Source organism: Streptopelia decaocto (assembly GCF_964273445.1).
Source record: "Streptopelia decaocto genome assembly, chromosome: 4".
NCBI lineage: Eukaryota > Metazoa > Chordata > Aves > Columbiformes > Columbidae > Streptopelia > Streptopelia decaocto.
In genome coordinates, this window is record NC_138658.1 from 39,544,915 (window position 1) to 39,688,746 (window position 143,832).

The 143,832-nt window shown below is 40.8% G+C and overlaps 3 protein-coding genes and 1 long non-coding RNA gene across 6 annotated transcripts in view; 3 read left to right on the forward strand and 1 right to left on the reverse strand.

Moving 5' to 3' along the window:
- Positions 1-11,259: 11,259 nt before the first annotated feature.
- Positions 11,260-84,168, forward strand: GALNT7 (polypeptide N-acetylgalactosaminyltransferase 7). Of its 3 annotated transcripts, XM_082050416.1 has the most exons (13): positions 11,260-11,804; positions 42,925-43,382; positions 59,704-59,870; positions 65,839-65,969; positions 66,239-66,318; positions 67,679-67,861; positions 68,024-68,206; positions 71,200-71,317; positions 73,247-73,369; positions 75,389-75,607; positions 77,793-77,891; positions 79,226-79,354; positions 81,933-84,168. In XM_082050416.1, exons 1-13 carry the CDS (start codon positions 11,679-11,681, stop codon positions 82,068-82,070), a joined length of 2,154 nt encoding a protein of 717 aa, XP_081906542.1. In that variant the 5' UTR covers positions 11,260-11,678; the 3' UTR covers positions 82,071-84,168. The 3 variants fall into 3 exon arrangements, with proteins under 3 accessions (XP_081906542.1, XP_081906541.1, XP_081906540.1); XM_082050415.1 differs by lacking the exon at positions 68,024-68,206; XM_082050414.1 differs by lacking the exon at positions 67,679-67,861.
- A 9,238-nt stretch (positions 84,169-93,406) lies between these two features.
- HMGB2 (high mobility group box 2) lies at positions 93,407-95,752 on the reverse strand. Its single transcript, XM_082051645.1, has 5 exons — positions 95,593-95,752; positions 94,935-95,105; positions 94,652-94,797; positions 94,397-94,571; positions 93,407-93,938 (listed from the first exon to the last, which is right to left on the reverse strand). Exons 2-5 carry the CDS (start codon positions 95,082-95,084, stop codon positions 93,786-93,788), a joined length of 624 nt encoding a protein of 207 aa, XP_081907771.1. The 5' UTR covers positions 95,085-95,105; positions 95,593-95,752; the 3' UTR covers positions 93,407-93,785.
- Positions 95,753-110,248: 14,496 nt separating this feature from the next.
- SAP30 (Sin3A associated protein 30) lies at positions 110,249-117,568 on the forward strand. The gene is made up of 4 exons (XM_082051028.1): positions 110,249-110,886; positions 112,315-112,437; positions 115,074-115,172; positions 117,234-117,568. The coding sequence occupies exons 1-4, from the start codon at positions 110,578-110,580 to the stop codon at positions 117,354-117,356; spliced, it is 654 nt and encodes a 217-aa protein (XP_081907154.1). The 5' UTR covers positions 110,249-110,577; the 3' UTR covers positions 117,357-117,568.
- Positions 117,569-139,643: 22,075 nt separating this feature from the next.
- The window catches only part of LOC309439459, a 20,458-nt gene continuing 16,269 nt past the window's right edge, over positions 139,644-143,832 (forward strand). The window contains exons 1-2 of the long non-coding RNA XR_014183992.1: positions 139,644-139,976; positions 142,999-143,351. This is a non-coding gene — a long non-coding RNA (uncharacterized lncRNA). The remainder of the gene's footprint in view (positions 139,977-142,998; positions 143,352-143,832) is intronic.

The window sequence follows — 143,832 nt, forward strand, 5'->3', positions numbered from 1 at the left end:
TCTAAAACGCAGAAGACAACAAAATCTCTGTCCTGACATTAAGCAGACTCATTTCTAAGATGACTCTTATTTCATTTTCATTGCTTCAGTGACCCAGTGCCATGTTCAGGGCACTGTCAAAGTTGAGGAAGAATAGACAAGAACTGAGAGTTTCATGGTCATAAAAATAAACACTGTCAGCAGGATACATAAAATAATATATTGAATTTGAAATATGACATCACAGGAGAATGAAGAAAACCAGATGCATCTGCTAAGCATTTCTGGACAGATCCATCTACATAATGCTGTTCCTTAGCAATCTAACTTTATTTAGAAAGTCAGATAGGACAGTACTTCAGATCTGGGATAAAAAGCAATGGACACCAGATATTTATGATGTCAAAAGAAGCAAAACAAACACCATCTTTTCTATCTTGGTACAAAACTCATCAGGATGATCACCTCCAGAACCACTGAGCCTATACTTGGTGGAAAGTTGGGTGTGTTCAGACAACTACGTGAAAATTTGTCAGCTTGATTTCTGCCACTTCTTAAGAGTCCAGGTGCAGCACGTTTAATACAAGGACTGTTGTAATGAAGGCATGTGCTGTTGTGCAGAGGTGAGGAACCTCAAAGTCATAAATTTGGGCAGGGTGCAAGCATTTGCTAAGGACTTTTCTTGTCAGAAGTTCTTGAACCGTGAGAGCTGTTCTCTGAATGCATCAGCCTATTTTCTGCCTTTTATGTCAGGTCTCAGGATTCCTCAGCGGCAGATTGGTGTTACCCCAAAGTGCTGGAGACTTGTTTGATCACTGTGAGAGAAGCTGCTTCCACACCTGCCAGTAGCAGGGAGAAGGCTGCAACACCAGAAGCTTCAAAAAGGTCTGTTTTTTTCTTAGTCTGTGTAGTGAACATAGATGCTGATGGTCCTCTCCATGGACCGTGGGGGTGGGGTGAAACACTTGCCTTCATAATGGAGATTATTGTGGATAATTGAATTGAGAGAATCCTTTAACTGTACTCAGATAATTGACCAGGAAACCGGAAATCCTGCTGTCAAGGTTGGAGCCTGATGAGGAACTTATACCCTATGAAACTTTTTTTTTCTTTCTTTTTTTTTTTTTTTTTTTTTTTTTTTTTTTTGAGGGAAGGGGAAGAATGACAGAGTAACAAAAGGGCAGTAGCAGGAAAGAAAGGATTTGGTGAAATCTTTGGATGATCAGAGAGGATACCGTTATCAGATGAAGCAATTTCTGGGAGCCATACAATGAACTATTTAAATTTTTCAACAACAATTGGAGTTATGCAGCCACTCATAAAAATTCAAAAGCCCTTTTTAAGAAAATTGCATGCATTTCACTTGTACTATATGCACTTACTCTTTCAGGGAGTGCAAAGTTATTTGATCACTCCTGCCTAAGTCAATAGTGCATCTCTGTCCGGATTGTAAAGCCATAACTACTTGTTTAATTAGCTTCTGTAGGTATTACAAGGAAAATTATGCCTAACAGAGTCTAAAATCCAAATTCTCAAATTTAGGGAATTTTCAAGTTAATGTGACTAATAAACTTTCTTAATAACAACTTTGTATTTTTCTGCTGTGTACAGGGCAATAATACGCAAAGTTTAGAGCTTGTATAACCCACACAACTCTCATCTCCAGCCCACTTACCTCTGTCTCATCACGCTGATATCGTGAAGACTATAGATAACTCCAACAGCTGCAACTTTCACTAATAGTCTACAACCTGCTCAGTTGAGGCTGATGAATTTAACAGGCTGGTCAGAAAAAAGTGGTGAAAATTTAGTAGCCTACTGGGCATTGTGCATGATGGGGAATGACAAGGTTAGAGGGCATTTTGCTGTTTTCATATTGCTCCCACCACCAAACCACAGTCTGTACACTGTTTGAACTGAATGATGAAGCATGAGAAGTGGTAACATCCCTAAAGCACAAGGGCAAATATGCTGCAGTCTCTCAGTAACTGTACTCTGTTCCACACCATAAAGCCTATTTTGGTATCTTAATCCATAGCATCAGGAAGCCCATCACTGTCAGGAAAACTTGTACAAGTCTAGTTCATCTATCAGCTCTGGACTGAGCTGCATGACCTAAATCCAGACAGAGCCCACCTGCCTTAGTGCACACCATTGCCACATGTGCATGTAGGACTCTAAGATACAGCCAGAAACGTGGGCCATGATGAAAAAGATGAGAGTCTCTCTCCCATGGTGAAGTCCAGTATCATAGTAGGGGACCTTAGTGGAAGAATAATGTGAATTGTGATGGCTTATACTAACTTAGAACATTATTAATAGCACATCATCAGCCTGTGTGCATTTTTTATCGATGTCAAAATGATGCAATTTTATTACCAAATGTAACAGGATAGTGTGATTTGGCCCTTTCACAGCATTAGCAGTGGAATATGATACATCTATATGTACTTCTGCTGCAGGTGCACTCATCCTACACCTGAGAAAATCTGCCTTTCTGCTTCTAATGTGAGCTAAAACATAAGATGACTTGTCAAACGCTATGTAGATGCGAGGCATGTTAATACAAGGATCAGCTGACCTACAACCACACATTTGAAGGGCAGGTAAATCTTAATTCAGGCAAAACTCATGGTTGATACTGATTTGACTATTGCTCAAATGAAATTAGAAGTTTTTCAATATGGATTTTTTAATGTGTTGGTATCAAGCATTTATGAATAGCATTTCTTGCTCTAGTAATCAACTCACATAGGAAAGGAAAACAAGTATGTGAAAAATCTGCATCTTATTTACATTTGTAATATTATATAATGCTGAAGGTATCAGTAGAAGCATTTAAATGAGGGTTGTGCTGAACCAAACACAGTGAAAATCCTTTTGATGTTTAATTAAAGGAGATTGTAAGGACAGAATTTGAAAAACTGAGGGTGGGACTAAAAACCATACCTCACCCACTACAAAAATGTTTGTGCTGTTCTTGGCCTGTGTTTTAAGTGCATTTTAATAGATCTCAAATAACAGGTATATCTTGTCCTGCAAGTAGTAAGTTGTCTTTTCTTCCAGTACTTTATTGTCAGGTAAAATAAGAAAAAGAAAAAAAAAATCTTCTGGCTTTGTGCATACTAGAAGAGTGCATGTTTATACAGCATTGATTTTAAAAGTCACAATACTTTGCCCTCAGGATGCAGACATGGTACTGCTTGAGACACTCAGCACCTTGCATAATTGCAGATGAATTTAGCATTGCTAATTAATGCTCTATTTTCAGTACTGTGATTCTTTGCATCATTGTTGTGACACACAGGACATGGATGCAGTGTACCCTCAGTTCAGTAAGTGTGTTGGGTTATTTTTTAGTGATCACCAGTTGTTTATCTATTGCTCCACACTGGCAGCTTGTCTTGATTTAAGCACCTCCCCAAGCTGATGGGTGTTTTTGCAAACTGTTTCTGTATAATAATTCTAGCAATGACCACAGAAGACTGTAGACTGCAGTTTAAAGTGCACAGATAAAATTTAGGCGCATAACTTCTCCTGATCTGCAACAGGGTTTTAGGTGGAATTCTTATTTTGTTTCTCAGATCTCCTGTATTTTCTGATCTTAGTTTTATTAAACTCCTCATATTCACATTTGGCTTAGTAAAAAAGAAAAAATATGTGATTCTTTTGAATAGTGGCATCAAATTTAGAGTTGAAAAGGCCATGGCTGGGAAATTTTATTGTAGAAACAATCAAGGGTGAAATCTTGGCTCTATTTGAATCAGTGGCAACATTTTACTAATTTCAAGTGAAGGTATTCACCCCTACAAAATACTTGATATCCTAAGGGATCTATACATTGTTGCATAAACATTATATAGTTAGACTATGAAAAAACCACTCCCCTTTGCCTTTAGAAAAAGGAAATTCCTCACCTAAGGTAAAAATCTTTGCTGCCAGGTTTCTGTGGGAGAAGCTGACAGAAGTAATCCAGCAGCAATGGAATATTCTGGGATTAATTAGACATGGCCTAGATACAGGCCAGGAATATAAGAGCTGACCTAAATGTTGTGAGGAACAGTGCCCACATCTCCTTCTTTCTGTTAATCAACCCTGACACCAAAGGCTTAGCAGGGCAGGTTGGATGAGCGTGTTTGGTTGTAAGCCTGAAACAAAGGCAAATTGTTAATTTTTATTCATATTATAAGTCTGCTTATTTAAATCTGAAATGTATTGAAAACATGTTTTATCTTGTAGGTTAGTAAGAAGTTAACCAGATTTTTCAAGCAGTTTAGCTAAGAGTCTACAAAAGCCTGGCTGTGGATCACCATGCTTTAATGGAATATGAACTTTTCCTGTCACTTCTACTTTGTCCCAAAGCACCATTTAAGGCGGGGGAGGGCAGGAAAAATCAATTAATTACACAGATGCTGTGTTCATTTTTAGTTATATACAAATATGCCAAAGTTGTTGATAGTAAATGGGGAATGGAATAAACTTCACTTTGGCCTAAGGCTTGCAGGAGCAGCTTTCATTCCTCAAAGGGTCAGTGAATATGAATAAAAATAAATGAGTGATTTTTCAGTTTAATTTGAAATAACATTAATTTAAAGAGTCTTCTGCTCTGTAAGTATGCTTTTCAACTTGCAACTAGTGAAATAAATTGATTTTTTTTTTTTAAAGGACAGAACTCTAGTCTTTTCCTAGTTACTCTGTAAACTCCAACTAACTTCTACAGGATGTCCCTGAGTTGATCAGACTACTCAGAACAAATATTTAGTTAAGCCAGCATTAAAATAAAAGTGCAATCTAGAGATCATCTTCGTGCTAATTGCATGCACCTGGGAATTTTAGCAAATTTTTGGTTTGATTGGAATACTCAGCCAGCTAGTTTTTAAGCCATTGCAGTTATACATTTAAAAGGGGGATTGAATGGCAGTGAATTGAGAGATATGGAAAACCGCAGTGTTTGAAGATGGATGAGTTCCTGCCATTGTCACTATTACTTGTCACAGGTGACTAAAAAGCAATGGAGTTCAGCTTGCCAAGATGATGACTTTATTATAGTTCACCTTTATTTCAAAGCCTTTTTGACAGGTCTAGGATTTTTTTCTCTCAAGTTGGTTGTGCAGTTTTTATGTTTGTTTTGTTTTGTTGTGGTTTTTTGTTTTGTTCTGTTTAGCTTTCAGTTTGGGAAGAGGATGGAAAACATACTCAAAAAAAAAAAAAAGAAAAAAGAAAGTATTATCTATATTGATAGCTGAACCTAAAACTGGATAAATTGGAAATTATTTAATTTGTATCAAGTAAGGATATCTATATGTAACCTTCGACATGAGAAAAGGGAGAAAATTCCACAAAATGATGATCTGTATGTTGTACTAAAGCTCTTACGAAATCTATTTGATTATGGTTATATTTAGTAAAAGACTTGAATGTGTGCAGTGTTATGATCCAACAGCTACTATTGCCTGCAATTCCACAGCAATTCCCACAAAAAATGCCTTTTATAACAGAATCATTTCATTCAACTAATCAATACAACTTGGTGTCAGATGATACATAATAGAATAATCTACTGTTTAAGAATGTCTCTCCAAACAGCAGCTTGGTAAGAAAAGAGGCTGCTCAGCACCCTGGCATTGGTTCTCAACCACTGCTAATATCAAACCTACAGCTTGCAGAATCTGCAAAGAAGCCAGAAAGCTCAGAGCTGTCTAGCACTGCTTTTGTGATCCATTGCTACTAAGACTCTCACCTTCCAGTTACCAATTTGTGATGCAGGCTCTGTACCACAAGCTTTGCATGACTAATGGCAATAGTCTTGCTGTCATTTTTTGTGGCAGAGACCTTCCCCGTACCCCAGGCATCCAGGGACCCCAGTCTGAAAATCAGAGTCTAACTTATCTCTGTGATGTTACTCAGTTTCTATTATCTCAACATTAATGTATAAACCCTATCTACTGGGCTGGACTTTTACAGTAATTATTTTCATATTTTACATATTTATGTAAAATGAGACACACTACACTTTCTGAAATAGTCCTTTGCTCACTTACCCTGTGACTAAATTAAGGAACAACAAAAGACACTTGCTTCAGGGACTAGTAACAGTTGCACCTCCATGCTTTTCTACATAAGAACTTTAAATTGTCTTTTTTTTTTTTTTAACTTTTGAATTTGTCTATGAAGTTTCCAAGGGCTTTATCTTGTTCTGATTTGACATGTTGACTTCCTTTAGGTTACCCAATGCTTTATAAATGTTTAGTATCTTCAGTGGTTAGGTTTTGTTTAATTTTGAATAACATAACAGAGTACATCCTGAAGAAAAAGCTGTAAAACTTATTGGAGATTTACAGCTGATGTAGTAGGTATGACACTGAATCAATAATATCCAAGTTACTAGTTATTTGTTAAATTATCAACAGTTTATCACTAAATAGTAAGGCCACAGAAATATGAAAATCTAATTAATTTATAGTTGTAACATGTTTCATTTTGTACTTCAAATGCACTGTGGATCTTGTTCACACTGACAATTTCATTGAATTAACTCCTCTAATTTCCTGTGTTTTTAAAGTTTTTTTTTGAAAAGTAAATCAGCATCTGAAATGTGGGTGTTTACACCATTTTTTCAGCATAACAGAAATTGCAGGAACCTGTTTCAATTTTCCCTGCCCTAGATTCAGGAAATGATGTGAGTTAATGTCTGTTTAAAGTGCTCAGAAATATGACACTTTGGAAAAGGATCTTTTTCTGGATCTGAGATATCTGACTATTTTCATTTACATCTGGCTCAAAATACAGGTGAGAGTTCCTTTAAATAAAAGCACCATTTAGAATTTATGTATATTGCTTTTACTTTTAAATTGGCAAAACCATGGTTAGAATCATTCTGATTCTTTTTGAAATGAAACACCCATGTAACAGACCATGCCATCCACTATTTTAATGAGACCTAAATCTGTCAAGGATTGTCAACACTCACCATAGTGTGGGTATTTTGAGGACTTGCAAATCTGAAAGAGGTTAAATTCCTTTAGAAAAAAGCAGTAACAACATCATTCATAAACATTGATTGCTACTCAATACCAGGAACTGCAGCTGAAAAATAATAGTTTGTTTTGGTGTTTTTTTTTACATTCCAGTTTTCAGGACATAGGTAGAATCCAGAACCAGTACAAAATAATGAGTCTGCTTACTGTTGTTGTGTGGGAAAAGAGGAGATAGAGGTGATATTGGAGGAGGAAAACTAAGTAGGCATGACGGGAGTACGGGGGCTAAACAGAATGACAGGAACTTCATAACATGTTCTTCATAAAAGTGACAGGAAAAGCAAAGGAGGCAAACTGCACTCTACCAAAAGCATGCGTTCAAATACTGAAATACCGAAGGATAATTTTCGGTAGGACATGCATTGCTAAACCTCTGGCTTAAAAAAAAAGAAAAAAAGAAGGATAAATGAGAACGACAGGAAGAATGGTACTAAAGACTAGAGATCATGAACATGAAACAATGAAGATAAAGCACATCTCAGTCTCATTTGCAAAAGCATGTGCTAAGTATTACTGAGAGCCACTTCTTTGTTTAAAGTATTTTTAAAGCACATTTAAAGCAATCACAGAAATTAAGAAGAATGTAAAAACCTGTACTTCAGCTCCTTTTTAGCAGCTCTGAGGTTAAATATACATAATTATAGATGTTTAATGTATAGCTTGACCTCCGTTGTATTGTATGCCAAATTCTGCCCTTCTGGATTATTCCAAGCAGTGACCACCTCATTAATCCAGAATGTCTCCGCAACTCCCTCAACACTGAGGACAGTGTCAGGAGGAAGTATGACCATGTTTAACAGAAGTTAACGTAGATCTGGCCAGGCTTCTCCAGCCACACCTTCAACTTCTACATTCTCAGATGCAAAACGCTGGATGGAGTGTCTTGGATTCCACCCTAGACAGCCAAGGATTTCAATCTGCAGCACTAATAGATCTGCTGTAGTGCTAATACACTACCTGAGTCTTCCATAAATGTCAATGGCCAGCTCACCTTCAATCCAAAGTAGCAATATGGAAAACTTCATAAGCTTTGTTCAGAGCTACCCACTTAAATGCAAATAACCTGAGAAATGCTGACAGCGGAGTAGGGAAGGTCAGAAGGGATGGGAAAAAGTATTGCATCAAGCTGGAAGTTTTTGCTGGAGCAGAATAATTTCTTGTGTTGAGGGTATACAGTTTAGTAAAGAAAGGTACTGTCCACCAGCTGGCATGATCCAGCACTTCCTTCTTTAATCAAAGCACAACCAAGTTTGCTCTTACATGAAGCACAGAATATATCATATAGTGAAAAACTGCACTAAGTGAAGTGTTGGTAGTTAATTTCAGAGAGTTCTAAGGAAAGTGAAATTGTTTGGTGTCTACAATCCATTGCTAATTTCAAAGAACCTATTTACATCAAAACAAAACACTGTGCTCACTGCACTCAGCAGAAAGGGAAGTTGGTCTCTGACTTACAGATTATACAAAGGAGGCCTGTGTGTTGTTGGAAAAAACCCACAGATGATCAAAATGGGGGGTCTTTAGTTGCAGCAAAGCCTTTACAGCTGTTTTTTGTATTATGGAACTTTGTACCACATGGTTTTCATCTTTATAAGTACAAAAGTTTATATGTATTTCCTTTCAAACACTCTGTTAATGAACAAGCAGAGTGTTTTATTGTGGCCAGATATTCAGGACAAGAGTTAAGAGACATATCCAGATCCTGATGCTTCTCCAATATGAGCAACTGTATGAGATTTTGATGTTGGCTAGTGACCCTGCTCCAGATGCCATCCCAAATCCCCAGCAATAAGGCAACCGCGTGGCTTAGGGGATTGGTAATCGGATACTTCACCTCCAGGTCATTGTAGGTCTCTGGTTCAAGAGTGGCAAGGTTTTGTAATGACTTAAACACCATCAGATATTTATTTGGAGGCATATGGAGAAGTGAATATATTATTTCGGTGCAGCAAGCAGCAGACACATCCACAAACATTATGACAGTTGCCAGTCTGCTAGAAATGCTTGAATGACAGAATATCAGTCTAACAGAGGTTGATTAACTCCCTGTCTTGCTTTAGTACTGGCTGGGTAATAAAAGCATAAAGGTTTATATGGTATTTTGTAAATGAGAGAGCTGAAAAAATGTGTTTAAGTCTCTCTCTCTCCATTTCCAGGTCATAAAAGACTTTTTGAAGTGGTTTTGAATGTTACTGGAGACAATCCAAAGCCAACTTTAATTTGAAGTTTCTGTCTTAGCCAGTACAAATTCAGCAAGAGTGAAAATATGTTCTGCAGGTATTTTTAGGCACTTTACTACATAGGAAAAACTGTAAGTGCATAATTTGAAACTTCAGTGTGTCCTTAATGAGGATAAAACTGGAAAAAACCCTACTTCCAAGGTCAGTGTTAACCTGATACTTCTGGAATCAGACTATATGGCCTGTGCATGAGAAAAAAAGGTGGATGATGCTCCCTGCCGTGGAGGGACCAGGGCAGGCAGGTGTAATAGTAAAACAGAAACATGATGCCATCTCCAGTCTCCCGTCAATGGCAGTTCCAGGGGAGAAAGGGGCTGACTGGCACGAACACCCTGTCCATTGGCCCGCACTGCCTCCCAGTGGGCATAACTACGTCTCTTTCAGGGGGAAAGGCAGCGTTTTTATCATAAGATGCCCAGTACAGACGCCGCTGTCCTGGGACAGCTAATGGGGGAATTGACTGACGGTGAGACTTCTGGTTTTCTAAAAACAAAACACAACAAAACTTGTGGTCACTTTCAAGTGTGCAGCTGTCTGTGACAATCATCCTGCACCCATGAGTGTTTGCAGATCACAAACCTCCATGAAAAAAAAAAAGTTTTGGGAGACAGCCTTACAAATGAGAACTCATGTGTTATTGACTTGCATGGAGAGGGCTGTGTCCCTGTCATTCACAGCTTTGACAAGCAGCAGCAGAGTAGTATCACATCACAAGTCTGTGGCCAGTTTTACAGTACCCTCCCTGCAGTGCTGAGAGTGACACATTTTTTGTTTTAACTCTTCTTGAGTGTGCTCAGAGCACCAGCACAGGACAGTAAAAAGGGATCCCAAAAATGGAAAATAAAACAACATGAGAAAAGAGCACCTTTGGCTGCAGTAAGGTCTCTGGAAAGCAGTAAAAGAAGAGTTGGGGGGAACATTTCTGTACCTCTGACAGCCTACAAAACATAACAGTTTGTAGCCCCCAACCTGCCTTTTCCTACGGGGTTCAGTGAGCCAAGAGATCTATTCAACTCAGGCACCTCAGCTATGTGCCTTTCCCAGCAAAAAAACCCCAATCCCTTCCAGCCCTGTGCAGGTGCCATTATCTACCTGAAAACAATCACATAAACCTTTGTGTTGGGATGTTTGTGTGGTTACTGCAACTGCAAACAGGGAGGGGGCTTAGGAGAAAACACTCCTGGGGACCCATGGAAGGCACAGGGCTGTGCAAACACTTCTAAGGATGAGAGCTGCTGCCCACACTTCAAATGTTGTATTTGTCTGTGTCTCATACCATGATCTTAGAGAATGAGGGGAAAAAAAATCACATGGTGCTGGAGCACTTGTATGAGTTATGTGAATAAATAAAGCCTGCTGTGTCTAGGTGTGTCCAACTGCAAAGGTCACTTAGGTGTGGGGTTTTCTTTTCCTCCAAAGTGATCCTGGTCACAGTGTAATATCCTGTTTCATTTCTACAGTGTTTATCATTGAAAGTTAATGTTCAGGATTCTTGCACCTGATATCCTCCCAGTGCACACAAGAAACAGAACTGAAAAAACGTCAGAGCAAGCGGATAGTACTGAGTACACCGCAAACGCAAAAGTATTACATTGGAATTATTGTTCTTGCATCACTCTGCTTTGTGAGGAGCTCACATAATCAGGTTTGTGTGCGAGTGCATGTGTGAGTCTCCTTCAAAGGAGGAAATAGGATCCCTAACTTTTAGTGCAGAAAATTAGTAACAAAATACATGCAAGATAAGGGCTGATAACATCTCTGTAATCTCATACTTAATCTGCTATCCTCAGGAAAAATCTGTTGACTTTTCAGCATTACTCTGCCCAGGCTGCATACAATAATTAATAGGCCTGTGTTACCCTACTCCTATGGCAATCACTGAAGTTAGGCACTTGCACCTTCCTTTTCACAAGTCGGTGCCCCGAGCGGAGCTGCCCACCCAGCTGAGAAAAGCCAAATCCCTACTCGAGCCTTTCCATTCCTTCCCGTTTCCCAGGCGGGCTGCGGCCGCGCTGAACCCCAGCCGCACCCGGAGCTGGAGCAGGTGCAGCGGGAGCCCCCGCCCGGTGCGAGGCGCCGCCGCCCCGGTGCGGGGTGGCCACGTGGAACGGCGGCTCCCGCGGCGGCTACTTCCTGCTCCGCATCACCCCGGCGGGGAGGCAGGCGGGCGCGGCAGCCCGCGGCGGGGGAGCCTACGGGGGAGGAAAATAAGAAAAAGGGAAAAGAAAAAAAAAAAGAGAAAGAAAGTTTGTGCGTGCAGCGGCAGGAAAGCCTCCGCAGGCGGGCGGCTGCCGGAGAGCAGCGGCGGCCGGGGAAGGAGGGGGAGAGGAGGCGGCGGCGGGGCCGTGCCGCGCCGCGCCGGGCGGGGGGCGGAAGCCCGCCGGTGCGCGGGGCCGGGCGCTGCGTGCGCGGCGGCGGGAGGATGCGGCTGAAGCTGGGCTTCCTGCTGCGCGCTGTGCTGCTGGCGGGCAGCTTCTTGGGGCTGCTGCTGCTCTGGTCCTCGCTGTCGCCCCGCGCCGAGGAGCCGGCTCCCCCGGGACGGACGTGGGTGAGTGTGCGGCCGCGCTGGGCGGCGGAGCGGGCGGGACGGAGCGGGTGGCGGGGCCGCCGCCCGGGATGTGACCGACGGCGGCTGCGGGCGGGCGGGCAGGGGGCGGCTGCCCGGGCTGCGGCCTGCGGCGCCTGCAGGCCTGAGAGGGGAGCTCGGAGCGGCGGGGCCGTCCCCGGCCGTCCCCCGGATCCGGTGTTCCTGCCCGAGCGGCGCCGCGCCGTGGCCCGGTGTGGGGCAGCCCCGACCGCGGCAGGGCCCCGGTGCGCCGCGCTCCGCTGGGCCCCGGTGGCCGAGCCCGGAGGGTGTCCGGTCCGCCCCACCCGGTGCGGGGCCTCCACAACCCCCTGGCCCACTAGCCGGGGTCGGGGCGGGAGCGCTCCGCCGGTGGCCGCCGCTAGCGCAGTGGGGCGTGTGGTGCCCCGCCGAGGCCGATGCCCTGGGTACCCGGACCGCGTATGTCAGTGTCTCCTTTGAGGGCTTTTCCATCCCTAAAATAACGACGCAGGTGTAAGCTGCGTAAGTATCCTGTAAAGGTCTCCCCCAGTGCTTCAACTAAGGGTGCAGGTGTTCCCCTCTCCCACTCACCCCACTGCTGCACATCAGCTTCCTGACGTCTTTCTACCCAAACGGCAGGTTTTGCCAAGGAGAGGCAGCGGATCAGGTAATTTAAGAACAGCAACATGGGAAGCCGAAAGACGTTGGAGTGATCATGCAGGTGGTGCAGATTTCTCACCCCAAGATGGTGGGGTTACCTGAGAGGCATGGGGTTGGCAGTGCTTGGGCTGAAAGCAACAATAACCTTTAGAAATGCTTTGGGAGGTCGGGCAAAAAATCTGGGGAGTGAGCCTTGCCATGGCCTTATATTAGACACATCAGGTGAGACTAATCTGATTCATTGACACCAAGGTCTCAGAAGGAGTGAAAGTGCTTTTTCCCTTTTGCCCAGATGTTTTAGAGCTGTGGAATGTAACTGGACTTAAGGGGATCTGCTTGAAGTAAGATTAGTCAGGATTATTTTAATCTTGGTAAAGTCATAACATTTTACAGTGATTATCTTAAAAAGTGATCTTTCATGATGTGTTCACTAATGATCCTGGTCCTCTCTAGTGGGCTGCTTTGAATACTTGTGGAAGGCAAGTGAGCTGACAAAATTCTTGCTTTTGAAAACTAGAAATTACTTTAGACTCCTTCAGCAGATGCTCCGTCTTCTGAAGCTGTTACAGCTTCCTGTATCTTGGCAGTTACTGCTGAGATAATAGGCCATAGCAGTTCTTTTTGAGATATGCACTTTATTAAGCAGTGAAGTTTGTGTAATCTGTTTTTTTTTTTGGACACAACGTGGGCTTTTCTGTGTGCAGAAAAGTCTTTAGGAGTTTTATTTGCATACCTCCCAAGAAAACATCAGGCAGTAAGTCAAAACCAGTTGAACCCTTCCTGCTTAGGAAAGGGTAATGTACCTGTAAAGTGACATCCTTCAAAATAAAAACCAGTTATGGTTGTATTGGTGTGCAGGGCAGTGACAATCTTCAGCTGATTATTCTGGGGTGACAACTGAAATATTGCAGTCCTACAGTGTGTGTGCTCTACCAGTTTATGCAGGTGCTGTAATGAATCACACTATTCGTTCTCACAAGCCTGAAGGTTTTCCCGTGGAGACTTGTGAGCTGAACCCTTGTATCCACCTGCAGTTGCATGCGAGGTCTAATTCGGAAATGGTTTCTAGCTGGTGTGCATGGCAATAAAAGGAGTCAGAAAGGTTTTTACAGTCCAGCCCCTGATAAAGCAGCATTCTGTCTAGATTACCCCTGCCTTGTCTGGAGGAAGAAATATCCGTAACAGCCACTTCAGGAAATAATTCTGTCTTTGTTGGGAACAAATAGAATTATATTGAGTAAACACTGTCAAAGATTAAATCTAAACAGAGTATCTGGTTCATTAGCTAGATCAGCTGTTTGTTTATTGTGATATATATATGAGAGTGGATAACACATGCTTCTTCATCGCTTTCTGGGAAACGATACTGTTATTATTAAACTTCTGCTTTGGGTTGGACCGCTTTCCTCCTCAGAAGCTGCTCGGGTGATGGAAACTAGTGAGCAGACTTGCTACAGCAGTGCTCTGGCGTGCTTCTGGAGAGCTGGCAGTGCGCGGGAATTCATCTGATGGTGAGGGCCTGCGTGTCCTTTCTCCTACTGAGTGAGATAACGCTGACCCTGTGAGGTGGGCTTCTGTTTCGGGGCATGCTCCCTGCCACACCTGGAAACAGGCTGTGCCTCAATACGGTTTTGGCATGTTGGAACTAGGACTTTAATCATAACCACTTCTCTGGAATGCACTGGTGCGCACTTTGTTCAGTCATACAGAAGTGTATGTTTGCTCTGTTAGCTGCCGGAAAGTTTGTTAAGCTAAAGATAACAGAGTAATTCTTCTTCTTATACAGCAGCCTTGTCCCTTTGCTTATGCCAAAAACTCTAGCCAACTAATGTAAAATTCCTCCTCAGACAGTACTAGCTTAAAATAGAATTTAACTTTTTATAGCTGATCTCAGGCAGTACCCTTTCTTTCTCTGCACTGTAACCCTGGGCACTTTTTAATAACACTGAGGCATTAAAGAAGCAAAGATTAAAAGTTCTGCTTTATTGTTCTTTTTATGTTTATAACCTTGAATCTCTCCATGCTTACAGCAGCAGACAAGAATAGATAATACTGAAGATCTTGTAGTAGTGTTATGACTATGTACCTTTATAAGAAAATATAACACAGTATTTGAAGAGAGAGTATGATTTTTCTACTGATTTTAAAAGATTTCAGAGATCTTTTTGAGAGGCAGGATGTTTAATGTACAGAGAGTTTTCAAAGAAAAAGTGAATGTGAAGAAGTGGCTGTTTAGGAAGGAAATGAGAGAACACAGTGGTACTAACAGTAATACAGACAGTTGGAGATAAGACACTTCTCTCTTATAGAAGACTACTACAGATATGTTTGTTTGCTGAAAGCATATTCAGAAGTTGGGGGGACAAAGCTCTTCCCCATGTAACCTGACTGTGGAGCCTTGATTCTGCGAGACACCATTTGAGGAAAAAGTGCTTGTAGGATCCAGAGGGAGAAGTAAAGTGTTTATTTCTCTGCGTTACCAGAAATATCCAAACAGAACAAAATAATCCTTATCCTAAAGACCTTTTAGTTTCCAATCTAAACCAAATAGAAACAATAAAAATATTTGATTTTGTGCGGTATTTTGAATGTTTTCCAATAACTTCAGTTCTTCTGGATCAAGAGATCAGTTTTGCAGCTAGAAGGAAATGAGCTGGCTATTCATTGTCAGAAGATTGCTGTAAGGATCCCAGCTATAGTACTTGTTGGTCTCCTGCGAGATGTATTGCTAATGATCAGCCTCAGAGGTACAGCCTTAAAAGCTGGTGTCATTGAGGAGTGGGTAGTATAGCAGGCGGAGCCAATGGACTGAAACAGTAAAGAAAGATTCATTACTGAAAAGTTGAAAACAGTGTATTTGGAGGAGTAAATGTAGTATAGGTCACCTTTAACTTTCCAAATCTAATCGAAGTGATCAAAGTGTTGAAGTGACCACATTAGTATTCAGAAGCTTATAAAGTTAGGTATAATTGAGGTTGGTATTTTGGGGGTTTGGTTCTTTTTTGAAAGACCTGTTTCGGCTACCTGAGGCAAAACTCAAAGTACGACTTTACATGCTCATAGTCTATATGGTAGTAGTATGATCAGTGGTCTCATAGTTCCTCTAATCTTCACTGTAGCATTCTGAGAAGCTGATAAAAATGACTGTATTAATTTATCCATATAAAAGACAAAAAAAAAAAAAAAAAAAAAAGGGGGTTCCAGCATGTTACTTTTCCCCTTCTGGAGCCTAGGAAGGTAGTAAAACATTTTCTGGAAGTGTGTGGCTGACCTTGCATGGGTCAGAATTGTGGTGGTGAGATGACTGCAAAATCCACAAAATAAATTCCCTGTTCTTCCCGCTTCTCATTTGCAGCGAGGATAACTTCCTGAAATCTTGGCATGAGCTCCTTGGCCTTGCAATTGGGAACCTGCTGCTTCAGATTTGAAGCATTGCGATACTTGTGGTATTTCCCACCTTTAGCTAAGGCATAGCCACCAGACCTGAGCCACCGATGGGCTGCCTTTAACTTGTCACATACTGAAGGCGTTTAATTTTCTGTGTCTGTAAGTGACATGTTCTTAAGTCAGCTTTTGTTTAGGAAGTATCTATCAACAGTTCTCAGACTTTCTGGACTGGGCTCCCAGGTGTTTTTTTGTGTGTATAAATAATTGGATAACTGTCCCCTTTCTTCCTACTGCCCCTAAAAGCGTGCACATCACCTACACCAGATATCCTCTTGGTGCACTGTAGCTTAACAAAAGCTTTTCAGGTCACAGTCTCCCACTCTTAGACACTCACAGCCTCATCACCCTGCCAGGACAGTTACCTGTCCTTGCTGCCAGATGCCACAGCAGCTGAGCCATGGTGAGGCTGGAGCAGTTCCCCTCAGATCCGGAAGGGGGGAGACTCTGCTGAGGGCCCTGGTGCAGGTGGCAATTCTGGCACATCCCTCTGATTTAGGAAACCAGGTGATGGGATTGCACCTGGGGCTGTGGGCCCTGCCAACCACCAAGTTTAGATGTTACAGTTCCCACCTGGTCACTACAGGGTGGAGAATTTATGATGTGGAGCTGGAGGTGATAGAGGAAAAAAGAAAACAAAGCTGAATGGACATTTTTCTGAGCTTTCTGGTGACACCCCTTTTTCCCCGCTTGAAGGACCACTAATATCCTGTATGCCTTGGCTGGACTGTCACTGAGAACTTAATGACAAGTTGCAGACTGAACTTGAAGTGTTATTGTGGTTTAAATTAGCTTCTTTGTGGTGGAAGTCCCATTGGAAATTCTCCACTTTCTCTTAAGGAGTAACAGCAAATGTGCTTAGGAGAGAAACTGAGAGTTTTTCTTCACTGGAGGAAAGGCAGGAGTTGAAATAAGGTGATAAATCTGATGTAACAGGGAGGGTCGTGTTCAGTAGCAAAGGGATTGATGTTGGCTGAGTTTGGTAAAAGTGTGACTCATTGTGGTGCACAGGTGATCAAACAGCAAAATAATCTCCATCTCTCTCACTCTCCAGTTGCTTTGTGTAGTTATCTATATGTTGGTCACTTTTTTACTGGTTTGACGTTCTATAATTGGGTGAGACCTAACTCAAGGAGTGCCACATCAGTTCTGACACTCTGACATTACCTGAAAGCTCAATGCAATCATTCATCATCTGGGTCTGAAAAGCTCCCTACAGGTGCAGGGTTAGGCACAGGCACGCTGCCTTTTATAGTCAAAGTTGTCATAAGTCACTGCTTCTTGTGTGACAGTCAGCAGAAATTAACACCTTGGCAAATTTTTCATGTTCAACAAGTTTGGTTTGAAATCTGTGCGCAGCGAGGCAATGAGCTTGCTATAGCTAAAGTATTGCTGTTGTAGGGAGTAAGCATCACTTTATTTTTTTCCCCTCTGTTTATTACAGTAATCTTTAGTGTTGATAGTGACAGTAATAGGCAAAATGTTTTGAGATATTAAATGCTAATTTCTTTTAATGTGGGCTTTCATCTAAACTGGCTTTGAAAAAGCTTGTAAAAATCTGTCACCCTTGGGAGAGTGTAAAAACCCCAATCCCTACTGTATGAAAAGTGATATCTTTTGGCAAATGCTTCCAGATATACTGCAGAATAAATGACCACAAAGCAAATAATGTGAAGAAATGAGGGGAAAAAAGGAAAAAAAAAAATTACAAAATTCCTACAATTTTTGTGTACATATGTAGATGGTGTTAAAACTTTCTTGAACTCTTTTGTCATTAAAATCCCTTGTAATAAATTAGGTAAACAACTCATTATTGTCTCAAGACTGTTAATTATGTAAATGTCTACTCCTCTAGAGAGAGCAGTTTCACACTGTTTTATATTTATGTGACAAGACTCCTTGTGTCTTATTCTAGCCCCAAGTGTTACCATTCATGAGTAATGTAAAAGAACTGAACAGCTGAAAAATCAAAGATCTTAAGTTGCGGTTGGCATTTGCTTTTCAAGAATCCCATTCCAGGAGAAAGGCATATAGGGCATCCAGAGAGCCTTTGGCAGGATCCTCAGCACAGGATGAAAGGTGACTCTGCACTCTTAGGTAAGATTATGCAATAAAAATTTTGGTAATTGTGTCTGTTTTGGAGATTGCATAGGTAAAACTGTTCCCTTGTTGCAGTACCTAATGGAGGAACCATGAGTAAGACCACAGAAATCAGGAAGAATCAACACAATGGGTCTGTTAGGTTGTCATTTGTTTAAAAAAAAGTAACAGACGTGGTAATTTGTACTGCTTAGTGGCCAAACAATGGGGCATTAAAAGTAGCATGTAATAAAGTCCTATTTAAAATAAAAATCGAGGTAATAGTTAACTCTCTATTTTAAAAGTGGTGAATTAAGATGTGATGGCTAAGCTGAAGTAGTAGAAGTTCAGGTGCTAGTAAATTTAGTTACTGGAAAAGGCTCAGTGGGTGATCAGGATGGCAGCCTTGAGAGAAGGCACAGCATATCCAGAAATACATATATGATTTTTTTGCCACATGGCCAAGCAGTGTGCACCTTCCCTAACCCAAGCTCTGCAGAATTAAAATTGCTTTTATTGAGCTGACGTTCCCTAATGAAAAATGACAGTATCTTTGTCCTATTTTTGTCAGATATTAAATCAGCATTACAGGAGACTGCCAAGTGGAAATAGGGCAGGATAAGCTGTTACATTAATAGGTTTGACTTCTACCTTCGGGGGTGGGGAGGGAATGCTTTTTACAGAAACTAGGCCATATAATCTGAGAGAGGATTCCAAGTCTGGTAACAGTTACATTTAATTACTAAATTTCCTCCGTAATATGGAAAACAAACATCTACTGCGAACTATTAGTTTAAAAATAGCAACATGCTGCTTAAAAGGCTGCCTCCTCCATCAGTTTTCTTTAATCTTTTTGTGAATTAAAGAGAATTTATCTTGCTCAAATCTGCCTGTAGCAGTCCACCTCCGCTCTGCAGTGCTCTAGATTTAGATGCTGTTTGGATGAGTGAGGTTTTCCCCCCATGACTTATCAGAATGCCGGGGTTATGTGTTCAGAAAGAAACATGTTGCCAGAGTGGTCCAACAAAGAGGAGAAATAAGCAGCCAGCACCATGTGTATCTTTGCAACCTGTGATGCTGTTCAGGCTTGGATTTTTGGGCGTTTTGGCCTTTCAACTAATACAGGTGCTGGGGAAAAAAAAAAAAAAAAAAAAAAAGGGTAGATTTCTGTAAACTTAAACAAAAGCTTAAGCTTGTGTTTTATAGCAGATTTCTAGATTGCCATTTATCAGTTTAATTGTAGCCTCTTCCTTGAAGGAGCTTGCTGGGAAAGTATGTGTTTTTGTGGAAAAGGGGTGTTTTGTTGTTAATCATTTTAAGAAGATATGGAAGAGAAGGGTAACACTTATAATCTGTCTTTGTTTTTCAAATAAACATTCTTATTATGTTCCTGCTGCTTGGAAATAAACAGGTTTGACATGCTTGCTTATTCATTGGATGTATCATTTCACTTGGTAGCTCTGAAATTTAAAAAACAAACCAAGAACCTAACGAGTTCTTTTTTTATTGAAATAGGTTGGTGCTTTCCTAGGGATGCATTTTATAGCACAGAAGTCCTATTTTCTGAAAACCCATTGACTTCTCCTGTGGGAATAAAAGTGTTTTTCTTACCAGGCTATGTACGTACGTTACTTCTAAAATAAAAATGGCTACTTCTCATAGTGATGATGCTTTAAAAAAGGACTGTATGAAGCAGGAGCTAAGCATGCCTCTTGCAACTTGCAGAACAAGTTGGCTTTTCTTTTTTTCCCTATTATAAATGCTAATTGTTTGTTGTTCCACGGTGGTCTGTATTTCTCTTAAGTTTCTCTCTTACCACCTCTTCTTGCATCCTTCATTCTACTGACTCCAGTAATGTTTGTTACTGTTGCTCTGGCTTTCCTAAGATACAATTTGCTTTCTTTTGATTTCCTTGTGGAATGCTCAGTTGCAAATAGCAGCAGTTGGCACTGGTGTGCAGTAAACCCCTCAACAGCAGCATAGAATTGTAGGAATGTGTAAGGTAAAAACAGTATATGAGTTTACATGCTGTTTACACTTGGAAAACTTTCTTTACAGTTGAAGGTCTCAAAATATAACTGTTAATGAAATAAAAGCGTAAGCAGATGGTGCTCAGCCCACAGAGTTTCTTACTTATTTTGTTGTCTTCTAAAAAACTGGCAATGAAAATGGCTCAGAAAGAACTGTTCTGACTTGAGTGAATATGGTTGATCTTTTTAATAAGACAGAAAGTATTAAGTCAAATAACATACTTTAGAGAAAATATGAGATTTTAAATGAATTAAATATAGTTTTTTCATATTTGAACATTTTTGCTACAGTTGGGGATTAAAATTTGGTTTGTTTTTAATCTGTAGTAGAAGATTTCCCTTTTAAGGATGAGTAGCATTTCATTAGAGCTGAAGCACAGCAACACCACATTTTGTTTCTGAACCCCTGCCTTTATGGATCTGAGCTATTTAAGCAATGTCTTTGTTTTGAGCTAGTTAATACGCATTCCAGATATGTCAAAGGAAGATATATTTATTTTTTTAAGCTGGCTGTAGAAAATGCCTCATCTTTAATAACATTTTGAAGCAAAAACAAAAAAGTAACCAAACTACCTCTTGAAAGCGTCATGGATGGTATTGTCCTGAGTTTTCTATTCCTCCTGTTGAGGAAGGAAGACCAAGAAAGACAATATAGAGCTAAGGTGTTCTTCAGAGAAAATGAGTTGTTCTCTGTGTGCTTTAGTCTTGAATCAAGATTTGCTACACCCTTGCTTAAATGAGGCCTTGAAGTCAGCTCTTTCAGACTGGTAATATATGTCTTTTGTAAGCCATGCATTTATCAGGCACCTTAGACTGCTTCACCTGTCCTGACTCTGCTAATCCATCTCACACTGTTATTCTAACATGCCAAAGCCTCTCAGAAGCTTTAAACAGCAGCAATGAAATATGTTTTTTTTTCTCGCTTCCACATTTTTTCGCCCTATTTACCTCCCATCTATGAAGTATCTTCTTCCTGCACAGAACCAAGGCCTTCACTAGTGATTATATTAAAAACAATATCTCTGTAATCTGCAGAGGTGGAAACGGGTGGGAGGTGGTGTTTTATGTTGTTTGCTTCTTTTGATAGAAGATGAGCTTTTAGTGTCTCACCTGCCTCTGATCAGAGAGTTTTTATCTAGCAGCTCTCGAGGCCAGAAGGACAGTGTGTGGGTTTCCTGTGCCTCAGATCCTGCTGGTGAGGGAGAAGAATCTCCTGCTGCCTCTTGTATCACTTTTTTGAGATCCTCAGCTCCAAATGCTGATATTCTGCTCAATGTAAGGTACTCCTATGGCATGAGATTTACTGAGTGTGTAAAGTGGTCTTGAGTACTCTCTCTGGAGGTATTTGAACCCTCAAGTAAGACTGCAGATTAGTTTCTGGGATGCATTTGTGTGATCTTGGTGTCTAAGAGCTGAAGGCTCCTTGTGTCTTGTGTCCCTCTCTGTGTTTTCTAATACTGATCTAAAGTGTTTATCTTGAAGACTTGGTTATTTTTTAGTTATGTTAACAGTACAAGAAATATTGGGCTAAGGAAGGCCAAGAAGTGTTGACTTGACGGTGAGGCTGTGAAGCTCTTTGAGTAGGTCCAGGCATGAGTTCTTCCATCAGGGTCACCAGCAGAAAAAACATCCTGCAGGAGTGCAGATATCTGTGGCGCTGGAATCAAGGCTAGGAGAAGACTTCAATGTCAAACCTGGGCCAAATAGTTACTCTGGCCCAGCCTTGGCAAAGTATGCTGAGAGGCCTGAGTATGTACTGAGCAGTGAGAAGGAATCCAACCTGTGGATACCATCATGATAGATAAACAAAAGCTGTGGAGTCTCTATGAGATACACAGTATTAGAGAGCAGACTTGCCTTTTCTATGAATAGTCACGTCAGTCACCTCTTGGGGAGTTACCAAGCTTTGCTCCTGTTATTATCTTCTACCAAGGCTGGTGATGACAGGGGAGTTGTCAAGCTATTGCGATAAAAGGGAGCAGACTGCCAGGATAGTTCATGTAGCCTTTAATCTTTGTGTATGCCTGAGGGGCCTTGGGAAAAGAGGATGGCAGGGAGCAGGCTGGATTAATTTTTCTGGATGAAATGGATATGTCCTGGGGGTTGGCCTACTTTAAAAATAATTAGAATTCTCTGAAATCTGCTGTCCTTGAGCATGTTTCATCTGTCCTGTGTCTCCTTTCTCTGACTCCGGTATGCCTAGATCTTGTGGTTGAGAGACGCGAGAGATGCTTTGTGCCTCTTTTGGAGGTGTTTGTTTTCACAATATTTCCCAGGGGTGTGTAACTTCTAAACCCAAGCTGACTTGAATATGTGTGTGTGGTGAAATCTGCACAGGGACTGCAGGTGATCAGAGGTACCTAGTTATGTTTTTGCTGTTAAGCTGAGAACAGAGAGGCTACCAGGTTTACAACTAGGCATGCAAGACACTAATTTTCTGATCTTAATATGTAGAAACGATATTTTTATTTTAAAAATTGACTTTTTTAAAGAGTCCTGTATGTTTGCATCAGGTGACAAAGGTATGATTGGATCCTTAGACGAAGACTTGATAATTGACTGCAGCCAGCACAAGTCTGTGTTTGTGTAAGGAGATGCATTGGTGTTTGTTATTCTGGCTTCCTATTCCAATCTCATCCTCTGCTGAAGGATGAATACCTCACTTAATTTTTTTTTTTTCCCCCCAGTCAGTTTTTTTTCCTTGTTCATTCTTTATGGGAATTTGGGGAGTTAATTAGGCTTATTCCCATGACCCACTGTTCAACAGCTTAAGAATTTTCTTGTGTTGCAGTAAGATATTAAGTGAAATGCATATCTGGGAGTGAGGAGGAAAGATAAATGATCAGACTTCATCTTTGACTTTATCCTCTGGAATAGGTTGGGCAATTTATCCTCCAACAGGTTTGTTACAGGATATAAAATGGTAAGGATTTTATGGGAAAAAAAACCTGTTTCATTTTAAATTTTACGGTTCGTGTCTATGATTAAATAAGTCTTCACAGCCTTAAACACTAAGCACCAAAGTTTTCACTGATAGACGTGGCCAGTTAGCGTTGATGCAAAGAGGAGGCAGCTTGAACAGGTTTTTGAACCAGTTTTATCTTGCACGATATTTGCAAGAATTTAGTCTGTACTGATAACTTGTCAAAATACAGTTTGTAGTCTAATCCTAGCAATCCTGATTTTCAGGAATGGTTCACAGCTGTTAATTTCTAAGGAACAGGCAGAACTTTTATCTATTAATTTGGTTTATGTAACAACTGTGGTGTACTACTTAGTGTTACCAATAGCATAATGTTGCAAGTGGAATTCATTATTCTTTTTAGCCTGGTGCTTTAAAAATATATTTTAGTAGCTTAACTGAATAATCTTGACTGTGCCTTAAAATGTTCATAAGTGAGAATGCTTTCACATATCAGAAATTGTATTTTATCATCTTTTTTCTTTCTCAAACCTGAGAATTCAAAAGTCCAGAGCAATATACTTTTTACATATTTACTAAAATGCATAGGCATTTATTTTGAAGCAGAGTTTTAGTGATGAGGAAGTTAAGGTTTCAGATACAGTATCAGTGTTTCATAGCTAAACCCATTAAATGTAGCTGTATATAGCTGACTTTCTGTAAGTGACTTTGGCTTTACAGATTGAAACCTTCCAGCAGTGTATACTTAGATCTATTCATGGTCTTAGCACCAAAACCCAACAACTTTCCTGTGGGAAGTCCATTTTCTCCCCCACATGCAAATCTTTGTTCATTTTGTCAGGCCTTAATGTTGCTTAACTGTTTTTCTAGTGTATCAGCTATAGGACTCAAAGAAACTTCAAATAGTGTGAAAGACCAATTACGGCACCTCAACTATTTTATAAACAGTGCTGGTTTTATCCCAATGCATGTTAACCTCTGTGATGTTCCTTTCCCTTCATACATTTTTGTTTTAAAGTTTCAGTTTCTTATTTTCATCTGTTTTGTCTGTAGACTGAAGAAATATGGCCAGCAGTAGACTAGCACATTCCCTAATACCCTTTCTTATCTAGCTGTAGTGACATAAAAGATTGGATATAAGAGTGAGAAAATACTTATGTGGAAGGGAGTTCTGCCTGACATTTGGGTGCCTTTTCTAAGGAAGGGGTAGTACTGGAGATCTAGAAATAGTGTTCAAATCATCATGCTGTGAAAAAAATCACCATTTATATATATTTTTGATGGAAACTCTACTGAGGCTTGGAGCTTTCCTGAAAAGGGAAAAGTGCCCTAACTTTGTGCAGGGCAACTTCTGGTTATGCACATCTTCCCTCTCCTCCCAGAATTTAAGAACGTACAGCTATCTCCTTAATCTGTAGTAAGGGATATTTTTTTTAATTTTTTTTTTTTTTGTATCTCTGTTTTGATTTAGAAGAATAAAGGGAGATTGACACTTCTAAGAATATTTAACATAAATATTGTTTTGTTTAGAGCACACCAGTGTTCCCGCATTACCATTTACCATGGAAAACACTGGAAGAGCACTCTGGGGTGTCCTGGCAGGGGGAAGAGCAACCCTTGCCCCAACCACCCAAAACTAAGCCTGGCTTACTGTTACAGGCATTCCCTGCACTGAAACACTTTGATTACTTCTGAGATGGGGTCTGGGTGTGATGACTCAGAAGACCACACGACGGGGCATGCCTGCATATTTTTCTGGTGCTCTTAGCGCATCGTATCTGGCCCTAAATTCCAGAAGGATGTAAGTGTGCCGCCTCTATGCCTCTGCTTCCTCAGCACAGCAAGTGAGTCTCCTCCAAGGAAGAAGAAAGGTTTAGAGCCTTTTGAGCTTCTTGTTGCTGATGAGTTTTTTTGTTTGTTTGCTTGGGTTGTTTTGTTTTAAAGACACAAGACAAACAAACCCTCTTCTGAGCCAGGCAGCTGCTTCCCCACTAGCCTGCAGGTACTTGTTCTCTCTCTCCTGTGTGTCCCTGTCCACAAGTAATGGTTTTAACAGTCTGAGGAGGCAGCTGTATTCTCTGTGTGTTGCTACCAGGGCGTTCTCCTCTGCTTCTCAGCTACCCCTTGCTTCCAGCAGCTTGCTTTTTTTATTTACTTATTTTTTTTCTTCCACACTCCTGCTCTGAAATAGCTCAGCACTGGTGTTCACCTGGCTTACGGATGCCAGATTTGTTGGCTTGTCTGCACAGCCTGCTTCAGGGAGTCCTTGATATCCAGCTCAGTGTGTGGGTGTAAAGGTGCTTGTGTTGGCACACAGGCAGGAGAAAAATGTGTAGTGGAAAAGTAAAATGATTGTAGAAATGTATCCATCCTACTCTGGAACAGCAGCCTGAAAAATCCAGCACCTATCAAACAGAGTTTTAAATCCACAGCAGATGAGCAAAACTGAAACCATAAAGGCAGCTCATCTGCATCAGCTAAAAAATATAGTTTTCATTAATGTGTTCTGCAAGAGCTAGGTGCATCTTGTTTTGTATTCTTGGTATTCCGCAGTTCACCTTGTGGCAGAGATGAAAAATAGCACCCTCAGGTTTTACTGTATATCTGCAATCTTGGGAAGATAAATGTCAATGTAGTGCATCATAGTGTTGACATTCAGAAGTCTTCCAAACTTTGCTTTTTAAATAAAACAGGGAAGTCAGACTTGAGTCCCTTTACTCAGTAGGAAGAGTAGGCAAGTGATGATTGGGTTTTGCCACAACTTATCTAAATCTGACTTCCCTTACAAATCTACAGTTGTGTCATACTGTCAAGAATTACAGAACTGAAACTGATATACTAAAAAAAAGGAAAATATTCTGTTTCCAGGTAAAATATTATGTCTGAAGTGACTTTTGTTGGTTGTAGCTTTCAGCCACTCTTTGCTAAAGAAATGCATGGAGTTTCTGCTGTTCATGTTCTGTTGAAATTACTAAAAATGGAAAGCTGAATAGTAGCTTATTTTTAAGCTTTTATATTTTTTAAATAAAGTGAGTTGAAAAGTGAAAAATTCCAGCTTTAATGATGTCAGAAGGGCTATCTGAATTTTTTTGCATAAGATTGTAGCATAATTCAAGCTGGAAGGGACCTCAGGAGCTCCCTAGTCCAACCTCCTGCTCAGAGCAGGGTCAGCTATGGGATCAGACAGACTGCCTGGGGCTTTGTGCAGTTGGGCCTTGAAAACCTCCAAAGGGGGAGATGGTACAACCACACTGCCTAACTTGTCCCATTGTTTGGCTGTCCTCATGGTGCAAGTTGTTTTGGTTTTTTTTATAGCCAGTTGGATATTCCATCAGTTTTGTCATGACACATTAAACTGTAAAACTGTTTAACTGTAATTTAGAAAAAAAAAATGTGGGCTTTCTGATTGGTTTTTGTGTGGTTGTGTATTTTTGTTGTTTGTTTTACTTTACTGGAACTGTTTAGTGGGCTAGTGACTTAGTCTGTTTTTCTCTATCTTAACATAAAAGGTCTGTCCAAGACTCCATTGTATAATAGAGTAATGTATTAAGAAAATGTTGATTTGAGTAATTCACATACGACAGTTTTAAACGGAGCATATACCTTTTTATTTTGTGCTGTTGTCACTTGTGTGCAAAACTTTTGAAAATGAAAGCATCTTATCCCAAAAGGTGGCTGATTAATGACGGCAATAATATTGTCTTGGTTGACAACCAATATGAATGTATTGTCTGTTACAGAAAAGGCTCTTCTATCTTGCTTTTCTGTACCACTTTCAATATAATAGTTTTGCTACCTTTTCAATAACCTGCAAAACACAGCACATTTTATTTCTTTTGTATTTTGATTAGAGTATCTTCCTTAGAGATTTCTGGGTTTGTTTTGCTGATTCTGTTCTGATATACAGTAAAAAAAGTGTACATTGTTTACTGTCCTGTCCTCGTACATCTGTCAGTTGATCCTTCTTTGGTATTTGATGGCTCATGCATGCAGCTTCTCCTTCTATAAGAAGATTGAAATACTGATATCTTTCTTCTCTTGCAGTTCTTCCTCTTGGGAGGCATTGTCTCTCCCCACTCAGACACAAGTATGAACAGCCTGACTGCTCTTGCCTCTCCAGCTGCTGGCCGGATTTTGCCCTGTTAGAGGCAACAGACTCTCTTTCTCGGGGAATGCAAAGGGCTTTTGAAATTAGTTTTCTGACAGGCTTTGACAAAATTGTCTTTGTTAGAAGTTAAAGTGCAAGGCTAGCACACAAAGGTCTTGATTCAGCGAATTGTGTTCTGATTTAAACACCCATTTAATGAACTGGATAGATCACAAGTGTGCTTCGCTAATATCTTTTCTGCCTTAGATGCAGTAAGCAAAGGGCACAGTTTTCATAAATGTAGCTATTAGCAGCCCTGTTTGAAGCCTACCAGGCCCGCATATGCTTTGTGCTTGTGGAAACAGCTCTAGCTGGGAATTACTGGGGTGAGTATAATATGAGGAAAGGCTTGCTGTTGTTTTGAGGTCAGTTTTTAACCAAAATTGCATTCTGGTTATTTACACGCAGAGTCTGAGTTGTCAAGACTTCTGATTTTATAACAAAAATGTTTAGCAAGAGCAAATATTTATTAAAAATATTATGGTGCCTCAGACAAATGCCTCTTGCTGTGCTGTTTGGATGGGGAGTATCCTGCTGTTAGATGTGGTGCTGAGGGCACTGACTTCCATCCGTTGCGAGCAAGAAGGATCTTTGTGCATCTTTCTTTGTGTGTGCTGTATGACAGGTAATTTAAACGGTAGAATGCTGCAGTCCGATTGCGAAGGAATCAGTGCATGTGTGAGGATGATGTTCATTTGCATCTTCTGTGGATGTGTGGTCAGAAATGCTGGCCAGAGTGTACCTGAGCTGGAAACACAAAGATCATGGGAAAACTCTCTTTATGAACCTACAGATATAGATGGGTCCCTTGAAAGATGTTCAGGGCTAGAGGCTGATCCTTGATGCCTTGTTAAGAGAAAGTAGGATGTTGGTTTCCAAAGTCGGCTTTGAGAGTAATGTTTCGAATGTTAGTCTTGGGCAGCTTCAGGTTTAGATTGCTGGCACCACCCTGGGTCATCTGCATTAACAAAATAAATGTGAAGGCAGTCCATTTCTTGAAGTCCTGGTGCAGCATGTCTGCATCTTTCCTCGGTCTTGTGGTCCCAGTGTGACTGTGGTGACTTCCATAGTTGAAATAAAAGATATTGCATGGAGTGCAGAGCGAAGTGCAAGGTTGGAAGGATAGTGGAACACAGACAGGTTCAATGGAGTCTATTTGAAGAAGTTTGTGGTTTATAGTCTTGCTGTCCAAAGGATGCAAAGAACCAGCTTGTGCAGGTTGTGCATGATGTGGCTTCTAAAGCAGAGCTATGACATAGGTTTTGATATTCATTGTGTTTACTTCACAGCAAAACAAGTGATGTCATTAGCTGTATTTGTCTGAAAAAGAACAGTCAATTTTACCAAGATTGATTTGTTTGTGCAACAAATTGGTTCTTACTAATTTAGTATTGTTGCAGATCTTTTTTACTTCTTATGCTTTAAATGCATGTATTGTGTTGATTCATTTATTTATTTAAGTATTTAGTATAGATAAGCACTTAGCTTACCTCAACAATTCACTAGGGTATAATTTATTGACAAATACCATACACATTATCTTTAATATCCTACATAGGAAAGACATGGGAATGAAGGGTCAAGGAAAGATGAGACTGAGAACACAGTTGATCATAATGAGTAATTTCCCCTCGTTTATCTAGTCAAGCAGTATACAAGGTAATTACGTGAATACTTTGAATTCCTGAAATCGTTTGGGAGTTCAGATGAAACTTTCAGAAACTGATTTTAGACTGTGTGCGTAATTTTCATACAATGCAGCTTTTGGCTTCAGCTGGCCAAAGCTTTTTCTTTGAAAAAGCTTTCAAAATGGTAGGGTTGATCAAATTGTGAAATGCAATTTAAAAAACCCCCATAAATAGGCTGTTGTAAAGATTGAGAATGGTAACTATTTCAAGATAAATGAAAATCTAATCATGCATTTTGCTTCTTAATAGCAAGAAATATGAAATGAGGTTGACATATGTGTCTTTAAAAATTGAGGCAGACAAGATATAGCACAGCAACCTTCATCCCTTGATCAAGCGTGTCCATCAGTGATGGATTTATTGTATTGTAAATGTCGTTTACTCACTGAGGTATATAAACAAAAAAATGCATGATTTCTAAATATCCATCTGACTCGGGTGATTGAGAAATGAGGATGAAGTTCCTCTGTGGGTTTTAACCACTGCAATGTTATAGCTGATGTCTGGAGGGCCAGAAAAGCTGTCCTCAGCCGCTTAGAACATGAGGATTGATGGTAGTTTGTGTTTCTTTCTGAGGCTTTTTCCCTCTGAGAGAGAAATAATAGAAGTTGGATATTATAGAAAAGTTACGGCTTATAAATTCTAACGCTCCAGTGTCTTACTTTTTAAATTCAAGCATATGTACTTTTTTTTACCTGCTTATTTCTGTAGCTTAAAATGTCATTACTTAAATTTTGGTTGTTTAAGTCCAAAAGAAACAGCTTCATCTATTTCAGCCTACAGAGAACATTTGAAAGGGTCTTGGTCTTCACAAAATGAAAAACCTTGGCCCCTTGTAGTCCACTGTGTAACATTACTACATAAGAAAAGGAGAATAATCCCTCCATTGTGGAAGGAAATGAAGCTGGACAGAGGACATCTAAGAAGTGCTTAAGAATCTCTAATGTCCACATGAATAAACATGAGCTCTATTTTTAAGATCTTGCTCAAACATATGCAAAAAACAAAGGATATTCCTGGAGTGAGACAGAATATGGAAGGAGCAGTGACTCAACTAGAAAGGTCATGAGCTTCATATAATGTTGAAATGTAGTGATGAGAACAAATCTTGTAGTGACCCTCTTGAGCGATGCTGTGTTTTCAGGCTTTCACCTTAGAGGTGACAATTTTCTTAGAGTGGGGGGATGAAATAGGTTTTCTGGGTGGGAAAGAGATGGCTTGTCATTGCTGAACCATTGACGGCTTTAGAAGAAAGATCTAGCAGTTGTAGTGAGGCCTTCAGTGTTGGTGTAGGATGGGATGAGACCAGCAGCTGGGCATGGATGACAAGAAAGTGCAGCTGAAGATTGCGGAGTGCTGGAGTGTAATGAGAAAGTACCGGAGAGGTCTTAGTGATAGAAATGATACTGTTCTGGATTATGGCAATATTGCACTGGAATAATTAATTCTTATGATTGTTTTCTCTCTTTGTCATCCATTTGATTGCAAAAGCTGTTGGAATTGTTTGCCAAGCACTTGAAAGCTTGTGCCTGTGACAGCAGTAGAATATTACTGTAGAAATAGTTGAAATGGATGGATTAGCATATACTAAATTGACAAGATGTCAATAAACCACTATATTTTCAGGTATTCAGAATAATTTGTTCTTAATTTTTATTAATTGTTAAAGATGCATAGTCTCAAATCTGTAAGGGAAGGAGGTCATTTAAGCTAAGAAATGGGACCTGCTTTCCTGTGTGAATACTGTTTTACTCATCTACTTTACTAACAAAATATCTGCTATTCTACTAGCCTCTAATTGGCAATACAGAGAAAGATAGTAAAGTGCAGGTGAAAAATCAATGCTTTTTTTTTTCTTCTGAAAAAGGGAAGAAATGGTCCAAGAGTCATAGATAAAAACCTGCTATCTGGAGGTCCTTTTGCATCTTGCAGTCAGCTCTGATGGAGATGATGTCATAAGCAATTGTCCATTTTGTTCTTAATACTCATAATTCTTCCAGTCAAGCATTTATAAAATGCCTCTAGAGAAGAAAAATTGCAGACAGTTGTCTATGGTATGCTCGCCTTTTTCTTTGTACTCTGTGGAAAAACTTCATAGGCCAGCAAGGTGTTGGTTATTCAAATTATTATGAAGCAATTTATTATAGCCCAAGTGTGCTTCTGATTAATTTTATTGTAAATGTGGGATAATAAATGCCTTTATCTTCATTCTCATTTGCTGGTTTTGACTTACATGATCCAAATGCTTGTCTTTTAGGAAAACCTTAGGGAAGATGAAGAAAAGCATCTAGTACTTTGAAGTCCTTGTGTGCAAGTTGAAGAGCAGAGTTACGTTTTGCTTTTTTTTGTTGATGATTTTACTGTTTTCTAGATGTGTGGTGTGAACCATTCAGCACTGTTTTCAAGATCTAATTGAATGTGTAGCATTGCTTCAAACCATGTAACCATGTGCAAATGTGGTGCTCCTAGTTACTTGGAGGAGGGAGACAGGGGAAAAAAAATCTTGTATTTTCTGCTATCCTTTCCTACAATCCATTTTTTGAAAGGGATTTCCTGATACTCAGCTTTTGTCTAGAAGAAAGAGCTAGAAAAAATTTTTGCCTCTGCCTTCTGCCCCTCTACAATAGGGTAAGCAATGGCACCATCTTAATCGAAGTGCTGTAAATGAAACTGGAAATTTGAGAGACATTAAAAGGAGAACAGAAGGTTGCATTTGAACAAAATACATAAAACCCCATGTTTACAGAAATGAGAGATGATAATATTGATTATAGCCAGCCAGAATTCTGAGCATTTGGAGACTTCCCACAGCCTTCATCTGCTTAAACATTTTTCTGGGGTTGGCTGTGTCCCTAGAAGCCAGTTTGTTGCACTTTTTGTTTAGAAATGCGTTAGTTCATCTATTGTTTTGCTCCTCCTGTGATACCTACAGCAGCTGGCACATTTGCTTAAGGAACAAGTCACCTTGCTGAACCTCTCACACAGCAAGGTACCCCATGGTTTGCCTCAAGGCTACGAAGCTGAAAAAGAATTATTTTTATTAAGTTTCTCAAGAGAAAACAAGGTGTAACTTTCTGGACAATAAGTGTTGTCCTCCCTGTGAGGGGATGCAACTTGATATCTCCTAAGATGGATGTCAAACTCATTTTCACCAGGGGCCACATCAGCCTCATGGTTGCCTTCAAAGGGCTGAATGTGATTTTAGGACTGTATAAATGTAGGAGTAGTTACAGTTTGACACCCCTGTCCTAAGACTTCAGGTGGAGAGTTGCTTCAGGAACAGAAGGTAAACCAAAATCAGTTGGGTCCTTGGAGTCTCCACTCTGAAGACAAGAAACTAGACTTTGTTTTGGAAAGACAGGGGTCGGTGTCTGGTGGGCTTTGCTTACCTGGGACAGTTGCTCTGCCTGGTGCTGTAGCAGAATAACTGTGCCCCAGGGCTTGGTGCTCTCCTTGCTTTTCAGCTTCTTCATGGGGCTCGGCTGTTATCATAACAGTATTCTGAATAAATTAAAATATTTAAAATGGATGAATTTAGCATGGAGTGAGTCAACCACCATACAAACTTATTTATTTTTAATTTGTGGGGAGTCTCATCTATGGTATAGCAACCCGTATGGTGTATTTGAGGGTAAACATACTGAACAGGTGCTTCTTTGTTGGTCTGAAGGTCTGAGTCACTGCAGTCTCTGTTTGAGAATGAATTACTGTGGATGATGCTCTACAGAAGTTTGCAGCTGAAATATGCTAAATACATGCTAATGATAATGTAGGCTGCAGTACATAGAAAATTGTCCGTTGTGGAGAGAAAGAGGGAAGTTTATGGGCATTTGAAAAGCAGTTGATAGCAGACTCCTAGAGCTGAAGCATAGTCTCTAGGTCAGCTGGTTGATTACACCAGCCTTAAGTACTTAACCTAAACTATCTTACTTTGGATGATGTACCATATTGGTGTTTTGTCAGTTTGTCTAACATTCCATTAAGAAGAGCGGGGCAGGATCAGTGCAGGCAACCTCTTTGGCAGGCAGGGAAAATGTGTGGTCTCTTCTGGTCTCTGGTCCCCAGAAACCAGAGAAATTGCAGTTTGATGCAATAGAGAAAGCCACTTAATTAACAAGAAGCAACACCACACCTGATAAGATGCAGTATGTAGGGAGATTCTTGCTTTTATGCTCTTTTATTTCTGTTTTGTCCCACTTGATCACTTTGTCTTTCTTCAACTGAAAATGTTCATTATTCTAGTTCTAATGAACTTGTAATAGATTCTTGCTCTTCTGTTTAAAAGCCTTTCTGTCATCTTTGATGTGCTGTCTTTAAGGGAGAGGATCTAGGAGGGTCTGGATCATACTTCTGTCTTATCCAGCGTCCTCTAACAACTTTATTACTCTTCAGTAAGCAGCTACAAATGTGGGCTGTGTTTTTTTCATTACACAGGCTACCAGTGCCCACATCTTTCCATTTCTAGAACATGGACGACTGAAATACAACATCACCTTAGGTAATACAGCAGCTTCATTTATGATTCAGTTTAAGAATATTTGTGTTGCTTGAAAATGATTATAATCTTAACGTTAAGAGGCTGTTTGGCTTGCTTTAAAACTAGCCTTAAGAGACAAAGTTAAGCAGAGATTTCTATAATATCTGTTTATTCAGGTATTTATCTGAGTCTTTCTATTTTAGATCTGCTTAGCTGCTATCCCAGATTACATGGTACTCTACAGAGCTGCAAAGAAAGGTGCATTGTTTGTTGTTATCTCCACAAAGCTCTCGGGCATCTCTTTAAGTGGAGGCTTTGAGAGAAAGTGGATCTCTGGGAAGATTTCTTCAACACAGCACGACTATTGAACTACAGATGGGATCAGGGACAGTGTGGGACAACAAACTATGACACTACCAGGAATGGAAGGATGTGATGTGTAAAAGCTGAGTGTGAGTTGAATCTCAGGCAACAAGGAAGGCAAGTTGGAAGGTTTAACAGTTGGTTTGGTATTCCCCAAACACCGAGGACCAGTAAAAGCAAGGACAATAGAAGATTGCTATTTTTGACAGTAATGTGTTGTGAAGCACTCAGTTTCTTTATTTGCTTTCTGTCAGGCAAAGCCTAATTGTGAAACTGCCTGTTGCACAGGAATTCAAGTACAGCATCTCTCCTAAGGAGGCACCATGTGAGACAGGTCAGGCACGGGCCATGTTCTCACTGTCCTTTTTGTACTCTTAAATCTCACTGAAGGTGAGAGAGACAGAGAGAAATTTGCAAGTTTTGGGTGGCCAGTGGCATCCCCAAAAAGAGAATGTGTCTGGGATTAAGTGCTCTGGCCAGGTCTCCTGGTAGTCTCTGTTTTTGATGAAGGTAGCTGAACGTTGCTAAGTAAAGAAGTCACTTAGTCTGGACCAGACGTATATGAGTGTGACCATTACATTTACAGAAAATTCAGACTCCTCTAAGAGGAGGGACAGGTACAGTGGGAGGTTGTAGGGGAGCAGGGACATCAGAAAAAGGAGTGTAGGAGCAATGCCTGAGGGTAAAGTTGAAACAGCACTTGTGGCAGGACTGCATTGCTCTGCAGGAGTTCAAGTGATAGGTGCACAGCACGACCAAAGGGGATGACAGCAGCATCATTAGCTTTCACTTGCAAGGGGAATTTAGTGTTGCAACAGAACCATTTCATTTAAATGGGATGCTTAGATGGGTATCGTACTGACTTATCTAAATGCAGATATAGATCTTTAAACAAGGTACTCTGCAGGTAAACAGGTAAAACTCAGGATTTATGGTGTTCCCCTCTGTTAGACAAATAGCTGGGCAATCAAGTTATTTCAACTGAAAATAAGTATTCTTTCATTGTCAGAAATTTGAATCTCAGAGTTACTTACATTTACAGATATGGCACACAAAAAAAAAGAGGACAGAGGCAATGTCCGTATGATTTGTTACCTGAGGGATTCCACAGCTTAATGCGACTTTACATGCAGTGACCTTGATGTTGACTTTAAACCATGGCAGTATTCAAGCAATAGCCTTAAGTCACTGTCCTAGATGTGTGCTTCTGCTGTGAGAAAGTAGACAGTGTCCTCACAAAAATGCAAGGAGACAGGAAGAGCTAGTTGGTCTTTTTGCCCAGGGAACTCTTACAGCAACCATTTGAAAAATAGTTGAGAAACTGAGCCCTTTCTTCCACTCACAGGTTTTAACACCTACAGAGATGACCTCTGATGTTTGTGAATATTGTTAGTTTTTAGACTCATTACTAGGCAACAAAAAGTTTTTACTTTTTTTTTTTTTTTTGGAATCAGTGATACAGATTAATACAAGTCACTCAGAACTCAAATGCTAAATTCTGTAAACTCCTTCACAATAGCAGAACATTGAGCTTTTGCCAAATTCACATTTTTACTAACAATTCCTCTCCTTTATTATGTGCCCTTTTTACTTTTGAACATGCTGCTTGCTTTTCCATAAGCAATGCTCTCAAACACCAGGAATGTCAGCCATAAGAGAGGAGAAAATTGTTGATTTTACTCCCTTAAGTTGTTTTGCCTCAGCTAACTCAGGTAGTTTTGAGGCTCAAAGATACTGCTACTTCATTGTTTTTTTTTTTTTTTCAGTGGCCCGAGTCAATATTAATTACTGTAGTCTGCTGGTGTCTGTTAAAAATGAATAGGTAATTCTGTAACTGTGGAAGTATTAATACTAGTGATTGTCCTGTTCTACTGCAGCAGATAAGACATAAGGAACTGAGTGGAAAACAGGATTTTCCTCAATGCTGCTGACCAGCAGTTTTATTCCAAGTATTAATCCCTGGCAAAACAGTTCCTTCTCAAGGAGCTCCTTGGGAATTGAGAGAAAGGGGGTAAAAGCTGGATAGAAGATGCTGCAGGGCAAGGAGTAATGCATCATGTATCAATCAGCTCGATAAAAGCTGTGAAATCTAAGAAGCAGGTGAAGGGGAAAATGTCTTTGCTGTTTAAAAAAAATAATTTTTTTAAAAGCCATTTTATTTTTCATTCTTTGGATGCAGGTGGGAGGACAATACACAATAGTATAAAACTATTGCTGAATACACATTTCTCCAAAGCTGCTGTGGCCCTTGCACCTCAGTTACACTTCAGAGTTCCATATTTCTTTTAATTAATAGAATATATATTAAAAATATGCTTATAATGTAATGATTTTTTTAATATCGTCAAGGTTTTTTAAAACTTTTTTGGGAGTTTTCTTTGTGGCTCATAAGTGGCTTCTGACCAAGTCTTACGTAGAACGCTACAAAAAGTTGACCAAGGGGGTTGTTCTCTGGCACAATTACTTGCTCTTTGGAGATGCTGTCACAGTAAAGCATTTGTAATACAAAACTGTAGTCAAGCAAGTTCTGTATACCAAAACTTATTCCATGTTGGTATAACATAACTAACACAGTTCTAGCACCTATAGGTATGATTTAGGTCTTGTGTAAGTACACTTTGTTTCCCCTAGACTACTTAATGAGGCAAAAATCTACTGTGGAGAGATGGCACTGGTTGCAAAATGGACTTTCATGTTTTCAGTATATCTGTGAAAACTGGTGGCAACTGTGGACATAAGAACATAACTTACGGACTTAAATTTTCCTGGAAGTGCTGCCATCAACAGTATGGGTTTTTTCACTAGAGTTGCACAAAGCATGCAATTACAGTGATTTAGCAGCGTTATTTTTACTAGCATATATTTTTAGACTTCAAAAGCTTCCTCTGATTTAGTGTAAAATTGTATTTCTGTGTTTCTACGGTTCCCCTAACTGCTCTGTTCTAAGTTTACACAAATTTTAAAAGTCACTGTAGGAGCTACTGAGCACTGGATGGAGTGTGCACTTCATCACCTTTGGAGTGGCCCTGAAATGCACCATGAGGAGAAGCCAAAGCAAAAGAGCCAGTTTTGCCCAGGCCCTGTGACAGCAAATGCCCTTTCCAAGCCAGGTGACTTGAATGTCACTGCTCATAGTCAACAAAAGAATTATCCTGGTCCAACTTCTGCCCTAATTTGAATCAATGTGGTTGCCTTGTGATGAAATTGTTTGATGGAAAGTTTTGCAAAATATGACTTGAAGGCAGTGCTGCGTGTGGAGCTTATAACAGATGGGTTTTGTGCAAAAAATAGTGATGATTACAAAGCGCTTTTTTATTATTTATTGATTTTTCCAAAGTGATGGCAGTTGTGCCATAGCTCTTTATCCTTGTTTGAGAAGCTGTGTTTTTCCATTGTGTGTGCTTTTGGTTTTGTTTTTTGTTCTGCAGCTAGTCACGCAGTAGGTAGAACTTCCGGTTGCTTGGATGGAACTTACCATGGATGGTGGAAATGGAAGGTGTACAGTCTCATGGGGTCCCTTTGACAGTCAGCCAACTGTGTTGCAGGAATCATTCCTTATTTTATTTATTCTGAAGTCTGTGGGTATTCAGAGGGAAATCTATTCAGAAATATGTTGTTGGATGTGTTGATTTTCCTTTTGTCCTGTACACTGAAAAGTCTGCAACTTTTTTGGTCATAAGAGTCTTGTGAAGTCTTTTCCTATCATGTGGCACAAAAATAGTTTTAGGACCAAGTGATTCAGTGTTGAACTTTATTTTTTCCATCTATGCCCTGAACTGTAAGCTAGTAAGAAAGACTCACACATAATGATTCAAAGCAAACCAAAATATACTGTGGTGAGTGTTTTTTTTTCCTCTCTTATTAGCTGGTAGAGCAAAATCATGCTAGAAGCTTGGCTGAGAAAAGGCATTATTTTGTATCTCCCCAGCATGAGTATAGTCCAGCTTGTAGTCCTTTTTTTTTTGTTTTGCTTTTGGTTTTTTGTGGGGTTGGTTTGTTTGTTTGTTTTTGTTAGGGGAAAAAAACGAATTAATTAAAACAATCCAATCCTGTTTATTCAGTTGAAAACGGTAGGGTCTATATAATTTCTTTTGAGTGATATTTTTTCTCAGATAAACTCAGATTATGACTGCATTAAGGTAAACAAAGAAAAATACTTTAAATATGTTGAAATCCTTGGTAAACTGATAGTTGTGTGGTCTCTGTCAGAGTACCTGCAACAGTGGCTCTAGCCAAAATGCTGCTTTTTTGCATAGAGGAGGAACTTGCATCAGGGGAGCTCTGAGCGGTATTGATTGGTCCTCAGTTAAAAGTCCTTGAGCCCTTCCTTATGGCAGAAGAACATCTGTTGTATTTGCCTTTCATGGTGAGTGCGATAGAGTAATGCAGCCAAGATTTAAGGAAGGTAAAAGCTGGACTGGAGAAAATAGAAGTACATAGGGATTGGCCTTCTAGGTTACTAAAATATTAAACTGTATCAGCTTTTATAGTTTTTCTCATGAGGAATGCCAGAATATTGCAATGCTTGGTATCAACTAGGTATGCACATGGATATTGTGAGAGTGTAAGTTTTTTTTCTTAATTTCCTTTTGCATCCTTGGATAATGAAAATACTACTGGATTCTACTTAATTGTTCCCTTCTTAATTTTTTGTGCATCACTGATTTTTGCCTAGATGAGCAAGTTGCTTTTATAGATGTTGCTTTGAATTAACAATCTTTTTTCAGTATGATCATATTCCATTCTGGAAATGAAGCAAATCCACTTTTTCAACATCGTTTTGTGTTTCAGACATTATTTCATAGGGAGTTGCCAGTTTTGAACTGGTTGACTGAGGAAAAGCAAATTATGCAACTTTGAAATTTCATTTTTATTGCCAGCTACAACTCCAGCCCTCCTGCCAGTTGACCAGTCTTGCATCCCTACAAAGACCTCTCCCAGTTTTTCATTTTATATTGTATAATTTAGAAGTATGTTTCCAAAGGGACACAGTTGTTCCCTATACCTTCAATTGCATTCCTCTCTTTTGCAAAAAGGAAGAACTTAATTTGCAAAAAAAAGCCCTTACACCAAATACCTCATTTTTTAATAGAAGTCATGGATTGACTGTATTTATATCATACCACTGTTTCCGAAACACCCATTGCAGTGACTCATACATAATCCCCTAAGGAGTGAAAAGAATATGTAAAAAATGAAGCAGCATGTGCTGACCTGGAGCTGGAAAAGCTGGCAGGAGATCCTAGATTTAGCCCTATAGAAAAAAAACAATGATCTGTGGAATAAACATTTTTCTATATTACTGTATGTAAACATCTTAGTATACGTCCTTTATAAAGATGTAATGAGATTTTGTTGTTTGTCTTCAGATGTGAGTGAATTCAGACTTTCTATTTTCTTCCCTCATTTTTAGAAAACCTAGAAGATGTATGTCATGCTCACTTCCTCCGAGCCCTCCCTTCTCCTTGCCTTCCCTTGATTTGGACTCAAAGTTTTTTCAAGTAATTTTAAGACAATATTATTTTTCCACTTAAAAAACAAACCACAACAACCTTCTTTTTTTTTTTTTTAATATATATATATATATATATATATATATATATATATGCACCTTTCAGTTTGACTATTGTATGAATCTTTCAGAAGTTTGGTTCTACATTTTTAGCTGAGCCAAAATTTTTATCAGTGAGGCACACTGATTAAAATTTTATTTTAATGTTTTTAATGTGTCACTAAATAACTTTTTAAAAAGGAGAAGGGAAGTCATCATTCATAAAAGAAGTGCTAGAAGTTCCTAACTAAGGCACTGTGGCTTATGTGATGACCAAAATAGTTCTGTGATTGTGGTTTGACTTTGCTTTTTTCCAGACAGTATTTGGAAAACCTTTGACTCTGTTATATCTGGAGAAATGAATAACCTCGAGGAGCTGTGGACTGTACCACACACTTAAACACTGTTAGTTGCTTTTTTTTTTTTTTTAAATGCCTGTAAAGTGCTGAGACAGAGCTAATTTTCTTCATAGCATCCCATATGATCCTGCACATTAGATTTGTGACTGGGGTGGGGAGGGAGGAGCGAGCAGCTGCGTGGGGCTGAGATGCCTGCAGGGTTTAACCCACGGCAGATGCCTTCCCTCATATTTATCCTAGGTACAGAGAAATTGGAGGGAAGAGGTGAATGAATGTGTCTGTGTATTTGAATCATTTTCTTGTTTTATCTAACGTTTTTGCAGGCCTGCAAAAATGGAATACATTTAGTGTCTGGAAGGGAACAGTAAATAAATGCATTATAATGCAGATTGTGCGTAACAGTTAAAATGAGGCTAACTGTAATACAAGATAAGTCATAGCTCTGACGACAGCAAAATAAATGAATTACTTTGACTAGTGTTATGTTTCTGTTGGAGAAGTGGCTTAGTGAAAGCTTAGATGGTGGAAATGGGATGAAAGGATGTTTAATTTCATACGGACTGGTGCGTAAGAAATTCCTGCCTGGGACTAGTTATCCAGGATGGTGTCTGGAAGTGGCAGCAGGACCTGCATCTAAACCTGTCTGCTTTCCGTGTTCCTTTCCATTTGGACTCCTCCAGCATCCACAGCTGTTGAATCAGAGTTTTTAGAAAGTACCTCCTTGCCCAGCCCTTTTATGGTCCGCTTATGGACCTCTCCTCCATCACATTCTCTCATACGTTATTCAGCTGTTGGTACTATCTCTCTCCACAGCCTCCTGTGCAGCATATTGCAGGAGATCACTGTGCAAAGAACATTTATCTCCTATCGATTTTGTCAAATGCCTCCAGTTCTTGTACTTAGGGTAAACCATGGTTTTCCATTCAATTCATCCATCACCTTCATGATTTTCTAAACTTCATTTGTATGCCCCTCAGTTGTCAGATCTCCAAACTGCAGATTCTTAAGATTGAAAGACCAGCCTTTCTGGTCTTTCATCTTAAGGCACCTGTCTACCTCCTCCTTCGTTCTGGTTGCCCTACTCTGTATTTTCTCTATCTCCTTTTGAGATGCGGAGACCAGAAGTAATGCCTCAACATTTTATGCAGTGAAAATGATGCTCTCTTTAAGCATCCTTCCTGATGATGCATAGCATTTTCTTGGCTTTTATAGCTGCCTACACACTTTGAGCAGGAATTAGATGCAAGTTGGTAAGAGCTGAGTGCTCAGCAGCGTTCTGACAATCGAGTGGCAGAGCCTTCCGTTTGATTTCTAGGATGCGTGTAAGATGATGCTCTTTTCAAAGGTCCTCTCAGGGCTTTATTTAGATCATGGCAGCCCTCTGCCTCCTTATGAAATGTGCATTTTCACATGCCCTTATCCTTCCCTTTCTCACATTGGCTTTTGAGTTCCTCAGAAAACGGTGATGGAAAAACAGAATAATATAATGCTTCTGCATTTTGTACGTCTTCCCTGTTTAAACTCAAACAAGCAGAGAGTTCAGAAAGTTTATTGAATAAACTCTATTATGAATTGGAGCCAGTCTGACTCCTGTTGTTACATTAACTTATGCCTATTTTTATACTGGATTTTTCTTAATATCTGAAGTTTTATTATGCAGAACGATATATGAGAAAAATGCTGTAATGTAGTAGTAAGAATTCTGTTGTTTAGTTAAACATGGATGCGAGTCAGCATTGTGCCCCTGCTGCAGTAAAGGCGAACTGCATACTGGGTTAGACTAGGAGAAGCTTAGCAAAGGGATGTAGTTTGTTTCCCGACACGTAGCATTAACAAGCCTGTGTCTGGAGCACCATGTCTGGTTTGTCTTCCTGTGCTGCCCAGCACAGGAGAGATGTGAACAGATGGAGAGGACCTAGCAAAAACCTGCTAAGGAGGTTAGAGGGCTGCAGCACATGACACAGTCATGGAAAAGGTAGAGGAGCTCAGCTTGGTTTGGCTGGAGAGAAGTCTAGTGGGGAATTTAGTTGCCTCTTTTTACCCTCAAAAAGTGAGGTTACAGAGAAAATGGAAAGAAAATCTTCTCGGGGTGCACACTGAAGAAAAAAAAAAACACAACCAAAAAAATGAAAACAACAACAAACAAAAAACCTTCTACTGAGGTATGAAGAAAAATACCTTTACTGTAAGATTGGTCAAGCACCCGGAACAGGTTGTCCAGAGAAGCCGGATGTTTTTAGGGTGTGACAGGACAAGCCTCTGAGAAACCTGATCTAACTGTGAAGTTATCCCTGCCTCCAGCAGGTTTTAAGAGGTGACATCCTTCTGATCTCAGCTGTTTGTTTCTGTATTTATGAATAGATAGCGAGACATGGCTAACGTGTGTGGTGTTCTCTGCAGATTTCAGTGTGGTCTAAACATATGTCTTGTTTACAAATAGATAATTTTAGCAGAAAGTCTAATCTTCCACAATGTTTCTCTGTTGTCCTCTTGGACAGTAGTATTGGAAAAAGCAGTGACTGTGTGTTTTGAGGAGCATTCATGGGTGGGGCTGTTGTGCTCTGGAGACTTCACACTCAGACACTTCAGAGCCTTTCTGTCCAGTTTCCTCCAAAATCACCCAGCCTTGCTCTAACCCCACCAACCTCGCTGATCACTGAAAATACCAAACAGTTTCAAAATCCCAGCCTTTCTTCTCAGTGAGAACTTCACATCTCTTTGGTGGGGAGGCCGGGAGGAGTGCTGTAAAATGGTAAAGTTGTTTTGAAGAAGGTTGCAGGAGGTACTCGTGCCAGTGACTGTGACAGCTCTATTCTGCCCCAGCACTGCTTCCCCAGGCCTTCTGGCCATGCAGCAGATCAGATCAAGGCTGCATTTCATTTTTGAGATGCCTTCAACTTACCTTATGGCCCTAAAAACAGAGCTGCTATTGCAGCAGAGGGAGGAATACTTGGTGAGAGCAAGTCTGGGAGGGGTGAAGGTTGGGGATTAGATGTGGATTGGTATGGAGGCAGACAACATTGCGCTACAGAGCACAGCATCCTCTGCCTCTATACCACCCTCTCCTGCCTAAAATGCTCTGTCAGTGCTCTCTGCTGGGGCACGTTGGTTTGGTATTTAGCTTGAGCTATGCGCAAGTTAACGTGTCCTATGTGGCTATTTGGTCTTTGGGGATGTTTTGGGCGTTAGGCCATTTCCAGGACCCATTCACCAAGGTAAGTGTGGATGCCAACTGGTGATGTCCTCCAGCAGCCAGTTGCTTTAGTAAAATGTGTTGATTCAGCCCCCTAACAGAGACTTCTCCCTTCTTGCTTAACACCTCTCAATGCGTTAAAGTACTAGATTCAAATAAATAAAGGGTCATCAATTTATCTCCTGCTGTTTCTCTGTGTGTACATATAGGATGACAAGGAAGCCAACAGACCCATGCCAAACAAAGGAGACCATGGACTAGGAAATGAGAAGTTCAAACCTGTGGTACCTTGGCCTCATGTTGAAGGTGTGGAAGTAGACTTGGAATCCATTCGAAGGAAAAATAAGGCCAAAAATGAACTAAATCATCATGGTGGTGGTGATAACAAACAGCAAAACATCATCCAGAGGCAGTATCTCACATTTAAGCCTCAGACATTTGTATACCGAGATCCCATTTTACGACCTGGAGTCCTTGGTAATTTTGAACCCAAAGAGCCTGAGCCTCATGGAGTTGTTGGTGGCCCTGGAGAGGAAGCGAAACCATATGTTTTAGGACCAGATTACAAAGAATCCATTCAAGCCAGCATTAAAGAGTTTGGGTTTAATATGGTGGCAAGTGATATGATCTCACTAGATCGGAGCGTTAATGACTTGCGTCAAGAAGAGTAAGCAAACTTTTTGTTTTCTTTTAGTTCTGTTTTTACAGGATTTAATTATTTTCTTTCCATATATCCTAATCAATGCTTAAAATATTATTATTAATTAGGCCAAATAATTAAGGCTTCATGTCCTGACAGGCAAGAGTGCTGCACTATACTAAATGTTTCTGTATATTATTCTTAATGCTGTTCCGATTATTTCTTCCATGAATATTTAGTCTATATTGGTTTATCTCTGAAGTCATCCATTTTAGTGTCTAACTGCATGTACTGGCATGTTCCGTGTTCAGCCACAGTGTTCATAGTCAAATTTTCTTAATACATAACTTACTATTATTTGTTTTTAAGAAAGAATTATTTTCTTTATCATGTCATGCAGAAGCTCCTATACTACAGCTAGTTTATTCTGGTTTGGTTTCACTCCAATGCTTTAAAAAACTTAAAAAAAAAAAAAAAAAAAAAAAAAGGAGAACAGAAACAAAGCAATATTGTTGGCTTTAAACAATTCTACTTAATCACCTGCGTTAACGGAAGTATAGATCTGCCATAATGGTGTCTGGGGTTTGGAGCTAATAGAAGAGTAGTCTTGTAACAGTTCCTCACCACATTTTTATAAAGAAGGAAGCAGTCTTAGGAAAAAACAAAACAAACAAAAGAAAACAGACCAACTTTTTTTTTTTTTACTTGCTGGGAAAATGTTTGCTTTGGTGTGGGGAAGTTCTGAGAAGTTATCAACATTTACTCAGTGATTACTACCAGGTTTACACAGGCTCTTCTGACCTTTGGCAAATATGGAACCAAATTTACCCTCAGGCTAATCTGCATTTGATAGAATTTTCCTTGTTGAGTATCAGTGAAGGATGAATTTCTGAGCAAACTGACTGATTGGTAGGGGTTTTTTTGGTTTTGTTACTTTGTTGCTGTTGTTGGGTTTTTTGTTGTTGTTGTTTTTGCGTTTGCAAGGCAGAGTACATGAATTTAAATATGATAATATGAGGTGCCAGCCTCTGGATTTTATGTTTCCAGCTGTGGCAGCTGATCTGTTTGGTCACTGGATGGTTACTGGGGCTCTACTGTGGCCTTTTATAGTGGGTGTTTTTCCATTTTGTAAGGCAGGAGAGAACTGGCCAGCTGTGACTCTGACTCATGCCTCTGCATGAGCTGTACAGCTGCTTGGATTTACTACCTGGTGTGTGCTCACTGAAAGCGGATGAAGTGCACAGAGTGCAGTGTTTCCATTCCTTTGTGTCGTGTTCTCTGGGTGATTTACTGAAGGTTTCCGCTTGCCGGCAGTCAGAGGAGAGTGCCGTGCCTGTCTGCTGCCGGTGGTGAGGAAGCACTGCCCGTCCTGGGGTTCACTTGAGTTTTCTTTCTTCGCTGAGGTCAGCAGTTGGATCTCTGTGCTAAGGAGATCTTTCTGAAGGGGAAGAAACGATCTGGGTAACTTGTGTAGGTCGGCGTTTTCTTTTAGGGAGGTTATTCCCTAGGCACTGCTGCTTCTGCTGAGGCATTTGTAGCCACTGGGGCCCCCTTTGTAGGAGGCAACAGGACTAAGGAAACACAGAGGAAAAAAGCATTTCCCCATGCTGTGATGAACTGAGCAGAGGGGAGCCGATGGCAGGAGTTCACGTTAGCAGAGCTCAGTTTGGCTTTGCCCTCCCTGAAGAGAGATGAGGGAAGGAGGTGGAAGCACCCTCCTCTCCTCTCTCTGCAAGGACAGCGAAGCAGAAACGGCAGCACGTCATCTGAAGGTGCGACTGGGCTGCTTCTGCCCAGGCTAGCAGTCATATCTTTGGCAGCAGAGCTCAACTACTCCCTCCCCTCTGTTTTTCCCCAGGGTGGAGGGCACCAGGGAGCATACCTGTCTGCTACACAGTTCCACACCTACAGCTTCCTGAAGTGTTTCCGGCATGATCTCAGAGTTTGTCTTTACTCTCCTTCAGAACAGAAGTAATAAATAGAAATTGCCAAGGAAGAATTAAATACTTGGCATACTTTGAGGAATAGGAGGGACAGCCATGATCAGAGCAGAAAAGATTAATTTTAGAAACAGTTGCCTGCAAGCACACTTGCAGATAAATCTTCCATGGAGCTCAAAGCCAGCAGCCCATATCAAAGTTAGGTTTTATTATTTAATATTCTGAGCAAGCAGACAAAAGAGCATGAAACGCAATGTGAACAAAAGGCATCTTTCAGGCAACTCTATACCAATTTTTTAATGTAGCAAATACTTGGGGTGCATACAATTGCCCTAAATAAGTTAAAGGTTTATAGCTTCCATGTGTCTCCTGGGAATGGCAGAAGAGAGGGGAAGCAATGTAAAATTGGCTGATATTGCTGTGTTTTCAGGTATCAACCTACTCACTTTCCTGCTCATCCCCCAATACTGGTGAGAAATGCAGCAAAAGGTAGCAGATAGCCTGTTGTGGATACACTGTTTATTTTCCTTATTTTCCTCCCACTGATCTGTTTTATAAGTCCAGAAGCCATTTTGGTTGATAAGGCTGGTCAACATCCAGTTTAATCCTACCAAAGTGCAGCATAATAATTTTATTTTTTTTTTGGTTAATGGTATCTCGGCATTGATAACTGAAGATCTGTCAGGCAAAAACTGGATTACTCGTTCATAGACATTCAAATCCAAGTAGTCCTCGCTTCAGCCTTCTTCTCCTTTAGGCATCAAAATTTTTAAGTATCACCCTAAGGAGTGAGGTTTGTTCAGTGAAAGATGTCAAATGCTTTCCCAGGCAGTGCTAGCGGGAGTGGAGTAGTGCTGCAAAAACTGTCTCCCTCAGCTTAAAAGCCACATAGCCTTAGGACTTGTCCCTGCTGGAGGGTGAAGAGGGAAGAAATGCTAATAAAGGGAGATTCAATTTTGCTATGTTTAGTTTTGACTTTGGAGCCGAACACGTTTCCAAAATGATTTACCAGCTGCCCTTATTGAGTCAGTAGGAAATTTGCTTGTGATTCTGGACAGTCTCAGCTGCCGTAAAAAGCCTTAACTCTTGCTGCACCCTGTAGAGAGGAATAATGTTGGATGGCATGCTGAAATTGTTTGTCAGGTACATCAGATTATTTTGGTTTTGCCAGTACTGGATACTCTCGCCTCATGGATTTTAGCCAATCTATTTCAAGATTGAAGCCAAGCACTTCTGTTGGCATACAGCAAGTCATAGGTTTGGCTAAAGAAAATCAGGAATGTATGGAGATATGTAAAAGTCAGTGTACAAAATTTCAAAGATGCCATCATCTCACTACAGCCTTTCAGGACTCTGCAGGACGGTAAAGGGAGACATAACCTGGGTTTAAATGGAGCAACACCTGCTTTCCACCTCATTTCTAGTTAAAGAAATACAGTAGGCATAGCAGGCCCTGCCCAAAACCTCTGTACACTTGCTGGAAGAAAACTTTTTCTTAAAACTTGGGTGATTTTTACAATTTTTTGATGTTTTTTAATTGTCCTGATAGTGTCACCCTTTTACTTTTAAGAGCAGTCATTTATATTGAATTTTACATGTTGTTTTCCTCCTAGCAGAACCGCGATAAAACTAATGTTAGCTTTAGGGAAGGATATTAATTTGATTGCTCCCTCGATTTTCTTATTTCCCTTTTTTGCGATCAAGAGTCTGCACAGAGGTAGGGCTGAAGTACATATAGAGTGATAAGGCTTCTGGATGATCTTGGATTCAAGATAAATACGCCACGCTAGGGAAATGAAAAATTGACCTAAGTTTGAGGATGAATGCTGTCAGGCAACAAGGTGTGTCCTCTTAAGAAAAAAAAAAAGTCATGAAGTCATAACTGAAGAGAATTGCTGCTAGGGAGAGCAAGAACTGGGTTGTTTTTCCAGCATCGTGAGCCACTTGTCTAGAGTATTTTAAAAAGAAATGAAATTTTAAAAGTACAGCTATACTGGGTCTGACCACAGATCATTTTTCTTGAGAGTCTTAGCTCTAGCTCAGTAACATGTGCTTGTGAGAAAACATACAAGGAGGGACTAAGTTTCATTCCTGGCAACCAGTGGGCTGGGACATGTGAGCCAAAAATTGCAACAGGATTGTCATGCTTCATAGACCTTATTCTGTGCACAGACTTGTCTTCTAAATGCATTTATACTCTTTGAATTAATGACATCCTGAATCAGTGACTTTTTCCAGGCTGAAGAACATCCTCCCGGATGCTGTCAAGTATCTGTGTTACTCTGCCATCCTGCGATACGGCAATATCAGAGATACGTACATCAACCTGCTACATAAATGTTTCAAATTACTTCCTTGTTATTTCTGCCATTCTATTTGCCCTTTTGTTAACTCTGAGATAAGAGACTCAAAAAGCTACCCATGTTTGAGTCCAAGATTTTTTTTTTTTTTTTTTGAGTGGTAATGTGAGATTTAGGGTCTATCACTGAGTAGACCTGCTAGTGGTCTAACACTCCATATAAATTCATTTGCATTTGCAGTGAGCTCTCCTGCCAGCTCATTTCCTCAGTAGTGTCCTTGAATTATCCTGCAGCTCTTTATAGTCATTTTAATTGCAACTACCAATAAAATTTTTATTGTTCAGTCATGACCTGGAAGAGGAGGTGGACGGCTTGGCTCCCAGCACAGATACTTAGAATGCTGCAGTCACAAACTCCCTTAAAAAAATGGGAATGTATAGACAGTTTTTACACTGTAGCAGTTATTAGTCTGAGAGATCTTCCATCTTAGCCTGCCATATTTTGATGGGGAACTTTTTACAGTAAAGAAAGCAAAGAACCTCATCAAAGGCTTTCAGAATTCAGTTACTCTATTAATGGGCTCACCCGCAGCCACACAGTTTATTTCTTCAAAAGATGATGTTTCTGCAACATGGCTTTTTTTCTGGAAAAGTTGTGTCTGTGGTTTACTAATTTTATTATTTATTAGTAGCTTCTTTTCAACACAGAGGTCATACTTGGTGGTCAGCAATTCTTTAGCTCCCTGGGGTCCTTTTATAAAAATTGCTGTCATGTTTTCCTCCTGTTTGTTTGATAACGAGGCTGGTGTCAGTAACAGTTGTACATCACACTAGTATGTCAATTTACATTGCATTCTCTTGTAAGTATTGGGCTTTAAAAAAAAGAAAAAAGCAATTAGGCTATTCATGGTAGAAAAATCCAGTAGAAGCTATAATGTAGAAATCTATTATCTCTGCATTACAAAGACCCTAAGCTCCAGGTAGCTGGAGGTAGGAACATGTAGTGGGAGGCATCTCTGTGTCCTTGCTCTGGTTTTGTTCTGTTCCCTGGGTGTCTGGCGTTGGTCACTGCTTGAGAGTTCAACGGAAATACTTAATTTAGCTTTCCTGCTTCTGAAGTGGTCTCTTTTCATTTTGATCGTCTATCAGCCCAACAGACTTTCTGGCAGGCATCCTACTTGTGGTGTTTGAAAAAAATATTTCAATAGCAGCTTTTATGCTTCAGTAAGCTATTTCTCTTTTTTTATTATTTTTTAATTTTTTTTTTAAACCAATCTTACTGTTTACATTCAGTTTGCCTGCATTAGTGCTCATTTCTGTTTTCCTTGTTCGGACACCATCCTGTGCATTCAAAGAATGTCTGTCTTACTGCTAATAGCATCTGTTTTTTAATCATGCTGGTTTTCCCTAGTTTCTCTCTAGGCTTTTTTTATGATTAACAATAAACACTCTCAGCTCCTAATATGGTATCTTTGAAAAAGCTCTGTGCTACCTGAAGGCTTTTTACCCTTAGTTTATCTTTTCAATAAGCCAACTCATTTATAAGTCCTCTTTTCAAAGGGAGGTGTTACTAGGACACCATTCCTTTGGCATTAGAACTTCAGTGTTTTGTGGCCACAATTAAAGCGTGGCTCCTACACAGGTATGTCTTCAGCTGAGCTCCACATCGTGCTGAGGACTCACAACGTGCTGCATCTCTGGTGGGTTCTCTGATGTCCTGCCTGCTAGAAACACTGACTAGTGATGCCTGAAGTGGCAGTCTGTGGAGCACAGTTTGTATTTACTGTGTCCACTGAGGCAGTGGAAGTCTCCTGTCCTCTCAGGTGCTCCAGTTCCTCCATACATGTGCCAGGTTCTGTCCAAGTCCTGCTTGGACAGCTGGTGCTTCTGCACGGCTGGATCGATGGCTCTCCCTTGTCTTCATGCTAGAAGATCCCTGACACATTTAAGCTCTAGTAATCTAGTTCTGGATTATTTTAGAGAAAGTTAATCTATTCCAAAAATGTAATGGGGTACTACCGAATTCAAAACATGCCGGGACCTTGGAAGGGACCTTCAAATGTCACCTAGTCCAACCCCCTGCAATGAGCAGGGACATCTGCAACTAGATCAGGTTGCTCAGAGCCATGTTCAGTCTGGCCTTGAACATTTCCAGGCATGGCACATAATTTAATTCTCTGCATGTGCTCAGGCAGTATTTCTGTACTCCTAGGTAGCCATCCATGCATCTACCTTACGTACTCTTCCTTTCTGCATTGGAGCTCCATCAGGAGTTCCTGATACAGCCGGGTGGGCTGTCTGCCATGTCTCTTTGACTTACTGCACGTGGGAATGGGCTGTTCCTGTGTCTTGGGGAGCTTGTCCTGAAAGAAGCCATTCTTGGTCTCTTTGTGGCAAAGTTGTAACACCTGAAATTGTGAACTTCTCATGGCAGATGTTAGGAAACATTTACATAATGGTTTCTTTATGGAAGAGTCAAAAAGGAGGAGAAAACTGCCCAATGGTCAAAACCACCGATGAGTGCAAGTGTGGGGCTCTGAGAAGTGTGGCTGTCTGGTGTATGGTTCATTCCAAGAGCTGCACCTGGTTATACAAGACCAAGGCAATGTGAGTTGTTCCAAAGAATCTTTATTCAGTATTTCTAAAAAAATACATATCTACAACGCATTAGTTGCAGTAGTCTCTTTGTAGTTTATCTCAAAAATGATAAGAAGCAATGCAAGTTTTTCTTCAAGACGCTGACCTTCACAGTAGAACATTCCCATCTATATCTGCTGTTTCCATTGTTATATTTTGCTGGGTTTGGGTCATATTTATTGCACTTTGGGTTGAAATTTAAGGCAAGAAGCATTCTTTTAAAGTATATTTTAAGTGTTCTGTGAAACTCCCTGTGTGTCCTATTAACTAATGTATATTACTGCAGAGCCCTTAAGCCAGGGATGTTCGTACTGTTGATCAGATTTCATGCCAGGGTAATTAATTGTGTTGGCTGTAAGAAAGGATCAGTGCTCAACGTGCTTTGCTCAGGCTTGATATGCTGTTGTTATCCAACCCATGGAAGACTTGCTTACGAATTATTCTTACTGACCCAGAGGGTTTTAGTCTTATGACTCTATTTAAGATAGATTTTTTTTTTTTTTTTGACAGCTTCTTTTGATAAATGTTGCAGGAATTTTATCCTGAGTAGTTTGACTGGGAGAGGAAGCATCATGACTTTGTAAATGTTTATGGCACAAGACAAATTAATCTATTGCTGGATTGTTTTTTTTTCAATATGACAATAGATAACTGCTGTCTGTTCACCAGCATGAGCCAGAATTTCAGCTGCATCACCCACACACATCTGTCAGTCTGATCATGGCAAAATAAATATTTTTTAAGTGTTTTTTCCTTCCGTGGATTATGTAGTTTGACTTGTCCTTTTTCATGACGTTATTGCTGTTACAGAGCATGCCCCTGGGCCAACAAATTTGTACTTGAATAATTGGATCTGTTGTCAGGGGTTACTTTTTTTTACTCCAAGCAGAACAACTGGCAACAAGCTTTTGTTGAAAAACCTGAGAAAGTAACTCTTCCTTGCCTGAGTACAATGCTCCTTGTGTACAGAAATGTATTTTTGGATAACTGTTTTTGCAGCTCATGACATTTTATAAAACAAATCAAAAGGAAATGACAATTGGCTTGTTTTAAAAAATCATACATGTAGTTTTGAAGGGCGTTTGTTCTATTTTTTTTTTATTTTTAGTACAAGCAGAGGAAACAATTCTTGCCAAAAATAAAGATTTCTAACTTTAGTTAAGAATGCAAACATGTAGAGCTGTTTGTTAGTAAAGCAGAGATGTTAGTAAAGATATTTTTCCTGTCATAGTTGATGGTGACTGCTTGAACCCTTCAGTTGGTCCAAATGCTGTTAAAAGTGTCAAACTGTACAGAAATCTTCTAGTGCTGGACTTGAGTTGAAAAAAATACCAAAATCTTCACTTATAAACAATTATTCAGTGTATAAAATAAGGCTGATGAATCTTGGCTGCACATTAGAAATGGATGGTCTTTTTACTCTGGGCAAATAACATTAGTTTAATTTGTTCTCTTACAGTAAATAGTTAGCTGTCCAGTAGCCAAGGAGATTGAATAGAAAAGCTCTGGAGTGGAGCCTGCTTTCTTCAGGAATGTGATTAGTTCCTTAATTATAGCACTGTGCAAATTACATATTTGATACTGTTACACAAAATAAGCTTTCAGTAATTACTGTTAGTATCTGTGTCATTGGAAATGGAGCTTTAGGGACTTGGTTTCATTTCACATGGTACCTTGGGAAAATCTTTTATTCAGCTGCCACATAGTACACTGGAACTGTTCTGTAACCAAGAAAAGTAATTTTATAGTATGCACATAGATCTTTGTGTGCCTCACTGAGAGCTGGGGTTGAGAATCGGGTGAATTACAGTGGTCAAATATAATGGGGAGGGCTGGCTTACCACTGCAGGTTATCAGCTGCCTTACTGCTGGCAAGACTCCTGGAGGAAAAAAAGCATTTAAAATGTAATTAGCCATGTATTCACAGAGCATCTCCTTGTGGTCAGGAAAGATTTGAATTCCAGGCCTTATACTTAAAGCAAAACAAAGCATTTTCTGCTAACATTTCAGGTCCCAATATTGAAAACTACAGTGAAGATGGATCCTGTGTCTCTTTATCACTGGCTGCTAGCATTTTGAATTTTAAGTTTCAACAGACAAATATCACAGTTCACCTGGAGAGTGCAAAGAAGTTGACAGAGGCATCGGCTGTGTTATCTGTAGTTGGGATTTACTTACCTGTGTGCGTTCATCTGAAATGAGAAGACCAAGCTCTTAACAACCTCTGATTCGACAAATATGTGTAGTGCAGTGCCTGGAGTATATTTAAATTCTTAAACCCTGACTTTTAGAGGAGGGGGCAGAGAAGAGCCTGAGAGGTTTCATGCAGCTGCCTGTGTAACCCCACAGGTGCCGTCTTCATCCTAGAAATTTTGGGGCAAGTGGAGGAGGTGTTCTGTCAAATAAATTGCAGTCTGAATGTAGATTAAATTAACTTCTGCTACAAATTAAAGTAACTTCTTATGCTTTGTCTTGTTCCTGCTAACCAGAACTTACTGTGATAGAGCATTTAAATAAACTTGCATGATGTAAATTCTAATTCAGTCCAATTGAGCATGGGCAGGAAGTTCAAGGTATAACATCTGATGAGCAAGGGAGGCATGGTGGAAATAAAGCATTTCTGTGTGACTGAGCCCACTGCCCCAAGCTTCTTTCTAGTCTTTTGTTTATTATATTAGGTAAAACCTATCAGCATTTAATAAATCTAAAATTATATACAGGTGGACTCTTTTGAGCTGTACATAGGCAAATGCATCAAGCCACAACTTCCCAAAATAGTGCGCACCTTGATGGAGAAATTATGAGAATTGCCATATACAGCGAATTGTAACTTCTTACAAACATACAGACAAGAATCTTGTGATTAAAAAAAAATGCAAAGTTTATTTCTTTAATTTTCCTGTTAGCTCTAATGTTGGGTCTCTGTACAAATCTTGCCCTGAATTTATATCATGGCACTTTTAGAGGTATGGTAGGATATGTAGCTTGTGCTTCTGGTAGCATTAACAAAATTTAGTCACATAGCTTTGCAGGTTCCTTCAGGAATGGAAATCAGTAAAGCTTGTAGCTATTGTAGTTGAAAATTCTGTTTCAGTGTAGGTGTAAGCTGTTAGGTAGTGTGTGGTAGGGGTTTTGCTGCTGTCTGCTGAAGGAGGAAATAAACCCAACCAAACAAAAAAAACAAACAAAAACCCTACAATCTTAGCTGAACAAACTGTCCTTCTTGGGGATTATCCATTTACTTCTCTTCCAGAACACCTGTTTTGTAAGTTGACCACTATAATCTTATATTGATGTTGATGATGCGTAAAAATACCCTGTAAGGCTTCACAGGTAACAAATCCAGTATTAACATCAGATTTACTTAGTTGTATCTTAACAAAGCAATGCCTAGCTCTGTATTCTGTCTCCTTCTCCCTTAGATTTAGGCAATGATCACTCTGACTTGCAGGCATCAAGCAGTCGGTCTCAGCTGGGACCCTGGTGGTTGGTGTGAACTGTACACATGAGCAAACTGTTGAAAGTCTTTTGTGAAAAAAAACCTCTCATCCATCTTCCTAGGAGGTTGATGCAGTTTACTGTGGTAGTCATAATAAGCTGATGATTTAAAGCAGCCCTGAATTCAGAATTAAAGTATGTCAACAGTGTGCTGTCTGCTGAATGACTGTCTCCTTAAAAGATAAGAAACAGGGCTTACAAGAAAAGGAAGCTGCAACTGACAACAGAGCTCCTAACTTCTTGGGCTCTGCTCATGCAAGACCCTCTCAAAGAGTGAGGAAAAAATAGATGCATTATAAATCAGTTATCAGTAGATGATAATTTATATCACTATGAATCTCAAACCACTTTAAACATGAAATAAAACTTAAAGTACAATTAAAAATTGCAAACAGTTTTATATTAATGGGGAAGAGGGATTCCACTTTTTAATGCCAATTACGATTTCCAGATAAATGCTAAATTGAGACTTTCAGTTTTGTACTGATTCAGGGCGCTCAGCTTGGAACAGCTTACCCAAGGTTCTCAGGAGCTGGGATGTGATGGCAGCTGCCTGCTGTCTCAGAGAACTCTGTGCTGCTACATTTTTGGTCTGAGCACACAAGTACAGTGCTTTAAAATCCAGGGAGGGGATTTATGTGCCTTTGGTAAGCGCAGGTGCTAGTTAGATAGTTGACCTGAGGAAGATAGTATCAGGATAGGGAGTTGATTCCAGCCATGATATCTCTTATTTTCCTCTGAAGCTTAGGTGCTGGTGTGATAGGGATGTTGGGAGTTCAGGATGACACAAGAAGCAGTTCTGTTGGCTCAAGATCTCAAGTTGCCCTCTTAAGTATCTATGTGATTGGGGCTCACCCTTAAATTGCTGTTCAGGTGCTCTCCTTGTTCACTTGTGTTTTGGCCTGATGGCTGGATTACTCTTCCAGGAGAAGCAGCCTCTAGTCTGGACTTTTTTCAGCCTGAGGCCATATGACACTGTGTCGGCAGCGGTGGTGGTGGGTAACAGGGAGGCTGTGGGGTCATCCAGTCCTTGGAGCGTGCATCCACCATCACATTTGTGGGGCTAGGGGACACGAGTAAGAGCAAGCCAACAATTAGCATACAAAGCTGTAAGAGCAGAAACTTCCTCAAGCCAAGGAGTGTTCCAGTCCGGATGTCTAGCTTGTGGTGCAGAAGGGTCACCTGTAAAATGTTCCTCTATTGCTGTGGCTGATGCACAGCTTTGTGATGGAGGGACAGTGGTCTTGGTGTGGCACAGTCTCCATCAGTGCTGTTCCCTCCCAGGGGTGGAGAGGGAATAGGACTAAGTCGCATCTTAAGTATGCAGGCTAACAGAAGAAACTGTTTCTCCATCAGATCACTACTTTGTTTTTCAAAAGGTTTGTTCTTGCTCTAGTGTTGAGTCAGTCCATGGTTTTACTAAGTATTACCAGTGCTGATTTGGGGATGGGAGGTTTTTATTCATGGACTGACATGAAGGTGTTTCTTCCTTTCACCTAGCCCTTCAGAGCTGTGCCCACCTGCTCCTTCTTGCCATGGATAGTAACTCTTCACAGGGCTCAGGAAAAGTGATGTGAAGTCTCTAGAGGCAAGGATGCTACCTTCACATTCCCACGTATCTGCTGCAATGTGCCATCTTCTCAGCACTGCCAATAAGAACTCAAAATAAATTTTTTTGAGTTTGTTTACTTAATTTGGTTCACAGCATATGAGCACAGCTGCCCTGCAGGCTACACCTGCAAGAGCACTGTGCTACTGTATGTGGGCAGGACAGCACCTAGGGGTTGCAGCTGGAGGTTGAAATGTATGTTAGTCCTCTTTATCACAGACCCATCTGTATTTTGAATCCGCCCATGCCAGTTTTCAACAGCGTGCAGCTTTTCCTGGACACCCACATCTACTTGACCCTATCTTCTAAAACTGAAGCACGAGTCTGGAAATTCAGGCTTTTTATTTTCTTTTTCTGGTGCCCAAAATTTACAGGGAAACTAGTGCTGTAAAATCCAGCTTCAAACACAAGGAAAATGCGTTTATGGTTTCCTGGTATTTGGGTTGCCCACCACTGGATGTCAGTGCTGCTCCATTGAAGAAAGGCTCGTCTCGCTTCCTTCCTTGTGGATGCAAGGAAACGAGAGTTCCGTCACTCAAATACTTGAGCAACATTTGCATTTCTTGGAAAAAACAAAACTGCTGCAGAGGTTAAAATATTTGTTAGGTTTTTTTGCATCTAAAAACCTACCATGTTTCAAACCTCTAGTTCTAAATGCAGGATGAGAGACAAGATTGTGCATTGGAGGTACTGCAGTCTGTTGCAGCTTATGGGCTTGATGACTCAGTCTGTGGACTGTCCAATAAGTGAAATAAAGCCTCTGGAAAATCTAAAAGTATGATCTTACTAGGAGTATAAATGTAGTGCTTTTATGGCTTGCAAATGGCACATTTAGCAACACGTAATTTTTCAAGTTTAAAAAGTAAAATGTGATGACAGATTTCAGGAGATTAAGCTGGATAGGTAGCAAAAAGCCTGTCTAGACCTCTGGGTTTATATTTTTAAAATGTATTAAATACAGATCAAAAAATGCTTATAAATTGCTCACAGATGTGTTGTTCAATTCAGGCTCTTGTAATAGCTTTGGCTTTTAAAAATTGTGTTAAATTACTTACTGTGTTTCATTTTTAGGCTCTTCACCATTTTCTTCCTAAATATGACTTACCTGTACTGCAGGAAGTGGGAGAAATAAGTGACCAAAATATTTTAGGAGTTTTGCAGTGTTTGCTTTGTTTTGTTTGTCTGGAATGTTGTAGCTGTCTGTCTTTTTAATCGGAGAGCAAAAAAGTTTCCTAGGCAAACTGCTGAAGTTACAGATGAGCAGCACAGCACAGCCTGTGTCAGAAACTGAGGCAAAAGGTGCTAGTAATTTCCACTGCCTTTTTTACTTGAAGCTCTTGAATGGCATTCAGCTGGCATGCCAATTTTGAATGTTTAACACCTCATTTTCCTCCATTTTAACACAACTATCACCAGAATTAATCCATGTGAATGCATGTGTAAAGCAACACAGTTCTATTATTAATCTTAATGCACATCCATTTTAGCATATCCATTTTATCTCTGCAATGGCTAAATAAGTTGTCGACAGCTTAAAAGCTTATGCTACAAATGGAGTTATTGCAACCTGTAATCAGCTGAAGTCTTTTGAGAGGGATCTGTGGAAGGAAGGCATCGGCCTGAGCCATGCACTTTGAACAGTCGGTCTAGCACTTGTGTATTGGTAGCTTATAAATATTATTAGCTGCAGCTACTTTGGGCATGAAAATAATCAAGCTGGAGGATTTTAGTCAGTAAACTGTACTCGTAGAGATCGTGCTGTTTCAGAGGTTACTTACTATGCCTAAGAGAAGACATGCCTTATTAGATCGGACTTAGTTACAGACTGCTTTGATTCTGTAATTTGCTTTTCCCACAGGACTAAAATTAATACTGTGCTTTTACCCTTTTTTTTCTGGTGGGTGAGAAATATATCACAGTATCACAGTATGTTTGGGATTGGAAGGGACCTCAAAAGATCATCTAGTCCAATCCCCCTGCTGGAGCAGGAACACCTAGGTGAGGTCGCACAGGAACATGTCCAGGCGGGTTTTGAATGTCTCCAGAGAAGGAGACTCCACCACTTCCCTGGGCAGCCTGTTCCAGTGCTCTGTCACCCTTACTGAGAAGAAGTTTCTTCTCAAATTTAAGTGGAACCTCTTGTGTTCCAGCTTGATCCCATTACCCCTTCTCCTATCATTGTTTGCCACCGAGAAGAGCCTGGCTCCATCCCCATGGCACTCACCCTTTATATATTTATAAACATTAATAAGGTCCCCCCTTAGTCTCCTCTTCTCCAAACTAAAGAGACCCAGCTCCCTCAGCCTTTCTTCATAAGGGAGGTGTTCCACTCCCTTAATCATCTTTGTTGCCCTACGCTGGACCCTCTCCAGCAGTTCCCTGTCCTTCTTGAACTGAGGGGCCCAGAACTGAACACAATATTCCAGATGTGGTCTCACCAGGGCGGAGTAGAGGGGAAGGAGGACCTCTCTCGATCTACTAACCACGCGGTTTCTAATACACCCCAGGATGCCATTGGCCTTCCTGGCCACAAGGGCACAGTGCTGGCTCATGGTCATCCTGTTGTCCACCAGGACCCCCAGGTCCCTTTCCCCTACACTGCTCTCTAATATGTAATCTCCCAACCTATACTGGAACCTGGGGTTGTTCCTGCCCAGATGCAGGACTCTACACTTGCCCTTGTTAAATTTCATTAGGTTATTCCCCGCCCAACTCTCCAGCCTGTCCAGGTCCCGCTGGATGGCAGCAGTATATATTGATACTGTTCCCTGCAAATAAGTGAAATATGTCCTTCCTCACCAAAGTAATGCTCTTTAAATACCTGCTAGATCTGTTATGAGAGTTCTTTCCATGTTTAACTCAATTTAGTTTCAGAAACTGTGTTGATTTCTGATGATTAAGGAAGTTTCTTTTCAAACACAGGAATGCTTCTGTGCATTTAAGCTTTTTTATTTTATATAGAGAAATATAACTGTGGAAGTTTGTTTGTCCACAAGTTTAAAAGTTTGTATTTGTCAAGCACAATTTCTTAATACATGATAGTTGTCTTTGAAAAGTCAGATTCTCTCTAGTAGAGGCTTTACTTGCCATAAAATGAAAAAGGGAAGACTTTTGCCTGTTTATATTAAAAGTGCTGTGTCTCTGGGTTTGGTGATAGGAGTTGTATTATTATAGTTGGAAAAGGGGCTAGTGGTATGGTAGGGAGACTTCCAGGAAATACCTGAACTGGTTGTAATTAGAGAGACTGTGAACAGTCTCATTTAGGGATGCTGTTGGGGAATGGACGTTACAATTGCAAATGAAATGCATTGTTGATAAATGTGATGAATAAATATTGGTAAGTGTGGACTGGATTACTCATATTGCTTGTTTCTAAATCATCTGTAATCCCTCAGGAAAAAAGACCCAAGTCCACATCTGCAGTGAAATTGAAATCAAAATGTTTTAAATGGATACAGGAGTGCTTTTCGTTCCATGCCAAGATGAAACCCTGAATGGGTTTGGTGACTTTTTTTTTTAGCTACATTAGCGTGTTACACCTGGAAGTTTAACCTTGAATAATAAATAGTAAAGATCACATCTTGTTTGCCATGGGATTACATTTTCCCCATGAGTAGCTATACTTTTCTGACAGTTTTTGCAAATGGAGACAATTCTATGCAGAGCAGCTGGCATGGGCATGTCACATGGTGCTGCTGTACTTCTAGCAAATTGTTATGTTTAAATATATTTTGTTGTCAAAGGGCAGAAATTAACAAACTTGGTCTTGTCACAACTGTGTTTTAAAGTTTGCTAATTATGCAGATTCTGTATGTGGACTGTGTAAGCCAACAGAAACACTTCACAGACAGCCCTTCTATGGGGTAAATCTGATTTAAAGAGGCTTAAGAAAAAAAAAAAAATCACTGTAGTAGATTAGCCAAATGCACAGTCCATCCCATACCATGATATCTGATGGTTTGGAGAGGACCCTCATCTTGGCAGATGCTGTTTGGGGCTTTTCTTCCCCAGTTCTCTACTGGCCATACAAACAGCAGGGTGGTAGTGGCAGGGATGTCTCTCAGTGGGTCTGTGCGATGCAATCTGCCTACGTGGGAAAAAGTTTCTGTCTCTTGAGGCAGGAGTCATCATTCACCAGCTTCATGCTCTCTCTTTCAGGATGAGAAGGGGCTCGCTGTCTGCAAGCGAGCTGCTCTTTGGGCCCCGTACCTCAGGGATGCACTGAAGCTCTATACTACATTTTATATCCTCTTTCTCTTTAATCTGAACAATAGCCACCAGTGAACATTTCATTTGCGCAAAGATATTGTTAAGCAGTTCCGTAAATCATAATGTGAAAACTAATAAAATCAAATCTTTTTACAGATGCAAATACTGGCATTATGATGAAAACCTGCTCACCTCCAGCGTTGTCATTGTCTTCCATAATGAAGGATGGTCCACGCTCATGAGGACAGTCCACAGTGTCATTAAGAGAACACCGAGGAAATACTTGGCAGAAATTGTGCTGATTGATGATTTTAGCAACAAAGGTATATTTGGAATATTAACGCACTACTTGTAGAAAAGGAAACTTCATTTGTTTTAAAAACAGTTGACTGCAAGAAAAGTAAGTTGCTTCTTCACAGTCCTTTAGTTTTCAGTGAATGGAAAGCTCTTTTCCAATTAACTGCTTTCAGAAAGGAGGCAATCCTTATGTGTATTCAGGTGTTTCAAATAACAGGATTTGTGATCAGCTCTTGTCCGCACTTATGGAGTAGTATATAGTAGAAAGCAGGGATGGCTCCTATCTCTCTTAGCTCTTGTGTAAATGAGTAGTTTTAAGAGAAAGGAGTTTGAGTTAAGCCTGTTAGGAATAATTTTTCTTTATTCTGTGTAGGAAGCCAGATTCTTTTTTATTTTTTCCCACTATAATAAAATATATATCTAAGGCTATTGAATTATTCTGATTAATTTTCAATCTCTTTTTCATTTCCAATATTCTTTTTTAATTAAATGTCACTTGAAGGTGTTCATTGTTTCTTAGTGGTGGGAGAATTTAAGTGTGTTCTAATTTCTGCCTGTCTTTGAGTCCTGCATATCAACATTTTCCGAAGTCCAGAGTTTTTTCTCTTCCTTTGTAATATACATTTGCATCCTGATTTATAATCAGGATGTGTGTACTTAGGTGTGATTTTTAGAAACATACACAGACTTTTTCCCTTTAATGGTGGTGTTTTCCATGTTAGTGCAAATCAAGGCTGAATACAGAGAAGAACTGAAAGTGGTATGCCAGAGATAGAATATGACTGATATAGAGGAAATCCGTCTTGTTTTAAACTTTAAACAAATTTCAAAATAGTGCATCAAAGCTGCAAGTTCTGTGATATTTTATTGCAGTATAGTTTTTGAATAGAAGTTGACAGAGAAAAACAGTAGACACATAAGTAGAAACATAACTTTGAGCGTGCAGGATGACAGTCTCTTCCAGATGGCGACAATGGTGGCTTTTAGGAGCCTGGGCAAGTTTGAACTAGTCAGTAGTCAGCAGCATAGGATACATTCACGTTACCCTCCTCTTGTTTTTATAATAGCTGAGTTGGGTAGTGGCATGGAAAGCAGATGACTCTGTTCTGAAACTCTCCATTTCAAGTGATCTGGGCTTCTCCCAGTTCCAGCCTCACATGAGTTGTTTTCTGCAGGTATACCCACCACAAAATTTTCAGTCAAACTCATCACATAGTCAAGGTTGCCTTTTTGAGTATAAGTCACTACTTAAAGTAATTATTGTATGTTAATTTTTACATCATACCAGTAGGTAAGTATAATTTTCTGTTTGTTTTTACAGGATAGGAAAAGTTACTTGCATTGTAAACTTGACTACATCTGGTTTAGTCTAATAAAAATACTGAACACTACATTATAGTCTCCTGTATCCTTTTACAGCTTTTGAGAATTTGGCTTAGATATGCACACATGCTATAAAACAAAAATATCTTCTCTCCTGCGGGATATAGTATTAATAATTCGGTCAGCAGACAACGTGCTGTGCTTTTCCTTTTCAGCTGAGATCACAGTTTTCCTTCAGAGCTATTCAAGGACTGAGTTAGCTGTATAAAATCACTACAACACTGATGGTCTCTAGAAAAAACTACCAATTTCTTTGCCTAATGACTGGACTCAGTACTTGGGTTTCATATGAGTTGTAGGTGACTCTATGCTATGTATATTTAATTAATGGAATGAATTTGTGTGGCATAACAACTCATACTGCAGTTTTTCAGTGTACGACGATTGTTAAATAAAGGCACTATTTTTCAAGAAATCTGTTTTGAAATACAGAACTTCACTTATGCTCTCTGCCCGTATATGGATGGTTAGCAGATACAGCTATTCTGGACCTAACATCCAGCAGACCTTTGTCTCTATATTTTCCACACTTCATCTTCCCAAATAACTTTCGCGAATCAGAAAATTCAGTAAAGCAAGCTCAAGACCCGGTTTTCACATGTATACGACTGGAAAACAAGCACAGACTGGAATGGCTCTGAACACCTTGCTGCAAGTGTACTTTTTGGCTATAATAATTCTTCAAAATGCTTTAGGCTATTACTTGGTAAAGATAATTAACTTAATTTCAATAATTCAAATTGCATTCTAGATGAAAAATGGCCGAGAGAGAAGAATCTTGCTCCACCTCTTTCTCCCCAGAGAGAGGCATGAACTGGTAGGGGCTGCAGAGTGTGCCAAGCCACCTGTGAAGAGATCTCCAGTTGTCAGGAGAGCTGCAAAACACACACACTCTTAATCATAGCAGAGCTGCTGGTGGCTTCTTGCTTTTTCAGCCAGAAGAGAAGCAGTGCTGACAGCACAGATACAGGATTTTTCTCCTTGACCACTGGCTTTCAGACTGCATGCTTCATATCTGCCTTTCCATCTGCCAAAGAGCATCTACACTCTTTGAGACCAGTGTTAAGGGACAGACATGCTGGGCTGAGTAGATGTTTGCTCATGCTCGGTGTGGCTGTCCTTTTTTCTTAGCTGCAGCCTTCTCCAGCAGTATGAAATTAAAATAGAGCGTAGCAGTTGCAAACTGGCTCAAAAAGAGCCCTGCTTGTCCTTCTTTACGAGAAATCCTCTTTCATCAGAAGGGAGTTACAGCAGCAGAGAAGCTTATATATGTTATGCCTTACAGGGAGGAACGGTTACAGTGCTTGGAAAATGTTATTTTCATTATAATTCTTTGTATAAAGTCAGTTGGGAGCAGTCTTTTTTGCTGAATAACACTCTTCCCTTCCTTCCTTAATCTCTTCTGCAAACAGCAGGTTTGACTGTGGAGAACTGTGTGGGGAGATGTGCTGAATTCTCCTCAGGCATTTTTTTCCTTTGTCAAAGCACAAAGGGAACAGTAAACAAGAACATGACACTAAGCCGGTTGAATGATCCTAGTTTCGATATTTTCAATGGAGACCTCTGTATTAATGCCTGTTAGAGTCCAACAAGTGTTGCAGCAGCATCTACTACAGTGTCAGTGGGGGGCACGCTTCTGCATGTGGAGGGGGGATTCCCAGTTTTTCTTGTGTGTCTTGGTAAAACTGTTTATTTTACTGTAAGTACTAGCTGTAGGGAGGATACAGATGTTCTGCAAGGGTGATGAGCATTCATAACACTAGATTTTCTGAAGGTCCCTACAATTACAGTTGTGTATATAGGTTTTCAATGACTACTTGTTATGGATTTAGGTACCAGCTTTATTCCTTTCTGAAGCACAGAGGTCAATGTCTCAGCTGGTGCAGTTCACTTCTGTAGCCCATGCACCTGCAAAGAGTGACTGCAAGGTAAATACCAGTGTTCACAGTAGTATTCAAAGGTTTGTCTACTTTTTGCATTTACTTATTTTTTTCTTTATCGCTATCTATATTTCCCCCTGATACAGCATCCCATAAGATAACCAGGGAGGAAGCAATGAGCATAGACAGGTTAACAGTATTTTTAACTTGTTTGACAGTGCTTGCAGTGGGGACACCGAAGCTTTAATCAGTGCTTGTGTTAGAGCTGAGTGCCCCATGCTAGTGGTGTTACAGTAAAGGGGACTCAGAGGCAGCTGCTGTCGGCTGGACTTCTAATACAATTTTTCTAGTTCTCAAACTGACAACCACGAGTCAAGGGGAAAAAAAACTGTTTTCCTCTTCCTCCCCCACCTTGTGTTCTGCAATGCCTAAGGTCCACTGGGGAAAGGACATGTTTTTAAAAAACATTGGTTCATGCTTTAATTATGCACTGAGACATGAAAGAAGAACCCAGACAAAGGAAGACCAGATTGATGGTTATAATATTTTGAAAGATAAAATACACATTTTTTTAAAAACAAAACCCAGAATACTGTAAGACTGTTGACAGATACCATAAATACACTTTCTAGGTGAACAGAATTTAATGCTGGCCAAACAGTATTTCTAACTGTAAAAGTATCAGGATTTTATACACTACTGTCATGCAGGCTTTGTAGTGTGGGAAGGAGGGAAAATTCAGTTTTCCTATGGGAATCAGAACTTGCTGCTAACCCTGGCATGGTTTCAGATAATGTACTGCAAAGTCCTGGGACTTGTACTGTAGAAAAGCTTTACACAATCACTATGACAGGTTTTTGCAGCTCACCGTGAGCTCTACATAGTTGAACATTTGATAACTAAAACATTTGGCTCCATAGGCAGGAGAGCTGGAAATAATTTCAGGTTTTAAATCTTTAAAACATTCCTGACAGTCCTGCAGTAACATATACTTGGAATTCACAGAATGAATAATGGTGTGCTATAAATGTTGTCTTAGTGCCACTTTAGTATGACCTCCTAACTTGGTTGATTTTATCCTATAAAAATTTATATCACAGCTATCATACCATATATTCTATATATATTACATGGCACATTATTCTATACAGCATATGTGATAAAGTTGTTCTTTCTTCAGTTTGATATTTATGTATCCTTGAAGTTTTCCTAACGCACAAGGATTTGCAAAAGAAATTGTAAATGTGTGGGAAAGGAGAAGAGGATACATAAAACTTCTAGTTGTGGAAAAACTATTATTTTATAAACGTGAAGAGGGGGAATAGAAAGAGTATTAGAAGAGTGGTTTCAGAAGATTGGTCTGTGGTAGAATTGCTGAATTTTCAAATTTGCAAACATCACTTCCAAAAACCACCATTTTCATTTCAGTTATTTATATGTAGCTTTTGTTTCAACTAGAAAATTTTTTTTAATATTGTTGACAAGAATGTAAAACATACTGAAACGTAAGTTGCGGCAAGCTCCAGACTTCAGTCATTTTCATTGAGGATGCAGAAGTCATTGCTGCTGAAGCAACCTGATGGCTTGTTGCTGCTGAAAGGGGCATCCTTCTCCTTCCACCTCCACACGTCCCCTGTCCCATGAGGTCAGCACAGGTCTGGATGGTATCTAGCAGCCCCTCGGAGCTGGTGCAAACCGGTGCCTGGATGCCTTGGCTGTAGCTTAGGTGGCGTATTTTGATTCCCAGCTGAGAGAAACTGAAGCTGTAAGCAATTCTTTTCAGCCTTTCAGTACAAAAATAGATTTTAAATGAACACCGGTGGTTAAATCAGCATAAGCTCAAATGGCAAGCACCTGACTGCCACCCTTCTGCCTTCCTGAGTTTTCTCAACAGGATCATCTCTGCAAAAATATTATGCAACGCTAGGATCCTTTTTTCAAACTGTGTGGTAGGAATGTGGTTTCCAGATTAGTTTGGCAAATACAAATCTGTAACTATTTAATCATAGACCATCTTAATTCTAATGTGGTTGTTTGTCCATTTACTGAATAGTCCCTTTGGCTAGAGGTTTCCTGTCTCATCATTATGATGAGCCACAGCTCATTCACTGCACTTCTGGCCCTCCAGTTATTCTTATTATAAATTTCATTAGAATGCTAGCATAAGACCACCCCAGCCCCCAGAAGGAACAGGTGTAGATGAGGGAGGGCAATAATTTGAGTATGATGGATTTCTGTCTCAGGTTTCCAGATTTAATAGACTTACAGCAAATTTTGTGAGGCAGAAAGCAAGTGAAGAGAAATGTTTAGCTGAAAAGTGATGCCTTTGACTGTACATGTGACATGATCTGACGAGGGAAGACCATGTGCTAAAGTGTAGAAACTTCTCTGCCCTGTTGAAATACAGGTGAAGACCTGAGAGCTGCTATGCGATATACCAAAGTGACTGGGAATTGCCCACACAGCTCCCCTGTGGTGTGGCCAACCACTGCAGCTGCTTTTTCTGAATATGTGCCAGAGACAAACCTGTGCCATGAAGTCTGAGAGCTCCAAGTCTTCATTTCTTCAGGTTTAGTGTTTGTGAGCCATAGTATGAGCAGTTGGATTCAAGATTCTCTTAAATGTCTGTAGATATTTTCAAGTAGAGTTGGATTTGGGTTGTATTAAGAGTACAAAAAAGCTTATTTTTAAATCTCACCGAACTATTTTTTTTTTCTTTGTCATTTGATAGCACACTTGAAAGAGAGGCTGGATGAGTATATTAAGCAGTGGAACGGCCTTGTAAAGGTGTTTCGAAATGAGAGGAGAGAAGGTTTAATCCAAGCCAGGAGCATCGGAGCCCAGAAGGCTAAACTTGGGCAGGTAGGAGCCAGTTCACACACAAGTCTGTCTTTGTTTTCTTTTTTGGGGGGAGAGATGGTGGTGGATCTGTATTCAAAGAAACACATAGCTTTGTAGTATTGTATTATTGTTTGATGTATTTTATATATATATATATATATATAAAAATTTATTTAAGCTTCATTTATTGTTTATAATATGAAAGTATTTCAGTGTCAATGAGCGCAATTAACTCATTATGATCTTGTATACCGAAATACAAATGACTTCACTTTTTTTTTCTTTTGAAGGTCTTGGTTTACCTTGATGCCCATTGTGAGGTGGGAATTAATTGGTATGCGCCACTTATAGCTCCTATAGCTAAGGACAGGTAATGTTTTCCTGTTATTTCCAGTGTCTGGGCTCTTAAGAAGAAAAAGTCACAGTAACAATCTCCATTTTTCAAACTGTAGTCAATATGTTTTATATCTACATCTATATGTATCTATATCAATATTTGCTGTATCATGATTTTATTACCTCCCAACATAAAAGCTATGTAAGGAGGAAGGAAAATAGTCAGGCAAATAAATCTCTAGATAGCTTATTTTAATAGACATAGTGACTATTTTGCTTCGTTTCTTCCAGCTGTTGAAATGCTGTTGTTGCTATGTGCTACCCCGCTCTTAGCTTGTGTGGTCAAGGGGATGTGTGTGTTTAGGAAACCAAGTGCTTGTTCAAACTCTTTAATCCCATAAAATAACTGCTTAATCCTAAAACCTGTTTGTTAACCTGTCGTACTAGCAGAACTTTCTTGAAGAGGTGGTTTTGTGTGTTTTAAAGGCTGTAACTCAGCTTCAAGGCTGTATTTGGGCCAGAATACTAGACAGGAAGGTGGAAATGCTTGTGTGCTTCCATTGAGTGTGTGTTACTGTTTCACACAAGAAAGGCAGGTGAGAGGATGCAGCTTCAGGGGCATCCTCCAGCACTGTCTGCAGAAGAGAACAGCCTTAGCAGTTCTTTCCCTCCACCACCCCCAACTTGTTTATCTGTCTCATAGAATCTAACTTAAAGAGTTGGAAGCACTCCAGGTTTGGTCACTGTAAAGTTTATTTGGAAAATTCAAGGGGAACAGCAAGATAATGTCTTTTCCTTAGTGGATGTTCTATGCAGTAGCTCACAATGAGGGGCATGTTGCAAATCAAAAAGGAAAAATTCTGTTGAAGGCTGCTGCTAGGAGCACCAGTGTTTTGGTTTTGGTTTTTTATCCTATGAGGCCGGATCTACAGGACAGTTGAATGGGGCAGAATAGTGAAAAATTCATGTTTACACTAGTAAAAGCTAAGAGCTTATCATACTTGTTGACAGCTGAGATCTGACACGAATAGAAATCAAGGGAAATAATGATACTGTGAAATCCCTAGACTGTTAAAGGCTCCTCTGTTGCTTCCAGCAGTGTTTTATTAGAATATTGATGTCAATAAACATACAGAAAGGAAAAACTATTGATAAATTAATTGATATATTAGCATTTTAGACCTAACTTTTCAATTTTCAGAACATGCTAATACAACACAAAGGACTATCTCTTTTTCCTTCTACTGAGGTTTCATTTTTTAATATATTTACAAGTGACTTTTGGTATAAGCTGCTCTATAAGATTAATGATTAATGGTGTAAATTTCAGATTAGACAGATTACTATTCTGAAATTGTATTTTGCTCTTTCTTTCCCTTCTATAAATGTTTCAGAACCACATGTACTGTACCTCTAATAGATTACATAGATGGGAGTGATTATTCCATTGAGCCACAGCAAGGTGGGGATGAAGATGGTTTTGCCAGAGGGGCCTGGGACTGGAGTTTGCTATGGAAACGAATTCCGTTAAGCCAGAAGGAAAAGTCCAAACGAAAACATAAAACTGAGCCTTATCGGTAAAGAGAGCTGTTTACATACTGTGAATCGTAATGAATAATTGTCTAAACCTTTTTCCCTCCTCCCTCTTTTCCCATGAACTACGATCGGTGCACGTGTGCCACGCGGGTCTGTGCCCATAACCGCATCTTCCCCGCCACCATCCACCTGCCGCCCCGCAGAACCACATGCACTGTGCCGCTTATAGATGTCATAGATGGCAACACTTATAAGATTGTGCCACAAGGGGGTGGTGACGAAGATGGGTTTGCTAGAGGCGCGTGGGATTGGAGTATGCTATGGAAGAGGGTTCCCTTGACCAAGCGAGAGAAGGAAAGCAGAAAGACAAAAACTGAACCGTATCGGTAATCACTAAATCACTTACCCATTTCTTTTCTTCTGGAGTCACTATTGATCCACTAAGACTTGCATGTACTTTTAGCCTGAAAATCTTCCTATCTCTAACCACGCCAGCTGCTTTGTTCAGTCAGACCTGTTTGCTACAGCTGACTATTTGCTCAAAATACCTTTGCTACTTTGTGTTGCCTCTCCATTCCTGCTCTGTGTGGTTAATAGGGTGCACATTAGAATGACGGGGTTTCGTTTGGCAAAATAAAATGTTCTATGACTTTGTTTCCTGGGAAAACTGTATTTAGCTATGATAGTTTTTAAAAAGTGGTTGGAAACAACAGTGCTTTTTTTAACAGTTTGATTTGAAATAACGAGCATGACGTGATTATTTATAAAATAGCTGGTAATGCATAAAATCTGTAGCCTGCTGTCATGGCTTGATGCATGCATACAGCTCGTGGATTATGCATGTGCATCAAAAAAATCCTTTTTGTCATATTTCTCCCACTCACTTCATAATATATCACATCTGACAAAGAAGCATACACTTTAAGGCTGTTGGCTAGATGTTTCCTAAGGTCTGGGTATGTTTGGGGATTTTCACTTAGTACAAATAATGTTAACACAAAAAAAAAAAAAAAAGAGAGAGAAAAAAAAATCCTACAACCTTATTTTCTGGGAAAACTCCAATAACTTTCACAGAAGTCCCACCTTTTTCTTACACTTTGTAGGGGGATATGTTTTTTTTCCCAGCAAACAGAAACTGGCTGGAAACCCTAGCTTGGAAACTAGGGTTTCGGGATGGCTTTTCAAGACTGGGAGACTGTGGTTCTGCTGTTTTTTTATTACTTTTCCCTTCACACTTAACTAATTGTGTTACTACATTTGAAAACAATCCTCACACCTTCAGAATCTAATGTCTTCTATTGCTTGTATATATGATTTAAACATTGTAAGAACTGATGTTGGTAATTCCCTGTCCTCACCCATGATTGTTCTCTGCTAAAATGGCAACACATGCAAGGAAGTTATGAAGCTTTGATCTGTTTTGTATACAGGATAAATAATAGTATTTTCTGACAAGGCTGTCCACATTGAAACTTTAATATTCGCTTAGAGGGGGATAAACTCTTTCGACCAGCACTGATGTGTTCTGTGTTTACCATCCAAACAGGTCTTAAAATCCTTCAAACCGTTCCCAGAAACACAGAACACATGTTCTCGGAATGGTTTAAAAGATGACTTTATTTTTAATAATACTTTCAGAGTTACAACGCTTATTCTAAAAAGAGACATTCCCTGCGTCTGTTTATGTCCAGGCTGTAAGTATTCTGCAGCAATACCAAGGCAAGTATGACCAAGTAAAAGTCTTGCTGACACCATAGCCAGGATTGCCTAGTTTAAAAAGAAAACAAACAAACAAAACCCTCAACAGCTTAAAGCGCAGAAACAAACTTTTTGTAACGTGAGAATTGCCTCAGGACTGAATCCTTCTTTCAGGAGTATCATGCTTACTTCTTCATGTCCTATAAAATACACTGCTTGAGCTTATGTGCATTTTACTGTGTTCTTTAACATACTTGACAGCATATTGGAGGCCAAGACTGCAACTTCAGCATCTGAGGCCTCAGCACTTGCCAAGTCTTTACGGTGCTGAGGAAAACGAAAAACGCAGGAAAGCCCCAGGGCTTGTGCTGTGCAACACGCCTCTCCCTGCTCTGCTCGCTGCCTCACTATCCTTTGAGCCCCTGTGATGCGAAAGCAGTGTTGGAGGAAAATACAGCAGGCAGACAAGCAGAAGGGGATGTTTAGGAGTAACTCAGCATCTGATGAGGTGATCTGGAGAGCAGCTAACCTGATAACCATTATACATAACTCAGCTGATAAACCTGGAGGGTTGCTTTTTCTTAAGCAGAAGGGAAATGTGTAATCATTGCTGTTAAAAGGAGCACCACTAAGGTAAAAATCTAATGGAATGAAGAGACTGAATAGTGCTAGGAATGACCCATCTCTCAATAATTTGGTCACGAAGGATTATTTCACTTGTGTTTTACTTGGCTCAACAGAGTAATCTGGACTTTTGGATCCTCCTCCTTTCAGTGCTGCAGATCATCTGAAGTCAAAAAGAATTCAGTTTTTCCTTACCAGCTTTTTAAAAAAAATGCTGATGTAGTGGGAACTCCAGCTTTTATCCATTAAGATTTTTATATATTTATTGATTGTCCGGTGAGAAAATGCTTGATACATGCGCTGGAAGTGACGTAACATGTCCTACTGTCTATTTCAGTGTGAGGAAGCAACCAAAGAGTTTTGGTTAGAGCCATTCAGCAAAAATGCTCTAATCCAAACCACAGTGTCTTTTAGGCACATTAAAACTTGCTAATTGAACCCTGGCATACATGGAGGGATTTACAAAGCCATTTAAAAAAAAAGCTAAACCAAAAATGGAAACCTTGTACAGCTCAATCCAGGCCCTCTTAAAAATTTCACTGAGGGTAATGAAAAGTGTCTCATGCAGCAGTGGTAGAAAAAGACCCAGAGGGAGAAAATAGAAAGGTATTGTTTAGCTGAAAAAAAAAATATTGCTTGTGTAATGGACAGTAAGTTTCAATGTGGCAGCTCCTCAGAGCATAAGCTTTAAGTCTGCTATACAGTCTTATCTGTTATCTCAGAAACTTGAATGACTTTCAAGAGGGAAATATCTTCCACAGTGATTCTTACCTTTTTTATTTTAATAAAAGCACACTGGCTGGCTGAATGTATAATTCAAACCAAAATTTTGTATAATTAAAAACAAATAATAATCTGTGACTTCACTAGAGATTATACCAATGTCATTACAGAAAATCACTGGAAGCTGATGACAAAGCTTGATAATTTTTCAGTGGATTGCCATTTATCTAATCTTTATGATATGTTAACAGTGAATTGCTTCCTTAAATAATGCTTTCTACAAGTGTTGTTATATCCTTTTGGCAGAAGGAGTTACACTGTTTTCCTCTTTCAGGTCCCCTGCAATGGCTGGTGGATTGTTTGCCATTGAACGCGATTTCTTCTTTGAACTGGGTCTCTATGACCCTGGGCTTCAAATTTGGGGTGGTGAAAATTTTGAAATTTCTTACAAGGTAACACCAAAAATTGAAAACTAATTCAGTTTAGTAGATCTTTTTTTCTGAAAATACTTCTGTTTGGAGTTCAGGCAGACTTACCTCTGATTTGCACCACCTCTGCCTCTTCAAGCCCAGTAGGTTTTCTTGTGAGCAACATGACAGAGGCGGGTTTCCTCCGTGTTTCCTTGTGAGCTTCAGGGCAAAAGTGTTCAGAGAGGTGACTTAGTGCTGAGACCCAAATGCTGAGTAATCTGTTCTTTCTTAATGGTTTGGGATCACATGCAACCCTAAATATCTCATCTGAAACCAGACTGGCAAATTTGATGGAGACAACTGAGTGCTCTCATGGTAAATATAGAAAAATGTTTTTAATGAAAGCGATTATAGAGCACAAGTACCACTCAGTTTATGTATAGATGCATGTAAAGTATATAATGCTGCAACACAAAGTAATCTGTCCTGGCTTCCTCCTCCCTACCATTTTTATGGGTGAAAAATGTTCTCATATACTTTTCAGAATTTTGAGAACTTCTTTACAGGAAAAATCTTCATAATTGAAATGCTAACTGCAGAGCTCATAATCACTGCAGAAGATTTTATTTTCACTCCTAGGCATATGTATGCCCCTCAGTTAGCAGGAAGCATAGGATGATAATCATTAGCTTCTTGTAGCTTCAGTATTTGCAATGGCACAAGTGGCAGACAGCAGGAATCTGTCCCAGTTTTCAAACAAAAGTGGAGACATCTAATATCCTTAGTTGTGATCTGTGAAATGGTAGCTGAATTTTACTAAAAGCACATTCAGAGCTCCCCAGCTACCCTTGCTCTTCAAGGCTTTGAGGAAAGCTCTGCGTGCACTTGCTCAGCTGTAAATCCATATGCAAAAGGTAGTTTTTGAGGATGTTACGCATACAGGGTCTTTATCCTTCTAATTCTCCAGCTTGTGTAGAGCTAAATCATGATTGAAATTACATACAGTAGTTTTGTAATTGAAGTGCTGATTATGTAGACACCTCTAAATTGGTTTTAGGTAGATCACAACCAGCGTTTGGAACAACTAGATAACGTTTATCAGTCTTGCATGCTGACTCGGAGATAATAAATATAATGGCCTTGCATATCTGAGGAGGTTTTTGATTAAACGTAAGAAAATTATATGATGAAATGAAGGAAATAAACTATTCTGCCTATTTTTCCTAATACTGTTAAGTCGTATTTTTAATCTGGAATTTGGACCAATTTGCAGCATCCATGGAGTTAGTTTGAATTTCGATTTGATGCTACATTTCAAACTTATCAAAACCATAAGCAACTAAATTAGCATTATTTACGTATGTTTTCTTTTCCCCATAATGGATTATCCAAGGACATGTGGGAGGGAGGGAATTTCAGAATGGTAATATGTTTTACCCATTTTTTATTTTCAGCTACTGTAGTTGAAGAAAAATCTGTTTGTACTTGGAGCAATGGGTTACCAAAGACATCCTTATCTCCTGCTAGTCTTTATTAAGAAAAACTTAAATGTGATGGGCATCTAACCAAAACCCATCTTAGTGATGGTATGTGAATTGCTTTAATAAAATCAAAATCTTATTAATTCTGTCATTATCAAAACTACCCAGTTCCAGATTTTGTGCACTCATTCATTAACTGTTGCTTTAAAATAGCAATGGAATGAGATGGAAAACTTTCAAAAAAGCTTTTTAAAAAAGTAATTTAGTTGAGTAATTTCATGGCTGAGTTGAAGATATACTCAATGCAGCCTTTCATTTCAGAGACCTATTATGTTTATGCTTACAGCTGAAGCAAAAATATTTAAGTATATCACACAGTTGGTATAGTAAGAAAATTAGTTGACATTTCTTCCATAATATATTACCTGTTTGTGTGTCTTAAATTCCTGTGTGTATATAATAATATCTGCATCTCTGATTGAACTTGCAGATCTGGCAGTGTGGGGGGAAACTCTTGTTTGTTCCCTGTTCTCGTGTGGGGCACATCTATCGTCTCCAGGGTTGGCAAGGAAATCCACCCCCTGTGTACGTGGGGTCTTCTCCTACTTTAAAGGTACCGTTTTGCTGCAACCTTGAAGGTGTTTTTTTTATTTTAGAAAACAACAGTTTCAGATAAGTCTGTTTAAATTATCAGTAGCAATTTAGAGAGCACTTCATCCAAAGCTGTTTAGTATCTAAACCTAAGGTCATCATCCCCACAGGAGGGAAATCTTTGTGCCAATCCCACTGTTACTGTAAGTAGAGATTCCTGGAACCTGTCTTCTTGCTACACCCCTCTTCATCTTTGAGGTACAAATCACATTTCCTATTACTTACTCTCAGCACCCCAAGCTTTTGCTGTCCTGTGCCCAACTGAAGTACAATAATGGGTCTGAAAGCCCACTTTGGCTTGGTAGGGTGTGATCCCAGGCTGAGTTAGTAACTGCTGCCATCTCCCAGATTTTTGTGTCTGCTTTTGTTAATTAAGGAGCAGCGAATGACGCCTGGGAAAATGGTGTAGGCTGCGCATCATTGGAAAGGCTCGTAACTCTACATGCACCTTGCAGGCTCAGACGCGTTGCCCAAGCCATGATATTGAAAGTAGACCTCACATTAAGAAAAGCGTAAGCCAGCTGTATATATCTGAAGAGACAATTTGAATCCAGCAAAACCATTTCATGTTAATTTTCACCTACCAGCAGGAAGAGAGACAACCCTCCTGTTAAGGTTTCCTATTTCCTGATTTAAGCTTCCTCTTGTGCATTGTTTTGGCATTGGTGAATCCCGTTCCCAAAGACCCAGTTCTTTGTAAATTCCCATCCCAGAGCCATCTTTCTAGATGTTACCTGTGACAATGACTACCAGTAGGGTGACGGAGTATAGCCTGAGCCAAGCTAGCAGTTGGTCCTATTGAAAATGGAATCTCTCGGCCTAGCTTGAACGTGGAAAACTAACCTGTCACCCAAAAAAAACCCAAGTCCTCTATTAGTAATATGAATTGATTAACATTTTGATCAAACAAGCACTAGGACTAGTACAAGGGAGGGTAGGGGAAAATTGGCATAGTTGGGAGCGGGGACAGGATAGCAAATGGTAGCTCCATGGCTCAGTGCGGGCAAGCTGTTTGCCTTGTCTGAAATTATAAAAACCATTTCACTTTTCTGAAAAGCTGATCAAAAATATTTACTGCATATCTAAACACCTTAGGTGACCCTGCTAGTCTGGTTACTGAATACATCAAAACACTACTGAGTGTTCATAAATATTAAGTTGCTTCTCTGTGCAAGGCAGGAGGCAGAATAGCTTTCTCCCTATTCAAGCACCTTCCTTTCCCCATAGTAAATGTGCTTTTATTAGAACTTTGTTCAATTTATGCTGGATGTTGATTAAAGTGAAACAGTAATTTGTGCCTTAAGTCAGATCTATTAAGACTGTTTTAACACCAGGTCATGAATGCTAGAAGAATTGTGCAAAGCGAGGTGTGCACCTAGAACATGTACAGGTAATATAGAGATAAGAGCCATCACAGAGGCTGAGAAGAAAGATTTGAGGGAGAGGCTTGTTTACCGGATGAGTTATCAATTTTTTTTCCCCTTCTCCAAGCAGCAGCAAACTCCTTTACTTAAGAAGATAAAATCTCCTTGGTGTGTCATATCTGACCTATCTAAGACTTAATTATTTCACCCATAGTGGACTAATGCATATCGTTCTCTGTATTGAAACTGTAGAACGTGAATAGAAACTCTGAATTGCGATTCTGGTATGCAGCAAATGATTGCAATGCTTTATTGCACCCATAACTGAAGAGTCTTTATTTTTAAGTAAACGTTCTCTAAACTTATAAAAAGACTTTGTATTCTTATTAAGCAAGCCAGTTTATTTTGCTGGCTTCAGTCCTAAACTGTCATTTGAAAACAGTATGCGTGTGTCTTCTGTAATCTACTGAAGGTGGCAAACTATTAGTGCTATATAATAATTGCATGCTGTGAGTTTTTGAGACGAGAAATCCTTTAAATTTCTGGAATTAACGTGCAGTTGTGTCTGACCTGTTGTGCGTACTTTGAGGTGGCAGCAATTTCCTTGTTCTTCACAGAACTATGTCAGAGTTGTAGAAGTGTGGTGGGATGAATACAAAGATTATTTTTATGCCAGTCGCCCAGAGACAAAAGCGCTACCCTATGGAGATATATCTGAGCTGAAAAAATTCCGTGAAGATCACAACTGCAAAAGCTTTAAGTGGTTTATGGAAGAGATAGCATATGATATAACTTCATATTATCCTTTACCACCTAAAAACGTGGACTGGGGAGAGGTAAGTACAACACATAACCTGTATTTATTTTAGGAGCTTTTTTTAAAAAAAATGGCAATTTGAAAGGAAGAGTTTGTTTCTTGACATCAATCTGAGAACAGGCTCTTTGATTACTGCTGTACTACGTTATGTGATTCTAGCCAGAGACCTAAAGAGATACACCCCTAGGAAAAAAATTTATATATTCTTTAAGAGGTGCATTTATTTTTTTTAAATTAGCTCTGTAGTTCTTTTAAGGATTATTTTATCTCTAGCCCTGTCTTCAGATCTGTATAAAGCTCTTTTTTCCATAATTGGAATTTAGAGGGTTTTTTTTAAAGAAAAATGTGAACCCTGTGTGCGTAGAAGTATTGGTGAAGATTAATAGGTGAAAATCTTCTGTGAAGGCCTACAGAATAGATCATGAACTCCAGGTGGAGTACATTCTGCCTACGTTTGCTAGCCTGGGATGCTCTTATGCAGTTACAGCCTCAGTAGATTCATTATCTGCGTGTAATAATTTTATATGATTCCTTAAGAGTCATTTCCAGTGTTAAGTGCATATGAGTATGACTTTGCCAGCCTAAGACTGTGGTTACAAATTCAGCGTTTCTACACAGTTGACAGAGACAGACAGCATGTCACCAGGCAGGCACAGGACACTTCTCTGAACTCTGCCTGTTTCACTCTTCCATTGAGCCCACACCTTGAGGAGCTCTTACTGCAGGTCTCCTGCCTGCCTTTTTGTTTTGTTTTGGGTTTTTTTGGTTTTGGCTCTTTCCATCAGTCCCAGCCTTGCCCTATTGCTCCTGTTAATTTCACTTTTGCAGACTGTAGAGGCAGAATCTCAGAAAATCATCTTGCTAGCAACAGAGAACTCCTGTGTCCCACCAAATTTAACAACCTTTTGTCCCAAAATATGATGGACCCATTTTTCTGACTTCAAAAGAGCCTTAGAAAGTACAGATCTGTGCTGATTCCTATGGCCAAGAAAATGTAATCTTTAACTTCTCTGAGGCGTTAGTGATATAGAGTGTGCGCATGGTAAAAGGGGTTACACGTAGGCTTGTATCTGAGCGACCAGGTGAACAATGCCACATATATGTTCTTATCTAAAAGCTAGCACAGAGCATCAGTTACTACATTAGCCTTAGACTTCCTTTTGAATCCACATAAAGGATTAGGAAGGCACGTTGTGTATCACTATTCACTGATGTGAAAGTATCTGAAGGTAATAAAATAATAATGGCCACCTTGTGGGAAATCATCCCTGATAAAAGTGAGTGGCTCAGGTGAAGCAACAGGAAAGCTGGACGTTCAGAGACTTCTCTGAAGTTTTGTCAATTCTTCACTGGCTGCTAGTGATCCTGCATCTGAGAAATTTTTTCCCCACCTATTTGTAACACCACACTAATTGCATTTCCAAGCTGGCAGGAATGAGTGTAGGGTTCATCTTCCTTAACACTCTCTCAGGAAGTCAGGTCTAAGCTTAGTCCTCCAACTTTCTTCTACCATCACGAAGAAGAAAAAGACTTTGGCAAAGAAAAAGGTCTGGAAAGAATGTTATTTGTGTCATAAAGTCTTTGTAAAGCTGTTTTCTGGCCCTTTGGAGACAGGAATGGGATAATCAGCAGTTGAGACATGCTTTCCGACAGGACTTCTGTTCCTTATCCCTGTGCCTGCCCCTCATCAATTGTAGCTCTCATTTGTTCAGTGTAATTACTGCTGCAGAAGGTGGTGCTGGGCAGCTGGTTCGGAGGGCTGTGCCTGGCTGCAGTGAACAGCGGCTGTATGAAACTGCTCTGCATCCCGCTTCTCTCATCCACAGGATGAGAGCAATTTAGCTGAGCTCCTGCTTTATTTGTGCAGACATGAGAGACTGAACATCCTTTGATAGTAGATTGGATAAATTAAAATACTTGAAAGTCCTGCATTTCAGTGTCATTAATTTGGAACTGAGCTTTGCAACTCTAGCTTTATCAGTGTTCTCTAACTCAGGTATGAGCCCTCAAATTATCATGGGCAGCTTGAAGCTCCATTTCCCAGAACAGTTAACATCAGTATTTAAATTTCATATGCAGGTTTGTCTCATATCTCTCTGTCAGATATTTGTTTCTGGTTTTGAAAGGTAAGTGGGAATTTTCTGAACTCCTTCATGCATATCTTTTCCTTGAGACTAACTTAGAGTGCAAAACCACTTTTCCAGATTAGAGGCTTTGAAACCTCTTACTGCATCGACAGCATGGGACACACCAACGGTGGATTCGTTGAGCTTGGGCCATGCCACAGAATGGGAGGAAATCAGGTAAGGAGCTTGCGGGCAAGTCTGAAGGAGAATTGCTTGCTGTGGGTGATAACAGGCTGGTTTTCTGTTAAGCCTGTATGTAAAATCACTTAGGTGCCAGCTACAAAGATAGGAGGCAGTGATTTTCCCTAAGCATTGCTAAAATATGGGAACCTGAAAACATGAATTAAAATACAAATGATACAAAATTGAAGGTAAATTCATAATCACGTCTTCAGTGAAGCAGGTACATGAGGAAGCAAGAACTGTGTCTTAAAGTGACCATATTGCTGCATTGGAACAACTGCAGCACTTTGCATTGCTGCTGATTAATCATTTTTCTTAATAATTAATCGTTCAGGAAACAACCCCCTTACTCACTTTGGCTCAATTATTTAACAAAGTTGTTTTGCTCTAATGGAAGTATAAAACACTTTTGTGCAGTAACTTATCTTCCACCACAGGAAACAAGAAATTGAATACAAATTTGTCTCTGCTTCATTTACAAAATAATTGGCAGAACATAATTACTAATAGATCGTTGCAATCCAAGCTGCAATTGTGTTTGACCTGTATCTTCACAAACCTACCCACACTACCACACAAACATGCTGTTCTATATTTACATCTCCTTTTTTGATTGGAAAACTTTCATCATTTAAAGTCCTTATTATGCTGATATAGACTTGAACCAGTGAATTTTTGTCATGGCAGCCACGAAATCACATGCAGGATGATGTTTTTAAATATCATATTTGGGTTAGCTCTTAGTAACCTGTGGAAATGTTTCTTTTATTTTGATATTTAATGAAAAAGTTCCCTGAACTACTCTTTCTGTATGTGTTACCCCCCAAAACCCTGTAACACTTATTTCATAAGAAGTACCTAGGATAATCATTTTGTATCTAGATACATTAGTTTGGTTTTCTCCATGGGTAAAATGTTGAAGTTTTGTTGTCTTCTCATGAATTTACTGTCCAGGACCAAGGGCTTGCTACCAGACCTTTAGAAAGACAATGGATTATTTGGCTGTCAAATCATACAAAGGCTTTAATCAGACATTTTCAGAAGTCTCCCAAATAGAGATCCCTTTATTTTTACCCTTTTTTTTTTTTTGTCTTACTAGCTATGTTCCTTGGCCTTCTAAATCCTACAGTAAAGTTATCCATGAAATTGAGAGTTGTGCTAGTAAGAATGTGTTACATCATGTAAAATAAAGAGCCTTCCTGAAAGATAGGTGTAATAACACCAGAGAACATTTTGAATTGTGCAGTTTCATTGGTAATTTCAATGTTTCTAAAATTGTAGTTATTTTGAGTCAACTGTTAAAAAGGTTTTTTTTTTTTTTCTGCTAGCTTTTCCGAATCAATGAAGCTAATCAACTCATGCAGTATGATCAGTGCTTGACTAAAGGACCAGATGGATCCAAAATAATGATTACGCACTGTAATCAGAATGAATACAAGGATTGGCAATACTTCAAGGTATGCAACAAACAGCAGAAAAGAAATTATAGTTTGCATCCTGGTTTTTGGCACCTTTTAAAGATTATTTTATGTGTATCTGAAAATAAAGATCTATGACAAGGTTGACTGAACCGAGTAAGTTGGTAACTGCACATTCTTGGAAATCCGTGCTTGCTGGGAAAATTTCCTCTAGGGAAGGATGCTTTTGCTAGCAGTTCTAGTTGCTGTCTTCTGGAGCAGAATCTTTAAGGAGAATCTCATGAGGCTGCACGTGCTGCCACAGGTGTGTTAGGAGTCAGCACTTGTCTCAGAGGACGCAAAGAGGATGTCTGCTACCAGTGACAGAGCTTCTAAAAGCTTTTAGTGCCATCACCCTCTCTGCTTGTATGCTTTCCATCAAAGTTTCTTTATCTAATGTACACTGTGAGAAGATTACTTAATGCTGGGGTGCATTTAGCAGCTAGGGTTGATATTATATCTTATTTTGGAAGGTCCAAATTGAAGTGTCACTCTGTTTAAAGACAGATCTTTGTAAGCCTACACAGGAATAGATGAACCTATCATTACCCTTTGCATTTTTGTGTTGTCTTCTTCAGTATTTCTTTTTCCCGTTCATTAGCTGTTCTCTAATGACATGCTCGGTTGTGAATTCTGGGTGTGGCACCATTATAATGCTCTTGCAAAATTCATGAATTTTTAATGAGGACTTGGAATGTTGGCTGATAGACTGTAGCAGCCCTCGCATGTATGTTTAGTCATTACATCTGTAAGTCCTCTATTAATTCTGGTTTTGAAAGTGTTATTTTTTAAAATGTCTAAGGTTATATTTCTGTTTGTCTCTTAAAAAATGAGACCGAACAGTCTAAAGGTGACGTTTTCCTTGGATATAGCCACACATAACTTGGTTCTGTGTCTAAGAAACTCTTCTGTGTAGATTTTTCTTCAGTCTGTCTAGCGTATGGCATATTTATTAATTCATCAGCTGGTTATCTGGATCTTGTTTGTCTGAAAGATGTAGACACTGTTGAGCGCAGTGAAATGTGTTTTCCTTTAAGCCACCCCACTTTTTCTGGTATTTGCATGGGGCTAGGAAATCTCAGGCACCACAGTGCTGTTTCCACTCAGTTTTCTTGCGTCATGTAGACAGACAAGTCTTTAAACCTGAAATTTAAAAATCACTAAGCAGTGTTTCAGTGCCTGCTGACTTCTGTTTTAACATTGGAATAATATATAGCACTTGCTAACTCTCCAGCCATTCTAGTATGTCCCAGCATGTTCCTTGGCTGTTTGTGAAGCATTTCTTTTACGCAAGATCCATTTCCTCCACAGTGGTACCAAGTTGTGTAATTGTTTGCTTATTACTGCAAGTTATAAGGAAGCTCAGTAGGCACAGTCTGGGCTGTAGAACAAAACACTGACTGGCTTCCAGAAGTAAAACACAAAGGAGGGGTAAGAGTGAAAGGACCACCAAGGATGTGTAATTGAGCGGATAGTAGGAATTTGGCACACTTTCCTGTGCAGTGCAGAGGGTATGGCCGTTCCTTCTAACAAGGAGGGTGTAGGGAAAGAAATGCTTATGAACTCTTGAAAAATGTTGTGACCTCGTGAATGAAAGCTTCCAGGAGATTTTATCTGTTTGGTTGGCTGATTGTTTTTGGAATTAACATTTCTATGCCAGTTTGGTGCACATAACATCTGTGCTGCTGAAGCCTTGAGCAGTAGCAGGGCTTCGGTGCCCATAAGCACCATGCAGAACGGGGCTGGCAGTGGTCTGCTTATCAGTTTTGTGCAGGCATCCATTTACCTCTCGAAGTAGAGGACCTGTATGTCTGGCCAGAGGGCAGGAGCAGGTACCGAGCTGAACCAGTATTTGGATGTGCACACAGGTGTGGAGCCCAGCAGGTTCACCATGGTAGATGCAACTGGTCAGTGAGTCAGGGCTGCATCTGATGCAGGCGTTCAGCAGGCAGGAGGGGAGCCACGGGCCGCTTTGGGAATGCGTGAGGCTTGGGCATGGCAGCACATGGGGTGTGGAAGGAGCCAAATGTGCGAGTCTTGGCCTGAATGTGTGAGGCAAAATAGGTCTGCAGTTTCTCAGGCAACCTCCTGTTGCTCCAGAGGCCAGACTTGCTCGTGTACCGTCTTCCTTCTACCAGCCAAACAGGGAGCAAAGTTGGTGCTTTTCTTTGCCCAGTGTGGTTGATGTTGGTGTTGTACAGTTGCTTTATGTGAGAGCTAACCAAAGGAGCATCTGCCAGTGAAGTCAGTTCTCATAGAGCTTTCCTCAAGAGCTAATCTTTTGGTTTGGTTACAGGATGGGTGAAAAGGCTGGAAGCATTTTAGACATAGTTTTGCTCATTTTCTTAGGAGTTTGTTGCCTAAGAGAGAGAGGAGGCGTCTCAAGTGGACCTACACGTATCAAACGTTTCATATTTTATGAAGGCTGTGAAAGTCTAGGTTTAACAGATAGTAAAATGAGTATAGAACTGATCTGTTCTGGGACCCTGAAACCTGGTTTTGTAAATAACTATATTGCAGTTGTGAAGAAAATGTTAAAAAAAAACAAAAACATGTTCCTGATGGTTTTGTTTTCCAGAACCTGCACAGATTTACTCACATTCCATCAGGGAAGTGCTTGGATCGCTCCGAAGTCCTCCATCAAGTTTTCATTTCAGAGTGTGACTCCAGTAAAGCAACGCAAAAATGGGAAATGAACAACATCCTTAGTGTGTAGACAGACAAAACCTACCTACTGACACATTAATTTGTACAGGACTGAAAATAGCCTGAAAACTGCTGCAATTATTAACTTTGTACAGCTGCGAGCCTCCTGGCTTGGATGAAGGACATAGAGGAACTGTGATTATTCCAATAACATTATCATCCGCAGTTAATGTTTACAAAACTGCTTTACCTTAAACTCTGTAGATGTTTACATCTTTTTGTTTTAAGATGTTGATAAATTAATGTGCTGTTAGCTATGTTTCATAGGAACATAGTTAGAAGCGTTGTCGTCTTCTTTGGGATTACACTCAGGGGTCTGAAGGCAGTTTTTTTACACACACTTGAAAAGGTTGGAGTAACCAGATTTTCATAGAACTTGGTGATTATCAACCTGTTGTATATTTTTATTTAATTTTACATCTTACTAAGCACTGCCACAGGTTATTAGCCAGGTTGGCCTTCTCTCACAGTCATGCTGCTTTTTTGGAAGGTGAATTTCAACATATTTAGTGCCTCTTTCATTTCTCTCTTTCACAAGAAAATCACTTGTTGGAAATCATACAGTGGATTTTTCTGCGCTGTCACCAGGGGTAGGGACCAACCGTAACACCCTGTGTAATTATTGTGTTACCGAAGACAAATTTCTATTGCAACTTTGGCTGCTCTACTTCGACTGGACGCTTCATATGGTGCGAGGAAGAGCGTAGCATCGAGTTTAGTGCTCATGTGGTACATCTGGGAAGTACGCATCCTCGCGATTCCAGTTAAGAATTTATAAGCGCTAACTTGCGTGTTTAAACCATGCCTTACATTAAAATAATATAAATAAATAAATAAATAAAGCTGCACAATTATGTAAAACTGACAAAGAATCCAATGCTTCATTTATATTGTTATTTTAAATGGAAATCACTTAGAGGTGGACTAAAACTTTTAATTAGGAAAAACATCCAGACTCAACACATCTGTGTAATTCTTTACAAGGACATCTGTCAACTAGTTTGGATCCCAGATTTAGATTTGAAAAGAGAAGTGGAAACCCTGAAACCACATTTATTCATACTATTTTTCTTCCTATTTTTGTCATTGGAAACTTTTCCTGATGGATTACAAACACAAAATGCAACTGCTTGGTGCTATAGTGTACAGAATAGAATGTGAAGAAGTAGTTTCTAAAAATGTTCTGGAAAAGAGTTGATGCAAACTCCCTTAGGAGTATAAATAAAATATTTATTCTGAATGATCAGAGAGGTGGAGGAGAAATGATGTATCCTCACTTCATTATTCCGGATTTTGTGACTGTTAAATGTTGACATCAGTGTATTGATTTCATAGGAGTTATGCCTATAACATGTCACACTATTAAATATGACTAAATACTTCCCAGAAATCTAGAATAGCATTGCATGCAGCTTCCATTTATATTAACGAGGGTTATGTATCATGTTTGGTGACAGAATTTGATCTTTATAGGGCTGTGGGCACCGTTCTTTAGTTTAAGATCTTTCCTAGTTTCTTTAAACTCATCTGTTCTTTCAGAGCTATGAAAAATAGAAAATAAAGGAGGGAGAAACTGGAAAAAAAGGAAAATAAGGGTGTGTGCTGGTACTTGTTCCTTGTGTGTACGAAAACTGACTCAATTTTTGTGTGTTGGGTAGATTAATTTAATCATATGACTATGCATAAGAGAAAGAATGGTGGCACATAAATTGTGTGGGTGTGCATTCTAAATGGGTATTCTGTGCAATTCATTGAAAGCTGATGCTGTATGTGAATATGAATCTGTATGTGAGACTGAAACCGTACAAAACATGAGATCGTAAGAAGCTGTTGCTGTAATGACTTTTTCCTACTATAGCCAGCTTGAAAAAGAATAATTCCCATATTCTTGCTTTGTAAGTTGATGATAATATCACTATGCATTTCTACATATTTTATAAATTTGATTTATGCAGATTTTGATACACTGTATGTTTCTGTAGAAATTGTATAAATCTTTTAAAAAATTTATTAGGGATAAATCTGGGAAACGTATGTATATCTTACTTATGGGTTGCTTGTTTTTTAGGTGAAATAAATAAAATATTTGAATTTTTGGGTTTACTATACTTTTACAGAGTAAAAATGAATTATTATCTTTATAGAAACACCCTATCTCAAAATCTAGACAACTTAAATGTTACAAACTCACAAATATTAAGAGTGTTTTATTTTACTTTTTATCTAGATACCTTTTGTTGCTGTCTGTGGGGACTCAGGTTATTTCTAGTGAAATGAAAAATGCAGTTCCCACGGAGCGTTGCCACGTGGACACGTGGATTTTTGTATTACCTGCATTGATCTAATTAGGTAGATCTAATATGCTCACAGAAAATTAACTTGAGAAGGATTTCTAAAGTAGAACTAAAGGTCGGGACTAGTTGGTAGTGGTTTGACTCTATATTTTATCTTAGTCTGTTTGTTTCCAGCGACAAAAATATTTCAGTCAAACTTTTGTTGTTATTTTGTTTTCCCTGAGATAGTTTCATAGCAAAAAGAGTATGCAATTAAATTGGGACATGGAAGACACAAGTTCTGGCCTAAGAGCAAACTGAAGTGCTGAAATCTACAGCACTTTTTTACAGATGGGATTCTTGTTTCCCAACCATATCTGTCAGTGCACTTTTGTGTATTCAGATTTCGAGGGGCTCCTGTGGCGAAAGCCTGGGGGTAAAGCAGCAGCCAGTTCATGCAGGGAATTCTCTTTTATGTACAGAAATGGGGACTGATGGGAAGGAGGGGGGACATATTGCTTCATCACCAGAGATCCTAGCACCAGGAGAACCAACAGTACCCTTTGGGCTGTACCGAAGACGCTGCACCCATTGGTGCCATCCTAGGATCAGTTCATTCTCTTTCCCTAATGCCAGTCAATCTCCTTTACTACTATCTGCTTCTTCCATACCATCTGCCTTCAAATTGCAGTCCCTAAAGGCAAAAGTTAATGACTTACTGGTCTGAAACTAGACCAAGAAGCCTGAGAACTATTTATTACATTATTCCATGGATGTAAAAATTTTATGCTTATTTCTGATCTGTGAGACTTTCCACAAGAAAAGGGAAAACACACCACTGTCTATAAAAACACAAAAGATGCTGTGGTAGATTTTGCTGTATATCAAGCATAATTTTCCTTTTAGGTTAAAAAAGATCAAATTGTGTGAGATCCGTGAAGGCACAGGAATAAGGAGGGAAATTTCAGAACATGCAGAAGAAATTATCTACACCATTGAACACAAACTATTTTTTGTAAAAGCATTTATTGTTTGTTCCCTGCTGGTGAGCTTAGATCCATTGACTCTAATAGGTGAAAAGAAACGTCTGAGGAAAAACAAATTAGTGACGTTTCTGTTTCTGGTTGTTGTTCACCTTGCTATAAAAGGCATGGAAATACTAGGTCTTGCTGTGTTCTGAAGTTGTATCTTGCTTACATTTATGAGAGTAATCTTTGAGAAGTGTCAGTGGTTATCTTCCAGGGTAATATTTACTTTCTGGGAACATCAGAAGTGGTTGCCAGCATTTAGTCTGCTGGTCGTTGACTTGACTTCTCTTACAAGCCTCCTCTGAACTCCTGTAGTGTTGAAGCAGTAAGTTGTGTAGCTTGGCTGGCACTGTATAGGAGAACTTTATGTAGAATGAGTCTAGGGTGAAAAAGTGTTAGACTATCGAACAATTAAGGTGAGTTTGCCTCCCTTTGGGTTTGGAAAAAAAAAGTACATGTGAGTGGCCCCTGAAGCCTTTTTTTCCCTCCTTCCACCACAGGGAGCCTCTGGTCATCTTCCTTTACAGGCTGCTGGCCCAAGTGTGTGCATTGGTGTGTGCTGCCTCGCTCATCACGCCCTCGGCTGCGGTAACTGGTACAGAGCACAGCAAAAGTGGGAAGAGGTTTGTGTGGATTATGTATATCAGTAACCCAGTTAATTGTTAGTGACCTTGGTTTTTTAAATCTTAAAAACATAGTCTGTTCTTTATACTGAGAAATAAATGTTATTCGTTACCATATAATGTGGGTCCCAGTAAACAGAACAAATAGCTGTCTGCACAACTGTGTTGCACAGTTCTGTGGCTGTTCTGAACAGCAGTGTGGATGGAGCTTCTTCAGGAAGGTAGCAGCATGTCTGATGGATCTTAACTGACTGATGAAAAATGCATGTTTCTTCAGTTAACAGGTTGATGAAGGTGACAAGGGTCAAAGCCCATAAGGAGGAGCTAGAGCTGTTCAGACATCAAGAAGAAAAGGTATAGCTGGATGTTAGATCCCTTCTTTTTCTCACTAACATACTTCACTGAAAAGGAACGCAGTTGCTTTAGGGACAAGAACCATGCCCCAGCTGGAGTGCAGGTAGAGCGGGGCTGAGGTCCTGGTGGGTTCCGTGTTTCTCGTGAATGCCATCATTCCATGTGGAAGCAGAACTGCCTCTGGTGGGCTGCCAGTTCAAACAGCTAGGTGATGGTTCTTGTGCATCTCCTGCACAAGAAAGGAGCAGAAAAGCAGGAGGAGGAGCATAGCACTAACTCATATTCAAAACAAAACAAACTCTAATGGTTAGAGATGCCCATGATGGCAACAGCAGACCTCTGGCCGAGCATTCTGGGGGCTCTGAAAGGGGAAGCGAAAATGAATGGAGATATTATATTTTAGTTTCCTGGAAAGGGCTGCTGGTGGCAGTGTGTCTCAGTCAGGAAGGCAGCATGCTTCCACACAGCCAGGGATGTCATCCCCAAAGCCCACTGCAGAAGCGCCATGTTATTCTGTGGTACGTTCAGGAGACCCCAAGCCCTACCTGGCAATGGACCCCTTGCTAGCCGGGGCTTGCAGGACAGCTACACCCTCTTCTTGCCAGAGTTTTCGAGGCCATCATGGTTGTCCAACAGGCAGATACAATTGCAATTTTCTTATTTTTATTTCTGAGGCAGCAGAAACTATGAACAAAAGTAGAACTGGATGAAAGTAGAGGCCTTCTGGAGGATTCTTGTGGGCTCATGAGGAGGGAGATTTGGGGAGAGCTGACCAGGAGAAAATCACGCCAAGCTCTGGAAGCGCTTCAAGTCATACTTTTCTTTCAGTTGCACTGAGGAATACCGTGAAGTCCTACCTGTCCTGAGGATGCCAAGGAATCTCCAAAGACAGAGCTAATTGACCTGGTGATGGAAGGGAAAGCTGCCTGTCCTGCTACCCACGAGTGAAGGTAAGATCGTGTGGGGTTTTGCTGAGGAGAACAATTCTGTAGCTCTATAGCAGAGTGTGGTCTGGTTACCAGTTGATACTAAGCTATTGGGGATAATGTTGAACTGGAGACAGGAACCACTCCTGCTTTTTTTTTGCCTTTTTTTTTTTTGCCTTTTTTTTTTTTCAAGTTACGGTATCTCGTTATCTTCCATGTTATAATCATGAGAGGAATGGAGTCCATGCTTCAAAAGTACCAGAACCCTTTGTCTCTGATGGACAAAGTTGAAAAATATTTTGACTTAGGATAAGAATTGAGCTTAACATAAGAACTTAAAAGGTGTGTGCAAGATGAGACTAAAAGTCCAGCTAGCAGAATAGCCTGTCTCCCTCAGTGATCAGTAGGATCAATGTCGTAAGGGAGCCACAGGGCAGAGTGAAAGGATGGGGCAAGGATACTTAGAAACATAGAATGTCATGAGTTGGAAAGGACCCACAAGGATCATTAAGTCCAGCTCCTGTCCCTGCATATGACAACCCCACAATTCACATCATGTGTCCAAGGGTGTTGTCCAGTCTTTTCTTGAACACTGTCAGGCTTGGGGCCGTGACACCTCCCTGGGGAGCCTGTTCCAGTGTTCCACCACCCTCTGGGGGAAGAACCTTTTCCTAATGTCCAACCTAAACCTCCCCTGGCACATCTTCCACTTGTCTAATATTGTCCCTGCTTCAAGCACTTACTGAGCTAGAGACTCTGTTTTCTACTTAATAGTCCAGAATTTGTGCAACCACTGTTTGAATCTAGGCAGACTTTGGTCTCCAGTCACATCTGATAACACAAAAAGTTTCAAGGTTTCTGAAGAGGCGTGCTGGCTCTGCAGTTCACTCTTCTGCTGAGACTAATCAGTTGCATATAGGAGAATTACGAAGGCTTGTTAAAGGTCTTAATTAATGAAGGAGTAGTTAGTGCTAGGTCAGTGCTGGGTCCAGCCAGCCAGGAGCTGGCTTCAAGGTGCCGGCATTGACAATAACATAATCACAACACATTTTTCAAAGGACCTTTTAGAAGCATGTGGTCTCACCCACACAAACATCATCCCTTCAGCTCTGCTGGAGAACTGATTTATGGATACAAACTTCACTGTTAGATGTTTGGGCCGGGAAACATTGAAAATAGGTGGAGCACTGGATTTATTGGCTGTAAAGATTTTTCTGGTGGTTGACTCCAGTTTTGGAACATCAAAAGCCTCTCCAACACTGAGGCTAGAGGGAAGAGTTGATACCAGGGTAGCTGGAGCAACGTGCAGGTTCACTCACTAATTGGTACTGGCCTGTGACAATTACTTAATTGCACTGATGAAGAGAAATTCGCATGGGCGGTCAGCTTTTTTACTGGGAAGGTCTGAATCTTGTGCACATCCCGCAGTTAGCACAGTTAATGCGTCCCTCAAGGGCTGCGTGCGTTGGAGAATAGAGCAGCGAGCTCAACATCTGGGCTCCGTTACGGGATTCTTGACATTGGATTCAATGGGATCACGGAAAAGCAGCCGGGGCTGTGATGCAGCTCACACGAGAGGCCCAGCAATTTTGGAAATGCAGGGGTTGCTGGCAAAACACTTATATATTTCAAGATGTGGAAAGAAATACAAGCCAAAATGAGAAAACAAACAGAAAAATAAATACATACTAGGGATGGTAAGGCAAGCGATGCAGGATCAGTGACAGCCACCACCACAGCAAATAATCCATCACTGAGCAATATGTACTCGATTATGTAGCAGTGTTATATACCAGATGTCTGTGATACACTGGTAAGAAACAGTTCAACAGATCATTAGCTAATCAAAGATAAAACTCCTATTCAACTTTTTCTGGTTTTCTCTCCACACCCGTTTGCAATTTCTTTTGTGTAATTTGAGTTCTAAAGCCTGTATATACTGCAGTCAGTTCCCAGGTCTGTACCTGTTGTAATCTAGGTTTTCCTTTTGAAAACATGCAAAAAACAAAAAAACACCACACAAAAGAGGCATATTTACAGCTCTTCAGCCCATAGGTTTTGCTTGGGATAAGACCAGCTTTGTGAACAGGCTTGGTTCAAAGTTGATCTAAGAAAAAGGAAACTTCGTATTCCTTTAGGAAGACAGTAAAGAAATATTAATACTAAATATTTGTTTTGTTCTTTACTCTTTACGTAATAATGCCTACATGTTATTTGCTTTTCTAGCAAACATCTATTGCATCTTCACAGAATTATCTGTTATAGCTCCAGTATCTCCTCCCGACTAATGTAATGTAGTTTATTGTCCACTCACATTACCCATGACATAAATGGTAGGCCTGCTTTTTCCCCTTCACATGTGTTGGGGGAGCAAATATTAACACGTAATACACTTTGTATTAATGCTGTATTTCACCTGCTGGTTTTATTATCCTGTCACTTCGGTTGGCAGGCTGGCTTTGCAGTTCTTCGCTCTTAGCTCTCATCTTTTTTGCAGTACCACTTTTTTCCAGGTCACTTATGTATATATTAAACAACCAGTAGTCCGTAATCCCATCTCCAAATGCAATGTGTTGGTTTTCATAGGTGATTTTCCTCCACTGGTGACACTGATGACTAACTCGTATTTTGTTCCTGTATTGTTAACTAGCTATTGATTCATGCAAGGTCTTCAATGAGGACTTTTTTCTTTTATGAGAAGTAAACCAGACCAAACTCAAGTAGACCAGAACTGCCTGATGTCCTTTACCATAATGTTCACTGATTTCTTGAAAGAATATTTACGAGTCTGTGGAACAGGACTTCCTCTTGTGAAATCACGAGTCCTATTTAGCCATTTGTCCAGCAACTCTTGGCTGTACTGTAGCTCCTACCAGCTTGCCATATGGACATTACTGGTCTGAAGTTTCCTCTATCTCCACAGAATGCTTTCTAAAAATTAGCATCATATTGGTGACCTTCCATTCCTCTAGCACTAAGGCAGTTTTAAGTGAAAAAATTTAAAGTACGGTTCATAGTTCAGCCATTTCATCCTTGAGTTTCCTTAGAACTCTTGGATGAATACCATCTGTCCTGTCATTTTGTTTCAAAACCTTTTACACTTGGATTTGAGACAGATGCTCCACCATGCCTCTCCCATTAAAAAGTTCTGTCATGAAAACTTCCTGGAGCTCTTCTACAAGGTTTAAAAAAAAAAACAAAAAAACAAACCCTGACATTTTATTTTCCTGAAATCTTCTCTAGTCATTGCTACTATATCTTGAGAATCTATTGTCCCTAGGACAGCTTGGCAGGCCTTCTGGTTCCAATGTGTTTGAAAGTTGTTATTAATCCATCTGTTTTTTCAAGTTACTCTGATGCTCTTTTTACCTGCCACACGTTGCTGTGTCTGGCCTGTCGAGGTGCAGGTTTCTTCTGGTTTACTGGTTTAGAAATAACTTTTTAAAGACTGCTTTCCTACATTTGCTGTTCTCTCATACCTGCTCTTTATCCACCTCAGCCTTATTTTTGGTGGTCTTTTGGCCTGCTTTAGTGGGTGGTATGCCTTCGTGCTGGACCTCTAGTGCAATGTGAGCAGCCTCCCTGGTGCCTGCAACCCTTTGGGGCGTCCCTTTTAGCTTTGATTTGAGACAGACCTCCCAGTTCACCTCCAGTGAAAAGTTTCCAGTGAGTCATTTCATAAGATTGTCCATCTTGAACACGGATGTGAAAAACTAATTTGGCTTTTCTTCTGCAGCCTTATCTTTTCTGAACATTCCCATTAGACTTTGATCACTTACTAGTCCTTTCCAGCACAGCTTCTTTCAGGGCTCACATATGGGCATTATCTGAACCCCTGACCTGACATACCATAGTTTTTAAATCTTAATTTGAAAGTAGTAATTTCCACATGCTTCTTTCCATTTGCCTTTAATCTATATTCGACGTCCTTCTTATCGAAAGGACAAAATATTATTTAAAAAGATTACTAATTATCTTCAGTCATGACATCATTCTCAGTTGATAGATCAGCCTGACGTGGAGTTTTGCCGGGGCTGGCTGCAGCTCACGCTGACAGGATATGCACACAAAATGATCTCTATAATGATGTGGGTCAGGCCAGTAGAGCCGCACAACAGACTATTTTTGCAATAAAGATCTATCCAGCAGTCAGGGTATTTTTTGTAAATGAGCTCATAAATGAAAGTAACCTACAGGTGACTTTATAGAGCATTGTTAGGACATGGAACAACGAAGTGGCAACATTAGGTAGTTCTGCACTGATTTGTGCAGAAGTTGGGCTGAAGCTAAATTAGCCAATTAATGCTAAATGAAATAGAACCCAAAAGCCATTTTACTTCACTAAGGAAAATATTGGAAGAGCTCCTTTATTCTTAATTACCTCAAGATGCACCCTTATTCTAACACAATATTTGATATTCTGTAACCCATGCAGCTTTCTAGGACACCTGAAGGGTTATATTTCATTTCAATTTAAAAGCACTTGAGCAGAAGTCAAAAACATTTCAAATAATCAAACTAGTCAATTTACTCTGATGCTACTGCTCCATTGCAGATTCAGTCTAATCAGAGAGACTTCTTGAAGCATCACAGTTCTGTTCAGGGAGAGTCTGAGAACTTGAGGGGAGGTGATAGTACATTTCTACAGATAAATCTGAACAGAATATGCTGGAAATGAGTGTGATCAGCATAGTCTCGACTGCACACCATGACAGGCAGCTGCCTCCAGCTGGCGGAGTTTTTGAGTTAAGGACAAAGGTGCTCTAGGACTCCAAACTCTCTACCAGATAAAATGTTCTTGAGCATTGGATGTGCCAGAGAACAATTGGCTCTCACTTCCAGTTTCCACCTGCAGCTTCCCAAAACCTGAGCTTGCAGAACGGAGCCATGGATCCACCAGTGCTGAGTATCTCCAGCAGGTCCAACACGTCAAACAGCAGCTAATCCTTCTGGTCCTGGTGTATCTCGGGCAGCGTGGGGAGGAAAAAACAATTCTGTGTTTCTAAGGCCTTCAAAGATTAGTACCAGCTAATCTGCAAATGTTTGAATTGCATTTACAGCTACCTTATTTCCATACTTTCAGGAACATAGAGTGGGTTTTTTTTAAGACTTTTCAGAAAGTCTTGATTACACCATGATTACAGTGCTGAAATCACTCTTTATCTTACACATATACAATGGCTATATGCAAATGTATTTCAGAAGTTGGTGGACAATAGGAAGAGTTTAAAAATGAAGTTGGAAGCCTGCACTACTTAATATTTTTGACATTAAGAAGTGTTTTTCGGTGCTGGCTTTTCAAAGACTTGTAAAAGCTATTACCTAGTATTTATCTCAACAAATGAAACAAGCTATTAGTTTAGCTGTAACATCTCAAATTTCCCACTTGCAAATATCGTTAGCTATCCAGATTTAGACTTGAAAAGAAATAGTGCAACTGGTGATACTGTTACCATCATGAACAAGAATGTCTCAGGAGCACATGTTCTTCACAAATGCCTCTCTTCTACAGCAATCTATTGGCACGTGTGGAGATAACATTCCAACGTTTTTCATGCTGTTCTGCAAGCTGTGTATTTTATGAGAAGGCACTAAACTGGGGCCAGGAGGGGAGGGAAGGAGTAGGGAACATCTGGGAAGACATACCTCTAACATCTGTCTTATAGCCAACTTTCCTGTCCTGATACAGACAGCAGAAAAGGCCATTGACCCGGAGCTCTGGGAGACAGAGTTCCTAAGGTTCACTCATTATCAGCTAATACACCAAGACAAAACTTTTAAGACCTCTGTTCAGTAGTTCAGCTAGAGCAGGAAAACAATCCAGGAATATCAGTAAGTCAGGCACTTTAATTATAATTAGAGATACTTTTTTCACTCAGAAGGTGACGCAAAGAAATACTTTGCGTAAGAAAACTGATATCAATTACCACTGAGGGTAGTGTGTGTGGGACATAGAATTATGGTTAAAGAGGAAAAAAAAGTTTCAAATCTAAAATAAACTTCAGGAGTTAACACCTCAAGACTTGTCAGTTCTGTGGCAACAGCAGTAGCCCAAGAACAATGCAAAGCCTTATCCTGCATAGGGCTTCAGCATTCCAGGAGTACTCACAGCCTCTCAGAAACATCAACAATACAACAATAATCATGTACAACATTTTATTACAAAACTGTTAAAAAAGTAATACAATGCAATATACTACAAAATATAAGATCAGCTATTAAGCTACCTCCTTTGTTTTACTTAGCTATAAAGAAACACATGGCTATCAGTCACTGAATTTCAACAAAACCATTAAATACGAAGAAACATTCCACAACTTTTTCTTCTTTTTAAACCAAACTGTAGCAGCCATCAGCTACTACTTACATTAAAAATAGAGGTCTCCCTACATAGAACCACATTACCTATACACAATTCTGTACAGATTTTTATACTGAAGCTAACAATGAGCTGCACTTGAGTTCACATTCTTAGCAAAACATTGGATCTTGAGCGTAAATCTTTACAGCAGGACATTCACTTATTCCTCATCCTCATCTTCTTCCTCCTCTTCCTCATCTTCTTCCTCCTCCTCTTCCTCTTCTGGTTCTGCTTTCTTCTTAGATCCTGCAGGCCTACCTGGACCCTTTTTTCCTGCATCACTCTTGCTCTTGGCACGATATGCTGCAATATCCTGCAAGAAAAATGATGCTTAGTTTCTAGCAATGTAACTCAGAAGACAGATTTGTACTGCTTCAATAACTTCGTACTATACTGTGTAGACCCAATACAATGTGTGCGGAAAAGCAGAGTTTCAGCCTTGAGACTTCCATGCTTACACCTTTTGGCAAGAGAACACATGATCTAGTTTTAAGAGTTCTATGACTGCAGTGCTGTGGAGTATGACTGTGTATTTTTGCAAGCAGGTGACCCACTTTCTGGAAGTAAAGCATCTTACTGGTAAAATCTCTAGACGTGTAAAAACTGCATTCATTTCCCTGTAGGGTTCCAGATACCTCCCACACCACATTTTCCCATGCATTCTGAAGCCCGACAAAGAATTATGAACCATCTGTGGTTTAGGTGCAAAACAGAAGTCACATGTTTACAGTGACCTCTACACCTTTAGCCATTTCATCACTCTCACTGTACCTTTTCATATTTCTCCTTTAGTTTTGCAGCCTTCTGTTCATATGGTTGTTTATCTTTGGCCGACTGTTCAGACCACATTTCTCCTAATTTCTTTGCTGTATCTCCAATAGACAAGCCAGGATGATCATTTTTTATTTTTGGACGGTGTTCAGAACAGAAAAGGAAGAATGCAGATCTAAAATGAGAGATAGTGATTAAACTTAAGTGTCAGACTGTTGGAACGAATGCTTTTTTTTCGGTCACAGGAACACTTACGGTGGTCTTTTAGGAGCATTGGGGTCCTTCTTCTTCCCCTTCTTCTCGCCTTTAGGAGGAACATAGTTTTTCATCTCCCTGTCATAACGAGCTTTGTCTCCTTTAGCCATTTCTTCAAACTTCCCTTTTTCCTTGCTAGACATCGTCTGCAGACACACGGAGGAGAAAGGAGAAGGGTCTGGTTCAGATAAAGCGGCCGGTGACCCACTAACGTCTAAGCAGCAGCTGGCAGGTGGGGGCCGGCCCGGCGGGGCTCAGCTCAGCACGGCCCGGCCCCGCTCACCTTCCACCGCTCCGAGCACTTCCGCGAGAACTCCGCGAAGTTGACGGACGAGTCCGGGTGCTTCTTCTTGTGCTCCTCGCGGCAGGTCTGCACGAAGTATGCGTACGAGGACATCTTGCCCCGCGGCTTGTTGGGGTCGCCTTTGCCCATGGCGAGGTCGGCGGCGGGTCCCTGCGGGGGGGGCGGTGGGAGGCGGCGTGAGGGCGGGGCCCGCAGCGCGGAGCGGAGCCAAGGCCGGGCGGGGCCGCGCCTCAGGCCGCTCCCGCCTCTCGCCCGCTGGCGCCTTCCCGCCCGAACACGCCCCCCCGCGGCCACCGGCCCCTCCCCCGCCGCGGCACCTCTCCCGCCCCGCGGCACCTCCCGCCGCCAGGCGCCTCCACTCGCCCGCCGCGGCCGCCGACCCGTGCAGCGCCGCCGCCCGCACCCCAGCCCTCCCTGGCGGGGTCGCCCGCCGCCCTCCCCCGCGGCCGGCCCCACCCGCCCGGCGGGAGTTCCCCCTCAGCCCTGGGCGCGCCGCACGCCAGCCCCGGGAACACCGCGCGCTCCCTCCGCGCCCAGGACCGCCGGCGGCGGCGCCCGCTCCTCCCCGCTCTCCTGCTCCCTCGGCGCCCTCCCGCTACCCTGTGGCCTCCGGCGCGGAGGGTGCGCGGGCGCTTGCCTGGCTGAGTGGAGCGGGCGGCGGCGCGGGGCTCTGCTCCCTCCGCGGCTGCTGCCAAATGGTTTCCCGGCGGCGCACTTACAGCCTCTTGTTTTCCACAGCCCTACCCGCCACAGCAACTTGACCCGCGGCGCCCGGGGGCCCGCCCCCCGCCGTAGCGGATTGGCCGCCGCGCCCGTTCAAACTGCCTGCAGCCCTGCCCCCTAGGGCCGTCGTCGCCGCGGATTCGCTGGCTGCGGCTGTACGTCAGTGGCCGAGCAGCTCCTCGGCTAGGTCGAGCGTGAGGGGGTCGTTAGCGCTCATACTCGTTGGAACCGGTTGGGGTGAGGATAGTGGAGAGGGCGGAACTAAGCGCGCCGGGCGGCCATTGGACGAGAGGGACGGTTTAAAAAACCGCGGGGATGCCCGCCATTGGCCGCCGAGGACTGTGCGCGTTTTGATTGGGCGGAGCGGGATGCTGTAGCGTGGTTTAAAAATACAAAGGGAGCTAGGGAAGTGATGGGGTGGGCAAAATGAGTGGGGTTGCGGAAGAGTGATGGTGGCGGCCTTGCAAGGGAAGGCAGTTGGGCGGCTGCCGCGGTCGCGGCTGCTGGAACGTGTGTGCGCGGGGGGCGCCCCCTCGGCGCTATCTCCCTCCCGCCCGGGGGAGCAGCCAGGGCTGGGCCGCGGCGGTGAGCGCGACCGTTCCTCCCTGCCTGTGGGGGCGGCGGGATAACGCCGGCTGTAAAGCTGGGCCTTAACTCCGGTTCGCCGCCCGGGCGAGGCCCGCTCAAGGGGATCTGCGGGCTAACGGCCTGGTTCCTGCACCGCGCGGGACGGCCCGGGGCGCCGCTGAGGGGCTGGGCCTGGGGGGAGCGTCTGGTTCCTCCTGGGGCTGGCAGGGTTCGAAGGGAAAGCCTGTAGCTGGTTTTCCTCTCACGCCGCAGTAAAAACACCGGCGCTGGGAAGGGAAAGTGTCGCCTCTCTGCGGGTTTTTTTTCTCTCTGCAAAGTGAAAACCGCAGCAGTGGGAAAGCCGGGGGCAAAACTTAGTCCAAAATGTGACGCCCGTGGTTGGCGTCAGTGCTTTCGAGTGAACCACCAGTGGTGAATCTGACCCTTTCGGTCTGGGGATAAACCCGGAGCTTCCATACAGTCATTTAGTCTCTTTTATTATGATTTGCCCCAAGTCTACACGATGTGGGTTTTGTTGATGATGGTTTTCTTCTAATCAATTTCATCCAGTTCTCTAATAAACAATAGTTTAGGTAATTATTACTAATCTAAGCGGTTTCTAACACTCTTGTTTTTTTCAGATGTAGCTTATAGCACTGGTGAAAAGCAAGTTATAACGTTCTAACTTTGTTTACTGAACATGCCGTGCCCTCAGCAGAGTTCTAATCATGTTAACCCTGCTCAATGGTTAATTAAAATTAAAAAAAAAAAAAAAAAAAAAAAAAAAAAAAAAAGGCAAGCCTTAAAAAAACAGCAGCAAGAATCCTTAAACTCTCTGAGAGTATTGACATTGCAGGTGTGAGGTGGGGGTAATATCTTGATCTCCAGAGTCTCTCCCATTCCAGATCTGCTCAGTGTAAGGACCATTTAATAAGCAGCACTTATCAGGTCCAGTCCTTCAAGCTCATTTGATTATTTTTTTTTCCCTTCCAACAGTGACTTACTCACGCTGCACAGTTCACTAATATGGGGAGAAAATGCCTCCTTCATCCCTGTTTCATATTAAGCTTTACATGTTTGCTCAAACTGTTGCCCTAAAAGACATAATGTAAGCTGGAAAAAGTTATTCAAAATCTTCTTTGAAGAGAGGGTAATTGGGAGGTAAATTGACACTGATGCAGAGGTATGTATTCCCTTTGCAGATGTCAATACCTGTCAGAGGCCAGTTATTTGAATTCTTACGTTGGCTAACTTCTGTGGCTATTCCTTTTGATAGTGTTTAACCTGCAAACAAAGCTTACACTTATCTTGTAAAATAAACATTTGCACAGGGGGTATCACGTGTTCCAGTATTTATTATTATAAACTGTTCCACTGCTTCGTAGCAAATTAATGTTCTCCCTTCTGTGGTACTGAATTGTGTGAAGGCCGAGCAACTTTGTGAGTTCTGTAGCTTTGAAAATGCTTTTATCGGATATATTAGCTGGAAAGCACTATTTTGTTTGGTGAATCAAGCTTCCAGATGGGCACTTTGTGGTAACCCATCTGTATAATATGACAGTTTCTTGCAGAGTGTTTTCTAGTTGATAAAGTAGTTCTGTAACAGATGGTGGAATCTCAGAATACTCATTTGTAGTGTACAAATCATAGTACAGCCATTAGTATCTCTGGTGTAAAACCATTCTTTGTCCACCAGACTTATCTAGAGCTTTTAATATTGCACCATTCAAACAAGAACAGATTCATAGATACCTTCTGCATTGTTGACAGCATATAAAAATGGTAGGCTAACTTCATCAAAATCAGTTTTACTTCTGAATCCTCACCAGTGCAGGTGAACGAACAATGAAATGGTCCACTAGTTTTCGGGAAACAGAGTTTTCTCAATGTTAGTGCTTCTAAAATAGCAAGTCTTGACCTCTGGGAATTTGCCACTGAAGAGTTATAAGGATGGCTACAGGCACCAGAAATTTGTAACAGGTGAAATGACAGAAGAACAACAGAAGAATTTTGCTCATTTTACTCTTCCAAATCCATTCTCTGTCAAACAAAAAAGATAAACCCAAACAAACAAACCCACAAAATCCCCACACATGCTTTATATAAGTTTATTATTAATATTTTTACTCTTCCTTTTAACATTAATATAGTGAGTTCATGGAAAAAAATTACTTTGGAACAGTCTTTGGAAATTATGGGACACAATTGGAGAGAGGCTTCCTCTGCTGCATCTGTTTTCATATCTGCTCTAAGAATACGAAGAAAATTAGTGTGGAAAAGCAGGTAGGGTGAGGAAGTGTAATTACTGCTATGGGAAAAAATGAAACCTGCTTTTCAAATGATTTAATCAAATGTTTTTAGAAAGAAATCGTGTTCTTTGTTCTTTTAAAGATATTCCTTTTCTAGATTCTCTTCTCTGAAAAAGAAAGCTTTTGTACAATTAAATAGATACATACAGGGTTATGTCATGCAACATACGGCAGCATAAGAAACCAAACAGTTGTAGTCTTTAACATCTGCGTGTCCTTCAACAAGGAAGGCAGTATTGAAAATTTTCCACGCTTGAACATGATCCTGGAAGCTTTCCACAGCGGTGCCGATGCCGAAAGCTCCATGCAAGAATGCTGATGTTAGAAACTTGTCAGTCCCAAAGCCATGCCTTCCTCCCAGCACCCCTGCGCCTGGAAAAGCACTTCCCTGCACGCCTGGTTCCACAATAAGCTGTCACTGTTCTTTCATTACATCACACTCTTCCTTTTCAGACAAAACCACAAATTCTGTCTCAAGAGATTCAGTCACTGTTACTCTTCTAAAGCAGTGATGTATGCGGTATTGACTTTGGTGGGTCTGCATGGTTAATTTATTAACCACATGTGGATGACAGTTGTGGGGAAGAAGCACAAACTCCAGGACTTGAAGCTTACTTCTGCTTGAATAATTGGGCTCATGAAATTACTGTGAAGTTTTATAGCTCCCTGGCTTCGGGCCCTTTTGAGTTTCTAATCTGCCTCACAATTACAATTTTGGGTGCTATTGTTAACTTCACTTAATCTTCAGTAAACTGCATGTGGAGGAGAGATAAGCAATGTAGTGACTGGAAACACCGGATAGAAGGAAAAGACCAGGTGGGTGAGACCAGGTTACAAAGATGATAAATGGATTTAAAGAAAAGTGTGTTACAGACAACAAAAATGTGTGATCGGAGTGATAACACTTTATGTCATACTGTATGTCCCAGATTCTGCGGGCAGCTTCTGCACCTTTTCTGGATATTGGTGTCAGTGTGGACAAAGCAAGGGAAGAAAGTAACAAAGATCTTTCACTTTAATTAATGTTCCCATCAACAGATCCATTGCAGCAGATACTGTTCCGCTGAGGAAATTGCAAGCTACAGTTGGATGACCTTAACTCTGACCAAACTTTCATTCTAGCTGTGCATTATGTCGTGATACTGTTGGTTTTAATTCAGTCAGATGGATGAAGAAGCTCTACTGTCTCTCCCCAGAGACTCTACTATTACCCAAATTCCTGTACAGAATATGTTTTAATGTAGCCTTAATGGCAATAAAATTCTGCTTTGGAAAGTGACTGTTCTTGATTGATTAGTACTGAAAAGGTCTCCATTATGGGCCTGAGAAGTCAGTGTTTACTGGATGAATAACAAAAGTGAGTTACAGATGCTCTCGATTTTAATGTCACCTAACCTCACTAACAGTAATGTAAGACGTTGAATGAAAAAAGCAAATTTAGCTTTTACTTCAATACACAAAAAGGATTTAAATGGGTCACTGTTTTAAAACTCATTTTAATGAGAGTTATGAAGTCTACAGACAGCAGCTCTGGTTTTTGGCCTATTTCATGTGAGCATCTCATAATAGATATATGGTAGGAGCTTTAGGATGAAAAGCAAAAACCAGAACTACCTATACTACTGCTTACCTAATTCAAAACAAAACTTATTTTACTGTTGTGTTCCAGTTATAAGCAATAACTTTATAATTTGATGAAAACGTATAGAACTGCAGCTGCCCAAAAGTTCACAAACCTGATATTTCTGTCAATATCTTAAAGAATTGCATTTAAGATGATATAGTAGAGCTATTCCCATTTTTTCTGTTGTTGTATAACATGAAAATAATGTGTATTTTTTAAAAATTAAATATTAGTTATCCTTTAAACATCACAGTTTTACTATATGTGCTATTGTAAAGCCTGCATAACCAGTTAAGCAGCTCGTAGGCAAACAACAGCCATGTTGCAGTGGGCTGGTGTAGTCTGAAAGCTAAGGAACTGGTTTTGACTTTGTGCGGTGTACCAAATACCTAAAGCAAAGGCAGGGTACGTTAGGCACTACCTAGGACAGCTGTGAAGCAGAGGCTGAACTGCAGCAGTCATATTATAGGAGATAAGTACAACAAATCTCTTGTGGTACCAATGCAGATAGTATTAGGAATACCAGCTCGTCCTGGTCATAATAACTATTAACTGAACTTTTTCAGTCTTAATTTGACAAGACCTTTGCTTACGTTGGGTTTACAAGCTCTTTTTTGGATTAAATATATTTTTACTTTTCTATTCCAGGACGTCACTTTCATTTTCTATTTTATGTTCAAAGTAATACTCAAGTAGCAGTTTTCCCCTAGGATTCTTAATAGACTTCCTTTATGTTTTGCTATATCATTAATCCCTTTTTAACAGGTATGAAAAGAAAGCAGTAATTCACCTTTGTTCATCCATTATATAGTTTCACAGGCAGTGTAGGGCGGTGTCCTGGTTTTGTTAAAAACAGGTTTCTCTTTTAGTGAATCTGCCTGTCAGCTAAAGCCTTCATATTAGCTGCATTTTCCTGGTAAACATAGCAATGGAATGCGAGGTTATTGATAAGGACAGATTCACATCTTGCGAGAGGGGCAATGAGAAACAGGTGACCAAGAAACTGACCAACTGAGTATAACATCCCATTCACATGAATACTTCATATAAAAGTGGGAGATCATGAGGATCTCAGCCCTTTTCCCTTTTGCTTATGGCCGACATTAGGAGAGGACCTTGCTAGTCGTCCCTGTGAACTGAGGCCTAGTGAGAGACTGAATCCAGCTCCGGTTGGCTGCAGAGTCCAATCCAGGATTTCGGATGCCAGCTCTGCAGTTGCTGAGACTTTCAAGATTGATTTTGTATATTTTGTATTATTTTCTCTATTCTTATTAGTAGCATTAGTAAAACGTTTTTAATTTTTCCAACTCTCTCTGTCGTTTTTCCCTCCCTCCTTCCCTCCGCCTGTCCTTGGTGGGAAGTGGGGAGAGGGAGGGGATAAATGGGGAAGTGGGGGGAGAGGGGGTTAACAATACATCTGCCATGGTTTTATTGTCACCCCACAATCAAAACCCTTGACAGCGGGCTTTAAAATTTGGATAGCTGTAATTTACACTACAAAATTGGTTTAAAAGGGTAAGAAAAGTTTCTGTTCCTCTGCCCCTCCAAACTCTTCCAGCCTTGCTAAACATCGGTACTTCATCTGAAACATATACAGAACTTACTCTTAAGAAATAAAATCTAATCACTAACAAAAACATCGCATTATTTGGCAACTGGACAACATAGTCCCAGGATTTTTATTTTTTTTCTTCTTCTAAGCAGTAACACAAAGGGTGGGACTGTGGGTGGCCCTGGAGGTGTGACGTCCACGGAGCAGATGTGAAGGATGCTGTGGTCACAGCCCATCTCCCGAATTGCCCAAGCACCTGTGTGAAGTTAGCTGCTGGTGCTCCCTGCTGCAAAATGAAGTACGTGTCAACCCATGGTGACTTACACATGTTTAAACTTCTACAGAACAAACCAGAATGTTCCGTTTGTACCTTGTGCATTCTGAGGGACTGTTTTCTTTGCGGTCGTGTGGGCTAGAAATTTAAAAACAAGCTGAGCCTGGCAGTCGAAACTGTTTCCTATGCAATTGCAGCTCTGAAGTCTTTTAGGAAAGAGAAAGAATCGGGTGAGTTGACAAGGCTGCGTGCCATGGGCTGCAAGAGGAAGGAGGAATCATACCCTCCTGTCTCCCACAGCCAGGAGAGAGCGGCGTGTTTGGCTGATACCAGCCTGGTTCCTCATAAGCACCATCACACTCGTAAACACATTGGCCTTGGGTCCAGGTAGTGGAAAAACTTAAGGTAATTTCAGTGGATCTTATTAAACTTAAATGGGTCTCAAGTTTTGGTTACATGGAGTATACCCTGTGCTGTTGCTAATGTAGATGTTGTCCTAGCAGAATAATTAATTTCTCTTCTTATTTCTGGCAAATAGTGCTGTCATATGTGTCACAGAGATTATCATACACAGGTAATCTGAGACTAGAAAGAAAATACTCAGGAAATTTTGAAACTGTTGGTTCATCAGTCTCATTTTTAGTCATGGGTCCTGTGGGATTTTCCAGCAACTGATCATATAAATGTACAGTTTCTCTAGAGGATCCTATTGTATACCTTATTCTATATTGTTATGTGTTTTACAGTAACAAGGAAGGTTGTTTCAGAGACCTTATGCTATTAGAAATTGTGTCTGTCTATACTACCAGTCATAAGCTTCTACTCCATGGACCCAACTCTTGTGTGGGAAAAAAAAAAATCTTAAGGAAGTTTGATGATAAAGCCTTGGGCCTATGATGAATCCTCATCTTTTAGTGTGACTATGTGTGAAGTTAAGTAGAAATTCTCCCTAAGCACTGGCAGTGATAAACACCTACTACAAATGAAAAAGAAATGGGGAGCAGCAGAGTCATGCATTTGAAGAAACAAACAATGAAATCTTAAGTGAAGTTGCTCCATGTCAAAGAAAGGCTGGTTTATTCAAAGCTAACGGGAAACTAAAGTGCAGCCCAAAGCATGTCTTTGCCAGGTTTTAGAAGCTGGAAAAGAGAAACCTTAAAGCTTGTAAACTCCAACATGAACCTTTAAGAGAGAGAGACCATCTTGATGAATGCACGCTAGTTTGTAGGCTGGATCATGCTGTGTGATTTTTATGTCACTACATTTTATACTAATTATTATTATTTATATGTTGTTAAATTGTTGTAATATGTACAGATATTAAAAGCATAAAACTCCCATTCTCCTTTTCCAGTAGTTAAAAAATTATTTGTAAAGATATACTTAATTTTGGAACAGACTTTCATGATATAACCAGAAACACAGATAATCAAAGAAGTTAAAGTTGTTTAAGAGGTGAAAGATCTGTATGATTATTTTCCTAATTCTGAAATAATTTACAAGATCATGTAAAATCTTGCTCCAGCAGTCACTTCTGGAGAGAGGTAAAGATCTTGTAGTGCCTCTAGATAGCTCTAATAGCAGAATCAGGTCTCATCTGAGGTGTTTATAATGTTAACAAATATTAACAACCAAACACTTGGATAAAAAAAACTTCTAAAATCATATCTGTTTAAAAACCATAATGTTGAAACTGGAGGGTGGGGGTCTCTTTTTGTGTTCTGTGCTTTAGGATATGTCCTTGACTGGATTTCAAACTCACCTTTGGGACTGGAAAGGCTAGAAGCTTTATCAGTATGAAAGCTGAGACTCTAACGTTATCTTTCAAGTGAGGGAGTTGAGGTTTGAGGAGCATTAAAGATGAATTCCAATAGCTAATGAAGAAGCAGTGCTTTTGATCTGCTGCTTTATATTGAATGAATGATAGCAGTAGGTACTATCCAAAAGTAGGAAACCTGGTACATTCTGCCTGATGGCCATTTTTGGAAAAAAAAATTGCAAAACATTTTATCTGATCCTTTTCCCATAGTATTTCACATGTAAGGGTTTGTTGTCAAGTAACATCCGCAAAAAACAACTGCAGTTCAAAACTATTATTATACTTGAGTTCGTTGGAGGATAAGCGTTCATTCTCTCCTAAGGGGCACTTAAAACCTGCTGTTAACTTCAACAAGAGCAAAGTCAGACCTCGAGATGCTTGTAACTGTCCTGCAAAAACAAGGGCACTGAAAGAGGTGTCTGAGCTACAGACGTTTCCCACTTTTCTTTCTGTAAAATTAATCTATATCAGAAGAGGACATGATGGTGTAAAGGAGCACTGTAGTTTGTCAAATCCTCTGACAAAACTGCAAAGATGGTGTAATACGCAAAAAAACAAGGGGTTAAATACAGTGTCAAATCTGTATTTCTATAAGCAGAAAACAGTGGTTCACAAAATCTAGGACTGTAGCAAAGAGTATACAGTGCTTTTGGTGGCATCAAGAGTGCATTTGAGACCAGCAAAATTTGCTGAAAAGATATGACAATGTTTCTCTTACTAATAATAATAAAATAAAATAAAATAAAATAAAATAAAATAAAATAAAATAAAATAAAATAAAATAAAATAGCTGAGCAAGCTTTTCGTTTCTTTTCAAGAGATTAAAAAGTAACTCTTAAGCAATACACTACAACTAAATTTGTATTGCATTATTAAACAAAACCTCTGGGGTTGATACTTTTTCACTGTGTGCTCCAGATAGTTGCATTACATTTCAGAAAAGCACTAATGGTGATTTTGTTTGGTCTCTTTCTGATGGTGAGATCTAATAGAATATGAGACAAAATATTAATCCAAGCAACCTGGATGGAGAAATGATTGGTGAAGCAGTGACTCTGAAGCAAGCAGATGGATGTGCGCCTCTAATGTGGCTGAATGGGGTCTTGTGAGGAGAAGTGGCGTTGAAACCTACTTGGCACCTGTTTTAACTGAAATTGAGTTAATTTTTTTCATGCAGTTGGAAATTCCTTTTTTTGCAGCTAGTACAGTCGTCATTTGGATTTCGTTTGAGAATCAAAGAATGTCCTGAGTTGGAAGGGACCCACAAGGATGACATATAGGAGAAGAATAATATAACACCCCAGGACAGACAATGTTTTTCTTCAAGTAACTTCCCAGTGGTTTTGAGTTGGAATGAAGAGAATGTAAGAACTTGCTGATATCATGGCCATTGTCTGGGAGACTGAGGTCTTTCGGGGCAGACAGACCTTGACTGACATCCAGGCTGATCCATAAGAATATTCCATACCATTAGTGTCATACTTTGTATTTAATAAGAGTTGGATTTTCCAGCTCAGCAGATCTGTTCAGGTTCTGCTCTGTTTCAGTTGAGTTCCGTTGGGGAGTTATTTCGACCTTTCGCCATTCTGCCATTTTGCAGTTGTCTTTGGGCCTTTCTGCCTTTTGGGTATTTTTCGCTCTCTCCCCAGGATCAGGGAGAACGGGACCAGGGTGCTCTTTCTCTTCCCAGGACTGGCTGCTCAGTGCAGACGGAGTTCTTGAGGAACTGCATTGAATATCATGTTTGTTTGTTTGTTTTCCATTTTATATGTATTAGTAGTAGTACATTAGTATGATTTTGTTATTTCAAACTGTTTGTATCTCAGCCCAGAACTTTCTCCCTTCCCTTTCGATTCTCTCCTCTACTTGGAGATGGGGGAGGTGAACGAGTGGCCGTCGTGGTTGTGATTGCAGGCTGGGGTTACACTGCAACAGCACCTCAGTGCAAAGCTGGAGATTGGCTTCTCTGTTTGCTTCCATGCAGTTGTCGTTTTTGAGGTATCTCCCTTACACTGCATTTACTGTTGCTTTATCAACCAAGAGTCGGTATTGTACTTCATTGTTTAAATCCTCCAACAAACAATTAGTCACGTACATTCAACAAGGGCATCTACAGTTTCTGTACCAACATTTCTGGATTTTTGCACATACGAATGAAGCCCTCTAACAGAAGGTCCTTTGATGCCTCCTTTAACTAATGGCTTATTACGAAAGTGAATTGGCACAAACCATGAAGGGGCATGTATTACAAATCTTTAAAGCTTTTACAGTACACAGGCTTATCAGTTTTAATCCCGTAACACCTAGATTATTCTTAAAATACAATGTTTATTTTTGGACACTGTTTACCGCTTTAAACCTTTTTTAATAAAAGCCTGTGTTATATAAGCTCTTTCATACACCCTGAGTTCCCACTGTATGAGGCAGAACGCTTAAAAAGGGAACCTTGGCCTCAGCTGGATTACTCAAAGACCTGGAAATACCAGTTTTGCACCAATATCAGTATTTTGGTTAAAGGTATGACTTTTTATCTTACTGTATTACTGGAATCATATACAATAAGCTCTATGTGTGCTAATAGAAATTAAGGTTTGTCATACAATTAACTATCCAAAGTTACTTAACTATCTTAATGTAAACATATAAAGAAGTAAAAAATAAATAAATAAATAAATACAGTTTGTAGGTAACTCCTGGTATTCCTGTGCTTTGGACTCTATGCTTTAACACATTTGGACAATAAACTGGAGGCAGAGCAACAGGCAGTAGCACAGTTAGTTGGTGTTGGAATGGGAAGGGAAAATCAGAGATTAAAAAATCAGAGAGAGCGCAATTAAAAGAATGGAGCTTGTTTCTGATAAGGAAGGAGAGATTTGGTCACTGTTCTGTGTCATAGCCAGTGGATGCCTATTGAGTAGGTTGCTCTTATCAAAACCACCAAGGCATGTGCTGGAATTTGTGGAATTTTTAAAGTGTTTTAATCTATTTTTCATGTAAATAGTTACAAAACAAAGAAAATGTGTATTTCCTGTGAAAAATGCATACTCATAGTTTTCCTTATTATTCCATTGGCCAGCAGGATCATTTCAGGTACTGCACACAAGTGCACTAATGTACATGTAGACTTCAGGTGAATGATACCTGTTGGGGAAGAGAATAATTATGCCCAGTTGAAACTCATCACATGAAGATATATACACAGTTACAAGCCACATTTTCTTTCTAGGATTAACTACTAATAACACATTTACAGTATCCTTGCAATATATCCAAGGTGATGCATCCAGTTATCTTTTTTTTCCCTCAAATTACAAAACACATCAGTCAAAAGCTAACGGGAGCTGGGACATACGGCATCTCAGAGAGGCACAAGCTGCTCAGCTCCCACCTGCACTGGGAGAGGCCGCTGAGTCCCGCTGACTGCAGAGCCCAGGAGCTGCGAATTCAGGCACACTTGTCAAGATGCTGTAGCTCCTGCTCCTTCTGCGTGCCACTTACCAGTCACCCATGCTGTGCTTTTGGCACCCGTGATGGATGTAGATTACTGCTGCCTTCCAAATAATTCAGATCTGCTTGTGTGCATGGCCCATAAGTGCTGGCGAAGTCTCATGAAGAGAGTTACTGGTTTGGAGCTGACTTTTCCTTTGAACTGATTTAATTTCTGAAGTTTTACTCTAATCAGTATATTGTTGCAATACCATCTGTTTTTCTGTTAAAATCTGCTTTAGTTATATTTGAATACTTCTACTAACTACTACTGAAGCTTATGCTATAAAATCATAATTTTAGATGACATACCATCTAGCAGAATCCCTCTACAATGAGTTTTGTTGTTTTTTTTTTATTTCCTAGGACCCAAGCTTTGTGAAAGTTTGCAAATCCAGCTTGCAGTAAGCTTCATACTGCCTGAAAAGCCCGTGTAGCTGCAGCGCTTTGTATTTTTTTATCTCACATATGATACAAGATTAAAAGTGACATGATTTCTTTGTTGCCATGAGCAGGTGTTCATACCAAACCAGGTGGTCATCCCCCTGCACTGATCACACGGTCCTGCCCTTCCACTGGACCTTCCTGTGTGCTGGGACATCACACAGCTGACTGGTAAAGCAAATCAGGGTTAAACTTCACTGATCTTCTTGTCACTGGTCTAGTTGTAACCCCATCCAGTTTGCCATGCAGCCACAGAAATGCTTTCACAGCGCAAAGAAGGACAGGGCACAGGTGTGAAAATGAGCAGCTTATGGCAGAAGCAGAACTGTCTTTCTCAGCCCTACTACTGTCTTATCATGATCTAATCATGAAACTATGATACTACTCTACTTGAAATTCTGCTTAGAAATTAACATATTGGCAAGCATGGCTGGGTAACATAATCGGGCTTTTAGCAGCTCACAATCTGTACAAAGAGGATCAGAAACATATTTAAAGTGCACAAGAGATCTTTCCATTGTAACAAATCACAGCAGCCAGACCCAGATTGATAAATTTTATGCTCACAGTAAGGGCAAAGCCATCTGAAGAAATAAAAGGGACCTCAAAAGACATAGCCTAAGAGTCTAGAAAATGCTATTCGTGACCCAGATTTCCACCAAAGAATTCCTGGAACTCACCCTCATCCCACTTTTTCCCAGCTTGTGCTTCCTATGTTCTTCATTAAGGCCTGCTATCATTGTGGTTTTGTTTGTTTTACTTTAACATTATTTTGAAAATGTAAAATCACAAGAAACTCAAAAAGTGAGTTAAACATCTGTTGTCTGAGATTGCACAGCAGCAGAGCGTAGAATTAAACCCAGGCATTCCACACAGGCTTCAGCTTGGCTGATAACAATGCAGGGTTTGGTATTTTTTTCCAACTCTTATCCAGTTCACCTCTCTAATCACTGAAACGTGCTTTCTAGGTAACCGCAGTCCGTGACTTTACGGTCAGTCTAGCTTCAGTTACTGCATCCTTCATTCAACTGCGGCTGTAGGGAGCGTGAAGTGGGACTGACCCTTATTCTCTAATACCAGGTTATGCAATCCGATTAAAAAGCCATCTGCAGCGCAAACCGAACTGCGCTATAATCATGTTCCCTGGCTCATGCAGAACTTTGGCTTACGCAGGATGTGTCTCCTCGAATCATTCACCAGCCTCCCTGCTACTCCTCTCCTCCTGCAAGCTGGAAACACACGGCAAGCGATACGGTCAAATATTTCAGTGGTTAACACATTATGCTTTGAGTACGGTCGGCTCGGATGCCGTTTCTGAGATTTAAAGGAATTTTCGCGGCAGTTCAAAAGGAAAGCAAAAACCTCACCCTTCATTGCACGTGCTTTGAATGCGGTTAAAGGAAAATAGTAGGTCAGAGCTTTCTGTTTCTGCCGCTCTGCTGTCAACAGCTGAATTGTTAAATGGTTTAATGCCAATGCATCTCTTACGGAGTTTTGTAGTCTCAAAACTAAAAGCACTTGCTTTAATCAAGTATTTTCACAGCATCTACTTTAGCTAGTCATGTGCACAGCAAGATCTCGGATAACCACTAGCGAATATAGTTCTGCGCTCTCGGTCTTTTTTGTTGTTCAAGTCTCCTTCATTAACAAGCCCTTTTAAATTACAAAACTGGAAACTAGCACTGCAAGACGCCTTTGTCTTCAAAGACCTTTACTAAAAGAACGCAGGACGAGCCCCTTATAACGTGTGTTTTAAAAGCAGTTTTAACAAAGGACAGAGCTTCGGTTGTTCTCGGTCCGGAGATCCGCAGCCGGAGGCAGCGCTGTAGCACCCGGGGAGCGCCGTCTCGCCGCCCCGGACAGCGAACGCCCTCGCTCTCTAGCCACAGCTGAGGAAGAGCGGGAGAGATGCGAAGCTGCGAGGGGCAGGACCGGAGCAGAATACAGAAGGGGGTGGGGGGGTTGGGGGGAAACAAACAACTAGTAGAAAATCTTAAACGAGTAGCCTGAGACGTGCGGCTCAGGCTGGAACAGTACGGCGAGAAAAGTACAGGGCGGGGGAGGATTAACACAGCCGGCGGGCGGGCAGGAGGCAGCGTGGGAGCCGCCGGGGAGGAGCGACGAGAGGGAACCGGGAGGGGAGTGAACGGGGCCTTTTAAAAGTGTGCTGAGCCGCTGCCGCCGCTCCAGCCCGGCGGGCCCGGCCTCCCGGCGGCGGGGTAAACGGAGCGCAGCGCAAGGCGGCCCGCTCGCCCCGGCGGCGGAACACCGCAGGGCCTGCTCCCACCGCCACGGCGGGACAGCATGGCCGCCGGAGCACCGCAAAGCCGCACACCGAACCCCCGCCCGCGCTCCCGCCGCCGCGCTGCACCTCGGGAGCTGTAGTTTTCCCGCCGCGCCGGCCGGGAAGGGGTCGGCGGCGGAGGAACTGCATTTCCCGTGGCGCCCCGCGGCGGGGGAGTCGGCATGCGCGGCCGGGCGGGGCGGGGCGGCGGGCAGGTTGGTTGCTGTTGTTACATAGGAAACAGCTGAAGAGTCTCCACATGACAGGGGGGGAAGGAGGAAGTGGGGCGATCCGCGGGGCGCTGCTGCTGCGGTAGCCGCGGGGTTCGGGCAGCCGCAGCCGGCGGGGACAGTCCTTCCCGCAGCGGGCGGGCTGGCCGCCCTTGAGCGCGGGCTTGCGTCCCGGTGCCGCCGCGGCGAGGAGGCGGGCAGGGAGCAGGGGAGCGCCGGGCCGCGGCGTCTCGCTGGGGAAGTTTGGTGCGTGGCGGGATCCCGCCGCCCTCCCCCGGGCTCCCCGCCGCCCGCGGAGGTGGTGCCGGGCATGAACGGCTTCGCCCCCGAGGAGGTGACCCAGCGCGGGGCGGACCCGGCCGCCGCCACCGCCGCGGTGGTGAGCAATGCGGGCTCCGCCGTGGAGGTGCCGCCGCCGCCAGCGCCGCCGGGGCTGGCTCTGGCCTCCGCCGCTGGCTCGGCGGCTGCTGGGGGTGCGGGCGGCCCCGGGGCTGGGCAGCTGTGCTGCCTGCGGGAGGAGGGGGAGCGGTGCGGCCGCGCCGCCGGCAACGCCAGCTTCAGCAAGCGGATCCAGAAGAGCATCTCGCAGAAGAAGGTGAAGATCGAGCTGGACAAGAGCGTAAGTCCGGGGAGGGGAGGACACACACGGGTCCACCGCCACCCCCCACCGCCGCTGGCGGGGCGGGCAGACAAAGCGGCCGGCGGGTCCCGGCGGTGCGTGCCCGGGCAGCGGCGGCGTGTTCGGCCCCAGCCCCGCTCGGTGCGAGCCGGTTGTCCCAATGGCTTGGTTGGTTCTGGGGCTTTTAATAAAGTTTTGGTTTGTTGGTTGGGGGGGGGTGGTTTGGGTTTTTATTTTGAGTCGAGGAAGTGTTGTTTCCCCTTACCCCCCTTTCTCAGTAGCACGGTGCAGTTTGGCTGCCGCTGCAGCAGCACGGCCTGAAAGCGCTTTCCCTCTGCGGGAGGGTGGAGGGGAAGCACCCCCCTCTCCTGCCTCCATCTGGGGTTCCCTCTCACCGCACCAAGAGCCGGGAGCAGCTGCTGCGTGTCCCCCCGTGTTGCTGGAGGGGGAAGACGTGTGGCGAGGAAGCGCCGCTTCTCCCGGAGCGGAGCTTGAATGGCTCCCGGCGCGCTAGTTTGTCTGTTCTTGGCGAGGGCAGCGCTCGGCTGCTCCGCCTCGCGTTGCAAAGTTGCACGTCTCCCCTCGCCATCCGCCCGGCAGCCATCAGGCGCCGCGCTGCTCGGCTCGGCACGGCCGGGCAGGGGGAGCGGAGCCCCGGCGAATGGGGCGGCTGCCGGTTCCCCTTCGGACGCCTTTTCGCGGGATGAAACGCCCGAGCGTTTCGGAGGAGTGCTTGCTCTTGCCCGGTACTGCGTGAAGGCTTCCCAGCGTGGGGGCAAAGCAGCTTAAAATGCGCTTGAAATGCTCCGCGCCTCGGCCGGAGATCCGGGTGCCCCCAGGGAACCCCCACATTCCCCGGCCCGGGGTCCCTCCCCCCTGCAGGCGTGGTCCGTAAACGCGGCTCCCTGCTTTCGTTGTCCTTAAAGCACGTAGCTCCGGAAATCGGGGTTGGTACGTGCCGAAGAGTTCTCCCAAAGCGTGCAGATCGTACAAAGGGAAACTTTTTTAAACAGAAAGAAAAAAGTGTGTTGCTTGGCCTCGCCTAGGTAGTGGAATAAACGAAGGAGGCGGGGGTGGGGATGGGGATATATCTGGGAAATGAGGGCCGTCTTTTTGCCCTCCAAAGAACAACTGAAAGATTGTTTGTTTCCCGATCTCCGAACGGCTGGAGGGAGGGTTGGACTCGCGTGTCTCTGTAGCCTGTTACTACTGTATCGGTCGATCGCAGCACTGAAGCGTCCTCTGCGCCGAGCCGGTGGCAGTGATCTGTAGCACAACGCATTCTTTATTTAGAAGAAATCTGACAGAAAAGCTTCCTCAACTCGGTTAATGTGGCTGCGGGGGGGGGGGTGTCTCTGTACGTGCATTTATAAAGTCTGCTAGATACTTACATGGATTTGATTGAAAGACATAGTATTATTCTTCTAGGCAAGACATCTGTATATTTGTGACTTCCACAAAAACCTAATTCAGAGTGTGAGAAATAGAAGAAAGAGGAAAGGCAGCGATGATGATGGTGACTCACCAGTGCAAGACATCGACACTCCAGAGGTAGCTGTTTTGTTTTGTTTTTTTCTAATTGTTGTGCTAAGCTTGTTCTTAATGACTGCCCAGGCTGCACACATACCACTTTCCCACTCTTACAGCTCTCAGTATTTTGGGGTATGTGCGAAAGGGAAGGGTTCTGATTCACTCAGTTCTTAACAAAAACTAATTGAATTTTGTGGTGTATTTTCTGGATTAATTGTGCAGAGTACAATGAACAAAACTCTCTAGATAATTGTCCGCTAGTTCTCTCAGAAAACTGCTATTTTCAACTTTCTCCTTCTTAGTGCTTCCTTTCCAGTGTTCTGCTAGAAGTGGTATATTGCTACATATCAGCAAAATCTGTCTTCTGCAGGAGTTGCCAAGTTGAAAGGAATTTCATAGAGGGCTTGGCATTTAAATGCTTCGCTGCCCCATCCCTCCAATCCTTTCCTTCTGTGTGAAATGTGTGCTCTTGCAGTTACTCCATTACCTTAGTCTCATTAAACACAGAAAGTTTAATGATAGTAGCTCTTTGTTTTTACCCTTTGTCGGGGGTAGAGACTTTCAGGGACCTGTACTGGAAAGGGTGGAGAAGGATGGTATTTTTCCAGCCTGTTTTCTCCATTGCAGACCAGTGAAACCTCATCCATTGTAAAAGTGAACTACAGCTTTCAACCTTTTTCATAGTATAGTATAGAGAGACTGCACTTGAGGCTGTCTTTTATTCCTGCTCTTGGTTATTTCTGCTACAGCCTGGCTTAGCAGGTGCTGTTCAATGTGTTAATTTTGAGCAGAGGCTGTCATGCCTGCCTGATCTCCCCCTTAAGAGGGATTTTTAAAGCGTTCCTCAGAAACTGCTCTGTCTTAATTTAGTGACATCCTTATGGTCAGCATCTGCAGATACCAGCAGCATAAGTGATGAAACTTCATATGAGAATCTGTGCCTAAAGGCATGTGGCTCCGGTTGGAAGGCTCTAGCTAAGAGGATTTTAGGGGATTTGGAGTAGTTTGCTGGGCTGTGTTGTTTGTTAAATATCTGCGATCACTTATTTGAAGGTTCTGTCTAAAGCTCATTTCCTGTGTGGCTTCAGGTAGCTGTCTGGCACGGTGGTAATTGCAGCTCTTCTACAAGCCTGTTTTGTTTTCTCATGCAAAAACTTATAAAATATGTCACAATCAATGGATATCTCTAGAACAAGAAAGCAAGCTTTTTTTCAATGGTACTACAGAAAAGAAAACTGTCTGGGAAGTAGTTTTCAGGAGTTTCGGCTGGCCATTTGGACAATGGCGATATGTTCATCCTATGTGATTACTGTATATCTTAGATGCCTGTTGGCCCTTGACCTTCTTTATTTTCAATAGCTATCCAGTTTACTAAGGAAAAAAAAAATATCCTTCTTCTGAAGACTTGTAAGGCCCTTCTCTTTCCATCTCAGTCATAACCATTATTACCTGTCAGAAGTGATTCCTATGGGAGGAGAAGAGGCTTCTGCAGTACTGGTAGCTTCTGGGACTTGCTGGAAAGCTACTGCTACTCCTCTGCATGATGATCTAGGGTGTAGAGTCTCCACTGTGACTTGGGAAGTTGAATTTGTGCTTTGTACACTTCAGAGTACTAAAGGATACCCAGCCTCTATCATGCAAGGTGACAGCACATCAGGTTTGGCCAGGTCACCAAGTGTGCAGTAGCACTGACATTGTTTAAATATTCTATAGCTGAGGCCACTAAATGAATTTAAAGTGGAAGTGAATGCCTTAACCAATCTTTAATGCAGTGAGTTTGGAGAATACTGCTGTAATTTCGACCGATCTAGCAGAATTTCTCATTCAGCCTGCTTTCTCAGCTTGCTTTCCCACTCAGCCGTCTGATTCAGCTCTTTGACATTGTCAGTGAGGGTGGGAGGGCAAGCTGTTGCTGGGAGTAGTCACTGTTGATCAGAGTTCATGGTACTCAGAACTGAGGGAGTACAGGGTTATGGTTGTGTATCTTTGTCCCTCAGAAGACCTTGTGCAATTCTCTAAACTGTCAGCCCGCACTGAAAAATAGTTTTGGACAACTATGCCTGTGCACATAACTCCTGCACTGTGCTTATGTAGCAGGGATGTGTTTGGAGAACAAGGGCAGCTGTTTTCTTCTCTCTCCTCAAGCCAAGAAGGCTTTGCACTCTAGACTTTTTCCTGGTTTTACTATGTGCTCTCTTGCGGTGCAGATGTGCTGTATCTTGCTTGTAACTTGTGTAAAATTTGACCGAAATCACGATATAGGGGCCTCTTTGAATCTGCATCTTCATAGATGTTCTATGAAAGTTGTTACTGGGCTTTGTGTTATCATGCTTGAACGGAGGAACAACCAACCCAGAAATGATTAAAGTACAATAATGAGTTCCAGATATTGTCCACAACTAAAGGGAGGCAGAGCTGTGCTTGATAACAGTTAAGTGCTCTTAAACTGAGCCAAGCTGTTTTCCTTTCTGCTGGAAGGTGCAAGGTGGAGCTTGTTTTTTGTCAAAATGAGATCTGCTGAGCTGATGGTTTACACTCTGATATTCCAAAATGTTTTTGAGAGGTGAACTGGTAATGACTGAATCCTTTCTAGTTACATGGAATCCTTTTTAGTTACATTAGATTGTTTTCCTTCCATTTTCCCTCCTTTCTTCTAGGTTGATTTGTATCAGTTACAAGTAAACACACTTCGAAGGTACAAAAGACACTTCAAGCTACAAACCAGACCAGGACTTAACAAAGCACAACTTGTTGAAGTAAGTATGAGTATTTGTTCCATAATAGAAAATGCAACTTGCTATGTCATGTAGTTTTCTATACAATGTGATCCTTGCATAAAGAGCATATGTAGTGTGGATTTTAGGAGAACAAAAGGGAACTGCTTATCTAGCTTCCTTCATTGGCCTCAGCTCCTGAGCCAAGTAAATCAAAAGTAAAAGTTGTTTCCACAGGAGGGACTCAAATTCTGAAAGGAGTATATGCTGCTTAAAAATACAAAGCGTTGAGCTGGAACAGTAAGATGATCTGTGTGTCCCTGAATATCCTAGAATCATGGATTTATAGTCTCCACATCAGTCCCACCCAAAGTGTCCCGCTGAAAAGAACTAGAAACTGAAAGGTAGTGGTGGACTTGTATGCAAGCAAGGTTGAGACTGTGCTTTAAAAAGCTAGTTGTTGTAAAGGATGCTTCTGTATATGTAAAGTATGTGAACATGCAAAACAGGCTTCTGTTGATAATTAGTTCTCTTCAGTAAAACTACTGGGATCTGCCACCAGAAAAATCTAACTTCATGAAATAAGTTTTTTTTCTCATCAATATTTCTAAAAGTGCTGAAGCTGTGTGTGAGAACAGCAGTGTGTAAGCATCTTTGCTTCACATGTGTGTGATTTTAAAGGAATTATTCTGCACTGCAAAGATGCAGTTAGAGCATGCTGATGTAAATATGTGGGAGAACCAGTGATCTCTTAACAGGGAGATACAGCTACTGATTTTTCACTTTTGTGCAGTGATAATGCTCAGTTGTACTTTGGTGCAGACATTTTGTTGGTCTCTATCTGTGTGGATTAAAGGCAAGGCTCTTAAATGTGTGGGAGTTTCAAGGCTCAGCTATAAAAGAATAGTGCTGCTGCTGCTATGAGTAAGAATTTAAAATCAGTTTTCTGGTTTGTGTATGTGAGGTGAGGTAGAGCCAGCTCTTGAATTAGCAGGACTGTGATTTGAAAAAGCACAAGCTTTTTGTTTTGTTTTGTTTTGTTTTTCCTGCAAAACTAGTGTTTTAGGTACATCTCAGGAGCTGTTTGCACTATGCTTCTTAATGCTGCTTGATGTGAATAGGCAAAGCTTCTGTCACATGCTTGGTTTGACCTGCAGGTATTTGTGAGCCAGTGCTGCAGAACTTAGTTTACAGCAGATGTGATTCCTAGTAACCTGTCCTAATGTACAAGAGACATTCCTCTTGCTGTTACTTAGAAGTCTACTTTGAAGGATTCTGTCAAACTGTTTCTCTGTGAATTTTTCAAGGATGGGTTTTGAAAGCTTTCTAACTTGCTAATTATGCTAAACATTTATACTCTGTAGCAGTAAAATGAGCAGTCCCATTTTTCTTCCTCTTGCTAATTTTAAACTACCAAAGTATTCTGCAAAAAGTCAGAGAATAGGCTTGGGCAGGTAAAATATTTTGAGTGCTTTCTTTTAAAGTTGGTGTTTATTTTGATGAAGGAAAAGACTTCCAGAATGACCCAAGTGACTCAAGAAATGTTTAGAGATTGTTGTATTTTAGTGGTTACAGCATGGTGAATTTTCATCGTTGCTAGCTCTGTTTCAAAGAGCTGGACGTTCAGTTACAATTCTTGAAGAATCTTGTATTGTCCTAAATGTTTCTGTATGTGATTTGATACAGATACACATCCCCCCCAACCTGAATGATGAGCAGTAGCCTCTCATTTCTGCGCTGTTGCTCTGTTGATGTTCTATAGTCATTGCCTTATAGTCAAGCTGTGACCACATAGATGTAACAATCCTCCTATGCTTGTTTTGAGAACTCTTCCCCTTGTCCCCCTGAAAATTTTCTAGGCTTTTTATTTAGGAAATTAGAGTACAATCTGCTGTATTTGCTTCATAGTTCTCAATAAAATGGTTCTTGTTCTGCCCTTCTTTACGACTATGAAAGACTTTTGAAGAGAGGTGGGTTTTAGTTTCTTTTGTAAGCTTCTTGATCAAGCTTCTAAAGTGTGTTTAATATTGTCAATTTAAATCTGAATCTTAGTTTTTGCATATAAGAGTGGTTATATAATTTCCTTGTATTCTTCCATTATAGATAATTGGCTGCCATTTTAGGACAATTCCAGTGAATGAGAAGGACACCTTAACGTATTTCATCTACTCGGTGAAGAACGACAAGAACAAACCAGACCTAAAGATGGATAGTGGGGTTCATTAGACTGAAAAGGTTGGGACTGAGACTCAGGCTGCGAATCAAAAGACTGAGGGTTTTTGTTGATATGCAAAAGCTTTCTTTGTAATTTTTTTCCCCAGAGAGTTTGTCTCTTTTATTTTTCATAATCTTGCTGATTTGTTTGAAAACCATCTCTTACGAAACAAATTTCCTCAGCAAAATTATTTTAAATAAATATCACTACTATTGTTGCTTAAGTGGCTGTGTCTGTAACTTATTTAGTGAGTTACTTGTACCTAATAGCTAAACTTTGACTAATTATGTAATATTATTAAAATATTTTTCAGTTAAAGTGTGCCAAGGATATATTTATGAATGTACATCAAGTTGTCATTATGACAGCAGACTTGGCAATAGGTTCTTTTTCCTAAGGTAAAAGGCTCTAAATGACAGTTCCAGTTAGTTGGGCAGAAGTGTCCCTTTCAGAGACAAGAATTGATGGGGGCTTTTCTGATTTGTTTACTCATCTTGTCATTGCTGGGATATGTGCTTCCAAGTACCGAGAAGCACTGAGGCCTTCTTGCTTCTATATTAAAATGGCAAAAAAAAAAAAAAATGCAGCTCTCTAATTTCAAAGCTGTAAGTAGAGATGAAAGGACTGCTGCAGCTTACTGTGCTGAGAAATCCTTCCACTCGGTGAGAAATCCTTTAGCTTCTGAGTTTTCCATTCATCTGCATAGACTGTGGCTAAGGAATTAATTGGGGTATAGAAGCCAGAGTCTGTGCTGGGTCAGTATAGTATCTCCTCATAGGCATACTGGGTTTTTTTCATTGCATGCCTTAGCTCAGGCCTGTTTAAAAATAAATAAATAGAACAACCAAACCAAACCCTGTGGTAACATATGAGAAAAATATCCAGCAATACTTTTGCTTTTGATTGAATGTCTTAGTAAAGTTTGCTTTAGATAATATTATGAATGACTTTGCGTACTGTTGTTTAACTGTTGTTCCAGTCTAAATGTTGTGGTGTACGAAATATGAATTCTTTCCGCTTTAAGCTGTGTGTGTCAGCTGAAGAAAAGGTGGAGAGAGAAGAGTTCTCATCTTAAAGCAGAGGGGGACACGACTTCAGCTTGTTCAGTTAGCATCTGTTGCAACTCCTAACCTTATCAGATGTTCAAAGTTTTTTCTTAATTTGGGAAAAATGAGAAGGCTGTATTTCTGTGGTCTAATCTACTCAATGTTAATCTTGTGACATTTTTTTGAAGGCTGCTACTTCGCTGGTATCACTGCAATGAAGATGCTCCGCTTTGCTTTTTTGATCTGTGATACTTTCATAGAACTGAATGATGATAAACCCTAACCTTAAACTGGCTGCCTCCCCAGTAGCAATCAGTGGCCTGATTTCTCTCACTTGCAGTGTCTGATGTATTTCCGCAATAAAGTGCTGTGGCGTTGGCCTGAGTTCAAGACAGTCAGTGATATCTAGCTAGTGGCAGCTAAATGGGTGTTCCTTTGAAGAGAATGTTAGTGCCTAGTTGTTTGCTAAATATCCTTTGCACAAATTCAGCCAGGGAACCTGGCTGTGGATAGGGCATCCAAAGGATAAAGTTTTTGTCTCTTGAGTGCATGGCTGGGCTGAATGTCCTCACCGAGGCCTGGCAGGACCTGCAGAAGCAGCTTTGGGAGAGGAGGAGAGCGGGGAGAGAAACACAAGCAAGTTTCTATGGGAAATCAGTCTTAAAGTAGTAGCCTAAATGACCCTGTCCTGCTGCATGTGGAAAGTGGCAAAGTTTTCCTCCAGTGGGTTATGGATTTTCCTTAGCCAGGAGTGGTAGAAGGAACATAACTGAAAACCACCTACTAACTTTACTACCCAAATTTGCATCCACCTTAAATTTGTTGCTACTGCTGTTTTGGAAAGCTGTGAATGCCAGGCATATGCACCATGATTCATGTAGAAACTGGATGGCATAACTAACAGAAGTTATGTGCCCTTGTTACTGCAAGAAGCTTATAGAAGATTTTGCACCAGAGCCGATACCATATGTTTTCTTAGCAGAGTGCTGACTTTGGATGTTTTGACTGTGGGTTGCCAGATTTATGGAGTTTTTTTTACCCTTAATTGGTGATTTGGTAGGAAGCCCGAATGACTCAGGAATAATTACACAAACCAGGCTTAAAAAGCCTGGTGACACAAATTGTTTGTTTAACAGTCAGTAGCCTAAGAATTACTTGGCAAAAATAGTACACACAGATTTACTTGAAACATTTATTATTAGCTATGTATAATCACCCCTCTCCCCCAGTAGCCAACCCTCAATTACTAACAGAGGAAGAAAAACAATTATGGTGATATTTTGTACTGCATGTGAAACGTCTGGGAAGCTGGTGGTAGCAATTTTCGTGATGTAATGGTGTTAAGATAATTAGATGAACAGGACAATTTCTGAGTGGAAGACTGAACAGTTGCTTCAGTACTACACACCTTCCATGTGACTGACTTGCTAGCTAAAAGAGTCTTTATAAGTAAGGCAATAAGCCAGGCTTACTGCTTGTAAGCCTGGCTTGTTAGATGACTTTTCTTTAACTTACAAAGGGACATACATTTTTGGCTTTTTTTTTTTGTTGTACTGCAATCAGTATTGAGAGGTGCCTGTGTATATATAGCCTAGATCATGATAAGTCTTAAACATTAAGATGATTACTTCTAATATTTTGAGATACCTCTTTGTCTTTACTTCACTAGCTATTTCCTTACAGAGCTAACCTAAAAATAATCCCAACATTTTGACTTAATTCTGGGGTACTGTATTTCCAACAAGGCTTGATGAAAAAGCTGCCTATGTGCGGATTTTTATGTTGCCTTAACAGACCTTGCATCAGTCGCATCCTCTTTAGATGTCTTCCCTAATATATATATACTATTGTATCTGTTCTAGTGTTTTAAATGTTCAGTGTTAAGCAATTTAAGGTTTTTACAAATTCCTTAGTTAATACAGATGACCAGTTAGACATAATTAAGACTTAAGTGTGTGTTAGTACTATTAATGGGAGTTTTGACTTTTTCTGGTAGATTTTAAAATACAAATGATGGAAGTTTGCCTTTTGTATGTGCATGTATTTTAAGATGCCTATGGGCATCTTAATGTGGGAGCCTGTCACCAGGAGTGCCAGGGACTGAGTAGCTTCAGCTCTAAACAGCATTAACTGTGTGATGGCAATAGAGCAATAAGAAGCTGCACAGTGGTAGTTTGCTAAGAGAGTCACGTTCCTAATGATGTGAAGGCTTAGGCTTGAAGTTTCTTTGTCCAAACTGGCTGAGAAAGTGCTGAGTAGCAAGGGTTAGGCTTTTTGCTGGGAGATGCATCAAAAGCTTGTACAGTCTTTTACACCATTATGGAAATTAAGTCAGCTACCAAATTTGAAAGGAGAACTCACATATTCAAGACTAAAAACATACAGAAAGGATTTTTTTTTTCTACGTTATAAAAAGAGGCACTGTATTGTGGTCAGAAAGGAAGGTGGGATTTTCTGTTGGTAGTGGTTTTGTTTTCTTCCTTGAAAGTAGTATTACGTTATTGTAAAATGATGTCTGTTGTCTTCACAGACTTGATGTCCATCACTGACTGTTGCAGGAGATCACAAAAGATATCTTTGGTCCAAAGAAAATATCCCTGAAAGATACCACCAGATATTTAAATAATTAGATCATTGGTTTATCAGAACTTTAACATGGCATGCATTTCCAATTGTGGATTTTTTTTTAGCTTATGGTGGGATAAATGTGGGATTACTGTGTTTGAGGGGTGCCTTTCCAGCAATTCAAATGCAGCTGCAGGTCTGGATGAAGATACTGCATTTATACCTCTGACCAAAGTGCTAGGACTTCACTCCCCTATTTTAGCTTGGAGAAAGTAAACTTACCAAATACATCATCTTTTAAAAATAAAGAGCTTCAGTGTGTGCCTGCACTGTTTAGTGCAATTCGTCCTGAGAGCAGACCTGCAAAGTAGGTCTTCTGTACCTGAAGACAGTTACAGGAAGACCTCCTTACGTATTTGTATCAAGGAGGCTTTATTAGGCTGCTGAGAGGTTGAAGCTGGAAACCCAAAGTGTGCTTCGGGGCGAGTATATTGTATCTGGTTTTAGGGAGAGTGAAATATCACCTATTTAAACCCTGCTCTCAGTTTGAATGTGAGGTTTCTAGCTTTAGAAGTAATTCCCACTTGGTTCAAATCTAGTGCCCTATGGGAATTATGAAAAGTTGCCTTTTATTGGATTTTAGGTGGCTTGAGAAACCTGGGTGGTAAGACAAGGATGCATAAAAAGTCGTTTTTGCTTGCCTGCATAATACCATCACATTTTGGTGTCCCTGAAGTATTAGTAAGTTTTGAAATGTTGATATTTTTAATCTAAATTTCCTGAATTAAAGATTTCACTGGAAAGCTGAATTAAATAGTACCTCTTAATACATTTTATTACTTCAAATCCATATGGACTTGTAGGGTTTAGTAACTCAGTATTAATTTTGTTGATATGTACATTCTTTCTGTAAAACAACAAAACAAAAAAATGATGTTCAGTGAGAACTTCACTGTTCAGCTTTGTCAGCAGTGCCAGCGAGCTAGAGATGTGTCGGTATTCTAGGGCTAAATCTTTTCCCTCCCTTGCAGGCGTTTGTGAACTCTGTTTCCCCCGTTTACTTTCCTACTTTAAACAGCTGTTTTTACAGAATCATTTATTCAACTGGCGTATTTGCGTATTCCTTAGAATAGCAATACGGTTCTTTACTGTGGAACAGAAATCAAATGGGTTTTTTTATGGTCCTGAAAACATCTTCATTGCTGTGAATAAGGATTTTATGTAGTTCTCACACTTAATTTAGATTAAAAGTTGGGTGATTTAAATGCTGAATTCCCCTGTAATAGGATATGCAGGTTTGCAAAATATGCTGTGCATGTCCTAGGTGAGTCCCTGAAAAACAAAAGCTGAAAACTGGCAGCAGATCAGGTAATTTGCTGTATCTCGATATAGTTTAAACCATCTGAAGTGATGCATTTATTTTAAAATGATGGCTTATTTGCTGCAGTGGAAACTGTAAAACAATGGAAATAAAAAGGATGGTCGTATAGAAGTGTACAAGTGTGTATGAAAGGAGCAGGTCTTACTTGGGGCAGCAGAGCAATTCATTCCAGCTGCAGTAACAGATCACCTCGCAGCCCTTCCCTTCCCAAAAGTGGTCTTGCAAACCTTCATCAATTTGTCGAAGGTTCTCGGTGCCTTCAGGGATGTTGTGACAGTTGTGGCCTTTGAGGGCCCTCTTGTAACATGAGGGACGCCGGGAAGGCATCGCGGGGGCACCCAGGAGGGTGCTCAGCAGAAGCAGCGCCGAGACCATCTTCATTTTTTGCGAAGCTTCCTGCAGCAGAGTTTTAAAGAAGAATGAGGTACGTGACACAGCTATAGCCATTCAACAGATCTTTTTCCTCAATTTGTTTTCTGGCTTGCGTTTTTCTTTCCTGTGAACTTTTGGAGGTTTGAGCCTGAGTGCTGGAGAGTGTTTTCTCCTAGGAGGTAAATAATATTGTAGCAGAATTTATATTCATTACTTTCTGCACAACCTTGGGAATCCTTTCATTGGGAATTGAGGCTTCTGTTGCTGGCAATTTTGTTGTTTCTTTGGCCTCTCACCTTGAGAAAATTGCTTTGAGCTGGCAATGTTCTCTCTGTGGTGTAAGTGAATGTATCGATTGCTACCAAACCAGGGCAGAATGTCCAGGTGTGTTTCCTTGCCTTCCTGGCCGTTTTGCCTGTCAAAACAGGAGTCACTCACACAAAAATAATAGTATTTTTTCCCATCGAAGTTGTGGAAAAACTGCTGATTGAATCCTCTGTAATGGAGTGCTCGAGAAACTGAAGCATTAAACAGCAAAGGAGGCTGCAGCTCTCAGCGGTGCTGCCAGGTGCCCCTGTCAGGAGAGCCGGCTCTGGTGTGATACTGCAATACAGCACTGCTAACAATTTTCTCTTTTCTAATTTTTTTTTTTAGAATGGCAAACTGCTTAGCCTAGTCTTGCTACAGGAGGTCATTATGGTTTAATGGATGCTGCTTTCTAAAATATGGGACAAATCCTTGCAAGCCTCCGCCACTGGTAACTAGGCTTTCTGTCATCTGCATTTGATGCTAGCTCTGCTATTCGGTGCTGCTTTGCACAGTGACTGACCATGCCACAAAACTTTGGATAAGACTCTTGAACTTGCATTTACTTTTAAATTAGCATTTTGAACAATGTTTCAACCTAGACTTTATCGATATTAGGTGAGAGAGTGTTTTTCACCTTTCTCATGCTTGAATGGAGGGAGTCTGATACCTTATTGAATTTAAATAGGAATTCTGCACTAAAAACTAACTTAAAGCAATGGCCAGCTCTACCCAGTGAGCTCTTCCTGAGTGCCTCTTGAGGAAGACTTTGCTGCCCTTCACCGTGTTAGCACTTTAGATTCAGTCTCCTGACATCACATCACTGTGGGCTGGTTCTAGTCTTGTAGAATAGAGGGCTCTAGACTAACCCAAAATTAACTAGGCATAAGGCAATGTCTGATCAAAGCCATGTTTGGGTGGCAGAGCTATTACCTCGATAAGGAAGAAAAAAAAACAAAAACAGCATGCCAGCTATGGAAGCCAACTAATAGAGTCCCACTTGGATTACTTTGTAAAACTCTTGAGGTCGCCATTGAGAAACGAACAGTAAGCTACTAAATGTTTACTGTATTTTGTAGTAGTTTTTCCTGGATAGTTATGTCACCACCATAGCTATCTTTCTGATCCTCCATTTTTTCAACCAATGAATGACATACCAGAGACTATAAGAAAATCTGGGGATTTGGATCCATATTAGGGGTAAAGTACTACATATTGATGCTCTTTGATTATATTTTTCCGTAAGATTTAGTGCAAATTTGTTTTTTGAATACCAGTAGCTAAATAAACTATTAAAATGTGGACATTATATCAAAGAACGTGACTGAAGTGAAAATAAGCTCTTGTGTATTTTTAAACTCCTATTGGAGATGGAAAATTCATTGAATGATTCCTCTTATTTTCAATGAACTTGTATGTGAACTTTTGAGCAGGAGACTCATATAAACTACTAGTAATGGAGCCTTGGGGATCTATTTTTTAATTACCTTAGAGTGCAATATTGAATAACATACTGTCTTAATTTGTTTTAGACCTCAGAACTACTTCTCAAATGAAGCAAACATTGTTGCAACTTTGCCCGCTGTTGTTTTTTAGACTAAAGTAAAGAATCTGTGTTATTATAATAATGGTTTTATTTTGTAGGAGTATAAACACTGCAGTTATGAGGGTTTTGCTCAGAGAAGTCTAATGCTCAAAGAGAACAAGTTTGTTTATACCATACCTTGATAAATACCAATGTCAAGAAATACAATTTAACATTATTTTGTTCATATAATTAAGCTTAATTATTTATGTATTTAATGGAAGAAAATTTCCATGACGGAGACATTTAGGAAACAGGGGCTTTATGCCTTTGTTTCCTGTGACTGGATTATTCTGTAATTTCTGCCTGTGAGGATGGGGCATTCATCATATCTTACTCTTGTGTACTTTTTTTAATATTCCTAATAATTTGTGTGATCTTTCCATACCTGGACTTCAGTCAGAATGCTCATTTGAATCTGTTGCCAGCTGCCTGTCTGCTCAAAATTCATAGGAACTAATTCTGTCCCGAGAAAGGGCAGATTCTCTATAGACTTGTCAAACTGCTGGATTCAAAAGTTGCAATCTACTATTTAAGGTAACTAACTCACTACTTGCCTTGAAATGTAGCAGGATATTGCTATAGTGCATAATTGAGAAGCCTTACGTAGATGACTGCCAAAATCAATATTAGCAAAGTCAATGTGCTGATGAACTATGCACAGACAGCTTCACTGACAGGTCAGTTATGGATCTTACAATGCTCAGCATTGTTATTATTCAGGAAGAAAAATATTTATTTTACTATAATTTTATTTCTGCTTAAATATTTTGGGTTTTTTGTTGGTGTTTTTTTGTTTGTTTGTGTGGTGGTGGTGGTGGTTGTTTTTCCCTAGATCGTAACCAAAAGGAAACTTTTAGTCAAAAGACCTTTCTTCAAAAGGTTATTCCTTTCCTGTGAGAGGATGTTCCCTATTTGCAGATGAAAGATTGCCAAGGACCTGAAGTGTCTCATCAGCTCCCTGTACAGTATTGATGCTGATCAATTCAGTAAACCTCTCAGATACAGTGTCTTTTCCTGACAAACTGCTGCAACTTCTTTTCCTGAATAAGGTTGCACAGATGATGGTGTGTCACTGATTGCCTAGGTAAGGAACAGAGCCTAGTATGTGCATGTTTATTTCAAAATACATGTCAAAGACCTTCTTTGCTTTTGCATACTAATGAAACAGTATTTTCTCATAAAACAAATCAGGGAAATGTGATTAATTTTTCCAATCACTAAGGTGACTCAACCCATTGTGAATAAGCACACTCTTACATTATTTTATAAAACCTTCTAAAAAGGTAACAAGGCCAACCATGCTAAGTCTGACCAGGTTGCTCTATAGAAATCATATAATTTCAAATTCTAGCGGGACTAAACCCATCTAAAAATAGTTTAAATGAGCTTTTTGCATTTGCATGGGATTTTTTTCAATGAATCACTGTAGCTACTTTGACATAAGTAAAGTTTGAGACCAAGTGTAGCTGGCATAACAAATGCTTTGAAATAATTTGGAGTTGTATGTAAAGGAAAACGGTTGGTTTGGGAATATGCACAGTGATTCTGGGTCAGTGCTGTCCCCACTCATTCAGCTGAGGGTTTTTCAACTATCCTGCCAGGCAGTTTGGCACCATCTAGTCTTTGGATCTGCTAGATGCAGAGGCAGTCAGAAAAGACCAAAGAGAGAACTCCAAATTTCAGTCTCGTTGACAGAGAACAACAGGGTAATATTTCATGAGAAGTGATGCCCTTTGAAGGTCACGTGATATTAGTAGAAGCTCAGGTGTTAGAAATAGGGGATAGAAATAGAGAAAACTGAGAAATAGCATGAAATGTGTATTTCAGCACCTCTAGAGATCCTGCATGTTTGGAAAAAGATTAAATATTTACAATTTGGTCTATCAACCATTTAATATACCATTCAGGGTAATTAAGCAGGCCTCATGTCCAATTGCCTAATCTTGAAAACAAGGAATACATTAAATGATACACTTTTAATGTATGATCTTTTGCTTTCTGTCCCAGTGGCATGTGCTGGGTTAAGTTGCACTTAAAAGGAAACAAGTTTGATATATATTTGCTGCTTAATACACATTGAGTTCAAGAACTATTCAAAATAAAATGCATTTTATTGTTTGTTTGTCAACTTTCTGTTTTGGAAACACCTGTAGAATGCTTAGTTGTGTTAGTGTGTAATAGTTAGGTTTATCAGTGCATTCATAAGAAATCATTACACAAGAGCTGCATAACTGATATTATTATGAATACATTTTTTTCCATACTAAAAAAAAAAAAATCCCTTCAAATCTATTTTGCCTGAACAGTTGGTGTATTGTAAGGACAGCAGCTAGTCCACTGAGAATGAGTTCAGTGAATTAACTGCTTTGTAACTACCATCAATACCATGATTCTTCCCAGAAACTGAGTTCTCATTAAGACCTATTTGGTTTTCTTGAAGACAGCAATTAATTGTGAACACACTTCTTTCCAATTTTGTGATATTATCGAGCACTGGAAGGCAATATATAGTATGTTTAGTGACTTCAGATGTTAATATATAGCATCCAACGTTGACGAAGAGCAAGATAGTAAAATAATTATCTTTAGCTGGATGGTGTGAGTGTTATCTGTCTTGAATAAGGTCTCTTGCATATGATGTATCTGCATCTTCCAAATCTTGTCCTGCACAATCCCATATATATTTCTAATTCTATACTCTGTAACTAGCATCAACAGAACAAGTGTGCAAGGATAATTTCCAGAGCAAGACATACCTTTCTCTTCTGCTTCGCTCCCTTTCACTTTCTTGACAGCTCTGCCTTTTTAGATGTACCCAGAGAGAGTGAGAGCTTGCTGGGACAAGAAAGAGGGAGGGATGATGGGAGGTGCTCTACAAACAGCCCTTTGTTTGTCCTGACTTCTGCCTGTGACTGACTGCTCTCTTCTCCAGCCAGGGGCCAGAGGATGGGCTTCTAGAGCTGTCTCTTTCAGTCACTGCCAACCTAGACCAGAGCAGAAAAAATGAGCGTGTCTTTTCCAGCAGGAAATGATTAGTTCATCCAGGATTCAGTGAGGAGAACAACCTCAGAGAGCAAAGCATAACAACCAGAATAGAGGAAGAGGAAACACGCCGTGGAATAACTCTGTCTTGCTGCAGAGCATGAGCAGGCTGCGGGGAGTGGGAAGGAGTGAGCCGACAGTGTTGCACAGGCAGAAGAACATGGTTGCTGGACAGATGCCTTATTCTGCTTTGTATGGAAAGAACAGACCTTACCAAAAATTTCCTGTGATCCTTTAATTCCTGATTTTGGGATTCTTCCATTTTTTTTAAACTGAAATAATAAAGAAACTGTAATTACTTTTACCCAACTGCTAATACAGCATACAATGATGCCATGCATTGAGTTCCTTAGTGACCAAACATTTAATCAAGACCTAAAGCACTACATTGGACAGTATTTCAGATGAAGCTATTTCAGACTAATACAGCTAATAAAATGATTGGGTATCACAAAAACACATAATGGGGTTCTTAAATTGAATTGAAGTATTATATATTAATGAGTAAATAGTTGTGGGGGCAAAGTGTGTGACCTCATTCTGTTATGGCCATTCTATTTTGCTAATTGGATAGAGAAATATGTTTGCACCTTAGCTGTTGAACTGTAATTTTTACGCTTGCTGGTCTGTATTGTTTTGATTCTGGTGTTGCTTTGTAAGTGTTTATCTGTTGGGGTGCTTCTATTAGAGTACAGAGGTTTGTTAGGAGTGCAAAAAAGTACCTCTGCTCATTTGCCTCAATTTGCAATTGGATATCTTGGTGCTTGTCCAGTTTGATTTATCATTCAGGCCAATATACCAGAAGTAAACTTAGGTCTCTGAAGAGGTGCATGTCACATCTTCTGCTGCCTCAGCAAGGAGAGTAGGCAGGGGGCACAGATGCTTATAAGCAAACCTCTTGAAACTGAGCCCACCTACATACTCATGATGGCCCTATCCAGCAGGGTAGCCTGCCGCTTCCCTGGAAAAGGGCAGCTGGGGCAGCAGAGAGCAGGATGCACAGTTGTACCTCTACCTCTATTTCAGATTAGAAAAGTCAGGCAGGATGTTTTTTTTTCCTGCTGCTGTTAAAGGCACGGCAACTTAAAAGGGGAGGGAGGAGGTAGCTACAGGCAGCTGCTGTCAGAACAGGACATCCTTGCCTTTTCAGGGTGACAAAATGCCTGGTACGGGCTCTGCTTTTCTACAGAAATTCTTTTCCAGCGTGGATCCTGGCCACAGCAGTCTGTGCCTTAAACAAGATTATCCTAATGCCTCTGGGGTAATGCAGCATTCCTGGGCAGCGCTCTGTTGCGGGAGGAGACTGGGAGCCTGGTGCGGATGGAAATCAGCAGGATCCTGGCTGTAAGCAGGGATAAAACTTAGAGGAGGGAATGAGACCATATTGTGCTGATGCTCTGAATTTGGATCCTTTTTCAGTTAACAGCAAATAAGTTTTGGTATGAATAATTTGAAGGTTTAATCAGAAGATATAATAAAAGTGTATTAGGTTTATTCCCTTGCTGCCCATTTAGGTTCTCTTGTATTTTTCAGGGAGTACCTGTGTTTCCAGAACATATTGGGAGAGCCCTGTTTGGATGGCAGTATAGTGAAGTGACAGTTTTGTTTATGAAGTGAAGTGTGTGAGGGATAGTTTTCTTCAGCAAATGTCCTGCTGCAATTTGAGAAAAGCCAGTTCTAATAATGCTGGTGTTTTGCTGGTGATTTTTTTTTTTTTTTCCTCTCCCTCCATAGCTTCATGTATGATGTTTTCAGTCACTGGAAACATTCAGGAACAGGAGGAAATTTTCTCCTTCATGATGGTGATTTAGAGTAGAGACTGGGAAGCAAACTGGGACTTAAAGGAAGCAAAAGTTTTAAGGAATTTTGATAGGGAAATGCAATTCAAGAGAAGGTAGGAGAAGGCTGCTGTAGGAACATGTCTTTAAGGTGTGAAAAGCAAGGGAGTTTATAGGAAAATGCATTGAAGGGCAGGAGTGCCTGCAATGTAAGAAAGCAAAGTGCAAAGCAGCAATTCCACATCTTACTTCCTTTCCTCTTTCTCTACTCTGCCCCTTGCCCTCAATATCTCTTTCTATACTGAATATCCCTTTCTATACTGACTCTACCTCACCCTCTGTCTCCAGCCCCAGTGGCCCTTTCTTTATTTTTGGTTTCCTTGTGTCTCTTTCCTCCAGCGCTGTGTCCCCAGCGAGCTCGGCAGCCGGTGTCTGGCACAGGCTGGCGGGGTGCCAGCCCTCACAGAGGGGTGCTGAGAATTGCAGGGGCTTTTTGTTCTCCACCATGGCATCTGGGTGCTGCAGGAGAACCATATGGAAATCTTGCTTTTTCACCCTGCTTCATCTGTGTAGATCTGGTAATCATGAATCGTGTTCGATTCCTTATATTTAGAGACTGTTTTTTAGATGTGTAAGTATTCCTGTTCCTGTCTGAAGAGGTATGGTAGTACTAGGTAGATCTGCTTTAGCCTTTTTTTTTCCCCCTCAGGCTGGAGCTGTTGGAGCCGGCAAGAAGTGATGGCCCATGAGGAGTCAGTGGCAGATGGAGACAGGAGGTGGTAGTGACAAGGTAGCAGCAGTAATCCATAGGAGAGAAGCAGTTTTCAAAGGAGAATGGCCCCTGGTAGGGTGAGAAGGAAGAAAAAAAGGCAGCACTGAAATTCCACTGCAGAAGCATGGCTGCCTCTGGCATACGGCATTACTCTAGACTATATTTGTGTAACATACCCTGGAAAAATCACTTTTTCTTTTTTTTTTTTTAACATACTCAACATTCTAACTGTGCTTTGCATTTTTAGAATGACCCACACAGGTTTAACAAGAAGGTTTATCTTTTTTTTTTTTTCTGTAAATAAACATAGATTTGCATCTTATTGTATCCTTGATATCAACATTGAGCTCTTAGCAGGCTGACAGTGAGAAATACCTCCACTCACATTAGATCTTAAAAGATACCGCTCAGCCTATAAGTATGCCAGCTCATTAATACATAACAGCTTATATGAGGAGATCTATAAGGAAACTGAAAACATCATTTTGGCAGATGATGCAATCCAAAACCTACACTTGAAGACTGTAAGGGAATGTCAAGTATTGTAGGGATACATAAAGACTTTGGAGACTTAGTGCTAGTAATAATGACAGTGCCAGCACAACTAAGACATTAGCTGCTGTCATCATTTGTTACAGGCTCACAGTAGGTATGGTGCCTTGGAGTCAGTTTTCAGCATAATGCATTTTTAAATGAAGATAAAAATCTCACATGCTCATTTAAAAAATATTTGCACGTGCAAAACAAATATAACTTGCATTGCACCCCTTATGTCATGCTTTCTATCACTCAACATCTGCTATAATGTCAGTCAGAAAAAGTATTTGAAAGCAGTCTTTTTGCTTTTACTTTGTGAAATTCTAATTTTTTGCCCCTTTTTCTGTTGATGAGTGTTTTTAGAAAATATCTGTACTGTTAAATACTCTACAATTGCCTTTGTAATTCCCACATCTGATGATTTGCTTTATACCTTGTACCTGCATTAGGCTGGGGGATTCATCTGAGTTTTCTGGAACACTGTTCATTGTTTCTTCTGAAGAAATTGTGGGTGCAGTAGCTCTTGTTCATGCAACATTTATTTTGTTGTTGTGTTTGTTTGTTCTTTTGTTTTTCCCATTGTTGTTGGGTGCTGATTTACTTCCAGTGACTGTTCTCTGTGGAGCCCCAGAGCCCCTCTGCTTCCTCTCTCTCTCTCTCTGTCTCTGTCTGATTTTTTGTTTCCTGATTTTGCAGTTAGTTCTCTCAACTTTGTTTGCAGGCTGCAATCTCTGCTTTGTTAAAATATATGACAAAAAAGTGCTGGGCTAATCAAAGTCATCTTTTAGTATATTTCCTCAGCTCAATGATCTATTGGCATACTCAGGCTGTTGCTGCTTTTCTGTGAAGGCAGAGAGAGTGCAAAATATTCAGAACTTGCTGATGCTATGAACTATCAATTCCAGGCAGTTCAAATGAGTTAATGTTGTACGTGTGTATGTATGAAATCTGGTGTCTCAGACTGGCAATGTGAATGTCTTATTGAAAAATTACTCTAAGGTGGGAAACTATTCCAAGTTACCAGCCATCACAGATACTGCTTGCCTGATACCTAGAAGTACATGCCTGATTCGATTCTTTGTTGATTCAAAATGTTTTGGTGTTGTGGTTTTAGTCTTGTTTGTTTGTGTTTGGTTTTGTGTTTTTCTTTGGTTGTTTTTTTTTTTTATATTTTGCTAGGAATTAGCTGTTGATACTCGAAGGCACCCGGCCTTCAGGGTGTGGAGCATTCTGCAGCTGCTGAAGCTGGTTGGTGCCAGGAGTCCAATAGAGAAACCAAGGGATACCTTTGTGTCTATCACCTGTGGTAATTTCTCTGTAGTTAAAGAAAAAATATGAAAAAGCAAAACAAAAACCTCCACAAACTTATGCTAATTATAAGGTCTGACTTAGTTTTCCTTAATCATCACCACTAAAAGCATTGCAGATACTGCACTGACTTCTGGAGTTTTTGACCATGCCACTGCCTTTTGCCTGTAACAGGACAGCTCTGACCCTACACAAGGCTGCTTGCTGGGGACTCAGATCTGGAGCATTGCTGAGAGACTGTGAAGGCCTGACCCACTCTCAGACTTTTACCCCTGCTGCTCACCCATGTGGTCACCAACAATACAACCAGCAGAGACGCGGAAAGTAGCAAGTTGCCCTTCAGAGAAGGGCAGTGAGGCTGGTGAACGGTCTGGTAGCACAGGTATTATAAGGGGAGGCTGAGGGAGCTGGGGCTGTTTAGCCTGGAGAAAAGGAGGCTAAGGGGGGACCATATCGCTCTCTACAACTACCTGAAAGGAGGTTGTAGCATGGAGGGTATTGGTCTCTTCTCCCAAGTAACAAGCGATAGAACGAGAGGAAATGGCCTCAAGTTGCACCAGGGGAGGTTTAGATTGGGTATGAGGAAAAAAAAAATCATGGAAAGGCTTGTCAGGCATTGGAACAGGCTGCCCAGGGAAGTGGTTGAGTCATGATCCCTGGAGGTGCTTAAAAGACACGTAGATGAGGTTCTCAGGGACATGGTTTAGTGCCAGTGTTAGGTTAATGGATGGACTCGATCTTGAGGATCTCTTCCAACTAAAACGGTTCTATGATTCTAAGTGTGACTGTGTAGGGCAAAAGCATCTTTGTCAGCAGGCTGGCCAACCTAGTGAGGAGAGCTTTAAACAAGGAACAATAGAAGAGGGAGGTGGCAACCCACAGTTGAATAAGGAAGTGGTGGCAACCTCAGGAAGCTTGCAAATGAAGCAGGAGTGGAGGGAGGGGACCATTCACCTAATGGTTAGGCTGCTACTCAAAGATCCCAGAGGAACAGGTTGTCAGGAATACCATGACATTCAACAGAAGTAAATGCAAAGTCCTGCACCTGCTGAAGAATAACCAATGTGCTAGGACAGGCTGGGGACCAGCTGGTTGGAAAGCAGCTTTGGAGAGTAGGACTTGAGGATCCTGGTGGGCACCAAGTTGAACATGAGATAGCAATGTACCCCGGCAGCAAGGAAGACCAACAGCATCCTGACCTGCATTGGAAGGAGTGTTGCCAGCAAGTTGAGGAAGGTGATTCTTCCCCTCTGCTTTTCACTGGTGAGACACACCTGGAGTGCTGTATCTAGGTCTGAGTGATCAAGTACAAGAGAAATGCAAACAAACTGGAGCGAGTTCAGTGAAGGGCCACAAAGGTGATTAAGGAACTGGACAAGGAGAAACTGGGAGAGTTGTGGCTCTTCAGCCTGGAGAAGGAAGACTCAGAGGAGATCTTTATCTATCTATCTGTCTGTCTGTCTGTCTGCCTATCATTTATCTATCTATCATACCTGGTGAGGATTGGGTAAAGAGGATGGATCCAGCCTCTTCTCAGTGGTGCCCAGTGACAGGACAAGAGGCAATGGGCACCATCTGGAACACAGGAGATTCCATTTCAAAATTCAAATAACCTTTTTACCTGTGAGAAAGGTCAAAGTCTAACATGCAGTGGCCACAGAAGCTGTGGAGATCTCCTTAGAGATGTTAAATATCCAGCTGAATGCAGTCCTGGGCAACCTGCTATAGCTGACCTTGCTTGAGCAGGTGGTTTGGACTTGGGTAGTCTGCAGAGGTGCCTTCCAACCTCAGCTGCTCTGTGATTTCAGCCCACTGCTCAAGGGGAAGTCAGTTAAAAGTTCAGCATAAGCTCCAGAACTGTAATCGCCTCTACTGAATGTGCTGTTATGACTAAGTTTATGTAATTGTGGTTTGACAAAGCAAATCTTTTGTTTGTAGACTCCTTATCGGTCCCTGTCACTCTTTGTCAGGCCACAGCCCAGATGCCCTGTGAGAAGAGCAACCTCCCTGCCTGGTGGCAAGTGACTGCTGTTTCTGAACTTCAAATATGAATGGACAACTTAGTTTCTTTAACAGCCTCTAATGAGGGATTTTTTTTGTCCAAAAACCTCCTGGAAGCTAAAGTGCTGTGATAGAAGCTGAATCACCCTCATCCACTTAGTCACAGTTCATCTCACAGTGGTGTTCTTCCTCAGGCCTTACCTCCCAGAAATAGTTTTGGGCATATAAAAGCTGAAAGGGCTTTTGCCATTGCCTTTTCTTCTGTTGGTTGACAAAAATGAGGTCATTTTAGATGCTTATTGAGAGGGAAAGGATTTGTTTTTGTAATACCTAACACAGATTAATGGTTACAGTTCTTAAGTACTCATCCCACTTTTGCAAAGTTATCCATTCAGACTCTCTCATCAAAGGAACCACTACCTTCAGCATCTATTGCATGGTCCTTTGGTAACTTCAAGTTAATCTACAAAGGTTTTGTATCTGTAAAGGCTTGTAACTCCTGAGCAGAACTGCTACTGTCTATATCAGGTCTTTATGATTCCTGCAGCTGTGGATACCACATGTCACCAGCTTTAGTGATAACACAAAATGGCTAGCAAATCCACCAGTGTTAATGGAGCTAATGGTGCTCATAGCTGTGTGCTTAGATTATTTCATATTTTGTGAGATTAAGACTCTTGAGACTTGTTAGCTACACTCACATATGTACCCCAAATGAAGCCCCACATAAGGCATTTACAGAAGTTTCAACCAAACGTTACTGCTATTGGCAGGATACTGCATTCTGCAGATGGATACAAACATACAGAAGCCCACTGAAATATACCTAAAAAAGATAGATCCTTGGCTCTTAAGCAGATGTGGCTCTATTAGAGGATGGAGAGAGGAAGATCTCCACATTCCATCTCGGGCCTTCTCTATGCAAAGCTTTCCTGATGGAAGGGCTGTCTTAAATATGCTGGAGGTCCTAGACAAAATACTGTCTGGGCTTCTCTACCATAAGGAATAAAGGGGAATTTTACTAAAATTGCCTTTGAATCCAGACTTTTATTCAGGACTCAAAATGTCAAGTCAAAACATCAGTGTCTTATGTGTACAGGCTACAGATCGCAGTCATATAACTGCCATTTAGAAAGACCGCTCCCTAGACTTTTGGGTAGCAAAACTACAAATCACAGCTGAAACCTTTTTTTTTGAAGGGTGTTAGTCTTGGCACTCAACAGAGACAAATAATATGCTCTTATTTGTAACACATGTCAGTGCAGCTAATTTTTAATCAGCCTTAACTACAAAGGAAGACCATTTACTGTTTTTGTTGAATATCATCATAACCTGGAAAAATCCACAAAAGAATGTTATTTGTGGAAATGTGAAACTCAGCTTATCAATCTTTATTGCTGAACAGAAGTTGAGCAGGGATGATGATTATTCTCTTGCTGAGATATACAACTTATAATACAATGAATACCATTCACATTGTTCTCCCAGGTCACTACGGTCAAGAGCACTACTTTTCTGATACTATTTTATTTCTTCAGTATTTGTAAAGTCTAGTTAAACTGAAAAAAACCTGATTCATACACTGATGTCTTCATATGCCTTTTTTGGTGATCCTTACGTCAATAAAGAGTATATTTGTACTTCTATTTTCTGTGAGAAACAGTTTTGGTGACTTCTTCAAGGGTACTTAGGTGACTACTTCATCGTTGTAGGCTTATTGTCATTACTGTAAACAGTTTCCAGAGCTTTTACGTTTGCATTTAAATTGAATATGTCAAGTCTTACAGTATATCTCTGATTTCCAAGGTTTGATAAGAACACAGTACATCTTTACAAGGTATCTTTTATGAGGTATATGTGTGTATCCGTAAGCCTTCAACTACTTCTTATATAGTCTTCCGTGGATCATTGGAATGACTGAGAACTTCCTCCAAAGAATAGTCAAAAATATACTTTCTAGACTTCCCCTGCTTCAATGGAGACTAAAAGCTTAATGTTCAGAGTACCCGGAACTGAATTATTACTTTATAATCTTTGCACAGACCCTTGATTGTATTAGCAAGACCTGCAGTTGAGTGTTAGGTAAACAATATGCAACTCTTCAATTTAGATTTAGCAGAGTTCAACATGTTTTGACAGTAAGTATCTGAAGAAAAAGGAGAATTTTACATAAAGCAAAAGCTGTGAAGCAATTTACTGCTGTCTTCAGCAACCCTAACACTCATTAAGCTTAAGATATACCCAACACATGGAAAATACAAAAATAATTTGACCAGAGAACGCTGTGTATATTTATGTAAATGTTTATATAAAATTAATATTATATATATATTGCCCTATGCCTGTCACCACCAAATTAATCAGGACGTGTCTTTCTCCTTTAAAAATTTCGTCACCATATATGCAAGATATTCAGCTTCGTGGGAGTAAGCTGTAGAAACTGTTCCATCTGGGCTTTTGTTTATATATCACAGCATAAAAGTGTAATTGCCTGTATGACATACGTTTACAACAGAGTTCCCACTCAATGATTAATATTCTGTGGGACTTTCTTGGTTTATGGTTTCTTTTTTAATAGTTTGGAAACACTTGTAGACAAACCTTTCTGTCTGGTAAGGTGACAAAAAAAGTGTGCACATTCTTCACATTTCTTGAGTCACGCTCTTTAAAGAGAGAGAGCTGGTTAACTGGTTCAAAAGGTTAACCAGTTCTGTGTTTCCTACATAGTTTTGTCTCTTCTGTTGTTCTGTAGTGGGACTGTCTCCCTGGGATTCACAACTCAAGTAATAATGGTTCCTTGAGTTGTAATTACATTTAACCTCTCTTGCCAATGCTGTTACTCACTGTTGAACTTCATTAATTCTGAGTCAGTTTTACCAGACTGATCTTGTCAGTACCAGCACACTAGCATACACAATTCAGGGATGGTCTTTATGCCCTGAAACATGATGAACTGCCTGAGCACAGTCACTAAAAGAGTTTGTACAGTTTGACAAATCTGTGCTTGGAAATAACTGGCATGCAAAACAGCAAATTGACTTCTAGGTGGTGAATATTCACCATTTACAAATTCGTCATGAAGAGTTCAAGAGTTTCATGCTTGAAAGCTGTTTGCATTAAATATCTTGGGTTTGCTTTCTCACCAACTGAATAAACATAGGAAGGCTTACTTTAATCCTAGTCCTCATTCTGCCAGTTCTTGAGCGCTTTTGGTTATCCAGTAAGAATACAATTCATTGTTAATTGTATACTATAAAGCTGGATTTACTGAAAAGTGTGAAGACACTCTTTTGGTTTGAATACTCCTGCAGTGTTTACTGTAATGTCCTTTTCTTTGCTTCCCTTCTCCATTGTACATCTCATGTAATTAATGACTTGGTAAATTCTCCTTTTGGATACGACTCATTTCTGCTCTTACATTACTTGACAATGAGCCTAATTTGATGTGAAAACTGATTTGCTTCTTTTTCTTATTTTTTTCTATTCCATTTCTATCACTGTCCTATCACATGTAAAGCTCAGACACCACCACCACCCGCAAAACATTTAAACTGTAAAAGCATGAATGCTGTTGACAGCACACCATAGCAACAAAGCAAAGGTGGACTCTGAAGTGAAATAAATCAGCCTTCCCATGACCACAATTTATCTCTGACTAGTCACGTTTTATAACTAGGTAGGTAAAGTTCTTTTTCTTTAAAAGGTCACTTTGATAGGCATCACATATTGCTTTAGGTTTTTGTTTTCCCAGTTTATGTCTTGAAGAAGGTACATGTCATTTATAGACCGTTTTGGCACTGTCTGCTTGATGACTGGGATTCTTCTTAAATTTAAACCCTAAGGTTTGGTTCTGCTCAGGGTGGCTAACAGAGGAGTGAGATAAAGTTTCCTGTACCAGTTCCCTGACAAATCTGCCCTTGGCTTATAATCATCCTTAAAAGTATGCAAGACAGGATCTGCTAGGAACTTTTTTCCTTTATGACTTTCCGTGACAAATAAGATTTTTAACACAAAAGTTTTGTGCAGAAAGATTAACTCATAATGAGTAATGTTATTGCCAGATGGATGGGGAAGGCTTTCCTGCACGAGATTAAAAGACAGATAAAGAAGACAAGCAGAGAAATATAATACCATTTGGGAAGATCTAAAGTCTGTGGCTGTATCCATTATGTGAGACTTTGCGAATTCAATGTGCCAGGGCTTTTAAGAGCTCTTGTAAACCAGTATTTTTTGGAGGCAGATACCTAAATTCTCTCACTTGGAAAGAAAGCAAGAATCTGCTCCTCTCTTTCCTTGAGCTGTGAGGGAAACATACAGTAGTCCAACAGTTAGCCAACTTTACTAAGATAAGAGAGGCAATTCCCTTCTCTGTAGCTTAAGGCTGTACTCTAAGCAGTAGGCTATAGTTTGCGTAGGATGACTGGCAGCTGTTCTATTTTGCGTAATTACCTTTCTGTAGAAGGGAAAGAGGAGAGAAAAACTTGTCTCTATTACTACAGTTTGGACATCTCAGTTGTAGATGGCTGAACTGAAGCACAATGAATTCCATCCAGGTTGATCTTTGTGGTCACTATGGGTGAGCTGTTGCATGAAAATGGTGTTCCTCTTGCCACTGCCTGCATTTTGTTTGGTGTTCTGGAGGACACCAACTGGACTGAGCCCTGAGGATGAGCACTGGGAGAAATGCTGGGCTTCAGATAAAGCGAGTTTTGGATCATCATTTCAGATTGATAAAGCGCCTTTGTAACTCTGGCTCATGATTGCTTAAATTTGTAACTTATATTCTAATGATAAAATGGTGCCACAAAAGCTCTGATGTATTTTTTTCAGGTGTACAACCTTCTAGTTTAATGCATACATTATTAAGCATCAATCTCTTTTGAAAAATAGGGAGCTTTGGTTAAAAAGAAAAATTAGAAATTATGACAAAATTCTGTAGAATGGAAAGTATATTTTTAAAAATAATTTATAATTCTAGCAGGCAAACACTGTGTCATTGTCATGGGATTTGTAACTCTGAAAGTATCTAAGTTCACATAATACACAAGAATGTGGTCTTACCGCATTGTTCATGTGAGTAGTTCTCTAAGAAAAGAGACATATGACTTTCTTGAATGAGAAATGCTTTGTAGGAATATGGTCTAGACATTTTAACAGAGGACTCTGCTTCCCAGTTCTCCATATTGTGCAGCTGGTGTCCAATCTTAAAACATTTTACTCATGTAAGTAATATTTGCTTATTTTAATTTGTCTTTATGGAACTATGTGTGGATGGAAGAAGAGCAGAATTTGTTGGTGACACAGTCAGTTTCAGAGCATGTAAGTGGGAGATTTGGCTAGTAAGGAATTCTTAAAAATATAAGAGATCCTTTAAACCTTTTTCAGCGAACAACACAACTAGCACAGAAGAAAATGTAAAAGTTATCATTTACTGAAACTGGTGGTCAGTTCCTTATAGCCATCATCGCCCTAAACAGTAATCCTCACATGCAGAAATTGAGTCTGAAGTTTGCAAAATTGCATCACCCCTTCTATCTTTCCCAAACCTCTACTTAGAGGAAGGAAGTTTTAGCAACGCACTTTATCTCTTCAGCGGTGGAGAGAGACAGCACCCCTAATGCTACTGAATTTAGGAAAGACACTAGTTCTGCCATTTAAGGATGCAAAATTCAAGACATCAGCCTGATTACTCATTATGATAGCAAATATTTTAAAAGGTTCATGGGCCAGTTGAAGGTCTGAAGATGTTTAGCATACAGAGAATCTGACAGGCACAGTCTCCACCTCCGATTTGAATGGTACCCCAGCAGTGTAAATCAGAAAGAAGAGGCATCGCATGAAACACGTTGCACAGAAAATGCAGCTCGTTACAGTATCAGAAAGCAGTGATGTTTATATAATTAACTTTGGACAACTTCAGCTCCAAAACACAGTGGTAAGTATGAAAATGCGGAAGTGGCTTTTCTTCTTGATATTTCTTGAACAGGCTGTATTCCTTTTTTCAAAATGAATTCTCCTCTAAAATTATTTTTATTAGTTAAAGCCCAACTCGTGTACAGCTAGCTGATCACACAGGGGGGATGTCCATGGCTTTGTGCTGGTTTTTTTTGCTTATTCTGTGTTAATCACACCCCCAAATGTGCTGTTCAATGGAGAAATTACATTGTGATAGTTGTGAACCTGTCTCTAGGGTTAGTGTTCTAGGTATTACAGCGTGCGTATACAGTGCAAACATACGTATTTTTGTGGATAATATGGCATGTTTTATCCAGCCTCTCATTGTGCAGCTGCGGAGAACTTTGGTGTATCCTGTTGCTCTGCCCTGAGGCTCTGGGTTTGTGCAGCCTGTGAGAGCTGGTACCCATGGGTGGCATCTATCCCCCGATGGGGAGGGACCCTCTAGCTGGGATATCTGGTAGACAATCTTTAATAATGGCTTGAACTTATTTTATGGTCAAAATCTGAGGAAGCTTCAGGATCAAGTTTCTGCTTGTGAGTTTAGGAGCAGCCTCTTTCCATTAGCAAGTTATAAATATATAAATTCTGATCACTCCTCTTCGTATCCCAGAAAGGAAACAAAATTAAATAATTGGCATCAGACTGAACACCTGTGGCATGTAAAAGACAATTATTCAAATAACTGTATTAACTTTGTGTAATTAGGATTCTTTTTCACTCACTTTGGAAATCCGTTTAAAGCAGTACTGCAGCTTATCAACCACTTACATGGTGGTCTTCAGGTGTGCTCTCGCACACACAAAAAATTCCAATAAGAAAAACTTCATCGCCCCTCAGTTTAAGAAGGACAGGGAACTGCTGGAGAGAGTCCAGCGTAGGGCAACAAAGATGATTAAGGGAGTGGAGCATCTCCCTCATGAAGAAAGGCTGAGGGAGCTGGGTCTCTTTAGTTTGGAGAAGAGGAGACTAAGGGGGGACCTGATTAGTGTCTATAAGTATATAAAAGGTGATTGCCATGAGGATGGAGCCAGGCTCTTCTTGGTGGCAAACAATGATAGGACAAGGGGTAATGGGATCAAGCTGGAACACAAGAGGTTCCACTTAAATTTGAGAAGAAACTTCTTCTCAGTGAGGGTAACAGAACACTGGAACAGGCTGCCTAGGGGGGTTGTGAAGTCTCCTTCTCTGGAGATATTCAAAACCCACCTGGACATGTTCCTGTGTGACCTCATCTAGGTGTTCCTGCTCTGGCAGGGGGATTGGACTAAATGATCTTTTGAGGTCCCTTCCACTCCCAAACATACTGTGATACTGTGATACTGTGGCTATAGCAATGAAAATTTGAAATAACTTCACTGCAATCAATATAGATATTTATGGCTACCTAATAGGTAGCACTGTTCTGCATTTGTCCTAGTTGTTTGATTTTTTTCCTAATCCAGTTACTTTTTATTTTGTCAAACCAGAAATGTTTTCTGAGGGTCCAGGTGACCCACTGGAGACATGAACAGCTGTTCAATGTGACCTCCAAGCTGGAGTAACACCACACACCAGAGGAGGCTGAGGACAGATCAGTCCCAGGCAGCTTAGCAGCAGATAACACGTGGGTGCTGCCAGACCACATTGGATGGTCTGTGCCCTGGTGCTGGTGAAGGCCTGACACCTGCTGAGCTACAGGAGCAAGAGATGATTCCCTTCCTAGTGCTTGTGAGGCTGCACCTGGAGTACTACACCTAGATTTGGGCTCCACAGTCCATGGAGGAGGTAGCAAATTGGAGAGAGGCCACTGAGGAGCAGCCAGGGTGGTTTGGGGGCTGGAGCAGGTGATATGTGAGGAGATGCTGGGTTTGCTCAGCATCAGGAGGAGAAGGCTTTGGGGGAACCCCGCAGAGGTGGAGAGGAACATCAAGGAGATAGAGCCAGGGTCTTCCCAGAAGTGTATAGTAAAAAGTGCATGGCAAGTTGCAACAAGCAAAACTCGGACTGCATATAGAGAAAATATTCTTCATTATGGGAGTGTCTGAGAACTGGAACACACTGGCCAGAGATACTCTGGGATTTTCACCTTAGAGTTTTCTAAATTGTCACAGGAAAAGACAGTGAACTGCCAGGTCTAGCTTAAGGTAGTCCTGTTTTGAGCAGGACGACTGCAGTCCGTGACTTCCAAAAACTAGTTTCAATAATTTTTTGATCCTGTGAAACACTATGGTGCAATGTCTTCATACCAGGTACAGTTAGAACACTTTCAAAATTATAATAGAGTATGGAAACACTGATAAAAGCAAACCAGCTAGTTCATCCTCCTTTATACTGGCATGTTATTTGATTTTGTGCTGTTGTTCTGAGCAATATTCTGCAGGAAAAAAGCACTACCGTTTCTATCTCATCCCAGCACAGTAACATACGATGCAGTTTTGTGCTGAGCATGCAAGATTCGGCAGTTAGGCTATTGCAAAGCAGGCTGAACAAAATGCAGAGCTTGATACTGTGTCTGTTGGTTGTGCAGCATGTCCCATCTGTGCTTACATAGTCTAAAAACATATTATCTCCTCCCCCAAAGTACTGCCCTTGCTCTCACTGGTGTGTTACTATCAGAATGAGCAGCATTAACCAATGTTGGTAACAAAGCGGGCCCCACTCAAAACCCTGGTGACTTCGTAGCAGTTAATTAGCGGGGCTAATGACTGGTCTGTTACCATTTCCCAAAGTGCTTGTCCCCTTCAGATACGCGTTTCTTGGAAGTTACTGAGATAGTTGCTGCTGTCAGGTTCCAGGGTGAGCATCTGCAGGGTCAGGTAAAGCCTGGGCTGCCCCGCTGCCTCTTCCCATCTCTGTCTAGGTGGAGGCATCACCTTGGTGAACTCACCCCAGATTCATGCTGATCTCTGTATTGTATTTTTTTGTTTGGTTGGTTGGTTGGTTTTTGGTTTTGTTTTTCACATCATCATCATACATTCCCGTAAGACCTTTTCACCATTTTTTTTTTTTTCCTAATAAAGGCCACAACTCTATTGAAACTTGTTATTTGGTGCCACCTGCTGTCTAAATGACCAGCCTGAGGAAGGAACCGTGCTGGCAGAGGAACGGGCTCGTATTTTTGGGGTACAGCCAGAAATCATCCCCTGATCCTGAAAGCCGGAGCTACAGCTTTGCTGGGTCTTGCGAGTGGGGAAGTGCACACGAAACGAGAAATCTGAGTTTTCCTAAACGGCTTTCTGAGCTGGTGGTTCTTTTAGGGAGAGGCAGCCAACATTTACTGAAATTCCCCAAGACGGACGGCAGAGGGCATTGATGAATGCCTTAAGGCTTAAGCACCGGGATTTGCTTCCTAGCAAAAATCTGAATTTGACTGGTAGTGTAAATATACCCTTTTCCTTTACCTTTTTTGTTGTTGTTGTTGTTTTAATCATAATGAGCAGCATGTTTGTCATTAGTTCGTGCATACCTTATTTGCATATTGACGTATTTCCACAGGTGCCTCCTGTATATTAATAAAGTCAAGTCTTGCTGACAAACCAGGTTCACTCTGCCTGAGATGATGGGAAGAACACAAAAACATTAGGTGTATGGTTGAGCAAGCCTAAACTTCATGAAGAATGATGAAAAAGCTCAAAATTATTTTTCTGTCCTTACTGTTCAGTTATGGCAAAAAGAGTCAGCTGAGACATCTGTTTGATGGGAGTATTGCTTGTTTTACCAGACCCGGTGGAGTGCCCTTTTAAAGCTGTAAGACTGATCAAAAGAAAATGCTCAGCTACTCTAATACTTTATAGGCATGTTTCACTCTTGTACTGTTTAATTTCTGATAGGCAAGTTCAGGACTGGACTAATTT

What these genes read in the sequence shown, in the direction of transcription:
- GALNT7 (XM_082050416.1), top strand. Translation starts at nt 11,679, where the DNA reads ATGCGGCTGAAGCTGGGCTTCCTGCTGCGCGCTGTGCTGCTGGCGGGC. An exon ending in GCTCCTATAGCTAAGGACAG is followed by an intron (nt 66,319 to 67,678) that starts GTAATGTTTTCC and finishes TAAATGTTTCAG; the next exon opens with AACCACATGTACTGTACCTC. An exon ending in AGGATTGGCAATACTTCAAG is followed by an intron (nt 79,355 to 81,932) that starts GTATGCAACAAA and finishes TTTGTTTTCCAG; the next exon opens with AACCTGCACAGATTTACTCA.
- HMGB2 (XM_082051645.1), bottom strand. Translation starts at nt 95,084, where the DNA reads ATGGGCAAAGGCGACCCCAACAAGCCGCGGGGCAAGATGTCCTCGTAC. An exon ending in AATGCTCCTAAAAGACCACC is followed by an intron (nt 94,572 to 94,651) that starts GTAAGTGTTCCT and finishes CTCTCATTTTAG; the next exon opens with ATCTGCATTCTTCCTTTTCT. An exon ending in TAAAGGAGAAATATGAAAAG is followed by an intron (nt 93,939 to 94,396) that starts GTACAGTGAGAG and finishes TTTTTCTTGCAG; the next exon opens with GATATTGCAGCATATCGTGC.
- SAP30 (XM_082051028.1), top strand. Translation starts at nt 110,578, where the DNA reads ATGAACGGCTTCGCCCCCGAGGAGGTGACCCAGCGCGGGGCGGACCCG. An exon ending in AGATCGAGCTGGACAAGAGC is followed by an intron (nt 110,887 to 112,314) that starts GTAAGTCCGGGG and finishes TTATTCTTCTAG; the next exon opens with GCAAGACATCTGTATATTTG. An exon ending in AAGACATCGACACTCCAGAG is followed by an intron (nt 112,438 to 115,073) that starts GTAGCTGTTTTG and finishes CCTTTCTTCTAG; the next exon opens with GTTGATTTGTATCAGTTACA.